The following is a 102963-nucleotide window of genomic DNA, read 5'->3' as shown; positions in this document are numbered from 1 at the left end:
CTCCTGTGGTAGAAACCCACCATATTCATATATGTTAATGTTGGAATGTTGTTGAAGATGATGAATATGAAGTTGAACAATGGTGAAGTTTCCCTTTAAAGAAGCAGATTGTCGTTGTTACTCTAAAAGTTACATTTGTTTCCATACAACTTTCTTCCTGAAGGCGTCATACTAGGTTCAGTTTTCCTCCTAGCTTAACTCGGCTAGGTGAATTAAATGTCTTTGCCTCGCATGCTCCATTAAAAGACCTTCACTTGAAAAACTAGGGGGGGAAACGGGGTTGGTCGAGCCAATGGCTAGCTGAATGTGCAAAGTTGACGAGAGGGAAGATTAATTACTTCCCGGTGTCTTGATGCCTGCCATTTGGTGCGACGCAGACTAGGTGGAGATTGTGATGAAACAGAGAAGACACTGTCTGTCCTGCTGAGTTTTCATGCAATCTTTACCCAACAAAGTCAAGTTAGGATCTGTCAGTTATCCCGTGAGAGCTATTGTCCAGAACCCATTATGCTGTTTTAGGTGCTAAGCTTATGGTCATGTTGCAGCAGTGTGTAGGAGGGCACATTCCTGGATGTGAGAAGTGTCAAGGAGGGCATGAGCAAAAAGGAATGTGTAGTATCTGTGGGAAAGGTTGTGTGTGTTAACTGTACGGGGGAACTATGGTGTTGGAGAGCAGACGTGTCCTTTGAGAGAAAGGCAGGTCGAGGTTTCCAGGATCAGAGTTGTCTTATGCTGAGGCAGTGAAGAGAGTAGTAGAGGAAGATGGGTCCAAGGCAAGGGATCTTAAGAGGTTACTTATCAGTAGACCGAGGCCAATAGAGTGATAGGAATAACATGTGCTTTGGTAAGGTTGGCTTCTTAGTTTTCATCTCCATGGTTATTAACTGTAACGCAGAAATGAAACATACATCTCAGAAAATAGATGTGGTGGCAGCTGCAGAGTAGTATTTTAGTGTATGAGATTTTACTGCAGAGGAGTTACAAGATGTGTTGAACGATAGAGTCCCGTCCTCCCAGGCTGCCGGTCTGGTGTAAGATCAGGGCCATGTAGTGGAATACTGGTGAGGTTTTAATGGGTGTAGGGTTAGTTGGTAGGGCAAATGTTCTTCCCTTTTCCCCTCCCTTTTTTGTGTCTCAAAGTGTAATGAATTCACACTTCAGAACAGTTGGTGGAACACAGGGCTAGATAAGATTTATAGATGAATAACGAGCCTCACTTTCCAGTACATTAGGTGGCGATGTGTGCACTTTTCAGTTGGTTACGATCCGTCATGTAAAGAATAACAAGACCAATGGGAACACATGAGTCATAGTGGGCAGTACCAGCAAGAAGGTGGGCAGGGCCAAGCATGAGCTAGCGAGATCCCTTTGGCACGTTCTAGCATACATCTGCATATTTCTGTTAGAGAACGCCTCCTCTTTAAAATGCATGTGTGCAATAACTAATTTTGCCTTGACATTCCTTTTAAAAAAATTGAATTTTTGCAAAGGGTAATGTTTTCAAAACTTAGTCCACTCTGTTCATAACAGATTATTGTTTTGGAACAAAAAACGATTGAGAAAATGTGCAGAATGTCGGCCAAAATGCACCTTGTTCCATCTTCTCCCACTGCAAGCCAGTGGGCTTCCTTCTCTCTACCATATTTGGTAGTGAGTGGAAACGCTAAGAGGATGCTTCACATTTATACATCCGGTGAAATATCTGTCTCATTGTTCTATCTATGACTAATCCATTGTTAGTTAGCTCAATGTTCTTGTTCTATCTGTGACCACAAGCTACTGAGCTCAGTGCAACAAACACTCAATCGAAGAATCCCAACTGTTGACCAATCACCAACGAAGGGGTGTAGACTTCAGCTACCGAACTTCGGCTTGCCTCAGGAAAAAATGTGTGCGTGAACATCCGAATAAATCGTATTATTTTTTAAATAAAATATACAGAAATACCAGTATACATACAAGAAGAATGCAAACAGACAATGATAACATATGCTAGGAGGTACAACAAACTACAGATTATACAAAGACATTAAAAGATACACACATATTGATTGTTTTAACAGCTTTCTTAATAGAAGAATGTAGAATGGTCTTAATGTACTGTTCAAATTCCTTATAGAAAACACGGAAGTGTTCATTCATGACTTTACATTTATGAATATTACATTTTGCCATTAGCACAATTAGATTGATGAGGTAAAATTGTTTTTCTTTATCCTTATTATAGTTAAGGAAACTGAGCAGCACATTCTCCCATAAAAAACAAAAGGCATCAAGAGTATTAGCAATTATAAAACTATGAATATCTTTCCGTCATTTCTTTACATGTAGACAATGACAAAAATGAATGCAAAACTGTTTCTGGATGCTCAAACCAAAAAGTACAGTTAATGTTAATGTCTTTTTTGAGTTTCTTCAGGTAATGATTTGCAGGGTAATGCTTATGGATCACTCTGAAAGAGACATCTTTGACCTTGTTAACGAGCAGGTATTTGTGTTGTAATAACCAGACATTTTTTCCAGCAGATATTATTGACAAATGTATTCCAGTAAGTTGTGACATAAGGAATGGATACAATATTCATTTGAAATAAAGCATGTATAGATCTGTTGTTCTGAGGGAGCACATCCAAAGAAACCTTTGCCGAAGACCAAAACGAGCAACAACGTCACAAAATGTCGTCATAATACACTAATGTTCAAAAGTTTTAGAACACCTACTCATTAAAGGGGTTCTCTTTGCTTATTTGAGCTGTTTTGGGTCATTGTCCGTGTTTCTTGGCCCAAGCAAGTCTCTTCTTATTGGTGTCCTTTAGTAGTGGTTTCTTTGCAGCAATTCAAGCATGAAGGCCTGATTCACACAGTCTCCTCTGAACAGTTGATGTTGAGATGTGTCTGTTACTTGAACTCTGTGAAGAATTTATCTGGGCTGCAATCTAAGGCTGGAAACTCTAATGAACTTATCCTCTGCAGCAGATGTAACTCTGGGTCTTCCATTCCAGTGCCGGTCCTCATGAGAGCCAGTTTCATCGTAGCGCTTGATGGTTTTTGCGACTGCACTTGAAGCAACTTTCAAAGTTCTTGAAATGGTCCATATTGACTGACCTTAAAGTAATGATGGACTGTTGTTTCTCTTTGCTTATTTGAGCTGTTCCTGCCATAATATGGACTTGGTCTTTTGCCAAATAGGGCTTCTGACTACCTGGCATGATGACTCTTTGCTGTCCCCAGTCCACATGGCCGTGCTGCTGCTCCAGTTTCAACTGTTCTGCCTGCGGCTATGGAATGTTACCCTGTTCACCGGACGCGCTACCTGTCCCAGACCTGCTGTTTTCAACTCTCTAGAGACAGCAGGAGTGGTAGAGATACTCTTAATAATCGGCTATGAAAAGCCAACTGACATTTACTCCTGAGGTGCTGACTTGCTGCACCCTCGACAACTACTTATTATTATTTGACCATGCTGGTCATTTATGAACATTTGAACATCTTGGCCATGTTCTGTTATAATCTCCACCCGCTTCCTCTCTAGGTTTCTTCCTAGGTTTTGGCCTTTCTAGGGAGTTTTTCCTAGCCACCGTGCTTCTACACCTGCATTGCTTGCTGTTTGGGGTTTTAGGCTGGGTTTCTGTACAGCACTTTGAGATTTCAGCTGATATACGAAGGGCTATATAAATTAATGTGATTTGATTTGATTTAAAAGGAATGAAATTCCACAAATTAACTTTTAAGAAGGCACAACTGTTAATTGAAATGCATTCCAGGTGACTACCTCATGAAGCTGGGTGAAAGAATGCCAAGAGTGTGCAATGCTATCATCAAGGCAAAGGGTGGCTACTTTAAAGAATCTCAAATATATTTTGATTTGTTTAACACTTTTTTGGTTACTACATGATTCCATATGTGTTATCTCATAGTTTTGATGCCTTCACTATTATTCTGCAATGTAGAAAATAGTATATGCAATAATTTTTTCAGGTGGGAAGCAAAAGGACACCTTTATATGAATCAAATCAATCAAGGACATCAGCAGTCCACTTGTTTTCTGCCAACAGCAGGTGTCCCCATCACTCTACAATGCAAAGGGATTATGCTGTCAAATAGTACTAAATATATCCAGCAGGAGGCAGACGGGGTCTGTAATGTAATATTGTGGCTCAAACAGTTGCAAAATAGGAATATGTGAAATGTGGAAATGCGTATGGAGTTGTGAAATGTGGAGTAGGTACAAACACCAAATGACACAAACAGTTGTGTGATGATTTCTTGGAATGACTTGTGTTCAAATGTGACAGGATATTTTAGTCAGAGAATGACCCATTTATTTTAACGGCTTGTAGTTTCCCAATATCAAGATGTATCTGGGTGAGTATGTAGTATTGTGCAATATATTGATATCATGCTACAGCTAATTGAACTGAACATTGTATTGACAGGCATATTTATTGACCGTTGTATTACCATGTATATGTTGGGACATGCCTCACAAGATAAGGGGCAACACTTTAACTTCTGTAGACATTTGAACGTAAATGCAAAAATATGCACAAATACATGGCACACCTGCACTGTCTACTTTAAAAAAAACATTGTTTGTTCAGAGTGGTGACATGATCAGCCAGGTTAGACATGCATCCATGTTTGAGGATGTTGGGCGATGACGTGGAAAATGGGCACTAGGGGCAACAGAGAGAGCTGTTACATTCTAGTATGTTTTGGTTTTGCTCGGGCATTGTGGATAGGGAAGGCAGATTGGCGTAAGCACCTGCCCCTGATTCGCGGGAGCCAGACTTGTAACAGAAATTCTGGTGACCTTATTTGACCTTTTATACTGCTTTTGAGACACAGTTGGATCCCATCTTGGGGCGCTACCTTTTGAGTAATTAAAACACTAAACTATCACAATACAGTAACTATTGGTCACTAGTATTTTTCCTTGTCAGCCACCATTTCTCCTAACCATGACCTCTCCACCAACTGAGTAAGCACAACTGCATACGTCTGTTGTGGGAAATGGATAACACAATCTGTAGGCCTAAATATCTCCAAACCTAAAATAAATAAGTAATTACAATGTGTTTACGTGTGTGTGTGTCATTTTTTGTTGTTAGCCAACCATATGTGGTTTTCTGCTTCATAAAAAGCTGAGGTCTGGAACTCCCTCCAGATCATCTCTTTCACCATTCCTTGGCCTTGGTTGCCTGATATCTCATCCTGAATTTTACATACATTCATTGTGGAGAACAAAAGTCAGTTTAGCCTGAGCGATTTGGGTGGGTAGCCAGGGAATGGCCTTGGTATATATACTTATTTTGCAAAACAAACATACTTGCCTGCCACTCATGGGAACCCTATACATATGTGAGGGCTGTTGGGTCCATGTCAGCTCCAGATGACAAAACCTGCACACACTCCCAGAGGGTTGGTTGCAGGTCTGCCAACTTCCTTTTGGTCATTTATTTATTTTAATCAGAGAAATATCCAATAAACCAAACTGTTGCTTTAACTGTGAATGTACTTTATTGCACACAATCCTCAAATAAAATAGAGCATACATAAAATAAACAATGTATTTACATTGGGTGTGTGTGAGTGAGAGAGAGAGGGAGGCATGTTTTTCAACTCAGAAAAAAAGCACACAGAATTTCCTCAAACTACAAATTAAGCAATACTCTTACAATATTATCAATCACACTTTGATTGGATAGAGTAATTATGTAGCTATTGATAATGGATATGTAGACGGAAGATATCTCCAATCCTAAAATAAAATAATTACAATTTATTTACATTGGGGATAATGTGTGTGTAACAGAGAGAGTGTGTGCATGTTGTATTTTATTTTTCCTTGTCAGCCACCCATCTCTGCTTTGTGATAGGCCCGGTGCATGCACTTCTGGGTGAGGCTGTCTGGTGTAGTGGTGGAGTGCATGGCAGATCTGAAAGAGAGATGCACAACGTGACAGTAAGTATACAGTTCAACAACATGTTTGTGTGCACATCTGTTGGTGTGAGTGAGTGTATGTGTATGTAATATCATTCTAAATGACCTGTATCCATCTGGGAATTCTCAAAAGATTCTCCTTCACGGCCAATGTAGTAGGAACCGGTGTTGCCGGTAAATTAAATACCACAGCAGAGGACTGCTGGACTGCTGGGGGTGGCAGATCGAAAAGAGGCATTTTCTTAACTGACAAAAATCATACAACTAAACAGAGTGAATGAGTGTAAGGCCTAGATTCAATCAGATTAAGCGTTAACCGGCGATAGCAGACACACGCATAGCTGATGTTTTGGCCGTGTCTGAGGTGTAACTGAGTAGGATTTGTCAAATCAGGAAGACGCTGCTGTTGATCACTGGCACGAAACTACACCCGTCCTACTCGCGTTACAAGTTCAGAATGAGAAAGTGCAGGTTATAGAGAAATAATGATGCTCAAATTCTAAATCATTCAACTAAATAATGAGGATTTCTATCAGCCTAAATGAGGTGGAGATTACATCTCAAATTCCAGTGTTCTAACTTGTAAACAGGGCTGCATGAGATTTATGTTAATACGACTCTGTGCAGCCAACGGCAGTGTCCGCTTTAGGTATAATGCCAGGAGCCGCTGGTGAATTTGACAGCTCTAACACAGTTTCATCTCAGACACCGCCAAAACAACTGCTATGTGGATGTTGGCTAAAGTGGATGTGATTGAATAGAGCCCAAAGTGAGGAAGAGTATGCGTGTGTGTATACAAGCATGTGATAATTACCTGAATCACCTGTCGTGGCCAGTGTAGCAGGTGCAGGAGCAGACGATTGCAGCTGTGAGAACTGTGGTTGAGCTAGTAGGGGTGTCAGATCTAAAAGAGAGGAACAATTTTCACAAGTGAAAATAATTATACACCAAAACAGAGTGAGTGTGTATACGTGTGTGTGATACTTACCTACCTCACACTGCTTCAGGTCTACAAGCCTCTGGAAGTTCCAGCGTGCCACTCCAGGTCTGGAACATCTTTGTGGAAACACGGTTACCTGTCACCCACCGAGCCTGGTTGACAGATCTGAAAGATAGATACTATATTATTTTAACAATAAAGCCTAGACTACACACTAACCTAAATTAAGTGTGCTTGTATGTGGTGCAACCATGCAGCAGACTTCAATTTCCCAACTGATCATTGTACTTGCCCTCGCAATCTGTGGTGTGTGTGATCTGTGTTATTGTGGCTCGTAAGTGTGTCAACCTGACCACATCCTTGTAGTAGGACATTCAGTGATTAGCTTAGGAGAAAAAAAACAGTGTACAGTAAAAAGGATATCAAATATTCAGATCTGGATTGACAAGTACGCTAAATCCTGTGACGTTACAAAACCTCTAGGGCTTAGCCTACAACAATTAAATAAAGGCTGCAGGACCTGAGGCAGAACGATCTTGAAGAACGATCTGGCCTAAAACGCTGTACTGTTTTATAACCTCCACTAGCACAGCCAGAAGAGAACCCGGTTCCTCTCTAGGTTTCTTCCTAGGTTCCTGCCTTTCTAGGGAGTTTTTCCTAGCCACTGTGCTTATACATCTGCATTGCTTGCTCTTTGGGGTTTTAGGCTGGGTTTCTGTATAAGGACTTGGTGACAACTGCTGATGTAAGAAGGGGCTTTATAAAATACATTTGATAGATTGCTTGTATATGCTTCTGTTCATGTCAGTAACTCTAAATCTATATATGACATGGAGTTAGTTATCTTACATTTCCTCATATATTATTATTTAAGTTTTTCTTGGTATTTCCTGCTGGGGACAGGGGGCTTCAGGTTTGGGAATGGGGGCCTAGAGGATTGGAATATTAACAATAATTCGTGTCCACATTTAGGAATTCAATTAAATGTGGGTTAGCTGTGTATCTTATCTGGTTGAAAATTGCTGATGATATACTGTATATGTCTATTTTCTTTTGAAAATCTGCCACCGAACCACACAATTATATCTAGTGAGAGTGGACACAAGCTTATTTTACCAGGTCAAAAAAAAAACATTTTGTCAAGGGAGACCTGGCAAAGACACAGAGCTCTCAAGTAAAAGGCATATCCGTAGCTGCAGCTATGGTATGGATAAAGACAATGTGACACCACCCCAGCTGCAGGAATGTGTGATATTTCTATAATATTATCTAATTTAACCATTTCCTGACCCAACGAATAACAGAACAGTAGGAAGGCTATTGTTGCTGTATTGTAGCCTACTTTACCCCACCCCATCAACTAGCTAGTGACAAGGCACGTTGTTATCATTTAGTACTGTTGTACTATAGCCTACTGCACCCCATATCAACCAACTTGCCAACTACAAGGCTATATTGTTGTCATTCAGTAACACTGTAAAGGTACTGTTGCCTACACCACATTAACCACCTAGCTAGCTCGTGATAGCTTAGTAAGCTAGCTCCAAATAAACAACCAATGACATCAACAGGCTTTTTAACAAAATATAGCTAGCTATCTAGCTAGCGTGATTTCATGTAAAACAACTTTACAGATGATTACAAAGTTCGAAAGCAAAGTTGACTAACCGGTCTGCTGCTCTAGGGAACTAGATGGAGGCATCCACAGGGGACTAGCCCACATGTTAGCTATCAAAGTATCTATCCAGCAAGAATGTCGAGGTCAAAAACGAAAAAACTATGTTGAGCCATGTTGATTTGAGTAGGATAAATCCAAACGGACTGAAATAATTAACAGACTGAACGTACATTTCTGTGGCTCACTAGCTAACTTTAGCTTGCCAGCTCAGTGACCGTGCTGGGTGAAGAAATATGCACCTCTTTCTCTTTACAGTGTTCCCTATTGGAAATCAGACGAGCGTCACAAAGCCAACCAGTGGCAAGAAATATATTACATCCGGTTTGGATTCTGAAGTGAGACTGATGCCTGAAGGAATGATTTAATAGATCAATAAATCATCTGTTATCTGAACAAATGGCATTGTTCTCCCGAGTGGCGAAGCGGTCTAAAGCACTCCATCTCAGTGTTAGAGGCGTCACTACAGACACGGTGGTTTGAATCCAGGCAGTATCACAACCGTCCGTGATTGGAAGTCCCTTAGGGTGGCGCACAATTGGCCCAGCATCGTCCGGGTTTGGCCGATGTAGACCGTCATTGTAAATAAGAATTTGTTCTTAATAACGGACTTACCTAGTTATATAAAGGTTAAAAAATAATAATATCACTCTTCCTGATAGTGGTGATGAAATATTTTCAATACCACAATAAAGCATTGGACTACAATAAATATATATCTTTTTCTACATATACATTTGATCTGTACTGATGTTGTTTTCTTATCTCCCTTCATGTCTTCCTGGCAGGACTGGTTTCTTTGGCCTTTTCTTGTTTGTTGTAAGACATCCACTGCTTAAACCAGGAAGTGAAAGTTGGAGTTAATATGATACAGTTGTCAGAGAAACTGAGAGAGGAAGTGAAGGCAAGGCGTTGAGGGGTTGTGGTAGGGACAGTGAAGGTTAGATAGTGTGAGCATGGGGTACTTCATACACAGATACAAACACAGTCACGCAGACATGCTCGTATGAAAACACACATGCTATCACGTTTCAGGAGAAGTCCCAGATGCAGACTGTGTCGAAGTAACACAAGTTTATTACTAGAACAGGGGGCAGGCAAAACGACAGGTCAAGGGCAGGTAGAGGTCAGTTATCCAGATCAGAGTCCGTAAGGTACAGAATGGCAGGCAGTCTCGGGGTCAGGGCATGCAGAGGTCAATAATCCAGGGTGGTGGGACAAGGTACAGAACGGCAGGCAGGCTCAGGGCAGGTAGAATGGTCAAAACCGGGAAAGCTAGAAAACAGGAACCAGAAAAAGACAGGCGCAAGGGTAAACCCGCTGGTAGGTTTGACAAACAAAACAAACTTTCAACAGACAAACAGAGAGCACAGGTATAAATACATTGGGGATAATGGGGTAAATGGGCGACACTTGGAGGGGGGTGGAGACAAGCGCAAAGACAGTTGAAACAGACCAGGGTGTGACACACGCATGCTCGCCCACACGTAGGTACGCACGCACGCAGGCAGGCAGGTACGCACGCACGCAGGCACGCACGCGAGCATGCACACCACACCATGCTGTGTCTTCACCAGAAGAAAGAATCTGTAGATACAGACAGTAACAATGTGTGTGAGTGAGAGAGAGAGAGAGTGCGAGAAAGAGAGAGAGAGAGAGAGACAGACAGAGAGAGAGAGAGAGAGAGAAAGCAAGAAAGCAATGGGAGCAGTAATCACAAGACCACCACAGCCACAGGTCTGAACAGAGTGAGTCACTCCTCTCTTCTCGACTCTGCTGTGTTATCCTCTTCCTCTTGTTTCCTGTCTGTCTGCTGGCTCGCTGGAACACACCAGGAACAATCAAACAGCCCAGGACATGACTACTCAGATAACTCTCTCTTTCTTCTACCCGTCTTTCTATATTTTCCTTTTCTTTATTTCCCTCCCCCTCTCTCTGATGGTGTCTCTGACTCTATTCTCCATCTTTCTCTCTTTTCATTTTTTTCTCTCTCTTTCTCTCCCTGAAATGTAATATCCTCTGATGCTGGGTCAAACATCTTTCTCTCATGTATTCCATTATCTGTCTACTCATATCCGATGAAATCATGGACACTCTTACTGACAGTTATGGTTGCTTTGCGTGATGTATTGTTGTCGCTACCTTCTTGCCCTGTGCTGTTGTCTGTGCCCAATAATGTTTGTAACATGTCTTGTGCTGCTACGATGTTCTGCTGCTGCCATGTTGTTTTGCTACCATGCAGTGTTTTTATGTGTTGCAGCCATGCTATAATGTTGTCTAAGGTCTCTCTTTATGTAGTGTTGTGGTGTCTCTCTTGTCGTGATGTGTTTGTCCTATATACAGTTGAAGTCGGAAATTTACATACACCTTAGCCAAATACATTTATACTCAGTTTTTCACAATTGACATTTAATCCTAGTAAAAAGTCACTGTCTTAGGTCAGTTAGGATCACCACTTTATTTTAACAATGTGAAATGTCAGAATAATAGTAGAGATAATTATTTATATCCGCTTTTATTTCTTTCATCACATTCCCAGTGGGTCAGAAGTTTACATACACTCAATTCGTTTTTGGTAGCATTGCCTTTAAATTGTTTAACTTGGGTCAAACATTTCAGGTAGCCTTCCACAAGCTTCCAACAATAAATTGGGTGAATTTTGGCCCATTCCTCCTGACAGAGCTGGTGTAACCTAGTCAGGTTTGTAGGCCTCCTTGCTCGCACATGCTTTTTCAGTTCTGCCCACAATTTTTCTATAGGATTGAGGTCAGGGCTTTGTGATGGCGGCTCCAATACCTTGACTTTGTTGTCCTTTAGCCATTTTGCCACAACTTTGGCAACATTGCCCATTTGGAACACCCCTTTACGACCAAGCTTTAACTGATGTCTTGAGATGTTTCTTCAATATAGCCACATAATTTTCCCACTTCATGATGCCATCTATTTTGTGAAGTGCACGAGTCCCTCCTGCAGCAAAGCACCCCCACAACATGATGCTGCCACCCCTGTGCTTCACGGTTGGGATGGTGTTCTTCGGCTTGCAAGCCTCCCCCTTTTTTCCTCCAAACATAATGATGGTCATTATGGCCAAACTATTCTATTTTTGTTTCATCAGACCAGAGGACATTTCTCCCAAAAATACAATCTTGTCCCCATGTGCATTTGCAAACCGTAGTCTGGCTTTTTTTATGGCGGTTTTAGAGCAGTGGCTTCTTGCTTGCTGAACGGCCTTTCAGATTATGTCGATATAGGACTCGTTTTTCTGTGGATATAGATACTTTTGTACCTGTTTCCTCCAGCATCTTCACAAGGTCATTTGCTGTTGTTCTGGGATTGATGTGCACTTTTCTCACCAAAGTACGTTCATCTCTAGGAGACAGAACACGTCCCCTTCCTGAGCGGCATGACGGCTGTGTGGTCCCATGGTGTTTATACTTGCGTACTATTGTTTGTACAGATGAACGTGGTACCTTCAGGCGTTTTGAAATTGCTCCAAGGATGAACCAGACTTGTGGAGGTCTACAATATTTTTCTGAGGTCTTGGCTGATTTCTTTTGATTTTCCCATGATGTCAAGCAAAGAGGCACTGAGTTTGAAGGTAGGCCTTGAAATACATCCACAGGTACACCTCCTGACTCAAATGATGTCAATTAGCCTATTAGAAGCTTCTAAAGCCATTACATAATTTTCCAATCTGTTTAAAGGCACAGTCAACTTAGTGTATGTAAACGTCTGACCCACTGGAATTGTGATACAGTGAATTATAAGTGAAATAATCTGTCTGTGAACAATTGTTGGAAAAATGACTTGTGTCATGGACAAAGTAGATGTCCTAACTGACTTGCCAAAACTATAGTTGATAACAAGAAATTTGTGGAGTGGTTGAAAAACAAGTTTTAATGACTCCAACCTAAGTATATGTAAATTTACGACTTCAACTGTATATATATAAAATAAAATGAATCCCAGCCCCCGTCCCCGCAGAAGGCCTTTGACCTTCTGGTAGGCCTTTGACCTTCTGGTAGGCCGTCATTGTAAATAGGAATTTTTTGTTATGCACTTGAGTGAAGACCCAAAAGCGGTTTAACAGAAACAGAGTTCTTTTAATGAGAAAACAGGAATGGCATAGATCCTCTTCCGACGTTGTCAATGGCACAATTTACCCGCAAGAGGGCGACAAATGAAACATAAAGTCCCTCTGATGAATAGCTGGGTAGCGGCGACAGGCTGCAGGTCGCTACAGTGAATTCACAAAGGAACGGTGGTAATCACATCGTGCATCAGATGAACTGGACACAGTGCAAACGAAAGACAGTTAGAAGTGTACAGGATGCACCTGCCAGGCAGACTCCAGGATAGGACTTGGAGGAAGCAACTATAGTTGCTTCTGGCATAAAACACAAAAATCTGACACCGAAAGTAGCAGGAACAGAGAAAAATAAGACCTAATCAGAGGGAAAAACCTACAGGTGGGGAAAGGGTGAACGAGCTAGTTAGGGGAGATGAGGAACAGCTGGAGAAGGAGAGAAAGAGAAGGTAACCTAATAAGACCAGCAGAGAGAGACAGAGTGAAGAGAAAGGACAGGAACAGACATAATAAGACATGACATTTTTGTTGTTAACTGACTTGCCTAGCGAAATATATTTTTTTACAAAAATGGTGTCTGTTCTTTACTTGACTTGGGTTATTACTTTTGCTTGCAGACTGACAGACAGAGACTTCTCTGATTGACTGTGTACTGTACAGTACTGGAGGAATGGTAGGCCGCTGTAGTGTATTGTGTGTACTGACATCTTCACAAGGTTTGCTGCTCTATGATTGGTTGGCCCTGCCAGTGGCCTGCCTGTAGCATCTGGACCCTGCTGTCTGTATCTACTGTAAACAGTATCATACTGTTGATAAATACAGTAAGTTACTGATAAATTTACAAAAATGGCTAACAGTGTAATTAACATGGCTATCTGTTAATAGTAGTTATCACAACAAAAGATGTGGTCAAACACAACAAAACATTTAAAATATGTCTTACAACACAGCGCACCTGACAGAAAACAGAAAACCAGAATACAATTTGACAAAACATAACAGAAAATAGCTGCACATTTTACTGGGTGTAAATGACATTACTCAGTGGGATTTTTTTGTCATTGTGTGTCTCATTGACAATTACTCTCACAAACCAATAATGACATCACCATAGTGTTCGTTGCCACTCACAACCTCAGGCGTTGTGTAATTTGCAGGAAACTACACTTAAATACCTACACCACCCACCTCTCTTACTTACACACACGTAGCTGAGCTGCTAAGGTGTGGGAAAGGAAGCTGTTCTCTGACCTGTAGTGGGCCATGACGCAGACAAGAGGTTCACTTAAGCACTGACTGGAGATACTGTGGGTGTGCCATTTAAAGACATATTGTCCAGTCGGGCAGAGTAGAGAACCACAATATGACTCACTCACAGAGCAGATAGTCCCTCTCTCCACCATGCGGTTACTGTATTCAGTACAGCAATGGAGAGCTCACTCTACTCACTCTACTTTGCCTCCACTCATCCACTCACTCACAAACATGAAACAGTTCATTATTCTCTGAACACATTGTACCAAATCTATACACAGCATCTATAGCTATGCAAAACTCTATAAACATTTTGAATTACCCTTTAGCTAAATTGTCCAGAACAGTAGCCCATAACACCACATCGTAACACAATTACTGTAGAGACATGCCTTCTTCATTCCTCAGAAAGGCTCAGGGCCTGTGTTCTGACCTGTACTATTGTGGCTCAGGTTAAATTCATGAGTATCACACCCACTTAACCTGGGAACGTCAGCAGTATCTCTATACCATTTACTGTCTGTGGTGTTATACTGTAGATGCAGCAACAACATAACCCAGCTGCATTAAACACTGTGCTTCAGTACTGCTGTCCAGCCCACAGTCTTAATCCAGATTATTCCAGATTACGCACACAAAACTGGAGAAAGACAGCTCCCCCAACCCCTCCAGTTCTGTCTGTGTTATTTATATAAAGGCACAGATAGTCATTCAGTTGGCTGCTGCAATAAAGAGTAGTGCATGTGTAACATCACTGATTCAAACAAAACATTTGAGGATTTTGAGGCCTGTCCTATCCTTATTTTGAGCCCTGTCCTATCCTTATTTTGAGCCCTGTCCTATCCTTTATTTTGAGCCCTGTCCTATCCTTATTTTGAGCCCTGTCCTATCCTTTATTTTGAGCCCTGTCCTATCCTTATTTTGAGCCCTGTCCTATCCTTATTTTGAGCCCTGTCCTATCCTTCTTTTGAGCCCTGTCCTATCCTTCTTTTGAGCCCTGTCCTATCCTTCTTCCTATCCTTTATTTTGAGCCCTGTCCTATCCTTATTTTGAGCCCTGTCCTATCCTTATTTTGAGCCCTGTCCTATCCTTATTTTGAGCCCTGTCCTATCCTTATTTTGAGCCCTGTCCTATCCTTATTTTGAGCCCTGTCCTATCCTTCTTTTGAGCCCTGTCCTATCCTTCTTTTGAGCCCTGTCCTATCCTTCTTTCGAGCCCTGTCCTATACTTCTTTTGAGCCCTGTCCTATCCTTCTTTTGAGCCATGTCCTATACTTCTTTTGAGCCCTGTCCTATCCTTCTTTTGAGCCATGTCCTATCCTTATTTTGAGCCCTGTCCTATCCTTATTTTGAGCACTGTCCTATCCTTATTTTGAGCCCTGTCCTATCCTTATTTTGAGCACTGTCCTATCCTTATTTTGAGCCCTGTCCTATCCTTATTTTGAGCACTGTCCTATACTTCTTTTGAGCCCTGTCCTATCCTTCTTTTGAGCCATGTCCTATCCTTCTTTTGAGCCCTATCCTATCCTTATTTTGAGCCCTGTCCTATCCTTCTTTTGAGCCCTGTCCTATCCTTCTTTTGAGCCATGTCCTATCCTTCTTTTGAGCCATGTCCTATCCTTCTTTTGAGCCCTATCCTATCCTTATTTTGAGCCCTGTCCTATCCTTCTTTTGAGCCCTGTCCTATCCTTCTTTTGAGCCATGTCCTATCCTTCTTTTGAGCCATGTCCTATCCTTATTTTGAGCCCTGTCCTATTCATCTTTTTAGCAGTGGAAACACATTCTCTGGAGTGATCAATCACACTTCACCATCTGGCAGTCTGATGGACTAATCTGGGTTTGGCGGATTCCAGGAGAACACTACCTGCCTGCATGCATCACACCAACAATAACATTTGGTGGAGGAGGAATAATGGTCTGGGGATGTTTTTCATGGTTCAGTGCCTGACATCACTAATGCTCTTTTGGCTGAATGGAAGCAAGTTACCGCAGCAATGTTCCAACATCTAGTGGAAAGCCTTCCCAGAAGAGTAGAGGCTGTTATTACAGCAAAGGGGGACCAACTCCATATTAATGCCCATACTTTTGGTCATGTAGTGTATGTAGTACATTTTCACAACTCTTAGTGCAAAACTCTAAACCGGTCACACTTGTAACGGAACCAATCTTTCAGTCAAATCCCATCATTGTTCTTTCATTTGTACTGTAAACATCTCTCACCACACAACCATTGATTCAACATATAAGTTTATTGTGAAATATAATGAAAACATTGGTTTAATCACCAAAACACAACATAACGATATCTTTTCAATTGATTTGTTTTCATTACCAGTTAATCTAATAGTAAAAAAGTGCAATATGTGTTTCAAATCGCCCCTAGAAGTGCTGAAAGTAATATGCTACAGTACTGTAAATTACAGTAGATTACACAGTTTTCACATTAGGCAATAGACTTACATAACCCAACAAAATGTACAGAAAATTCATTTCCATAATATCTATCCAATGTGTAATTAAAGGTGGGATCAATGAAGACATCCTCTACAATCATTCATGCAACAAAACATATTATTCATATATATAATTGCGACATTGTTGTACTGTCTGTAATCAAATGTAATAAATTAAACAAATTAAATTAATGAAAATAAAACACCCCAATTTGCATGCATTAATGCATCAAGCCTGTCTTGAGGATTTAGCCAAAAATGGTCATCTACATCACAGTGAATGTCCTCATTGTTCATGCGAAAAACCTTTTGGCATTGCGAATCCAAGCTTGACATGGGTCTGCAATAATGTCGTCACATGCCTCATCCATGGCCAGAAGGGGGGTGACAGAATGGCAATCGTACACCTTCCACCTCTAAACTGAAAAACAAATCCTCAAATACTGTTGAAAAAAGGAGAGTATAGGGTCACGAAACGAGGATGGGCCCGAAACCATGCCGGAACCACCTCTACATGGTGGAACCTAACTTAGTACCACACAATGACATAGGTGACCTTTTCACCTTGACACCTTGCTCAATTTAATTTAGAAACACAATGAGGTGTGCAACATTGTAGGATCCAAGTAATTGCCTATGTTCTACCACACCATCTTCAGAGATAGCTGCTCACATGGAGATGTTTTCCTAAGTTGTCAAGGCACTTGGACGGTCACCCATTGGCCGATAAGGTTCCACCCACGGTGCCGAGTTTTTGCCAGGTTGAATACCGCTTCTTCAACAAAGATATACTTGTGATGGTTCACAGCAGCATCAAACACCAGCACCCTCTAAAAATATATTTTGGTTAGTTAGTTTTTTACAGTATCCTCAATGACGTGCTTTATTTCGGACAGCCGCATGTCATTCCTGGCCCTCACCATTTCCACTCCTGCTGGTCGGTCAGCACACGGTCATGGCCACCACCAAGGGGTCTTCTGTCAATTCTAAGGGTAGAACTGAGTATACTGTCAATAGATAATACTGTAAGAATACTGTAACATGTTTTGTGAATTTACATGCATTACATGCACAACATGTAATTTACTGTCAATATAATGGTAAAGCATAATGCAGACTTACCGGTTTTCTTGCCGAAATGTTCTCATGATGGAATTGACAGTTGATCTTTTCAGATTGGGGTGAACTAATCTGGCAGCCTCTGCAATGGTAAGGCCTCTGTTTTCCACATGGTCAATGACGATGGCCCGGACTTCATTAGACACAACAGTTCAATGCCATCTGCCTCCCTCTCTCTGTTGTCCACCTCTTTAAACACACATCCATCAAAGCCATAAGCATTGGGTAAGTGGCAGTCAAGAGCAGCTACGCTGATTGGGGCTTTAATGAGAAAGTTGTGATTAGTTCAAATGCATGGTGTGTGTTGGTACCAAGCAGAGTCTAGTTATGGTACAGTTCTACACCCTAAGACAAAGAGTTCCAAAAGGGTTCTTTATGGAGTGATAAGGTTCTATCAATAACTGTTTTTATCCGATTCTTTTTTGGGGGGGAGATGAGGGTTCTTTGTAAGGCAAAGGGTTCTACCTAGAACCTTTTTCATCCTTTTTTTCAAAGAAAGGGTTATTTAACAGGGTTTCTTTTATCGCTTTGGTACTATTTTCACAAGTATTTGGTAAAATTTCACAACTCTTGGTACAAAACTCAAAAAAGAATCAAAAAGGCTGTTTTTTCACAACATTAATTACTTTTTCAATTGACTTAGTACAACACACCTAATCACAAAGGAACTTTTCACCAAACCTATAAAGTAATTGCCTTTCACAATGCAATGCTCACAAAACTTTTCTTATGATTCTCTTCTCATTTGTTTAAATATATTTGACCATCACTTAATCCAACTGTGCTTAATGGTTAATCACTTAACCGTTTGGTAAACCTATAGATCTTAAACTGGTTTGTCTACTAGATATACTATATCTCTCAGCACATATCAGAGCTGCAGGCTAAGGTTAAATCTAGACTTGGTTTCCTCTATTGTAATCGCTCCACATTCACCCCAGCTGCCAAACTAACACTGATTCAGATGACCATCCTACCCATATGATGTGATTTATAGATTGGCAGGTAAGGGTGCTCTCGAGCGGCTGGATGTTCTTTACCATTCGGCCAACAGATTTTCCACCAATGCTCCTTATAGAACACGTCACTGCATTCGATACTCCTCTGTAAACTGGTCATCTCTGTATACCATGTTGTGTAAGGACCGACACTGGGAGATGAGAAGCAAGTACAGGGAGTGAACATTTAATGGATAATAGACAAGAAACAAACAAGGACAGTGTCTGAACAGGGGAAAAATAAATGACATTAATGCTGACATGGGGAACAAACTGAAGGGGCAGACCGGTATAGAGGGGCAATCAACAAAGTAAAGGAGTCTAGGTAAGTCCATTGAGCGCTGATGCATGTAATGATGGTGACAGGTGTGTGTAATGAAGGGCAGAGAGGGGAAGCGGGAGCAGGTGTGACAGTACCCCCCCCCCCCCCTAGGGGCACCACCCTGCATCCCACCTGGGCGAGCCTGACGGGTCGGCTGAGGCATGGTGTTGTACTAGCCGGCTGAGGCGTAGAAGCCCGACGAGCCGGCTGAGGCGTGGGAGCCCGACGAGCCGGCTGAGGCGTGGGAGCCCGACGAGCCGGCTGAGGCATGACGTGGGATGGGAGCCTGCCGAGCCAAACTGAGGCAAGGAAACCTCTCGAGCCAGCTACGGCATGGAAGTCCGACGAGCCAGCTGAGACACCGCCGGTTCCATCGGCGGTGGCACCAGGACCTGACGTCACCAACAAAAACAAAAAACAAGAGCTCCCCGATGCTTCAAATAGTGGTGTCAGCATTCTGTAAGGACTGACACCGGGAGATGAGAAGCAAGTACAGGGAGTGAACATTTAATGGATAATAGACAAGAAACAAATAAGGACAGCGTCTGGACAGGGCAAAACGTAACGACGTCAATGTTGACACAGGGAACAAACTGAGGAGCAGACAGATATAAATGGGCAATCAACAAAGTTAAGGAGTCCAGGTGAGTCCAATGATCGCTGATGCGTGTAATGATGGTGACAGGTGTGTGTCATGAAGGGCAGTCTGGCATCCTCAATTCCCAGAGAGGGGAAGCGGGAGCAGGCGTGACGTTGTGCTGCTGCCATGTTTTGTTGCTACCATGTTGTTGTCATGTGGTGTTGCTACCATGCCTTGTTGTCATGTGTTGCTGCCATGCTATGTTGTTGTCTTAGTTCTCTCTTTGTGAAGTGTTGTGGTGTCTCTCTTGTCGTGGAGGTGTTTGGTAGGCCTTCATTATCAATAAGAATTTGTTCTTAACTGAGTTGCCTAGTTAAATAAAGGTACAAAAAAATACAGAAATTAAATGTGTTTGTAAAGTGTAAGCATCTAAACTACATGTATGATACATGATTGCTAATTGATTCCTCATAGCGGTAACCACAATTGGTCACCATATGAAAGGGTGTGTGTGTGAACACTTTCTTTCAAAAGGCACCAGGTAAATGTGAACACTTTCCTTCGGGAAGTAGGAAGAAATCAAAGAGCTTGTGAACAAAGGGCCCGTCAGAGAGTTGGGCATGGGCCCTGTTAAGGGTTCAAAGTGAATACAGTACATGTATTTGCTTTTTATAGTGAATTGTGTGAATGTTAGATTGTGTATGTGTGTATGAGAAAGATAAAGAATGAAAATATTGTAATATAAAGTGTGATGGTGTGTTTTCAGTGGATGTATTGTGTTATACTGTAGGTGTTATAAAGTTATTTTTGGGCTACCTCAGTTCTCTAAAGGAGACACTTTGTTCCGTACCAGTAGAACAGAGATCATTGTGTACCTATCTAAATGAGATACTGTGTTCCTTACCAGTAGAACAGAGCTCATCGTGTACATCCCTATCAGATCAACCTTTGACCCTTCACTCTGAGTGCTGCAGAACAGGGAAAACTGCAGTCAGCGCTTATGTCTGACCTTCAGTCTTATGCCAGCATCAACCACAGCGACTGCCAGAAGGGTCAAGTGCATTCATTCATTCTCTCTCTCTCTCTCTCTCTCTCTCTCTCTCTCTCTCTCTCTCTCTCTCTCTCTCTCTCTCTCTCTCTCTCATATTTCACTATAAATCCTTTGTTCATATGAACAAACAAATAAACAAGTAACTTGTTTATCTGCAATCTGAAGAAATAAATTGGGTGATCACATATTTTCACAACCGCCACAGGTTACCTCGTTCAGGTGAAATATTACTTTAGCATTGTCCTTGATAAGTAATTCATTATCAAAACACAATGACAAATGCATCAATATACTCAAAATAAAATATAAATTCAGCCCTGATCTCTGGTATTGTCTATCAATAATTGGAGGGTCATCTTACTAACCTTCACACTACACTGTTTTAAAATCAATCAGCGGTATATTTGGTTGTTATATGTATCATGGTGGGGTTTTCTGGTCAGGTGTATGTGATGAGGCAAAGTCATAAGACAAAAGTGCCCTAATATTGAAGTGGACCAGGGGCAATAGGGGCAGAGGACAGTGTTTACAGCTCAAGAACAGGTGTTCTTGAGCTGTAAAGAACACCCCCATTCACGCATACTAACCTTCACACTACACTGTTTTAAAATCAATCAGCGGTATATTTGGTTGTTATATGTATCATGGTGGGGTTTTCTGGTCAGGTGTATGTGATGAGGCAAAGTCATAAGACAAAAGTGCCCTAATATTGAAGTGGACCAGGGGCAATAGGGGCAGAGGACAGTGTTTACAGCTCAAGAACAGGTGTTCTTGAGCTGTAAAGAACACCCCCATTCACGCAGTGATTATAGCCGGACAGATCTCAGCTGATATCCAGGGTCCATTGGACCCATTCTAAGGTAATATAAGCACCTGTTCAGATACAGCACAGTGCTCCTGTCTTACAATTTCCAACACAACACCTTTGGTTGTCTCTCAGCTATAGGTACCTCCATGGTTTGCACTGATGACCTCAACAATCCTGATGCAGGCAGACCTGCACAGTACGTGGTGCTTTCTTTGTGATGTGCTATTTCACGTGTGCATGGCCTTTGTACTCTGTGTGTCACGTCTTGCGAGCTGTGTGTCACGTCTTGCCAGTGCTTAAAGGTCACTTTGCTGTTTCTACAGCTCGTTCAAAAGCGCATTCATCATTTACGACGAGCACAGCACACCCACTGGGCACAGACCTCAATTCAATGTCTATTCCATATTGGTTCAAAGTATTTTTGTAATAGTAATGTTTTTTTGTGAGCTTTTGCTGTGATTGAGTGGACCTGGCAGGCCTGGCTGCCCAGTGGGTGGCAGGGCCTGGTTCCCCTGACTAGAACACAATCACACAAACAAAACACAATGCTGATGGTACAAGTCTGAATGGTAATGATGATAGACGATAAAAGGCGGCCTGTGGTGAATGGACATCAGCCCAGACAAGAATCTACAGGACCTTCGATCCTGTTACCTACAATATACCCAATTCTCTGGCACTCAACACACATACAGACAGTCCATGTCCCATTGTGTATTTCATTAGCCTCTTACAAATCAATACAATCAAGGTTAGTTGTGGTTGATCATTTAAAGCAAACAGCAGGAGGTTAAACCATGTACCACGTTAAATAATGATACTGTACATCGCTTACACCAACAGCTTTAGCCAAAATACACATGGAATAAACAAAACATGCAGTCAATAATACAGTAGGAAAAAATGAGGTAAGATAAGGGAGTTAAGGCAATAAATAGGCCATGGTGGCGAAGTAATTACAATATAGCAATTCAACACTGGAAGGGTAGATGTGCAGAAGATGAATGTGTAAGTAGAGATACTGGAGTGCAAAGGAGCAAGATAAATAAATAAATACAATATGGGGATGAGGTAGTCGGATGGGTTGTTTACAGATTGGCTATGTACAGGTGCAATGATCTGTGAGCTGCTCTGACAGCTGGTGCTTAAAGCTAGTGAGGGAGATATGAGTCTCCAACTTCAGTGATTTTTGCAGTTCGTTCCAGTCATTGGCAACAGAGAACTGAAAGGAAAGGTGGAAAAATTATGAATTGGCTTTGGGGGTGACCAGTGAGATATACCTGCTGGAGCTGGAGCACCAGGTTGGTCAGTTTTATGTGGGTATGTTTGGCAGCATGAGTGAAGGATGCTTTGTTGCGAAATAGGAAGATGATTTTAGATTTAATTTTGGTTTGGAGATGTTTAATGTGAGTTTGGAAGGAGAGTTTACAGTCTAACCAGACACCTAGGTATTTGTAGTTATCCACATATTCTAAGTCAGACGGCGGGCAGGTGCGGGCAGTGATCGGTTGAAGAGCATGCATTTAGTTTTACTTGCATTTAATAACAGTTGGATGCCACGGAAGGAGTGTTGTATGGCATTGAAGCTCGCCTAGAGGTTAGTTAACACAGTGTCCAACGAAGGGCCAGAAGTATACAGAATGGTGTCGTCTGCATAGAGGTGGATCAGAGAATCACCAGCAGCAAGAGCGACATCATTGATGTATACAGAGAAGAGAGTCGGCCCGAGAATTGAACCCTGTGGCACCCCCATAGAGACTACCAGAGGTCCGGACAACAGGCCTTCCGATTTGACACACTGAACTCTGTCAGAGAAGTAGTTGGTAAACCAGGCGAGGCAATCATTTGAGAAACCAAGGCTGTTGAGTCTGCCGATAAGAATGTGGTGATTGACAGAGTCGAAAGCCTTGGCCAGGTCGATGAATACGGTTGCACAGTAATGTCTCTTATCGATGGCGGTTATGATATCATTTAGGACCTTGAGCGAGGCTGAGGTGCACCCGTGACCAGCTCTGAAACCAGATTGCATAGCGGAGAAGATATGGTGGGATTCGAAAGGGTCGGAAATCTGTTTGTTAACTTGGCTTTCGAAGACCGTAGACAGACAGGGTAGGATAGATATAGGTCTGTAGCAGTTTGGGTCTAGAGAGTCTCCCCCTTTGAAGAGGGGGATGATCGCGGCAGCTTTCCAATCTTTGGGAATCTCAGACGATACGAAAGAGAGGTTGAACAGGCTAGTGATAGGGGTTGCAACAATTTCGGCAGATAATCTTAGAAAGAGAGGGTCCAGATTGTCTAGCCCGACTGATTTGTAGGGGTCCAGATTTTGCAGCTCTTTCAGAACATCAGCTATCTGGATTTTGGTGAAGGAGAAATCAGGGAGGCTTGAGTGAGTTGCTGTGGGGAGTGCAGGGCAGTTGACCGAGGTAGGGGTAGCCAGGTGGAAAGCATGGCCAGCCGTAGAAAAATGCTTATTGAACTTCTCAATTATAGTGGTGACTGTGGTGACAGTGTTTCCTAGCCTCAGTGCAGTGGGCAGCTGGGAGGAGGTGCTCTTATTCTCCATGGACTTTACAGTGTTCCAGAACTTTGGCGCCAGTAGGTCGTAGCAGACAGCATTATTAATCTTATCAGTAGCCTACATTATGAATGGCCTAATACAATGACTATCCTCATTGGAGCCTGATAAAGCTCTTAAAACCTAATGAACTGCAGGTGAGATTGTGACAAGTCAAAGTTTCTGGCCAATCGGGACAGTATAATATAGTAGTTAGACAGTTTATCAAGAGGCAGTTTATCAAGGTCAGCCCAACTGTGAGGCAAAGTGTTACTGTTGTAGTACGATCAAGGCAAGAGCAAGACCATCATCTGTATAGAAAAGCTTTGAGAAAATAATACCCACGGGAAGGGTGGCATGAGATTTGAACAGATTTGTGTGTAAGTTCTGCTGCAACTGAAGTGAAATCTCAGCTCTTTTCTGTTCTGTCCTTTTTCGAGGTCTTTCCTAAAAATGCTAAACTGTTTGGTTAACTGGAACACGCCAACCCCTCCATGCCTACTGGTGCTGTTGCCATGGAGACTTGTCTCTGTTACAGAACTGATTCAGTTACTATGGCAACCTGAAAATCCCCCAAAATGTGGAAAGTGGAGCACGTAACACACACACACACACAATGCTCTAATCCACATCTTGTCAGTGTTCATTTTGGCACTTTAAACAAAATTGAGTCAAGTCTTAGTCATTTTGACTAAAATATCGTTAAGTCTTAGTCACATTTTTGTCATTTGAATAATGATTTAATCTAGTCATTGTCAAAATGACGAAAACATTATTAACATTAACATTATTTCAGCTTTGATTTCTTTCATCACATTCCTAGTGGGTCAGAAGGTTACATACACTTAATTAGTATTTTGTAGCGTTGCCTTTAAATTGTTTAACTTGAGTCAAATGTTTTGGGGAGCCTTCCACAAGCTTCCCACAATAAGTTGGGTGAATTTTGGCCTATTCCTCCTGACAGAGCTGGTGTAACTGAGTCAGGTTTGTAGGCCTCCTTGCTCGCACACGCTTTTTCAGTTCTGCCCACAAATTGTCTATATGATTGAGGTCAGGGCTTTGTGATGGCTACTCCAATACCTTGACTTTGTTGTCCTTAAGTCATTTTGCCACAACTTTGGAAGTATGCTTGGGGTCATTGTCCATTTGGAAGAGCCATTTGCGACCAAGCTTTAGGGAGACTTGGCTACGTTGGCTACAGAACATGTATATGAAATGCAGTGGGAAAAGCGTGAGGGTTGTATGAGATTACATATTCAAAGACAGCCTACTTTTCTATAGCCTACTCAAGGGAGAGATAAACATAGCTAGACTGTTGTTTTATTATTAAACTCAGTACTGCTATTGTTTCTAATTTTGTAAAGCAGCATGTGTTTTTTAACCAGGCTAATGGTAGCTAACTAGAAAGCTGGTGGTGAGATAGTTAGGTGAAGCAAGAGTCACATGCACAGGCTCAGCCTGTCTGCTGCTCTGCCCACACTGATCGATTGCTCAACCGCAGCTTACCAGCTGATGTAGGCTGTGTTTGCCTGGTGTGACCCGTCCTTCCCACTGCTGAACACATTTTTTCTCTTCTTATTTTAGTCAACTGAAATAAATAATAATGTTTCTTTAGTTCTAGTTTTTTTCTGGGTCTATTTTGATGTTTGATTAAAAAAAAAAATGTTAACAAAATTAACCCTCCATCACATCAGTCATTCATCAAAGCCAGAGCTCATGTGACGAATAGGGATTGCAGATTTATTGACCATGTTTAGATTTGTGCAAAACAGATTATCATTCCTCATGCTTTTGTATATGAATATTTATCATACCATTTAATCCTTCCCTGTCCATCTCTATTTCCTCCCTCTCCATATGTTCCCTTGATGAAACACAGTGTCCTCAGATCACAGGTGCAGAGCTTTGGATAAAAGCGCCTGCTAAATAGCATATATTATTATTATTATTATATTATATTATCAAATGCACCCACCCACACAGTCATCCACACTTATACACACATACCCCTCCACCCCCAAACATAGTAGAAAAGTACACACCAAATCCCAGTCAGTAAGAGAAAGAAAGCCACAGAGAGTTTCTGAAGAAGCTTATGAAAGGGCCTATAAACACAGAGCACCAGAACGAGTAGCTTGGAACAAGGATTTACAAAAGGACTGCATGGGGAACAGAGGCAGAGCAGTGAAGGGCTTCAAACTGCAAGCCTGGGCGACTGATAAGAGATTAACTATGGTCAAGTTCAGTTTTAGTATCGACCTTGATAACGATAACAGGGTATATGCACAAGAGTGTGAAATTGACCACAGATGAAATAGCTGATCCCTGCCTTTCTTATGATGATAAATCAGTTCATAACTGATGTTGGTGTTGGTCCAATATCTGGTAGGGGGGTGAATTGTCAGTTTTCTGCTTGGTAATGAATATGAATTAATGACATTTCCAGTAATTAGAGGATTTCCTCGTTGAAGCATTGACTCGGCAGTTCTAGCTGACGTCAGTTATTGGGCCTACAGCAAGATGGATTGTTATTGAAACTGTCCTTGAACGCAATGCGACTTTACTACTCTAAGTTGTGACGTAAGAGGCGGGGCTAACAATTTGGAAATCTGCTGTACAATTATGGATGTGTTTATGATTCATTTTGTAGCTTCCCCCTTACGATCCTTCAAAGCAGGGACCGAGAGACTGAAAAACAGATTCTATCTCAAGGCCATCAGTCTGTTAAACAGTCACCACTAACATTGAGTGGCTGCTGCCAACACACTGACTCAACTCCAGCCACTTTAATAATGGGAATTGATGGAAATTGATGTAAAATATATCACTAGCCACTTAATATAATGTTTACATACCCTACATTCTTCATCTCACATGTATATGTATATACTGTACCCTATATCACCTACTGCATCTTTATGTAATACATGTATCACCAGCCACTTTAAACTATGCCACTTTGTTTACATGCCCTACATTACTCATCTCATATGTATATACTGTACTCAATACCATCTACTGCATCTTGCCTATGTCGTTCTGTACCATCATTCATTCATGTACATATTCTTTATCCCTTTACATTCTGTGTTGTCTGTTCACACTGCTATTTTATTTTACCTTTATTTAACCAGGCAAGTCAGTTACGAACAAGTTCTTATTTTCAATGGCGGCCTGGGAACAGTGGGTGAACTGCCTGTTCAGGGGCAGAACAAGCTTGTCAGCTCGGGGGTTTGAACTCTCAACCTTCCGGTTACTAGTCCAACGCTCTAACCACTAGGCTACACTGCCTCTTTATCTTGGCCAGGTCGCAGTTGTAAAGGAGAACTTGTTCTCAACTAGCATACCTGCTTAAATAAAGGTGAAATAAAATAAAAATAAAATAAAAGTGTATAAGGTAGTAGTTTTGGAATTGTTAGGTTAGATTACTCGTTGGTTATTACTGCATTGTCGGAACTAGAAGCACAAGCATTTTGCTACACTCGCATTAACATCTGCTAACCATATGTATGTGACAAATAAATTTGATTTGATTTGACTTTGAGTCTTACTGTAAGCAGGTATGTGTCCAAGGCTTGGTACAGTACACAGCAGAGGCCTTAGTATCAGTGTATCATGGGTGAATGAATGGATGGCACACACATCGTGTCTGTGTATGTGGGTCGTCTGACTGCAGGCCCTGATTGAGTGAGCCACTCAGCTCATACCGGTTGGGATCGGATCATGGTGGACATAGGGGTGGGCAGGAGTCTGCGTGACTTTCCCTCAGGCGCCGTGTGCCCTTCATGGTGCATAATCAAGCTGCCCTCCACAGCCTAGGCCTCCATCAGCCCAGTAAACATCAAGCCCACACGTCAGACTCCACAGACGTCATCGGCCCATCTAGACCTCAGCATTCTCTCTCTCAACCTCCATGTGTCACATTAATTACATCCTCAACATGGACCTCCTTGATGATGGATCAAATATACTGTCTCTCTCAGCCGCCATCATTCAACTTCACTACATCCACAATCTCTCCCTCTAAAGACATCTGCTGAATAACAAAAATGTCATGGAAAATGAGCCCATCAGTCTATAATGATCCAAGTACAACTCATATCCGGTGTCTCTAAACCGACACTCCACTTTAACAACCCATCACTGCTCAGTTTACAGCTCCACTACTGATAAAGGCCTGTAAGCCTCTTTATGTATCCTGTCACTTCGCCCCTTCAACTATCTCACACATGCATCAGGTGAGCCATGCCTGTAGTGTAAAGCAGCATTCCTCACATACTTTTCACGTTGTCAAGCTGTGGTATTACCCTACCCAGTTCAGCATTTTCCAATCCTGGTAAGCCGATTTGGATGTGGAACAAAAGCTCTGCTGCCACTCGGAAACAACGGCTTCCAATACGAGGGTCAGAGGGTACATGTAAACCCAAAATGTTACTTAGGGAGATTGCCACTCCCTGGTGTGTTGTTATGTGTTAATAACAATTAGACTACGTTACCCAGTAGGCTATGCGGGGGGTTGAAGAATGCTTTGCATGGCTAAACATGGAGTTTTCTAGCTGAAGTATATGTTATTTAAAAGGAGTTAAACCTACGCCCCAGTTTGTCATTATATAAGGAACAATCATAACATGGTGTCAGATTGGTAGTCGCTATGACGAGACAGAGAAAAGAAAGGAGTAACTCTGCATATTTCCGCATCAAAAAATGGAACATTCTACCACAAGTCAAGTGACGTGAGTAGTCGAAGATGCTAGCTTGCAAGAGCGAGGACAACGGGCCGCAGCAGCGAGAGTGACAGCAGCGAGAGTGACAGCAGCGAGAGTGACAGCAGCGAGAGTGAGGCTGCATTGGAATCTGTTGACGAACAAGTTGATGAACAACATACGTAAGAGAAATTGACACTGTTCCTGTTCTCCGTCATGGATAGTCCTCCTACTCACTCCTATGCAGTTAATAGGCAATTTAGCTGACAATTGGAAACGTTTCAAGCAGAGATTCAATATCTACCAAGCAGCCAGTGGTGCAGGGGGAGATGATGACAAATTGAAAGCTTCCTTAACATTGACTGTGCTAATGGCTAAATTTGAGGAGTACTTTGTACCAAGCCAGAATGTCACGTTTGAGAGATAAAAGTTTTTCTCTCATGATCAGAAACAGGGACTCAGTTTGGACCCGTATTTGGCTGAGCTGAACACACTGAGAAAAACTTGTGAATTTGAAAATCTGAAAGACTCACGAGTGAAAGACAGGATAGTCTGTGGCATACATGATAATGGACTTAAGGAGAGATTGCTGCGTGAGCTAGATTTAACTGTGGATAAAGCAGTGAATATATGTCGAGCAGCTAAAAGGACCAGAGCACAAGCTAAAGAGCTGCTCATGGATGAGACGTCTGTACATGCAATAAAAAGAGAGGAGCACCACACACAACGCCTTACAAAACAAAAACAAGCAAAAGAGAGAAATCAAAACACTTCATGTGGAAAATGTGGATTTATCCACAAGCCCAAAAAATGCCCTGCACATGGCAAATCATGTAACAACTGTAACGACGCATGGAAAAGATGGACGTCATTACAATAATGGATGAACATACAGACTGGGTTAAGCTCACTGGTTATTGTGGGGGAAAAGAACAGCGATCTCAGGATATGTCTAGACCCGAGAGATCTCAACAAAGCAATCAAGGGAGAGCATTTCAAGTTGCCAACCAGAGAAGAGATAATGTCAGTAAGCTTGATGCCTCATCAGGATTCTGGCAAATGAAGCTAGATGATGCAAGCTCAAGGCTATGCACATTCAACACACCTGAAGGCAGGTACAGATTTCTTTACCATATGGGAATCTCTCAGCACTAGCACTCAGCACTAATGTGAAAAGACAATCCATATGATCTTCGAGCACATTCCAGGACTGGAGAATATGATGGATGACATCATCGTCTGGGGGTCCACAAAAGAAGAACACGATGCGAGAGTGAGACAAGTGCTGGACCTGACACGGAACGTCAACCTAAAACTAAACAAGGACAAATGCGAGTTGTCATTCCCATGACACTACGCAAAGAAATGCTCCAGAAAATACACGAGGGCAACTTGGGTGAGGAAAAATGCAAACGACGAGCACGAGAAGTAGTGTACTTGCCAAGAATGAACCAGGAAATCAGCCAGACCACTGATTAGTGTGAACTGTTTTTGACCTGCAGGCCAAAGCAGCAAGCAGAGCCGCTAATGCCTCATCCAGTACCCAACACACCCTACTACAAAGTTGGAGTTGACCTTTTTGACTGCAATGGCAAAAATCACGTTGTTGTTACCGACTACTACTCAAACTACCCTGAAGTAGCAACATTGCCAACTACCTCCAGCAAAGCTGTAATCACCTACCTGAAATTAGTCTTTGCAAGACATGGGGATGCGTCTGAACTGTACTCAGTCAATGGCCCGTAGTTCTCAAGTTCCGAATTTCGATCGTTCACTAACGACTGGGGATTCCAACACAACACCTCCACCCCCAACTACCCAAGGTCCAATGGCTTAGCAGAGAGTTCAGTCAAAATTGTCAAAGGTCTGATGAAAAAGGCACACGATGGAAATGAGGATTTCCTAAAAATCTGAACTACCGCAGCGCACCGCTGCAGAACGGACTTTCACCTGCACAAATATTGAAGGGATGTCGCATCAGAACCAACCTACCCATCCATGAGGACTTGCAGAGGTGCTCACAAAGTCAAACTCGCAAAGGAAAATCAGAAAGACAAACAAAAACAGCGACACGACAAAAGTGCAAGACACTTACCTGAACTGAAACCTGGAGATCATGTACGACTCTGAGACATCACTACAGGAATCTGGATGCAGCAAGGGTGTGTGCAGAGAGAAGTTGCACCGCGATCCTATGAGATCCAAACGGAGCATGGATCACAACTGAGATGAAACAGAGTGGATCTAAGGCTGCAGCCATTCACTCAAAGGACTGAGGATCATCAGGAGGATACTGCTGGAGCGTCAAATGCCTTTAGAAATGTGTAATTCTGTCAGAACACCCTGACTGACAATGAACGCTGTCCAACTGTTTCAGGAAGCACTTCAGCAGAACAACCAAAAAGGACTGTCAGAGCCCCTGAAAGGCTTATGGAGAATTGCTGAAAAAAAGGGGCACCTGGACTGAGTGTTTTGTTAATGTGAAAAGAAAAGGAAAGAGCCACAATAGAGTATTGTTGGACAGACTATATTTAGTTGAAAAAAATAAAAATTGGGGGGAACGAAATGTGTGTTATTGAAAATTGCATGTTATGCAGGTTGAGTAAACAAATGTGATGTGACGTGTAGTTGCATTAAAAAGTAGTTTTCTTTTAATTAAAGGAAAGAAGATGTGTTGGTATGTGTTAATAACATTTAGACTACGCTACCTAGCAGGCTATGCGGGGGGTTGAAGAATGTCTTGCATGGCTAAACATGGAGTTTTCTAGCTGAAGTATATGTTCATTAAAAGTAGTAAACCTACACCCCATTTTGTCATTATATAAGGAACAAACATAACACCTGGTTCTACCAGCCTAGTACTTTACACAATACCAAATGTTTTCCGCTCTTGTAGTTTTTCTGGATTGCAGAGAATAATCTGAGCCCTAACACGAGGGTCATAAACGTGCTACAACAGGTGTGGCAGTCACAGACGTCTCAGCCGGACTGAAAACAAAGAAAAACACCTCAACTGCATAACAGGATAAACTTTCAAATAGTGTGACGCATGTAATGAAAAGTGTCCTTAATTTTTCCATTGTGCACTCATAGACCCCAAGACCAGTCCATCGACAGGCAAAGGGACATTCTCCAAATCATATAAACTCCATTTAGTTACAGTGCCTTGCGAAAGTATTCGGCCCCCTTGAACTTTGCGACCTTTTGCCACATTTCAGGCTTCAAACATAAAGATATAAAACTGTATTTTTTTGTGAAGAATCAACAAAAAGTGGGACACAATCATGAAGTGGAACGACATTTATTGGATATTTCAAACTTTTTTAACAAATCAAAAACTGAAAAAAATGGGCGTGCAAAATTATTCAGCCCCTTTACTTTCAGTGCAGCAAACTCTCTCCAGAAGTTCAGTGAGGATCTCTGAATGATCCAATGTTGACCTAAATGACTAATGATGATAAATAAAATCCACCTGTGTGTAATCAAGTCTCCGTATAAATGCACCTGCACTGTGATAGTCTCAGAGGTCCGTTAAAAGCGCAGAGAGCATCATGAAGAACAAGGAACACACCAGGCAGGTCCGAGATACTGTTGTGAAGAAGTTTAAAGCCGGATTTGGATACAAAAAGATTTCCCAAGCTTTAAACATCCCAAGGAGCACTGTGCAAGCAATAATATTGAAATGGAAAGAGTATCAGACCACTGCAAATCTACCAAGACCTGGCCATCCCTTTAAACTTTCAGCTCATACAAGGAGAAGACTGATCAGAGATGCAGCCAAGAGGCCCATGATCACTCTGGATGAACTGCAGAGATCTACAGCTGAGGTGGAAGACTCTGTCCATAGGACAACAATCAGTCGTATATTGCACAAATCTGGCCTTTATGGAAAAGTGGCAAGAAGAAAGCCATTTCTTAAAGATATCCATAAAAAGTGTTGTTTAAAGTTTGCCACAAGCCACCTGGGAGACACACCAAACATGTGGAAGAAGGTGCTCTGGTCAGATGAAACCAAAATTCAACTTTTTGGCAACAATGCAAAATGTTATGTTTGGCGTAAAAGCAACACATGCCATCACCCTGAACACATCATCCCCACTGTCAAACATGGTGGTGGCAGCATCATGGTTTGGGCCTGCTTTTCTTCAGCAGGGACAGAGAAGATGGTTAAAATTGATGGGAAGATGGATGGAGCCAAACATAGGACCATTCTGGAAGAAAACCTGATGGAGTCTGCAAAAGACCTGAGACTGGGACAGAGATTTGTCTTCCAACAAGACAATGATCCAAAACATAAAGCAAAATCTACAATGGAATGGTTCAAAAATAAACATATCCAGGTGTTAGAATGGCCAAGTCAAAGTCCAGACCTGAATCCAATTGAGAATCTGTGGAAAGAACTGAAAACTGCTGTTCACAAATGCTCTCCATCCAACCTCACTGAGCTTGAGCTGTTTTGCAAGGAGGAATTGGGAAAAAATGTCAGTCTCTCGATGTGCAAAACTGATAGAGACATACCCCAAGCGACTTACAGCTGTAATCGCAGCAAAAGGTGGCGCTACAAAGTATTAACTTAAGGGGGCTGAATAATTTTGCACGCCCAATTTTTCAGTTTTTGATTTGTTAAAAAAGTTTGAAATATCCAATAAATGTTGTTCCACTTCATGATTGTGTCCCACTTGTTGTTGATTCTTCACAAAAAAATACAGTTTTATATATTTATGTTTGAAGCCTGAAATGTGGCAAAAGGTCGCAAAGTTCAAGGGGGCCGAATACTTTCGCAAGGCACTGTAATTGTTTTAATTGAGTTGTGAACTGCCATTGCCCTTGGCTGTGAAAGAGGTGTAACTGGGTGGACAGGGTGAAGGAGTGACATCAGATTCAGTCCTCTTTATTCTCTCCATGAACCACACCTGTGTAGAAGAAGTGACTCATTTTCCCACAGGATGGCTTATTTAAACATACTTCCTCCCTGCAAGTGTGGTGTGCCATGGTGACACAAGAGTATTTCAGTGGTCAATTTAACAGCCCTGTCATTTCTATTTACTGTCTTTCCTCTCACAACCGCCCCCCCCCCACACCTTATTTTACAACACCCCGTGCCCCCCCCCACCTTATTTTACAACACCCTGTGCCCCCCCCCACCTTATTTTACAACACCCCGTGCCCCCCCCACCTTATTTTACAACACCCCGTGCCCCCCCACCTTATTTTACAACACCCTGTGCCCCCCCACCTTATTTTACAACACCCCGTGCCCCCCCTTATTTTACCACCCCGTTCCCCCCATTTTACAACACCCCGTGCCCCCCCACCTCATTTTACAACACCCCCCCCCCACCTTATTTTACAACACCCCGTGCCCCCCCACCTTATTTTACAACACCCCGTGCCCACCCCCACCTTATTTTACAACACCCCGTGCCCCCCCCACCTTATTTTACAACACCCCGTGCTTCCCCCCACCTTATTTTACAACACCCCGTGCTTCCCCCACCTTATTTTACAATACCCCGTGCCCCTCCCACTCCTTTCCTAGAACTATTATTCGCTCAATGACAGGAAAGTGCTTTTCCACAAAGAAATGTCTTTATTTTACTTCCAACATACAACATACTGTTGACACACAGGTATACAAGAGAGGTATCTTGCAAAAAAACTAGATTCACCAATGTCATCAGAACAGAACATTTAGAACAGTAATATGGAATGTAGTAATTATTTTCTCCATTTTGTTTCTAATTTTTTTTGTTTCGTTTATTTTTAAGAAATATTTCAAATAAATAAAGATTCTATATACACATTCTCTATATAGTATGTATTGTCCTAATCAATATATTCTCTTCTTCAGTCACCATTTCAGGAATGACAAACAAAGAAAGTTACAAAGTAATGATGTTATCCCCTTATTACCCCCTACTTTAAATGTCAATGATTTAGGGACAAAACAGTATGGGGGGGGGGGAAATACGAAATGTCAGCCATAGGAGAGCGAGGAGATCACTTGTTACAAAGCTGCCAGCCCCGTTCAGTCTGTACAGAAGCAACCCCCACTCGTGTGTGCTGTGCTGTTGGGGGAACATCAGTCCCAACTCCATCCACAAACACCTCATGTCACCTTACAGTTTAATAAGCACCAAGTCTGACTCCCAGAACTACACTTAAGCTTTGCGTCTCTCTCTCAGAGAGACCATACAGTAAAGAAAACAGTCTGTAACAGAGGAGCAGAGAGGTGGAAACGAGAGGAAAGGAGGACAGAATGATACAGGAGTCCTTGAGCCTGTTAATAGACCAGAGTCTCAGTCACAATCTCTCCCACCACATAGAAAAGAAAGAAAGGAACAAAGAGAGAGAACAGTCACAGAGACAAGATGCAAACGAGTGCACAAGTGGTCCTGTCCCGTGTTGGTTCAGTGGGAGGGTGGGGAGTGCAGAACCGACTCCAGCGTGGCCTCTACCCCGGGCCAGAAACTCCCTGGTTGTCCCCTACAGTAGGTGGGGGGTCAGACCCCCAGCCGTGTGGTGGCCATTAGGACCAGGCCATTGTCGGAGGAGGGTAAAGCAGGGCTACAGCTACAGCTCAGTGCTGTTATTCCCAGGTTAGGTTTGAGTTTCAAAGAGTGGAGGCTCAGTCTTTAGTCGGCGCTGTGCTCCTCCAGCTGGGAGATGATGGTGATGAGGTTTTGCAGGCCAAAGATGTAGCCGCTGTCCTGACCCTCATGCACAACACTGTCCTCCCCGTAATGGCGACATGTTGTATGAGCAAAGTCTATCATCCTCACATCCACTGCCGGGCTGCTGGCCTCCCCTGCTGCACCACGGGACGAGCGACCGACGCTACTGCTACTGCTACCGTTACTGCTACTGCTACCGTTACTGCTACTGCTACCGTTACTGCTCCCTCCAGCACTGCTGCCAGCTGCCGAGCCACGGGTGAACCCAAACGCCCCCTCTTCCTCTTCCTCATCTGAGAGCTCGTCCTCATCACCCTCCTCTCCTCCGCGGTGGCGTCGAGTGGGGGCGCGAGGGCGGGGGGGCTCCCCATCATAGATGATGAGTAGGGAGGAGGAGTAGAAGCGGTAAGACTCGCAAGACTCCAGGGTTTCCTGCATCTCCCGGAGCTTCCGCAGCACCGGGGAGAGCAGCTCGCGCCGCAGACGCTGCCCATCGTGGAAGAACTGGAAAAGGGCCTCTTTGAAGCCCGGCAGGCTCAGCTTCCTCCCGTGGTACTTGTTCATGAACATCAGCTGGCCTGAGTCTGACTGGTACACCTGCATGCCACAAAGCCGGACACCGATTGAGGCGGAAGTGCTCTGTTGACATTTGCGGATCTGGTTGGCCTTCTTCTCCTCTGACGCATCGTCACCATGCTGCCGCGTGCCCATCTTCAGGTCCAGGACGCACGGCACCGCGTGACGCCACGTCAGGTTCTCCAACAGGATGAATTTGTATTGGTTGCGATGTTTGGAGTTCTCCTTCATCCTCTGGAGGTGCTGCTGGTGGCATTTCAGACTCCAGGGGTTGTGTTTGATCTGCTTCCGATCTAGGCTGTAGCGGAGAACCTCTGCCTGCTGCTGCACCTCCGCACCGTTATAACTACACACAGAGAGGAAAGAGAGGTTAGATATCTGCCAATCACCATACAGTACATATTTGCTGTATAGAATCTATGAATCTATGTTGGTGTTTGGATATATTTGTATATACAGTATGTGTACCGATGTAACACTGTATGTGCTCACCTTTTGCTCTTGTTCTCTTTAGTGCTCTGTCTGACCCGGTCTTTGCTGTAGTTGTCATTATCTAGCAATAGGGACGATGATTTCTTGTTGCCCCACTTGATCATCTTACTCTTAGGCTCGCATTCAGCTGAGGGGTCCTTGTTTTCCATGTTCTCTGGTTCATTGTGGAGGGGGTAAGCGATGAGACACAGGTTGCCCTCTTCATCTTCCTCAAAGCTGACTGACACCACACCTGAGAGAGGGAGAGATGGAGGGAAGCGGGAAAGAGAACGATAGGAAGGCGGTTAGTACCCGGCATTGGATTTTTTATTTTATAATGCTATGATGAAGCCAAAACCTCCCAGTAACTGGTTAGTCATAGGCAGTTCTTACCAACTGGGTCCTGCTTCCAGCCAAATACACTCTGTAAAGAGAAAGACAAACACAAACAAACACAGGCTTTCCTATTGAGGGAGCAGAGAGAGAGAGCGGGTAGGGGGGCAAGGAGGCAGCAGAGAGAGAGAGCGGGTAGGGGGGCAAGGAGGCAGCAGAGAGAGAGAGCGGGTAGGGGGCAAGGAGGCAGCAGAGAGAGAAAGCGGGTAGGGGGCAAGGAGGCAGCAGAGAGAGAGAGCGGGTAGGGGGCAAGGAGGCAGCAGAGAGAGAAAGCGGGTAGGGGGGCAAGAAGATAGCAGAGAGAGAGAGCGGGTAGGGGGGGCAAGGAGGCAGCAGAGAGAGAGAGCGGGTAGGGGGGCAAGGAGGCAGCAGAGAGAGAGAAGGTAGGGGGGCAAGGAGGCAGCAGAGAGAGAGAGAAGGTAGGGGGGCAAGTAGGCAGCAGAGAGAGAGCGGGTAGGGGGGCAAGGAGGCAGCAGAGAGAGAGAGCGGGTAGGGGGCAAGGAGGCAGCAGAGAGAGAGAGCGGGTAGGGGGGGCAAGGAGGCAGCAGAGAGAGAGAGCGGGTAGGGGGCAAGCAGGCAGCAGAGAGAGAGAGCGGGTAGGGGGGCAAGTAGGCATCAGAGAGAGAGAGCGGGTAGGGGGCAAGTAGGCAGCAGAGAGAGAGAGCGGGTAGGGGGCAAGGAGGCAGCAGAGAGAGAGAGCGGGTGGGGGGCAAGTAGGCAGCAGAGAGAGAGAGCGGGTAGGGGGGCAAGTAGGCAGCAGAGAGAGAGAGCGGGTAGGGGGGCAAGGAGGCATCAGAGAGAGAGAGCGGGTAGGGGGGCAAGTAGGCAGCAGAGAGAGAGAGCGGGTAGGGGGCAAGGAGGCATCAGAGAGAGAGAGAGCGGGTAGGGGGGCAAGTAGGCAGCAGAGAGAGAGAGCGGGTAGGGGGGCAAGGAGGCATCAGAGAGAGAGAGCGGGTAGGGGGCAAGTAGGCAGCAGAGAGAGAGAGCGGGTAGGGGGGCAAGGAGGCAGCAGAGAGAGAGAGCGGGTAGGGGGCAAGGAGGCAGCAGCAACAACAATGTATGTGTTCCCAAGTACTTCAAATGTGTGCGTGAGAATGAACCCAAGAAGCAAAGAGATACACAAACACCACAGGAGGCTCGAATGTATGACACTCAGTCCAACCTTTATTGAGAAACTACCAAACCCACCCAAAACCACACATTAACTGATACACATAGTGTTACAATGTTTCAACGCAACCCAAAGGAAACGACAGCAAAGATACACTGTATAAACTCAAAAACAACCACGACAACAACACACCTGAATTATATTTCATAAAGATACAACAGTTCCATCAAGTTGGGCATTTTGTGAGCACCGTCTCTCTATTTTAAGAGTCCATTCAGGTTTGACTTGCCTTTTTATACAGCATTTCAAGGCAATAATCCAAACACACTAACAAATTAAAAAGGGAAGGGATGGATGGAGTGGTGGGAAGGACAGGGTGGTGGGAAGGACAGGGTGGTGGGGAGGACTGGGTGGTGGGAAGGAGGGTGGTGGGGAGGAGGGTGGTGGGAAGGACAGGGTGGTGGGAAAGACAGGGTGGTGGGGAGGAGGGTGGTGGGGAGGAGGGGGGTGGGTCTCCAGAACACTTTCATAGAAAACTGTACACACTTACTTATTCCTGGGATCATTTATGATGCGTTCCCCAAACATGCACACACCCCTACCCCACTCTACCTAATAAACCCCTGTAGAAGGGCCTGTGTATTGCAACCCTCTCTGCAGGCTGGGGGAAGGGGGCAGTGGGTGTCAAGACAGGAAGAGCAAACATCACAGCTGCAGGGGCTGACAGATAAATTAGAGAGAGAGAGGGAGGGATTGGGAGATGGAGAGAGATAGGGAGGAGGATGGATATTCAGCATCCCATTGAATATAAACATGATAATAAGACTGACAATAAAAGCAAATCCCAGCCTTTCTGAAATACAAACAAAAACATCCCTGGTTTACAATGGAGGGAAGGTTCTCTGCAGCATCAAGACAGACCCTTCATTAAGGCCTATGTGTATGAAGTGATAACGGGTGTGTTGGCCAGTGACATGGAGGACAATGGGACCCAGTGCTTATCTCTCCTCTGCAGCTCCCGCCTTTAGTGATGTCATGCACAGTGATGTCACTACCCTGCAGCAGTTAACCCTCTGCTGGCCAGGCCTGTTTCAACTGTCAGAGCTGCACTGTCAGCGGGGCATGTGAGGATGAGTGTTTAAGTGCCTGCGACTCATGTGTTTGTGAGTACGTGAGTGTGTGAACGTGACTGTATATGGACCAACATACGTTTGTAAGAGTGTGAGAGTGTGTGTAAAAGTGTTTTGAGCAGAAGTGAATGTGTTTGTTATGTAATATTCTCAGTGTCACCAGACATCTGTGCTCTTCTTTCTATAGCTTCATCTCCCATCCAAATCACACTGGGTTTTTTTATAGTTCCACGACGCATTGCTGCGGAGTCAGATACCACGCTAGTGCCTCAACTCTGTCACATGGCCAGGGTAGGAGTGACTTGATAGAAAGTGTGTGTGAGATGTGCGTGTGTAGGCCGATCTGTGAGCGCAAGTGCCAGGAGACACCGTATGTAGCATCACGGTCAATGAAAAACAACACAGAGTGAGATTTTCCACCCAAGGTGTGTGAGAGTGTTTGTGTGTGTATTCGTTAACCACACATTTTTTTTATTGAACCTTTATTTAACTATCCATGACAGGCTGATGTCCAGTCAGACACCGCTATCTCTCCCATTCAGCATTCCGTCTCTGATGATCAGCCCCATTATTATTGAGTATGCTGGAAACTGGATCCTTCCTCCAGGAACTTTAGCCCTCTTCGGAGATGCAGGCAGGTGCAGGGCTACTGGGCTTTTATCCCTACTGTCAGGAGAAGGCCTGGGGCCGACTATGGTCTGAGCAGACAAGATACTGTTGGTCCTCTGTGATATTTAAAAGGTGATCGAATCCAATGGAACAAAATATAATATAAAACACATTAAATCTTGTTTGTGTGACTGACACCCAACCAAGGACACCTTTGTGTGGGAGGGTTGTATCTGTCTAATGCAGAATGCCTGGCTCACACCTATCCATCAGGGGATAAAGATCCTGTCATACACAACCCCACCACCATTACATAACCTGACACTGCAGAGCCCTGATGTATCATGCAGTCACATACTGTCTGTCCCCAACCCCCCACTTAAGCACCACCATGAAACGAATCCCTTTGTGCTGCTGTGGTACTGCAATCTCCAGTGACCTTCTGTAATCCTAAATGCAGCTAATGTTACAAAACACTGCAGCTGACCATATCAGTGGAGAAACCAGGGAGAGATTAAGAGGTGGATGTAGAAAGATAGAGAGAGAAGATGGGTGATGGGGAGAGAAATGTGGGGCAGTAGCAGTGGCGCACACAGCATAATGGATGTTATTCAGATGATGGTAGCGTTATATTGTAGGTTTAGGTTGGATCAGGGAATAAGCTTACCTCTGTACTGGGGGGTGAACTTCCTCATTTCGGGGGGCAGGCTCTTGTAGAACTGGTGTTCTCGGGGGATGAGGGGCTTGCAGATGGTCTGGTCGCCGAAACGCAGTACGCAAGAGTGGCCCCCCACCTGGTGCACAAAGGGCTCAAGCATCACCCCTTTCCCGGGATAGGGGAGCGTCCCGTCTGCCTGCATAAGGGCTTCTAGAGCAGGACTCATCCTCACTCCGCATCGGACAGCTAAACTGGAGGGGCCCACGATGAGGCTGCTCGGGCTGCCTATCTTCTGGCTGTACCGCTCTTTTTCGCTGGGGGGCGTTAGAGGACACCTGCTCGGACAGCAGAGACCACAGCAGGAAAAAGAAAGGGTGCAGCAGGAAGGAGAAGAGAAAAAACGTTTAGTTCCCCGTGCTATCCTGGTCCGAAAGCAGAGTAGTATAGTCCAGGTTTGGGTTAAGGTAATCTCCCTGTGTACGTAGTGCTAGTAAATCATTATTTTCGACAGGTCTGGGGCTGTAGGTTGTGTGTGAGAGCGAGTGTAGATTGTTCCTGACTCTGTCTGTCGCCGATACTGAACTGGGATCTGTACTGAGCTCAGATCAAGAAAAATATAAAAACAGGTCGGCCCCGCCTCATACCCGTTTCAGCCTATCAGAGCTCAGCAGCTGTTGTTGGGTGGGAACTAAGCACTGAGATCAGGAACAAGCAAACAAAGGAAGGAGAGCACTGCAGAGAGAGAGAGAGAGAGAGAGAGAGAGAGAGAGAGAGAGAGAGAGAGAGAGAGAGACACAGACAGACAGACAGACAGACAGACAGACAGACAGACAGACAGACAGACAGACAGACAATACATAGGCCAGTACGTTAATATCTGTTGAATTGGTTGCTGCTTATGAAACATTTTACTTAGCATTCCGATGCCACTGCAGAAGAGAATTTGAATCTGGGAGAGAGAGACCCATGTGAAAAACATACTGTAGTATTTACTGTGGTGTTTTTGTTGACTGTAGTATTTACTGAAGGGGGAGTTTCTCCTTGAGGAAACCCTACTGCAGAAATACCAACAGATTTTCTGTAGATAGCAAGGACTTGGTTCTGAATGGTGGTGTAAAGTACTTAAGTAAAAATACTTTGAAGTGCTACTTAAGTAGTTTTTGGGGGTATCTGTACTTTACTAATGATATATTTTACAACTTTTACTTGACTACATTCCTCAAGAAAATAATGTACTTTTTACTCCAATTATTTTCCCCGACACCCAAAAATTCTAGTTACATTTTCAATGCTTAGCAGGACAGGAAGATGGTCCAATTCACACACTCACCAAGAGAACATCTCTGGCATCTCTACTGATTCTGATTTGATGGACTCACTAAACACAAATCAAATCCAATTTTATTAGTCACATGTGCCCAATACAACAGGTGTTGACCTTACAATGATATGCTTACTTACGAGCCCCTAACCAACAGTGCAGTTTCAAAAAATACAGATAAGAATAAGAGATAAAAGTAACAAGTAATTAAAGAGCAGCAGTAAAAAAATATATATATGTATTTTATATATATATATATATATATATATATATATATATATATATACAAGGGGGTGCAAAGTCAATGTGTGTGTGTATGTGTGGGGGGGGGGGACACCAGTTAGTTAAGGTAGTATGTACATGTAGGTAGACTTAATTAAGTGGTGTGGGGCAATGCAAATACTCTCGGTAGCCATTTGACTAGATGTTCAGCAGTCTTATGTCATGGGGGTAGAAGCTGTTAAGAAGCCTCTTGGACCAAGACTTGGCACCCCGGTACCGCTTGCCATGTGGTAGCAGAGAGAAGAGTCTATGACTAGGGAGGCTGGAGTCTTTGACAATTTTTAGGGCCTTCCTCTAACACCACCTGGTGTAGAGGTCCTGGATGGCAGGAAGCTTATGTACTGGGCCATTCGCACTAAACCTTTATTTAACTAGGCAAGCCAGTTAAGAATAAATATCTTATTTACAATGACGGCTTAGGAACAGTGGGTTAACTGCCTTGCTCAGAAAGACAGATTTTTTTTTACCTTGTCAGCTCAGGGATTCAATCTAGCAACCTTTCGGTTACTGGCCCAATGCTCTAACCACTAGGCTACCTGTCGCCACTAGGCTACCTGCCGCAGTGCCTTGCGGTCAGAGGCCGAGCAGTTGCCATAACAGGCAGTGATGCAACCAGTCAGGATGCTCTCGATGGTGCAGCTGAAAAACCTTTTGAGGATCTGAGGACCCATGCCAAATCTCTCTTGGGGGGAATATGTTTTGTTGTGTCCGTTTCATGAATGTCATGGTGTGCATGGACCATGTTAGTTTGTTGGTGATGTGGACACCAAGGAACTTGAAGCTCTCAACCTGCTCCACTGCAGCCCCATCAATGAGAATGGGGTTGTGCTCGGTCCTTTTTTTCCTGTACTCTACAATCCTCTCCTTTGTCTTGATCACATTGAGGGAGAGGTTGTTGTCCTGGCACCACATGGCCAGATCTCTGACCTCCTCCCTATAAGCTGTCTCGTTGTTGTTGGTGATCAGGCCTACCACTGTTGTGTCATCGGCAAATTTAATGATAGTATTGGACTCGTGCCTGGCCATGCAGTCATGAGTGAACAGGGAGTACAGGAGGGGGCTGAGCATGCATCCCTGAGGGGCCACCGTGTTGAGGATCAGCGTGGCGGATTTGTTGTTACCTACCCTTACCACCTGGGGACGGCCTGTCAGGAAGTCCAGGATCCAGTTGCAGAGGGAGGTGTTATGTCCCAGGGTCCTTAGCTTATTGATGAGCTTTGAGGGCACTATGGTGTTGAACGCTGAGCTGTAGTCAATGAACAGCATTCTCACATAGGTTTTAATTTGTCCAGGTGGGAAAGGGCAGTGTGGAGTGCAATAGAGACTGCATCATCTGTGGATCTGTTGGGGCGGTATGCAAATTGGAGTGGGTCTAGGGTTTCTGGGATGATGGTGTTGATGTGAGCTATGACCAGCCTTTCAATGCACTTCATGGCTACAGACGTGAGTGCTACGGGTCGGTAGTCATTTAGGCAGGTTACCTTGTTCTTGGGCACAGACACTATGGTGGTCTGCTTAAAACATGTTGATATTACAGACTCGGACAGGGAGAGGTTAAAAATGTCAGTGAAGACACTTGCTAGTTGGTCAGCGCATGCTTGCAGTACATGTCCTGGTAATCCGTCTGGCCCTGCGGCCTGGTGAATGTTGACCTGTCTAAAGGTCTTACTCACATTGGCTGCGGAGAGCGTGATCACACAGTCTTCCGGTACAGCTGATGCTCTCATGCATGTTTCAGTGTTATTTGCCTCAAAGCGAGCATAGAAGTAGTTTAGCTCGTCCAGTAGGCTCGTGTCACTGGACAGCTCTCGGCTGTGCTTCCCTTTGGAGTCTGTAATGGTTTGCAGGCCCTGCCACAGCCGATGAGCGTCAGAGTGTTGTACCACTCGATCTTAGTCCTGTGCTGACGCTTTGCCTGTTTGATGGTTCGTCAGAGGGCATAGTAGGATTTCTTATAAGCTTCCCCTACTTGAAAGTGGCAGCTCTACCCTTTAGCTCAGTGCGGATGCTGCCTGTAATCCATGGCTTCTGGTTGGGGGTATGTACGTGCAGTCACTGTGGGGACGACGCCATTAATGCACTTATTGATGAAGCCAATAACAGATGTGGTGTACTTCTCAATGCCATTGGAGGAATCCCGGAACATTCTAGTCTGTTCTAGCAAAACAGTCCTGTAGCTTAGCATCTGCTTCATCTGACCACTTTTTATTGATCTAGTCACTGGTGCTTCCTGCTTTCATTTTTGCTTGTAAGCAGGATTATGGTCAGATTTGCCAAATGGAGGAAAGAGAGAGCTTTATATGCATCTCTGTGTGTGGAGTAAAGGTGGTCCAGAGTTATTTTCCATCTGGTTGCACATTTAGCATGCTGATAGAAATTAGGTAAAACTGATTTAAGTTTCCCTGCATTAAAGTTCCCGGTTACTAGGAGCGCCTCCTCTGGGTGAGCGTTTTCTTGTTCGCTTATGGCAGAATACAGCTCATTCAATGCTACCTTAGTGCCAGCGTCTGGCTGTGGTGCGATGTAAACAGCTACAAAGAATACAGATGAAAATTCTCTCGGTAGGTAGTGTGGTCTACAGCTTATCATGAGAAACTCTACCTCAGGCGAGTAATAGCTTGAGACTTCCTTAAATATTGTGCACCAGCTGTTGTGCACGATAAAAATACATAGACCGCCACCCCTCATCGTATAACCAGCCAACTCTATGTTGATCAAATCAAATCAAATTTATTTATATAGCCCTTCGTACATCAGCTGATATCTCAAAGTGCTGTACAGAAACCCAGCCTAAAACCCCAAACAGCAAGCAATGCAGGTGTAGAAGCACGGTGGCTAGGAAAAACTCCCTAGAAAGGCCAAAACCTAGGAAGAAAACTAGAGAGGAACCAGGCTATGAGGGGTGGCCAGTCCTCTTCTGGCTGTGCCGCGTGGAGATTATAACAGATCATGGCCAAGATGTTCAAATGTTCATAAATGACCAGCATGGTCAAATAATAATAATCACAGGCAGAACAGTCGAAACTGGAGCAGCAGCACGGCCAGATGGACTGGGGACAGCAAGGAGTCATCATGCCAGGTAGTCCTGAGGCATGGTCCTAGGGCTCAGGTTCTCCGAGAGAGAGAAGGAAAGAGAGAAAGAGAGAATTAGAGAGAGCATACTTAAATTCACACAGGACACCAGATAAGACAGGAGAAGTACTCCAGATATAAAAAACTGACTCTAGCCCCCCCGACACATAAACTACTGCAGCATAAATACTGGAGGCTGAGACAGGAGGGGTCAGGAGACACTGTGGCCCCATCCAATGATACCCCTGGACAGGGCGAAACAAGAAGGATATAACCCCACCCACTTTGCCAAAGCACAGCCCCCACACCACTAGAGGGATATCTTCAACCACCAACTTACCATCCTGAGACAAGGCCGAGTAGAGCCCACAAAGATCTCCACCACGGCACAACCCAAGGGGGGGCACCAAGCCAGACAGGAAGATCACATCAGTGACTCAACCCACTCAAGTGACGCACCCCTCCTAGGTACGGCATGAAAGAGCACCATATGTTGATATTGTCGTCATTCAGCCACGACTCCGTGAAGCATATGATGTTACAGTTTATAAAGTCCCGTTGGTAGTTTAATCTTCCCAGTAACTCGTTCATTTGATTGTCCAAAGATTGCATGTTTGTTAGCAGAATTGAGGGAAGCGGGGGTTTATTCGATCGCCTCTGACTTCTCAGAAGGCAGCCCTCTCTCTGGCCTCTCTTTCTCCGCCTCCTCTTCACGTAGATCACTGGGGTCGGGCCTGTTCTCGAGGGAGCTCTATATTCTCCGCCTCGGGCTCGTCAGAGTCGTGAACGAAGAAAAAGGATTCTGCTAGTCCGTGGTGAGTAATCGCTGTCCTGATGTCTAGAAGTTATTTTCGGTCATAAGAGACGGTAGCGGTAACATTATGTACAAAAGAGTAAAAAAATAAGTTACAAACAACGCAGATAAACAAACAAAAAAAAACACAATCGGTTGGTTGGGGGCACGTAAAATATCTGCCTTTTGCTCTGGCACCATCAAAATGCTTTGTTTGTAAATTATGTCTGAGTGTTGGAATATGCCCATGGCAATCCACAAATATAATAGCAATTACATTTATTTTTGTTACTTAAGTATATCTAAAATCAAATACTTTAAAACTTCTACTCAAGAATAATTATACTGGATGACTTTTTCTTGGGTCATTTTCTGTTAAGATATCATTACTTTACTCAAGTATGACAGTTGGGTACTTTTCCACCACTGGTAATGAACAGCATTCAGTATTTCTGCTCCTTTTTATAACCTGTAGAGAACACAATATATTGTCTATACTTGGCATGTAGGTTGCTCACTTGTGGTGGTTCAAATTGGGACATGGGGAGGGGAATGGGCAGGGTATATGCAAATTAAATACTGTAGTATTTATTCTAGTTTAAAAATTGTATTGTTTTCGCAGACTGCAGTGTTTTTGCTGACATTTATGTAGTATTTACTATAGTATTATACAGTATACAAAACAATCTATACTAAGTACTACACATGATCGAGGGATAGTACAGTGTGTGGTATAGTAATGCACAGTATACTACAGTTTACCACATACTTCTATAGTAAGTTGTAGTATTCTATAGTAAACTGTAGTTTTTTTTATGTGGGGAAGAACACAGAGAGAGAAATTGAAATAGATTTTCTAAGCAGTTTGCCATCCATTTAACCTGTTTGCCTTGTTATTCTTATCAGCTGATAAAGAGCAGAAAGCGATAGTTGTAGAGGGAAAGAGAAACTGGCAGAAGGAAGGAGACAGAAACTGATAGTGAAGAGAAGGGCTCTGCATGGTTGTCTTTCCTCAAATTGGGCTTGAAGAGCGCTAGTCTGAATATAAAACAACGAAAATGGTTCCCCCTCTCACCAAAAATCATAGCAGACAGTAGACAGAGCAAAACCCCCAAACAAACACACTGACAAACAAATGGTGCCATAGCCACAAATAGCAGGTGTTATGACAGTTGCCCTGTTGGGTAAGGTTTATGACCCCCCCCCCCCCATAAATACCCTTCCACCTTTCCTCCTTTTCTCTCCACTCTACAGAATGGACTCTTGGAAAGCCCTATGTTACCACAGAGAAAGTATGGTAACATCAAAAGGTTTGGGAATGGAACAATATTGCCCTTTCTCAACCAGTTGAAAGTATCCATTTGTACTTAAAGATTATGATGTCAGATCAGTTGTTGTCTGGGACATTATATCTGATCATAGGACGACATACATTGTATCTTGGAAAATCTACACATTCTAGTTATCAGATTCACATGGAATTGTTGTGCAATTTAAATGTTTAAATATGAAACTATATGTGAGAAGATGAAATGTGATTTTAGCTTCTAAATGAGAGAATTATTTTCATAAGTAAACTTACACTCATTCAGTGGCCAAGCCCAAGTGAACAGGGATGAAACACGGCCTTCCCTTCCCCAGTACAAAAGCCCTAGTGACCCAATTCACAGTGGACTAAACAAACCCCGGTGTGAGCTGTGGTTGTGAATGGTTGAACGACTACTCTATCTAACAGAATTTACATGAGACCACATCATATGGAGGTGACGATCACCATGCTAGAATGGTGAATTTCGACAAGACCAGCCAGAATACAGCACGAGCTGATTATGGCAACTTGGTATGAACTTTGAACTATTATTCACTAAAGTAGAAGTGATCCATCCTAAACGTCACGTTATCAGCTGCAATTGTAAACATATGTGGCCTAGGAAAGGACAGACAATCTCCTAAGAACGACAGGGTACATTAACGTATCCGCTCTACAACACTATGACCAAAATGATTCTTCAAAGGACAATGGCGATCTCTGCAGTCTTCCATCTTTGACCCATCTATCGAAGCGTAGCTCAGAGTAAATATATATCTTGCATTTTCCTTTTCCAAATGGGCTGTTATTAGAATGCATAAGATTCTGTATTTATGGTAGCATAGCTTCTCAAGGTCCGATAGAGACCCAATCCCTTTGTCCCTCAGTCTTCCCGCTCTTTCATTCAAACCCAACCCCCTTCCTTTGTGTAACTAGCCGTCATATCAGGTTAGCCCACTAGGGGCTTTTCATTACATGATTAGTAATCAATGATCTATGTATGATCTATCATACACAAACACATAATTGAATCATAGTCAGAGACGACACAGGCATTACCACAGTATTTAAACTATGTGCCCTTCCTGTCAGCATTGTCACCTGCGTGTGTGTGTGTGTGTGTGTGTGTGTGTGTGTGTGTGTGTGTGTGTGTGTGTGTGTGTGTGTGTGTGTGTGTGTGTGTGTGTGTGTGTGTGTGTGTGAGAGAGAGAGAGAGAGAGAGAGAGAGAGAGAGAGAGAGAGAGAGAGAGCGAGCAAGCAAGCGAACAGCTGATCTGCAACAACAATCACATTAGGCAACTTCACATATCCTTCTAATAAGAACAACAACATTTTCCAGGTAAACAATCACGTCAAAAGCAGCTTTATAGACCTCCATAAATACACACACACACACACACACACACACACACACACACACACACACACACACACACACACACACACACACACACACACACACACACACACACACACACACACACACACACACACACACACACACACACACACACACACACACACACACACACACACACACACACACACACACACACACACACCTGTGTAATGTACGGATGTAATTAGGGCAATATTCTGGGAAGAGAAAAGGAGAGGGTTACGTAAATGAACATTTATAGTCTAAATGGGTTACGGATTTTATTGTTGGCCCAATCAGCTCTGAGGCTAGCTGGGATGAGGCAGTCCAGTACAGGGCAGGGCGGGATGGGAGGTCAAGGTTAGCATGGAGGAGCAGGCAGTGACTAATCACACAAACGCTAAGTCCTGATGTTCTACTTCTCAGCAACAAATAATAATAATAATAATAATGGATCTGGCCAGGCTACATTGCAGGCAGGGCCTTGAGCCCATTTACAAAACACATTACTGGGCCAGGCAGGTTCTAACTTCCTCCTCCATCTGGTGGGCACAGAATAATGATCTAACAGGGTCTAACAGACTCTAACATCCCGTAGGCCCGGAGGGGTGGCCATTCAGAAACAAACCACCCAGTCAGCAAAATTAGGTTGAAAAGAATTGTTTTGAAGTATTTCCAGACGTTGACATCGCGTGCATTTTCCGAATTTCAAAAATACGTATTTTCCGGGTGTGTAAAATACTTTCCAGACATTGAAAATATGTATTTTCTGGACGTTGAAATTAGGTGAATGAATGCTGAATGTTAAGTATTTTCCATATGTCAGTGCTTGTTTTCTCACATAAACTGACATTGAGCGAACAATGTTGAATTTTAGCAGCCAGGAAATGACAAAGCGATTTCCACTAGATAACACAGCCACAAAGTCAGAAAACTGGTGCCGCTCCAGCGGGAGAAATCGATAAGCGAATATCACAGCCAATCACAACACTGGTGGGTAAATAATATTGTGAAGCCTACACCCAAACTGGCTGTGCGCGTGTGCCATCGTGCATAGATGTATTTTGTCCCCCCACACCAAACGTGATCACGACACGCAGGTTAAAATATAAAAACAAAACTGAACCAATAATATTAATTTGGGGACAGATTGAAAAGCATTAAACATTTTATGTCAATTTAGCTAGTTAGCTTGCACTTGCAATTGCTAGCTAATTTGTCCTATTTAGCTAGCTGCTGTTGCTAGCTAATTTGACCTGGGATATAAACATTGAGTTGTTATTTTACCTGAAATGCACAAGGTCCTCTACTCTGCCAATTAATCCACACATAAAACGGTCCACCTAGTCGTTTCTAGTCATCTCTCTTCCTTCCAGGCTTTTACTTCTCTTGACTTTATAATAAGATTTCATAAATTCCTATGTGGACATCTTATTTTCTCTATATGAGAATCTATCTAGGCTTGATATGGGGTAAAAGCTTACTGGTAGACTAGCTAGCTAACAAATAACGAAATGGCCTTCCCTTCAGATAAAAACATTTTTACTTTTTAAGGTGACAGCTAATGTTTTAAAAAATGTGTGTGTATTTTGTATTACTGGTCAATATAGGCTAGGTAGGTAACTAACTTAGCTAGCTAACTAGCAAATTGGCTAGCTAACTTTATCAAGGTTTTCTAACCTGGGCTCCTGGAAAAAACTAAAGAGTTCAGGGCAGACTGGGATCTCCAACCACATGCTAGACCACTGATTGGCTGACCAGGTCAGCTGACTCTGTTCCCTGGCAACCTGGTACATAATACATAGGTGTGAAGTGACCTTCTGCAGCAGAACTCAGGCTGAGGTTGGGGGTTGGTAGCCTTCCTCAGCTGTAAGAAGTCACAAAGTTTATCTCTAAGTTCCAGGGCCAGAGAGAAGGTTTGAGAGAGGGTTCTGAGAAGTACTTAAGTGCAACTCTACAGCTGCCCCAAAATGTATGTTGTACCTCAGTGAAACATTCTTGTGAAGGACAGTGAAGGTTAAGGTGCTCACAGTGTCCATGAGGCTGGGCTGTCAAGCAACAGTCGGTATCCAGGCTTGTGGAGGCCATTCCAACAAGTCAGGCCAGGCATCCTCGGGCCGTAACAGGGCGAGAGTACTGGTTAGGTGGAGGCTCTCCCACGGGTGGCTGGATGTTTTTCAAATCAAATCAAATTTTATTTGTCACATACACATGGTTAGCAGATGTTAATAATGCAAGTGTAGTGAAATGCTTGTGCTTCCAGTTCCGACAATGCAGTAATAACCAACAAGTAATCTAACTAACAATTCCAAAACTAATTTCTTATACACAGTGTAAGGGGATAAAGAATATGTACATACAGATATGAATGAGTGATGGTGCAGAGCAGCATAGGCAAGATACAGTAGATGGTATCGAGTACAGTATATACATATGAGATGAGTATGTAAACAAAGTGGCAAAGTTAAAGTGGCTAGTGATACATGTATTACATAAGGATGCAGTAGATGATAGAGTACAGTATATACGTATACATATGAGATGAATAATGTAGGGTATGTAAACATTATATTAGGTAGCATTGTTTAAAGTGGCTAGTGATATATTTTACATCCTTTCCCATCAATTCCCATTATTGAAGTGGCTGGAGCTGGGTCAGTGTGTTGGCAGCAGCCACTCAATGTTAGTGGTTGCTGTTTAACAGTCTGATGGCCTTGAGATAGAAGCTGTTTTTCAGTCTCTCGGTCCCAGCTTTGATGCACCTGTACTGACCTCACCTTCTGGATGATAGCGGGGTGAACAGGCAGTGGCTTGGGTGGGTGTTGTCCTTGATGATCTTTGTGGCCTTCCTGTAACATCGGGTGGTGTAGGTGTCCTGGAGGGCAGGTAGTTTGCCCCCGGTGATACGTTGTGCAGACCTCACTACCCTCTGGAGAGCCTTACGGTTGTGGGCGGAGCAGTTGCCGTACCAGGCGGTGATACAGCCCGCCAGGATGCTCTCGATTGTGCATCTGTAGAAGTTTGTGAGTGTTTTTGGTGACAAGCCGAATTTCTTCACCCTCCTGAGGTTGAAGAGGCGCTGCTGCGCCTTCTTCACGATGCTGTCTGTGTGAGTGGACCAATTCAGTTTGTCTGTGATGTGTATGCCGAGGAACTTAAAACTTACTAACCTCTCCACTACTGTTCCATCGATGTGGATAGGGGGGTGTTCCCTCTGCTGTTTCCTGAAGTCCACAATCATCTCCTTAGTTTTGTTGACGTTGAGTGTGAGGTTATTGTCCTGACACCACACTCCGAGGGCGCTCACCTCCTCCCTGTAGGCCGTCTCGTCGTTGTTGGTAATCAAGCCTACCACTGTTGTGTCGTCCGCAAACTTGATGGTTGAGTTGGAGGCGTGCGTTGCCGCGCAGTCGTGGGTGAACAGGGAGTACAGGAGAGGGCTCAGAACGCACCCTTGTGGGGCCCCAGTGTTGAGGATCAGCGGGGTGGAGAGGTTGATGCCTACCCTCACCACCTGGGGGCGGCCCGTCAGGAAGTCCAGTACCCAGTTGCACAGGGAGGGGTCGAGGCCCAGGGTCTCGAGCTTGATGACGAGCTTGGAGGGTACTATGGTGTTAAATGCCGAGCTGTAGTCGATGAACAGCATTCTCACATAGGTATTCCTCTTGTCCAGATGGGTTAGGGCAGTGTGCAGTGTGGTTGCGATTGCGTCGTCTGTGGACCTATTGGGGCGGTAAGCAAATTGGAGTGGGTCTAGGGCAGGGGTGTCAAAGTCAAATGGACGGAGGGCCAAATAAAAAATTTAGCTACAAGCCGAGGGCCGGACTGTTCGAATGTTCATTGAAAAATTTTTAAATGACGCATATAGTCTAGTGAACCTAATTGAACCTACTGAAAACCTAACAAATATATTCCAATATGATCAGATAAATAAAGCAATATTTTCTTATGGCTCTGTCAGTAATCTTTAATTTTCAACAGACACAAAAGACAAATTTCCTTTATATAAAAATCCCCATAACATGAACATTAAATGAAAGAAACCGGTATTCAAGGCACCATCAGTAGCCTATATTTTCTATTTTAGCAAAAGTGGGCTAAATTTACTTCAAAGAAAAAAACAATAATAGCAATTTTCTATCATCCACTCAACTGAAATATTTTTAAAATATCATTGGATTGAAATACAATAAAATAAAGTGCAAAAATCTATTAATCAAAAACAACACTTTGTTTAAGGAGAAGTAACATGCAGTGAAAACAAATATTAAACTTTAACTTTTAAACTTGAACTGAGTAAAAACTCTAAATATGTGATTGCACAGTAATGTTCACTTGTTTGAGGTTGAGGGTGATACTTGGTGGTGTCCCATCTTTTCCACAAGTTCATCAATGTTCGGGGTAAGGCTCTGAGCTGAGGAAATCCTCAGAATTGAGTGGAGGTGTTCAGCAGTAAGTCGACTTCTGTGTGATGTTTTGTTCAGGTTCATCAAAGAAAAAGTTGTTCACACAGGTATGTGCTGCCAAACATAGACAACGTTTGAGCAGCCTGGATGCGCAGCTGGGGCATTGTGTCGGGAGGAAACGGGCGAACTCCGCAGCACCCACTGCCGCATATTTTGCCCTCAGTGCATCATTGCATTGGAGGTCAATCAACTCCATTTGGAGGTTTGGTGGTGAGCTTTCCACGTCAACAGCAAATGGGTTACCGAGCAGTTCCAACCTGCTTTTTTGTGCTTCAAAGTCAGCAAATCGGCGTCGAAAGTCAGCGGCAAGCATACCTATTTTATCAGCCAACTGTGCGCTCGGGAACGCACTGGTAGAGAGCTTCTCTTTCATGGTCTGGCAGCTGGGAAAGTGGCTCAAATTTTCTTTCCGCATCTGCGTCTCCCACAGAGTCAGTTTGGTTTTAAATGCCTTCACTGTACTGTACATATCAGAGATGACATGATCCCGACCCTGCAGCTGCAAGTTCATTGCATTCAGATGACTCGTAATGTCACACAGAAAAGCCATTTCACACAGAAACATTTCGTCTCGGAGTTGTGTTGTGTCTTTCCCTTTGCTGTCCAAGAACAGACAAATCTCCTCACGAAGCTCGAAACATCTTTGAAGCACCTTTCCCTGGCTTAGCCATCGCACCTCTGTGTGATAAGGCAAATCACCATGCTCCGTTTCTAACTCCGTCAGAAATGCCTTGAACTGGCGGTGATTCAAACCTTTGGCTCTGATAAAGTTAACTGTGCGCGTGATGATGCTCATTACATGCTCCATTTTCAAGGCTTTACCGCACAACGCTTCCTGGTGTATGATACAATGATAAGCTGTCAGCTCACCTGTCGCGTTTTCCTCTTGCATCTTTTCCCGTATCTTCGCCACCAGTCCGCTCCTGTGTCCACACATCGCAGGTGCTCCGTCGGTTGTCAAACCCACGAGTTTTTCCCAAGGCAGCTCCATCTCATTTACACATCTTGACACCTCTTCATACAAATCATGCCCCGTAGTTGTGCCATGCATAGGACGTAAAGCCAAAAACTCCTCTGTCACGCTTAGGCTGGAGTCCACTCCGCGGATGAAAATTGACAACTGGGCAATGTCAGAAATGTCGGTGCTCTCATCCACAGCCAAGGAATATGCAATGAAATCTTTTCCCTTTTTCACAAGCTGCTCTTTTAGATTGATGGACAACTGGTCTACTCTCTCGGCAATGGTGTTTCTGCTCAGACTCACATTTAAAAAGAGTTGCCTTTTTTCTGGGCAAACTTCGTCACAAACTTTAATCATGCAGTTTTTGATGAAATCCCCCTCCGTAAATGGCCGGGCTGATTTAGCGATCTCTTCTGCCAAAATAAAACTGGCCTTGACAGCAGCCTGGCCTTGTGATTTGGCTTTTTTGAACAGAGCCTGTCGAGATTTGAGGCCTCGTTTTAATTCCTCTGCCTTTTGTAGCCTTTGTTCCATGTCCATATTCTTGTTTTTGTCCGCGTGTTTCGTTTCATAATGTCGTCTCAGATTATACTCTTTCAGTACCGCCACACTTTCTCCACACAGAAGACACACAGGTTTTCCAGCTACCTCCGTGAACATATACTCCGACTCCCACCTTGTTTGAAACCCCCGGTTCTCAGTGTCCACCTTCCGTTTTGCCATTTTTGATGGGTATCTGAAAGTTAATTTTACTGTGATGCTGACGACTGCTGTGCCAATAAATATTGAAATGAAGCAGCCTACTGCTCGGTGCGTCACCGTTGCATTGTGGGAAATGTAGTATTGGTGCGTGTAAAAGATCTGCGGGCTGCCGGCTTGCTGCGGTCTGCGGGCCGGTTCTAATAATAAATCAAGATCATCCCAGGGGCCGTAAAAAACCTTCTCGCGGGCCGGATGTGGCCCGCGGGCCTTGACTCTGACATATGTGGTCTAGGGTGTCAGGTAGGGTGGAGGTGATATGGTCCTTGACTAGTCTCTCAAAGCACTTCATGATGACGGAAGTGAGTGCTACGGGGCGGTAGTCGTTTAGCTCAGTTACCTTAGCTTTCTTGGGAACAGGAACAATGGTGGCCCTCTTGAAGCATGTGGGAACAGCAGAGTGGTATAGGGATTGATTGAATATGTCCGTAAACACACCAGCCAGCTGGTCTGCGCATGCTCTGAGGGCGCGGCTGGGGATGCCGTCTGGGCCTGCAGCCTTGCGAGGGTCAACACGTTTAAATGTTTTACTCACCTCGGTTGCAGTGAAGGAGAGACCGCATGTTTCCATTGCAGGCCGTGTCAGTGGCACTGTATTGTCCTCAAAGCGGGCATAAAAGTTATTTAGTCTGCCTGGGAGCAAGACATCCTGGTCCGTGACTGAGCTGGATTTATTCTTATAGTCCGTGATTGACTGTAGACCCTGCCACATACCTCTTGTGTCTGAGCCGTTGAATTGAGATTCTACTTTGTCTCTATACTGACTCTTAGCTTGTTTGATAGCCTTACGGAGGGAATAGGTGCACTGTTTGTATTCAGTCATATTACCAGTCACCTTGCCCTGATTAAAAGCAGTGGTTCGCGCTTTCAGTTTCACGCGAATGCTGCCATCAATCCACGGTTTCTGGTTAGGGAATGTTTTAATTGTTGCTATGGGAACGACATCTTCAACGCACGTTCTAATGAACTCGCACACCGAATCAGCGTATTTGTCAATGTTGTTGCCTGACGCAATACGAAACATGTCCCAGTCCACGTGATGGAAGCAGTCTTGGAGTGTGGAATCAGCTTGGTCGGACCAGCGTTGGACAGACCTCAGCGTGGGAGCTTCTTGTTTCAGTTTCTGTCTATAGGCAGGGATCAGCAAAATGGAGTCGTGGTCAGCTTTTCCGAAAGGGGGGCGGGGCAGGGCCTTATATGCGTTGCGGAAGTTAGAATAACAGTGATCCAAGGTTTTGCCAGCCCTGGTGGCGCAATCGATATGCTGATACATTTTAGGGAGTCTTGTTTTCAGATTAGCCTTGTTAACATCCCCAGCTACAATGAATGCAGCCTCAGGATGTGTGGATTCCAGTTTGCAAAGAGTCAAATAAAGTTCGTTCAGAGCCATCGATGTGTCTGCTTGGGGGGGAAAATATACAGCTGTGATTATAATCGAAGAGAATTCTCTTGGTAGATAATGCGGTCTGCATTTGATTGTGAGAAATTCTAAATCAGGTGAACAGAAGGATTTGAGATCCTGTATGTTTCTGTGATCACACCACGTCTCGTTAGCCATAAGGCATACGCCCCCGCCCCTCTTCTTACCAGAAAGGTGTTTGTTTCTGTCGGCGTGATGCGTGGAGAAACCCGCTGGCTGCACCGCCACCGAGAGCGTCTCTCCAGTGAGCCATGTTTCCATGAAGCAAAGAACGTTACAGTCTCTGATGTCCCTCTGGAATGCTACCCTTGCTCGGATTTCATCAACCTTGTTGTCAAGAGACTGGACATTGGCGAGAAGAATGCTAGGAAGTGGGGCACGATGTGCCCGTCTACGTAGTCTGACCAGAAGACCGCCTCGTTTCCCTCTTTTACGAAGTCGTTTTTTTGGGTCGCCGGCTGGGATCCATTCAACTGTCCTGGTTGAAAGGCAGAACACAGGATCCGCTTCGCGAAAGTCATATTCTTGGTCGTACTGATGGTGAGTTGACGCTGATCTTATATTCAGTAGTTCTTCTCGACTGTATGTAATGAAACCTAAGATGACCTGGGGTACTAATGTAAGAAATAACATGTAAAAAAAAAAAAACTGCATAGTTTCCTAGGAACGCGAAGCGAGGCGGCCATCTCTGTCGGCGCCGGATGTTCACCCAGGTCCAGAGCCTGAGGCAGGCTCAGATCTGGTTCTGGCGGTGGACCAAGGACTGGAACTGGATCAGGTGGTGTCGCAGGGGCAAAACTGGTCAGTGATGGTTGTGGGTCTAGCAGGAATGTGTCTTAAGGGGCCAGTGAAGGCGATGGACCAAGGACTGACGCTGGGTCAGCTGATAAGACATTGACCTCATGTTTTCCTGGTAGGCTCTCCTCTTGCAGGTTTGTGACCAAACAAAGCCATGGGCCTGAAAGCCAACTACTCTTATGTGCAGCGTGACCTAAAACTACTCTTTTGTGGTTGTTCTCTCCCCAGGGTTTACTAAGGTACCATTATTATGATGGCTGATAAAGACTTAGAGGGTTGAGTTTAAAAATAAACATATTTGTGTCCTGAGAGACTGAGGACGATAATGTAGATAACCACACACACACACGCGCACACACACACACACACACACACACACACACACACACACACACACACACACACACACACACACACACACACACACACACACACACACACACACACACACACACACACACACACACACACACACACACATCTAATAGTCAGAGGAGGAGGTCCTGGCTTCCCCAGTGATTTTACTCATGCACCTCTACTGGTTGCATTCGATGCAACAACAGCCCACGTGGTGGAAAAAAGGTGTTCGCGAGGAATGTCCAGGATATTTTGGTATCTCATTTGTTACGCTGATGAAGATAGTTGTGTCTGGATCCACGTTCAATATAATATCCCTAGCAAATTGATGGTTATTATATGTTGTTTTTGATTTACAGCAGGGTCTCGTTAGATTTAACAGAGAAAGCATCGAGGTAATGAGTTCATGTTTCATTATGCTTTTGTAGAATAAAAAATATGAGCTGGCGCACACCCAGAAAAATTATTTTGTGTGGAGGTGCTGACTAATGGCGAATAAACTATAAACTATAAAAATAAAGAGTCGCACACTCCATATGTAAACTCCCAGTAATTTATTGGGTCTTTACGTTTCGGCATCACTGTGCTTTCTTCACTGACCCTGAAGAAGGCACAGTTTATATGTTTTTGTGCATCGGATTCTCCTGTGTGCACTTGTGTAGGGTTGCGCAACACCTGAATTATTCTGCATATATTGACAACAAATTATATAGCCTAGTGGGTTCATTCACTATATGATCTGGTAATGAAATAACATGACAAATTCATTTTGTTTTCCATGTTTCACAGGCAATTTTAAACAACACAAGGGGCCTGAAGAAGCCTACTTGAACTTGAATTTGGAACTCTGGAATAGGCCTACCTATTTGGTGCTTGGAAACTTATTGTACTTGTTATAATTAAGTTCTCCTGTTCCTTTCTAATTTACCTGTGATTTCTTTTCCAATCCGTTTTTGTGAGAGATGTGGCCAATGTGGCCACTTTCGTTTGTTTCCTACAGCTTCAGTTGAAGGGTGTTGCAATTCTGTTGCTGTAAAACCAAGTGTGGTTATTATGAGGTCGTGCAGTTAATCTAATGTTGGCTTCAACTTGACATTCCATACGAATCCTTCCATTAGAAAAGGAACCTGATTTTTGGTCACTTTCTCATTAAAACAGCGATGGTGAGATTCAAATGGTGATATTAATGCTACCACTATTCATGGAACTATTCATGTCCCTGTGTCGGCCACATAGGCTACAGAAATATTGCCGTGCATGCATCGAATTTATTTAGTCAGGCAAGTCCACATTATTCTCACACATTTTAGAATGTAATAATAATTATATAAATTACTCAATTGTATAACATTGAGGTCCTTGAAAATGACAATTAGGTACTTGAAAAAGTCCCTGAAAGTCCTTGAATTAGACTTGCCAATGTCTGTATGAACTCTGCTTAATGATGTATAGTCCTAGACCTATGTTGTTGTATAGCTGGAGTTATGGGCCAATTTACATATATTCACTTTTATCCCTCTAAGTACACGTGGAACTGCATGAAAATACTTTTTATTTTTGTTTCAAACCATTTAAAAATATGTATCCCAATGTCACACATTGGCCCCATTATTTATAGACCCATATACAGTATACTGTCCACAGCAGCACGTGTATGGGAGTGAAAGGTGAGAGCAGACATAACCCATGCCTTATTAATCCTAGCGCTCCTACACACACGAACACGTCACTGCACAGCTATTTCCAGGTCTCTTCAGAGATGTTCGATCGGGTTCAAGTCCGGCCTGTAGCTGGGCCACTCAAGGACATTCAGAAACTTGTCCCGAAGCCATTCCTGCTTTGTCTTGGCTGTGTGCTTAGGAATGTTGTTCTGTTGGAAGGTGAACCTTCACCCCAGTCTGAGGTCCTGAGCACTCTGGAGCAGGTTTTCATCAAGGAACTCTCTGTACTTTGCTCTGTTCATCTTTCCCTCGGTCCTGGCTAGTCTCCCAGTACCTGCCTCCTTAAAACATCCCCACAGCATGATGCTGCCACCACTATGCTTCACCGTAGGGATGGTGCCAGGTTTCCTCCAGATGTGACACTTAGTATTCAGGCTAAAGAGTTGGTTTCATCAGGACAGAGAATCTTGTTTCTCATGGTCTGAGAGTCTTTAGGTGCCTTTCGGCAAACTCCAAGCGGGCTGTCATGTGCCATTCACTGAGGAGTGGGTTCAGTCTGGCCACTCTTCCATAAAGGTCTGATTGGTGGAGTGCTGCAGAGATAGTTGTCCTTTTGGAATGTTCTCCCATCTCCAGAAACTCCATCGGGTTCTTGGTCACCTCCCTCACCAAAGCCTTTCTCCCCCGATTGCTCAGTTTGGCCGGGCGGCCAGTTCTAGGAAGAGTCTTGGTGGCTCCAAACTACTTACATTTAAGAATGATTGAGGCCACTGTGTTCTAGGGGACCTTCAATACAGAAGTTTTTTGGTAACCCTCCCCATTTCTTTGCCTCGACACAATCCTATGTCGGAGCTCTACGGACAATTCCTGGTTTCTGCTCTGACATGCATTGTTAACTGTGGGACCTTACATAGAAAGGTATGTGCCTTTCCAAATCATGTCCAATCAATTGAATTTACTCCAAGACTACAATCAAGTTGTAGAAACATCTCAAGGATTATCAATGGAAATAGGATGCACCTGAGCTCAATTTTGAGTCTCATAGCAAAGGGTCTGAATACTTATGTAAATAAGGTATTTCAATTTTAAATGTAATACTGTCACGTTCTGACCTTTATTTCCTTTGTTTTGTCATTATTTAGTATGGTCAGGGCGTGAGTTGGGGTGGGCAGTCTATGTTTGTTTTTCTATGATTTGGGTATTTCTATGTTTCGGGCCTAGTATGGTTCTCAATCAGAGGCAGGTGTCATTAGTTGTCTCTGATTGAGAATCATACTTAGGTAGCCTGGGTTTCACTGTGTTTGTGGGTGATTGTTCCTGTCTCTGTGTTTGCACCAGATAGTGCGGTTTTGGTTTTTTCACATTTCTTGTTTTGTTAGTTTATTCATGTATAGTGTCTATATTAAAGAACCATGAATAACCACCACGCTGCGTTTTGGTCCGCCTCTCCTTCAAGTAAAGAAAACCGTTACAAATACATTTCCAAAAATATCTTAAAACCTGTTTTCGCTTTGTCATTATGCTGTATTGTGTGTAGATTGATGATACTTTTAAAAATGTATTTCATCGATTTCAGAATAAGGTAGTAACGTAACAAAATGTGGAATATGTGAAGGGGTCTGAATACTTTCCGAAGGCACTGTAAGTAAAACAAAACAATACAATGCACTACAAAAGTGGTTGCTTTTGAAAGTGTGTTTTATGTGTGATGCACAAATGCTCCGGTGTTTATATTTTAGTAGTGGTTTTTGAACGAATTGCAAAAATCACTGAATTTGGTCCCAATAGTTTATATATAACCCCCCAGGGCCCCCTGTCCACTTGACACAATTTCACACACCTACGCACTGCCAAGCCCCTGTCAACCACACACATCATGATTATGCAATACAACCTGCATCCTTATTGACGGACCCCCGAGCTGGGATGTCGGGCAGGGGGGCTCAGTGTGTTTGTTTACACAAGGTCATACAATCAGGACCCCAGCTCTTGGGCGAGTGGAGGGGTTTGGACTCTGAGTTGGACCCCTTCCATACAGTACTATGCATACACACACCTCCCCCCACACACATAAACATACACACCCCTCCCCGTAAACATAGTTACACAAACACACACAACGAGCTCTGTGCCCCACCTGCCTGCTCCACATAGCAGCTGGCCAGGTTCTCTAGCCACATCCTACTGGGATCAAAAGTAATGAGGTATTCACATGCCTCTCGGTAACGGGAGTCAGAGAGAGAAAAGGGGGGGGGGGGTGTCTGTCTGTCTGGGAGGGGCCCTAATTCATCACTGCCTTTAATATCATCGCCTCTCCATATCACTGTATCGAGTATATCTGCCTGGATTTCTATCCTTCTTGCATCTTCACCTGTTGCATCTCATCCACTGGTGCCTCCTTCTCATCTTCTTATATCCTCCAAATCAGCTGTGTCCAATCTTAGTATTTTCTCCTGTAGAGCCCAGAACAATGAAGAGGCTGTGTGTGGAGAGCGCTCACAGCCTACACACAGTTCAACCAGCTCCCAACTCCTCCACTACTTAGCCCTCTCACAGAGATACAGATGGAGACACAGATGCACAGGAACTCACATGCTGCCCACACTTGTCACAAACAATGATAAACAGACGCACACATTCTCTACACAAACAGCTAAAACAGATGGAACTATAATAAGGTACCAGACTCAGAGTCCACATTCACACACTTTCACATGTGGAATTGCATTTCCACATGTGAAAAACATGTATATGTCAAAATCACATTTGCCATTTCACATGTAAAAAAAACTTCATGTGAAAATCTGAATTTCACATGGGAAAACTGAAATCTGTTTTACTTCATTTTTACCAGCATTTCACTTGTGCGTCTAAAGGCGACAAAACTGTACTTCACACACACAAATTCATGCAAGGCTCTCCCTCGCCTTCCCTTTGGCAAATCTGACCATAAGTATATCCTACTGATTCCTGCTTGTAAGCAAATGCTCAAACAGGAATTACCAGTGACGTGCACAATAGGGAAGTGGTCCGATGCTAAGCTACAGGATTGTTTCGCTAGCACAGACTGGAATATGTTCCAGGATTCATTAATAAGTGCATCGACGACGCCATCCCCACAGTGCCTGTATGCACATATCCCAACCAGAAGCCATGAATTACAGGCAACATCTGCAGCTAAAGGCTAGAGCTTCTGCTTTCAAGGAGCTGAACACTAATCCGTACATTTATAAGAATCCTGCTATGACCTCAGATGAACCATCAAACAGGCAAAGCGTCAATACAGGACTAAGACCGAATCCTACTACGCCGGCTCTGACCCGCATCGGATTTGTCAGGGGTTGCAAACTATCATGGATTACAAAGGGAAACCCAGCCGCAAGCTGCCCAGTGACATAATCCTACCAGACAAGCTAAATGAGAGCACCAGCTCTTCTGGATGACTGTGTGATCTTGCTCTCAGTAGCCAATGTGAGTAAGACCTTAAAACAGGTTAACATTCACAAGGCTGCAGGGCTGGACACAATACCTATAATGCGTACTCAGAGCATGTGCTGACCAGCTGGCAAGTGTCTTCACTGACATTTTCAACCTCTCTCTGAACCTGTCTGTAATACCTACAGCTGAAGTCAGATGTTTTCATACACTTAGGCTGGAGTCATTAAAACTCGTTTTTCAACCACTCCACAAATTTCTTGTAAACAAACTATAGTTTTGGCAAGTCGTTAATTAAGGACATCTACTTTGTGCATGACACAAGTCATTTTTCCAACAATTGTTTATAGACAGATTATTTCACTTATAATTCATTGTATCACAATTCCAATGGGTCAGAAGTTAACATACACTAAGTTGACTGTGCCTTTAAACAGCTTGGAAAATTCCCAAATTATATGTCATGGCTTTAGAAGCTTTAAATAGGCTAATTGACATAATATGAGTCAATTGGAGGTTTACCTGTGAATGTATTTCAAGGCCGACCTTCAAACTCAGTGCCTCTTTGCTTGACATCATGGGAAAATCAAAAGAAATCAGCCAAGACCTCAGAAAAATTATTGTAGACCTCCACAAGTCTGGTTCATCCTTGGGAGCAATTTCCAAACACCTGAAAGTACGATGTTCATCCGTTCAAACAATAGTACGCAAGTATAAGCACCATGATACCACACAGCCGCCATACCGCTCAGGAAGGAGATGCGTTCTGTCTCCTAGAGATGAATGTACTTTGGTGCGAAAAGTGCAAATCAATCCCAGAACAACAGCAAAGGACCTTATGAAGATGCTGGAAGAATCAGGTACAAAAGTATCTATATCCACTTGTAAACGAGTCCTATATCGACATAACCTGAAAGGCCGCTCAGCACGGAAGAAGCCACTGCTCCAAAACCGCCATAAAAAAGCCAGACGACGGTTTGCAACTGCACATGGGGACAAAGATCATACTTTTTTGGAGAAATGTTCTCTGGTCTGATTAAACAAAAACGGAACTGTTTGGCCATAATGACCATCTTTATGTTTGGAGGAAAAAGGGAGACGCTTGCAAGCCGAAGAGCACCATGCCAACCGTGAAGTACGTGGGTGGCAGGGTGGAGGGACTGGTGCACGTCACAAATAGATGGCATCATGAGGTAGGAAAATTAGGTGGAAATATTGAAGCAACATCTCAAGACATCAGTCAGGAAGTTAAAGCTTGGTCGCAAATGGGTCTTCCAAATGGACAATGACCCCAAGCATACTTCCAAAGTTGTGGCAAATAGCTTAAGGACAACAAAGTCAAGGTATTGGAATGCTCCTCACAAAGCCCTGGTGTTTTGTCCTATAGAAAATGTGTGGGCACAACTAAAAAAGTGTGTGCGTTCAAGGAGGCCTACAAACCTGATTCAGTTACATGTTCGCTTGTTTCATCAAGGGAACATATGGAGAGGGAGGAAATAGAGATGGACAGGGAGGGATTAAATAGTATGATAAATATTCATATACAACAGCATGAGGAATGATAATCTGTTTTGCACAAATCTAAACATGGTCAATAAATCTGTAATCCTTGTTCGTCACATGAGCTCTGGCTTTGATAAATGACTGATGTGATGGAGGGTTAATTTTGTTAACAAAAAAAATATTAATCAAACATCTATTTTTAAGGCAAAATGGACCCAGAAAAAAACTAGAACTAAAGAAACATTATTATTTATTTCAGTTGACTAAAATAAGAAGAGAAAAAATGTGTTCAGCAGTGGGAAGGACGGGTCACACCAGGCAAACACAGCCTACATCAGCTGGTAAGCTGCGGTTGAGCAATCGATCAGTGTGGGCAGAGCAGCAGACAGGCTGAGCCTGTGCATGTGACTCTTGCTTCACCTAACTATCTCACCACCAGCTTTCTAGTTAGCTACCATTTGCCTGGTTAAAAAACACATGCTGCTTTACAAAATTAGAAACAATAGCAGTACTGAGTTTAATAATAAAACAACAGTCTAGCTATGATTATCTCTCCCTTGAGTAGGCTATAGAAAAGTAGGCTGTCTTTGAATATGTAATCTCATACAACCCTCACGCTTTTCCCACTGCATTTCATATACATGTGCTGTAGCCAACGTAGCCAAGTCTCCCCAAAGCTTGGTCGCAAATGGCTCTTCCAAGTGGACAATGACCCCAAGCATACTTCCAAAGTTGTGGCAAAATGGCTTAAGGACAACAAAGTCAAGGTATTGGAGTAGTCATCACAAAGCCCTGACCTCAATCCTATAGAAAATTTGTGGGCAGAACTGAAAAAGGGTGTGCGAGCAAGGAGGCCTACAAACCTGACTCAGTTACACCAGCTCTGTCAGGAGGAATTGGCCAAAATTCACCCAACTTATTGTGGGAAGATTGTGGAAGGCTCCCCAAAACGTTTGACCCAAGTTAAACAATTTAAAGGCAACGCTACCAAATACTAATTAAGTGTATGTAAACTTCTGACCCACTGGGAATGTGTTGAAAGAAATAAAATCTGAAATAAATCATTCTCTCTACTATTATTCTGACGTTTCACATTGTTAAAATAAAGTGGTGATCCTAACTGACCTAAGACATGGAATATTTACTAGGATTAAATGTCAGGAATTGTGAAAAACTGAGTTTAAATGTATTTGGCAAAGGTGTATGTAAACTTCCGACTTCAACTGTACATGTTTCAAGCAGACCATCATAGTTCCTGTGCCCAAGAACGCCAAGGTAACCTGTCTAAATGAATATTGCCCTGTAGCACTCACATCTGTATCCATGACATTCGTTGAAAGGCTGGTCATGGCTCATATCAACACCATCATCCCAGACACCCTGGACTCAGTCCAGTTCGCTTACCGCCCCAACAGATCCACAGAGGACATATTATCTGTTGCATTCCACATTGCCCTCTCCCACCTGGACAAGAGGAACCCTGTTCACTGACTACAGCTCAGCGTTCACACCATCATTATGTTTGCTGATGACACAATGGTGGTAGGCCTGATCACCGACAACGACGAGACAGCGTATAGGGAGAAGGTCAGTGACCTGATAGTGTGGTGCCAGGACAACAACCTCTCTCTCAACATCATCAAGACAAAAGAGCTGATCGTGGACTACAGGAATCAAAGAGAAAAGCACGTCCCCTTCGAACGGGCCATAGTGGTGCAGCTCAAGAGCTTCAAGTTCCTCGGTGTCCACATCATTAAGGAATTAACATGGTCCGCTCACACCAACACAGTTGTGAAGAAAGCACAACAATGCATCTTCCCCCTCTGGAGGCTGAAAAGATTTGTCATGGTAGTTCAGATCCTCAAAAAGTTATACCATTGACAGCATCTTGACTGGCTGCATCACCATGTGGTATGGCATCTGCTTGGCATCTGACAGCAAGCGTTACAGAGGGTAGTGCATAAGGCCCAGTTCATCACTGAGGCTGAGCTCCTTGCTATCCAAGACTTCTATACCAGACGGTGTCAGAGGAAGGCCCTAACAATTGCAAAATACTCCAACCACCCAAGTCATAGACTGTTCTCTCTGTTACCATATGGCAAGTGGTCCCGAAGTCTGGAACCATCAGGAAACTAAACAGCTTGTGACCCCCAAGCCATAAGACTGCTAAATAGTTTACCAAATAGCTACCCGGACTATCTACATTGACCCTTTTTGCGCTAACTATTTTGACTCATCACATTCGCTGATGCTACTGTTTATTATCTATCCAATTATCTAGTCACTTTACCCCTACCTACAGTATATGTACATATCTACCTCAATTACCTCGTAACCCTGAAAATCATCTCGGTACTGGTACCCCGTGTTTAGCCAAGTTATTGTTACTCATTGTGTATTTATTCCTCGTGTTATTTTTTTTTTAATTATTTTTTTCTCTCTGCATTGTTTGGAAGGACCCTTAAGTTAGCATTTTACTGTTAGTCTACACCTGTTGTTTACGAAGCATGTAACTGATTCAAATCATAATAAAATTGTATCTATCACATTTGAAAAAATCTAATTTGCAGGTTCATATGTAAGAAAACTCCATATGTAATTATCTAATTAGCAGTTTCATATGTGCAAAACTTTCACGTGATTGTTTTTCACATGTGAACTTACAATACCACATGGAAAATCAAATGTTCAGTTTCACATGTAAGAAAACTTCCCCATATACCCCAATGTTTGTGAACAAAGTACATCTAAACACTGTATAGCCTAAAAACATGGTTAGAAATATAATATAATTATATAAAAATCATAAATGGTCAGTCCTTGAATCCATAGCGCACTTTATAGATTTGAGAGTGGTTTCATTTCTCCAGCCCCATCTCTTAGATTTTTACTGAAACTGTGGCGGAGAAGACACTTTGTTAATGTTTCAATTAAGGATAGCTGCTTTTAACATGTTTAGTAATAGTGTTATTGTATGGTGCAATCCTCTAGTGAGTGAGTTACTTTTGTGCCATTAATATTAAGCAAAACGTCTGAAGTCGAGAACAAAATTCTTAGTACTACAAACAAGAATGATATTGAAATTTAAACATGAACCCAAAAGTATTGATAGCAAAACAAAATATTGCAAGAAAATAATTGTTCAATGCGAGAACAAATTAATTGTAGATGGATGCAAAAATGGTTCTTTCAGTGATTTTTTTATTTTTCTGATAATGCAATTAAATAAAATGCCTCCCTCTTTCTTGCAATTTTCCTATCTTTGGTTGTTACCCTGGCCTTTGCGTTCGCTGCCTTTTTTCCAGTTACAAGTTTCAACATATTCATTCCAGCAACATAACACAGAGGCATCCCACTGCAGATTTGCCTTTGAAGCTAAGAAGGGGTGGTCCTGGTCAGCCCTGGATGGGAAACCAGACGTAGCTGGAAGTAATGCAAAATAAGTGTGAGGTAAAAATAAGTCACGTGGGGGGCAAAACATTTACGAGGGAAAAACCCGTGTGAAAAATGTACATATGAAACATCACACGTGTCTGAAAACCACATGTGAAAAAATAGAATATTTCAAACAGGGATGATTCCAAAGTGTCTCTCCTCGCTCATTGCTATGCAAATCCACTGGTGGACTACATACCTTGTGGTAAATGAACTGGACCTTCTGTTCCTTCTTTCACTCTGGGCCCAGTCGGAACCACTCTGTGTCTCTTTTACCTCCTCTTTAACTCTGCGTGTGGTCTGCAAGAAAGGACAGAACACTCAACACATTAGCTCTGTGGTTAATGTGGTGTGACATGAATTTTTGTACCCTGTCAAACAAATGTTTCACCTACTAAATTACATTATTTACAATGTGATTGTTTTTGTGGTTTTAATAAACAGCATTGAAAAGAATGCAACACTTTTTTTCTTAATTTGAACAGACTCCAATATTGACACAATATACTGTACTGCATGCTTTAGAAGCTGGATGGGTGTAGGGGAGAGGAGGGGGAGAGCCTTGGAGAGAGAAGGAAAGAGAAAAACAACATTTCTTCTAACCCGAAAGCTTCTTCTCTGTCTTGCCTCTCTAAGAAACTTGAGCTCTCTCTGGTATTTTTCCCAAGGGGTTGTCTCCAGACGTGCGGCTCGACGACTGAGCTTGTGTGAGACAGCACAGGCTCTGATCTATAAAGATAGCCTACACAGATTAGATTTATACAGAGGAGAGACATAAAGCAAACACTTGCTGGCAGTTTATAAAGGTAAAACCTCGTTATCAAGCTTTGAAATTGAACATTGCATATGTGACTATTGATGTGTTCTGTGTATTACCTATATGCATTCCATACGCATAGGCCAACATATGGTAGAAAGTCCTAGCAGGTCTAGCCACAATATTTCTATGCACTATAGCTCTCTCAAGCAGCCCTCCGGACATTAATGAGCTCCATATGACCCAGAGTGCCAGAGTGAGAGAGTTATGAAAACAGTAAAACTCCTACAAGGCACGTGTATTACAGGATGTCACATGGAGCTCAAACGCAGGGCTACTGCTGACAAAAACCAAAGACCTTACAGTATTGCAAAACTTTCAAAGTTGAAAAGCACTACCAGGTATGCCCACGTACATACACGCGCGCGCACACACACACACACACACACACACACACACACACACACACACACACACACACACACACACACACACACACACACACACACACACACACACACACACACACACACACACACACACACACACACACACACAGAAACACACAGAAACACACACACACACACACAGAAACACACACACACACACACCACAGAACCGGTCCAAAGAAAACAAGGGAGAGAAAGACAAACACTAGACGGAGAGACATTAGGGAGTTCTATCAGCTCACATGGAAATACTCAACTGCAGTACTTGAAGGCTGAGGCTGCATTAACACACTGTAAACACAGCCAGGGCCAGGAAATACAGTGCCTTCAGAAAGTATTCACACATTCCACATTTTATTGTGTTTCAGCCTGAATTTAAAATGGAGTAAATAGAGATTTTGTGTCACTGACCTACACAGAATACCAGGAGTAAAAATGTGCTTAACATTTTTTCAGTGTGCAATAATAGTGTTTAACATGATTTTTAAATGACTTGCCCTCTCTGTACCCCACACACACACTTATATGTAAGGTCCTTCAGTTGAGCAGTGAATTTCAAGCACAGATTCAACCACAAAGACCAGAGAGGTTTTCCAATGGTTCGCAAAGAAGGGCACCTATTGGTAGAATGTTTTAAACAAACAGACATTGAATATCCCTTTGAGCATTGCGCAGTATTAATTACACTTTGGATGGTGTATCAATACACCAAGTCACTAAAAAGATACAGGCGTCCTTCCAAAGTCAGTTGTCAAAGAGGAAGGAAACCGCTCAGGGATTTCACAATGAGGCCAATGGTGATTTTTAAAAAGCTACAGAGTTTATAAGCATTAAACTTTCAAATAGCTCTTTGTTGACTGTTGCTGGGTGCTATTGTCCTCTATTAGCTCAGGACTGTACCCTACCTGCCCTAAGCTCTCTCCTGGCCCCTTACACTAAGTCTGAATTTGTCCTGCTAGGTGACCTAAACTGGGACATGCTTAAACCACCTGACCATGTCCTAAAGCAATGGGACTCCCTAAATCTTTCTCAGATTATTACCAATCCCACAAGCAATGACTCCAAATACCCAGAAAAGGCTACTCTCCTCGATGTTATCCTCACAAATAATTCTGATAGGTATCAGTCTGGTGTTTTCTGTAATGATCTTAGTGATCACTGTTTTACAGGCTGTGATTGTAATGGCTGCTCAGTGAAACGACCTGTCCTGATTTGTCATAGACAGTTGCTAAAAAACTTTAATGAGCATGCTTTCCTTCATGAACTGGCCTCTGTAAAATGGTATAGAATCAGCTTGATCCCCTTTGTCGAAGACGCTTAGACCTTCGTTTTTTGATATTTTTCAGTGGTTTTGTTAACAAACACGTCCCCATAAAGAAAATTAGATTTAAAAACAGGTTCAGCCCCTGGTTTGACCGTGATCTTGCAGAGTTACTCCACCTCAAGTATTGCATTTGGCAAAAGGCTCGGCACACACATACTCAGAATGACTACCTCTCATTCAGGCAAATGAGAAATAAGTGCACTCAGGCTATGTGGAAGGCCAAAGTTAGTTACTTTAAGGAGCAGTTCCCTCCCTGTGGGTCTAACCCCAAGAAGTTCTGGGAAACGGTTAAAGACCTGGAGAATAAACCCTCCTCCTCACAGCTGCTCATGTCCCTTCATTTTGATGATGTGGTTGTTACTGACAAGAAGCATATGGCTGAGCTCTTTAACCACCACTTCATTGAGTCAGGATTCCTGTTTAACTCAGTCATGCCTACTTGTCCATCCAACATGTCCTCATCTCCCACCCCTTCTAATGCGACTATCTCCGATGCTTCTCCCTCTGTTTCCCCTGCCCCACTACAAAGTTTCTCCCTGCAGGCAGTCACTGAGTCCGGGGTGCTAAAGGAGCACCTTAAACAGATGTTTTAGACCCTTTCTTCTTTAAGGTTGCTGCTCTTTGAAGAAATTAACATTTTGTCCTGAATACAAAGCATTATAAATGACTTAAATGTAAATCTAAATGTATTTGGGGCAAATCCAACAACACATCACTGAGTACCACTTTTTATATTTCAAAGCATGGTGGTGGCTGCATCATGTGATGGGTATGCTTGTCATTGGCAAAGAATAGGGAGTTTTTTGGGATAGACCTCAGCACAGGCAAAATCCTATAGGAAAACTTGGTTCAGTCTGCTTTCCAACAGACAGTGGGAGACAAATTCACCTTTCAGCAGGACAATAATCTATAACACAAGGCCAAATATACACCAGAGTTGCTTACCATGTTGATTGTGAGTTACAGTTTTGACTTGAATCGTCTATGGCAAGACTTAAAAATGGCTGTCTAGCAATGATCAAAAACTAACTTGACAGAGAATAATGGGCAAATATTGTAGAATGCAGGTGTGCACGCTCTTAAACAATTTTCTCTATTTTACTAGACAAGTCAGTAAAGAACAAATTCTTATTTACAATGACAGCCTAAAACGGCCAAACCCGGACGATGCTGGGCCAATTGTGTGCCTCCCAATCAGTTGTGATTACAGCCTGGATTTGAACCAGGGTGTCTGTAATGACTCCTCTAGCATTGCAATGCAGTGCCTTAGACCACTGTGCCAGTCAGGAGCACCAGAAAGACTCACAGCTACAATTGCTGCCAAATGTGATTCTAATATGCATTGACCCAGTGAGTTGAATACTTATCTAACCAAGATATATTAGCTTTTTATCCCTCCCCCACACAATTATTTCTTCTTCCACTTTGACAGCATTTTATATAGATAGTTGGCAAAAAAAACTACCATACACTGTTTTGATGTGTTAAGTCATTGGACTGGATTCACTTCTGAAAAGTGCAAGCTGTCCTGTTTGGTTGCAAAGGTCATGAGCACAGTGTGTTCTGATTCTGTCCTGTGGCCTCCACACTCATTCTGAATGACTATTCCACGTTCCCTCTGAGGCACACACACTCCTCTGTTCTGCCTCCAGGAAAATGGGGTAAACATAATCTGTTAGTCACAGTCAATAGCAGAAATCCTTCCTGTGGTTGGCTGGAGAGAAGCATACGAAGCATGTTGTTGTGTTATCTGTTATTCCAGTTCCCTTGCATCTCTCTCTCTCTGTGTGTGTGTGTGTGTATTCTCCTGAAATTTGCAATGCTCCAATAAAGCCAATCATCCAATAAACCCCATGACGTTGAGTGAGTTAGTCCGTTCACATAGAGTACACTTAATCAGGGATTGCATGTAGCTACACAAACACACACAAACACATACAAACACACACCTACATAGTCTACAGCTGCTCGCATTGCCACCAAAACACGCTACACCATTTCCACAAAAATATACTCCCTCACACATTCAATTCGTCAATGGTACTGGCTAGAGTTGAAAATGAAGCAAAGCAGTGTGGGAGGGTATTACCTTTGAGTAGCCTAGTAGATTGATTTATTAAGCCATTTAGTAGGACAAATGGGACATTCTGAAGTAACAGAGTAGGAGTCTGAAGCAAACCTGTTAGGTGACTGAAGGGAATTCTTTAGAAGTGTGTGGGGGTATAAGAGCAGTAGATTGACTAATTGAGTCAATAATTTGACAATTGTGAAGCAACAGAGTAGGACAGAGGGAAGTATGAATGGGAGTATGTATGTTAACAGTTGGACTGTTATTAACAAACCGGTGCAGTGTGTCGTGACGTGACTATCATTAATGTGATGACGGTTATTTTATCAAATCAGTTAACTATGTTTAATTATTACGTGATTATATTAATCATGTAACAATTAACTCATTAGCAATCTTGGGGCACCATGGAAAAAGGTTGTTTTATGAGTTACCATTTCCCAAATTAACTCAAGAATATATCAGAATATATCGTTATCATACCAGTCATTCATTAATCATTTTTATCTCATTTCAGTCTTATTCTGAATGTTGTTGACTTCAAATAACCACGAATGCTAATCTAAATGATGATTTAGCGATACAAAAATTGGCTTCATTATTTATTTACTAACTAAATACTCACACAGAAATACATAAACACACACACACACACAGACTTTTTCTACTATATTATTGACTGTATGTTTGTTTATTCCATGTGTAACTCTGTGTTGTTGTATGTGTCGAACTGCTTTGCTTTATCTTGGCCAGGTCGCAGTTGCAAATGAGAACTTGTTCTCAACTAGCCTACCTGGTTAAATAATGGTGAAAAAAATAAAATAAATAAACACACAATATACGTTGAATTGATTACTAACATAATGCAATGAAAAGTCCATAGTGGACTAACCTGATATGATGCCTTCTTTCACAATGAAAGGGAGAGGCAAGATCAAGAGAGCAGGAAAGACAAAGAGGGAACTCATTGTACATACAAGTGGAAAATACGCTTATCGTAAAGATGGATATTTAGCATCCTAACAATCGCTCATTCGGATTTAGAAATGAAACACATATTTATGCTTGTCTGTCTTTGTCGTCTCTCTGCAGAAATCACCTGGTCCGTCTATGGGGAGTCAGTTCGATAGAAGTCTCTGGTTAGGTAAGTCTCTGGCTGTCCACTAGAGGTCACAATATCCTCAGTTGTAGCAGGCTTCTTTGTCTATGAGTGTTCGTTAGACTAGATACATCAGAAATGTACCAATGGTCGTTTGCTGAGATCTTCCTGGTGTCTTTGGTCAAAGTTCTAGACTACTTTACATTACCCAGCTGTAGACTGAGAATGTTTGGTATAGTCTTCACCTTCACTTGTTGAGAGTTTGAGGGCCTTGCCATTTGTAATGTATTTAGCTTGCGCTGCACATATTCTGTTCTGGTAGAGTCTAACCATTCGTCTTGGAGGGCAGTTCCATTACATTGCCACAATGTCTGTGCTCACATGGGCGTGGTTACTGACTTGGCAAAACGTTTCTATGAAAAGCAAAACGTTTCTATGAGTCGCTGGAACCTGCAAAATTTGGAAGGCAAAAATCACACTTCATCTTCTCACAAATAGTTTCATATTTAATCATGTAAGTTTTACAACATTTATATGTAAATCTGATAACTGGGACTTATACATTTGTAGAGTTACAGCTATTTAGTTATACTGTCCATAATGATATCACAAAACAATAAACTTTTGACAGGACTTATTGTTTGGATCCCCACCAACCATTTCCCACATTCTTTATGTTGGAAATATTGTTTCATTATCCACTTTTGGATGTAGGCGTTTTGGCAGCAGATTCTCTCTCTACACACAAGGGATTTTTGTCTTCTCCATACTGCAGGTCCAGAGAGAGAAAGTTTACGACCGGTTGTTAAAGTCATAAAACCGGCCCACTCCCCCCGGACTACATCATATATAGTTTTGGCTAAATCGAGTTGGTCCTGTAGAAAACTATTTTGTTGAAGAGTTTGTGCTAGTTCATCGTCATAGGGTTTTGCAATTACTTTTAATTGTTCCGTTTTCAAACGCAGTTCCTCGGCTAGCAGAATGTTTTCATTTTCTGCTTTTGTCATTAGTTGCTTGGTTCTCTCCACCTATCCATTGATAATCAGCCATTCCTTGCACATGCTTCTGCTGAGCACTACGGTACTTGATAGATGCCAACCTCTGATGGCGATACATCAGTGCTAACCTGGAGAGCGCCTGCGCCCGATGGTTGATTTTGGAGAGCATTTGTATCGCTGTTGAGGTCAGTGATCAATCCTTTTATGGGTGAGGGTTCACTAACTAACGGGGGACTTGGAACCACCCCCTCTGATATATTTTTTTCAAAGTTTCGAGTTTGAGTCGCTGGAACCTGCAAAAACGATTTAAATATATTTAAAGACGTTAATGAACCATCAATACTGGATCAATGATGTGGGAGTTGAATGTGAATGAATTTGCAAAATCAAATTTAAATGATTAATCAATGTTAATGATCAATCCTACCTGTATAGGCTATCTAGGAAATACACTTGAATTAACCTAAAAGCATTGCTGCATCTAGGTTAATGTGAAAAAGTTTAAAATGTCTCATAAATTAAATGTGACACCGATATCCAATCAGTTAAGATTGTTTGGATATCCTAAATGTAACCGTTGTTTACAAATGTGAGAGTATGGTTGCTGTCACATGAAATAAATACTGGTGATTCTTTACCACCAGGGGTCACTTATTCCTGAGGGCTGAAACCACATGGGATTCTCGCGAAGGTGGGGCTTCTGTCAATACCGGATTAGTACTTTGGGAGATGGCCTCATGAGCTTGCAAATTTAATTGATTAATCAATTGTAAATGATAAATTAAACCTGTATAGGCTATTTGGGAATTCAACTTTAATTAACCTGAAAGCGTAGTATCTAGGTTAATGTGAAAAAGTTAAAATTGCCTCATTGGTTGGACAAATAAATGTGGATATTATTCAAAAGATCCACCTGAAAGTATTTGTGGGGCTATTTAACTTCCTTCTTAAATTGAATGAGCCACCGATATCTAATCAGTTGAAATTTTTTGGATATTGTACCCGTAACCCCTTGTTAAAAACGTGAGCATATGGTTGCTGTAACATGAAATTAATTATTTTTAAAAACAATCTGCAAATTCTTCACTCCCACTGGTAGCTGGCTGGCTATCTTTGATTCTCACCCAGGAGCGAGAGTCATGACAAGTGTGTACAAGATAGTGTTATGGCCCTATAAAATCTGCTTTGCGGAGAACACAGACGGAATCCAAAAATCTAGACATTAAAATGGAATTCAACAATATTCAAAAATTTATGGAACTTCTTTGGAAATCAACTAAATGTATTGAACTAATAATTTGCCTAAGTTAATCATAAGACATGAACAAAATGCATCAGTGATTTCACAGGGAGGACGGCTCATAATAATATAGGCTGGAATGGAGTGAATAGAATGGTATAGAATGTGTTTGATGAGTTCAGTACCATTCCATTAATTCCGTTCTAGTCATTATTATGAGCCCGTCCTCCCCAATTAAGGTGCCACCAACCTCCTGTGAGTGATTCATATTTTCTTGAAACTTTCTGAAACGGCACAGGAATGCCCCTGCTGTATGTGTGTGAGTGTGCGTGTGTGTGTGTGTGTGTGTTGAGCGTGTATGTCTACACTTTGGGTAGCCGTAATGATAACCATCTTCTGGTAGAAAAAGGAAAGGCTTTCCCAAAAACCTTCTCAAGGAAATGTTAACTACAAAGTAGCCTATGCCTAACTAGCAGAATGATATCATGATTATTTGCACCAATCCAGTGGCCATTTGTTTTTGCAAACTCTGCAATCCCACGAGGGTTACAGAAACATTGTTAAGCTAACCAAACGACATCAGGCTGGTGCGCACTTAAATTAAAGGGTAACTACACCCCAAAATAAATGATGCGGTTGAGGCATTGTTGTGTACTTCGAACATCCAATTTAGTTTTTTTATTATATACAAAAAAAGTGTGATTTTGAGAGTAAAAACCTGAAAACAAATGGGAAAAACAGAATATTGGAAAAACAAAACTGAGCAAAACTTAATTTGGGAAAAACAAACAAATCAAACAAAAAATGTGATTTAATAGGGCCCTATAGTGTGAATGAGTAAGCGAATTTGTGCATGCATGCAAGAGTAAGTCAGTGAGTGTGTGCTTGTGAGTCTGTGTTTGGGTTGACCCCTGGGCAATGGCCTTTCAGGCTGCATACTCTACATTCCTGGTAGGCTCATCCTGAGGAGCGGACACGTGGGCTGCTGTGTGTTCCCAGACCTGGTGGTGACAGGAGGGCTCTGGAGCCCCCTCACTGGAGCACGCCTCACACACACTGACACGGCCTGAACCACTACTGACATTCAATCATGAACACCCCATACTACACAAATACACCTCTCACTAAGTATGCTTCTCGCCTAGCTAATTCTTTAACATGTCATCCCTTTGGGATCCTTGTTACATGGCTTGTTCCACTAATTCATTATCTCCCTCTGAACTCAGTCACACACACCACTCTGGTTTCTCACAGGAGGCCTTGGGTCCATCTTCAATGTTCTAGGCACGTAACAGTAGTTATTGTGATCTGGCTAGAAGGTAAGAGAGAGAGGAGGGAAAATCTCGGCTGTGGTCAATATGTACTGTTACATCCACCTCTAGTCCTTTTCTGGTCTGCCCTATGGTGTTGGGTCTATCTTTGGAAACCCAAGTGGGCCTGGCCCATGTATAGCTTTGCCCCAGCCTGAGCACCCTCTGATTCCACTATGGGTCAACCAGAGTGCATCTGCTTTCACTAACGTTTCAGACTCACTTCAACATGCATGGAGTTCTTCGTGACAACAGTCACGTGTGAAAGACACGAAATAGGTCACCATCGAGTCGTGTCATACTGTTTCAATGTCTAGCCAAAATGGATACCAAAGTGAACACTGGATCCTCACTGAGCTCCAATGTCACACTGCTGTCACCCTGAGTAATGGCCCCATGGCTCCATGCAACAGCCCATGCCACTAATGTTCCAGGGCCAGATCAGTCAACTACCACCCGCACTCACTGTATGACAAAGGCTGTGTGAGGATGTATCCTTGAGAATCAGTGTGTGTGTGTTTGTGTGTGTGTGTGTGTGTGTGTGTGTGTGTGTGTGTGTGTGTGTGTGTGTGTGTGTGTGTGTGTGTGTGTGTGTCCATGAGTGTGTGTGAAATGCAGAGATGTCATATGCAGGGAAGCAAGTAGAGGAAATTAATATTTCCTTTCAGGGTTTGGCAAAAAAAGTGAGTGAATTATCACGTGAATCAATGACTTCAGTTGACTGATAAAGTGAGCATTTGTAGTGGAACTTTATAACAGCAGACAGACACTGCAGTCAAAGTTAATACAGTGTAACTCCATCTCAACTTCCTTCTAATAATGGCAGGCAGTGCACAGCAATTCTGCATGGGAATCAAGCAAGTTCAGACCTGCAGGTTGCAGAGAGCGAGTGGCTTGCTTCCCAGGGTATGGAAGGAGAGGGGGAGGGGGAAGACAAGGGATTAACAAGTTAGTGAGTCTCCTAAAATAGTTTTTGTCAGCTTTTCTCAGACCTTGCAACACGTTCCTCAGACCAAGGTCACAATCCTGACATTTCACTGCTAGGAAAAACGGCATCACCAAGGCAACACGTGGGCGGACCGGAAAACCGACCTACTGACTTGGCAGACCCTTCATGGAAGGTATGGGACTATATGAGCAAATAGGAGGGTAAAAATATCTGAACAACTAAATATAGCCACCCTTTTAAGTAGCACTTGAAATACAGAACCAGTCAAAAGTTTGGACACACCTACTCATTCAGGGTTTTTTATTTTTACTATTTTCTACATTGTAGAATAATAGTGAAGACATCAAATCTATGAAATAACACATATGGAATCATGTAGTAACCAAAAAAGTGTTAAACAAATCAAAAACTATTTAATATTTGAGATTCTTCAAAGTAGCCACCATTTGCCTTGATTGCAGCTTTGCACACTCTTGGCATTATCTCAACCAGCTTCATGAGGAATGTTTTTCCAACAGTCTTGAAGGAGTTCCCACATATGCTGAACACTTGCTAGCTGATTTTTCCTTCACTCTCATCCCAAACCATCTCAATTGGGTTGAGGTCAAGTGATTGTGGAGGCCAGGTCATCTGATGCAGCACTCCATCACTCTCCTTATTGGTAAAATGGTCCTTACACAGCCTGGAGGTGTGTTTTGGGTCATTGTTCTGTTGAAAAACAAATGATAGTCCCACTAAGTGCAAACCATATGGGATGGCATATCGCCAATGAATGCTGTTGTAGCCATGATGGTTAAGTGTGCCTTGAATTCAAAATAAATCACTGACAGTGTCACCTGCAAAGCACCATCACACCTCCTTCTACATGCTTCATGGTGGGAACCACACATCCGTTCACCCATTCTGCGTCTCAAAGACACAGCGGTTGGAACCAAAAATCTCAAATTTGGTCTCAAGGACAGATTTCCACCAGTCTAATGTCCATTGCTTGTGTTTCTTGGCCCAAGCAAGTCTCTTCTTATTATTGGTGTCCTTTAGTGTGGTTTCTTTTCAGCAATTTGAACACGAAGGCCTGATTCATGCAGTCTCCTCTGAACAGTTGATGTTAAGATGTGTATGTTACTTGAACTCTGAAACATTTATTTGGGCTGCAATCTGAGGTGTAGTTAACTCCAATGAACTGATCCTCTGCAGCAGAGGTAACTCTGGGTCGTCCTTTCCTCATGAGAGCCAGTTTCATCATAGCGCTTGATGCTTTTTGCGACTGCACTTGAAGAAACTTTAAAAGTTCTTAATTTTCCGCATTAACTGACCTTCATGTCTTAAAATAATGATGGACTCTAATTTCTCTTTGCTTTTTGAGCTGTTCTTGCCATAACATGGACTTGGTCTTTTACCAAATAGGGCTATCTTCTGTATACCACCCCTACCTTGTCACAACACAACTGATGTCTTTACTACTATTCTACAATATAAAAAATAGTAAAAATAAAAACCCTGGAATGAGTAGGTGTGTCCAATCTTTTGACTGGTACTGTAAATCTGACAGTCTACGGAAGAGTGCTGGTGTGTGTGTGGCAATGTGTGCTACAGGCCAGGGCTTCTTCAATAAAACAACATTCTGCAACTTTTGCCCCTAGAACTTGAGCAAGACGAGTAAACATCACTCAAACAACTTCAGTTTTACATGGAAACTGAACAGTGAATTATTCACAGAGGCCAGGGTTCTGACAGCCTGAGCCTGAGACTCAGCGTCTTAGCCTCAGCTATGTGGATATAACATACAGGAAGTAATAAAGGAACCAAGTATGAATAGTCATTGATTCGATTGGTATATCATATATCGGTAATTGCTTTGGTACAATAGTGTGGTATTGTATTGGTATTATTGTCTAATGTCACTGACACTAAGTTAGCTGCTGAGTGTAGTGTATATGTACTGTACACAATGGCCTTATGCATGTGGGTGGTAGTTTAGCATACTTTCTGTAGCGAGTATGTCAGTATGTTCTGCCTATAGGTGAGTAAGCATTCACCTGAGCAGGTGAGTATCAGATATGAGATTTTCAACCACATCACACAAAGGGTCTGTATGTGTTTATGGGTGTTTGAGAAATATGTATGTGTGCATAAGTGTGTGTGTGTGTGTGTTAGGTGAACCACTTTGTAAATATGCATGATTGTAAGTGGGCACAAAGATGAGCTATAGTCCAGTTTGTGTGAGTGTATATGTACTTTATTAACGTTAATAAGTGTAAATATGTATGTGTGTGAGTGGGTTGCAGTGGGAGGCTGTGTGTGTGTGTGTGTGTGTGTGTGTGTGTGTGTGTGTGTGTGTGTGTGTGTGTGTGTGTGTGTGTGTGTGTGTGTGTGTGTGTGTGTGTGTGTGTGTGTGTGTGTGTGATATAGAGAGAGGGGGCCATTGGGATTTCCCTGTAGACTACTCATACATCTCCCTGTGGGGAACACTACTGACACCTGTGTGTGTTAGTCCCATGCAATGTACTGCAGTGCTTCACTGGTCCTGCACATAAAGAGGGGTGCATGTGTTTTTGCAGAGCTCAATGAGAGATTAAAGCACCCTGCACTCTTAGAAAAAGGCTTCCAAAAGGGTTCTTTGGTTGTCCCCATAGGAGATCCCTTTGTGGTTCCAGGTACTGTAGAAACCTTTTTGGTTCCAGATATAACTATTTTGGGTTCCATGTAGAACCCTCTGTGGAAAGTGTATTAGTTTCTTTTCAGTTTCTCTTAACACTCATGAAAAAGAGGAAGATGACATTGGCGTTTCTGAGTCAACATGTTTTTTTCTACTTGCACAAACACACACACACACACACACACACACACACACACACACACACACACACACACACACACACACACACACACACACACACACACACACACACACACACACACACACACACACACACACACACACACACACACACACACACTGCCCTGTGTCAATAAGGGTCAATATGTACCTCTCAATGTGGTGATAAAGTCAAGCCTCATCACTTACCTCTTCACACATACAATCTCTCATCCCCTCCCTCCCCTGCTCTCCTCCTTCTCTCCCATACTCTCTCTATCATCACAGACACCCTCCTACTCCTCTCTGAGTCTCTCTGCTGCAGTCTGGAAATTTCCAAGTAGAGTGCTGCAGTGTCTAGGCAGGGAACGAGGGAAGGAGAGGGAAAGAGCGAGAGAGAGATAAAGTGGGTGAAGGATAAAACTGCTACCTGACATAGAGCATGGCTAACCTGAGCTGCTTTTGTGAAGGACGCAGTCACGAAGCTTGTGTCTCATCAGTTTCCCCAGCACACAGTGGAAAACTACCCACACAGAGAGAAAGAGAGAGAAATAGAAAAGGGTAGAGAGTCACCGTGTACTACACACAAACACACTCACAATGTCAGACATGCCCACAGAACTCGATATCCACCATTTCTAAAAACTGACCCAAACTTATACAGCATGTGTACACAGTGAAATTACACAATCTGAACTGAGAACCAGAACTGAAATGGTAGCCTGAACTGAGCCACTAGAATAGGGAGTTCTCCTCCATGTTAAAAATAAGGTCATGTATTCTAGGCCATCGTTCCCATTCATGTCCCTTACATTCTCTGATCCCACATGAAAATGTTTTGATAATCCTGTATAATAAGAGCCTTTCGACATCGACACACATGAGGAGCTCATCTCTAGAAATGCCTGGGAGCCAGAATAGAATGGAGAAGGATTTCTGCCCACATAACAGGGCTCTCTTCCCAACCTCAACCCACAGTCCCAGCCTCAGCCCTAGTCTCAGCCCACAGCCTCAGCCTTAGCCCACCACCCCAACCCCAGGTTCAGCTACATGCTCAGCCTCAGCCCTAGTCTCAGCCTACAGCCCCCACCTCTGCCTTAGCCCATAGCCCCAACCCAGGTTCAGCTCCATGCTCAGCCTCAGCACATTCTCAGCCCTAGCCTCAGTCTCTAGCCAGGGAAACTGAACTGCAGTAAAACCATAGACAGTCTCACATTTCAGAGCAATAACAATACAACATACTGGCATAAAACAGCTAATGATGGCTACAGAGCCATGCTGTCCAGCACTAAATCTAACTCTCTCTCTGTGTGTGTGTGTGTGTGTGTCAGCCTTATCGGGTTCAAGTCCGGGCTCTGGCTGGGCCACTCAAGGACATTCAGAGACTTGTCCTGAAGCCACTCCTGAGTTGTCTTGATTGTGTGCTTAGGGTCGGTGTCCTGTTGGAATGTGAACCTTAGCCCCAGTCTGAGGTCCTGAGTGCTCTGGAGCAGGTTTTCATCAAGGATCTCTCAGTACTTTGCTCCGGTCATCTTTGCCTCGATCCTGACTATTCTCCCAGTCCCTGCCACTGAAAAACATTCCCACAGCATGATGCTGCCACTACCTTGCTTCACCTTACAGATGGTGCCAGGGCTCTTCCAGACGTGATGCTTTTCATTCAGGCCAAAGAGTTCAATATTGGTTTCATCAGACCAGAAAATCTTGTTTCTCACGGTCTGAGAGTTTTATGGTGCCGTTTGGCAAACTCCAAGAGGACTGTCATGTGTTTTTTTTACTGAGGAGTGGTTTCCGTCGGGTAACTCTACCATAAAGGCCTGATTTGTGGAGTCTGAGACTGTTGTACTTCTGGAAGGTTGTCCCATCTCCACAGAGAAACTCTAGAGCTCTGTCAGAGTGACTATCAGGTTCTTTGTCACCTACCTGACTAAGACCCTTCTACACTGATTGCTCAGTTTTGCTGGGCAGCCAGCTCTAGGAAGAGTCTTGGTGGTTCTAATATTCTTCCATTTAAGAATGATGGGGGCCACTGTGTTATTGGGGACCTTCAATGCTGCAGAAATGTTTCGGTACCCTTCCCCATATCTGTGCCTTGACACAATTCTATCTTGTAGCTCTATGGACAATTCCTTCCACCTCATGAAAAGCATACACCTTATGTAGAAATGTGTGTGCCTTTCCAAATTATGTCCAATCAATTGAATTTACCACAGGTGGACTCCAATCAAGTTGTAGAAACATCTCAAGGATGATCAGTGGATCAGTGGCTCTCCAATCAGGAATTTTAAATTTAAATAATAATTGTGTCCTTCGTGTCCTTTCGTCAAAGAATCCTCCATTTGCAGCAATTACAGCCTTGCAGACCTTTTGCATTCCAGTTGTCAATTTGTTGAGTTAATCTGAAGAGATTTCACCCCATGCTTCCTGAAGCACATACCACAAGTTGGATTGGCTTGATGGGCACTTCTTACGTACCATACGGTCAAGCTGCTCCCACAACAGCTCAATAGGGTTGAGATCAGGTGACTGTGCTGGCCACTCCATTATAGACAGAATACTAGCTGACTGCTTCTTCCCTAAATAATTATTGCATAGTTTGGAGCTGTGCTTTGGGTCATTGTCCTGGTGTAGGAGGAAATTGGTTCCAATTAAGTGCGGTCCACAGGGTATGGCATGGCGTTGCAAAATGGAGTGATAGCCTTCCTTCTTCCCCCAAAGCACCCTCAGACCATCACATTGCCTCCACCACTCTTGACAGATGGCGTCAAGCACTCCTCCAGCATCTTTTCATTTTTTTTGCGTCTCACGAATGTTCTTCTTTGTGATCCGAACACCTCAAACTTCATCTGTCCATAACACTTTTTTCCAATCTTCCTCTGTCCAGTGTCTGTGTTCTTTTGCCCATCTCAATCTTTTCTTTTTATTGGCCAGTCTGAGATATGTCTTTTTCTTTGCAACTCTGCCTAGAAGGCCAGCATCCCGGAGTCGCCTCTTCACTGTTGTCATTGAGTGAGTTGACGACTTGCTTCTCAAACTAGACACTCTAATGTACTTGTCCTCTTGCTCAATTGTGCACCGGGGCCTCCCACTCTTTCTATTCTGGTTAGAGGCAGTTTGCGCTGTTCTGTGAAGGGAGTAGTACACAGCGTTGTATGAGATCGTCAGTTTCTTGGCAATTTCTCGCATGGAATAGCCTTCATTTCTCAGAACAAGAATAGACTGACGAGTTTCAGAATATTTTATTTTCTTTCTAGCCATTCTGAGCCTGTAATCAAACCCACAAATGCTGATGCTGCAGATACTCAACTAGTCTAAAGGTCAGTTTTATTGCTTCTTTAATCAGAACAACCGTTTTCAGCTGTGCTAACATAATTGCAAAAGGTTTTCTAATGAACCTTTTAAAATTATAAACTTGGATTAGCTAACACAACGTGCCATTGGAGCACAGGAGTGATGTTTGCTGATAATGGGCCTCTGTACACCTATGTAGATATTCCATAAAAGGTCTGCCATTTCAAGCGACAGTAGTCATTTACAACATGAACAATATCTACACTGTATTTCTGATCAATTTGATGTTATTTTAACTGGACAAAAATGTGCTTGTCTTTCAAAAACAAGGACATTTCTAAGTGACCCCAAACTTTTTAACAGTAGTTTATATTTGTAAAAAAATTATAAAAAAAACAGTTTTTATTGTGTGTCAATTGCTGAGGCTTTTACGTAACAAAATGTGGAAAAAGTCAAGGGGTCTGAATACTTTCGGAAGGCACAGTATGTACACTCCAGAGGGACATACAGATGGAGTAGAAAATCACAAGAACTGGAACAGCCATCTCCAGACATGGGGGGGAAAGGAACAGATGAACTATTAATGAGAAGAGAAACATTTAAAGATTCTGAAAGCGGGAGGGAGGGTGGACTAGAACCTTCAGTTGGAGTGCTAAAAACAGTTGGAGAGTTTAATAGGAGAAAAAGAGAAGCAGAGGTAGTGCCAGAGAATGAGAGTATGCTGACTGGGAGAGGACAGCTTAAATATAGCCATGCCACTACCTCCACAGAGAGAGGGGGAGGGAGCGGGAAAGGGAGCGAGCGAAGTAGAATAAGCCACAGCCTTACCGCTGAAAGAGTAGAAATAGTTTCTGTATGTCATCGCCTGATCATGATCAGTGACAACATCCCCTTCTTTCCAGTTACCACGATCCAACAACGACAACAGTTGCCTCCATCTCTCCCTGTATAAAAGCCCCCCACCCTTCTTCTCTGTACTAATAATAGTCTAGACAGCCTCAGTGAGTCATGGTAGTGAGATGTATCTAATCCTCTCTTCTTTTCCCTTTGCTTCTCATCCAGTTCCTGCTCAGTTCCCGCTCCCTCTATCGCCTTACAGCCAGTGCCCAGCAGTGGTGGCGCCACTAGGAATGTGTCATGAGTGTATATGTCTCTGTGTGTATGGTTAGAGCTGTAATGAGTATTGTAATCAGAATGTGAAATTAACATTGGCTGGTGGATGTCCAAATTTGTCCAGCCAATCAAATTTTTTACAAGCCACATTTCTTTCAGAAAAAAATCATAATGAAAATGTATCACACACACACATATTTTTTTCAGAGTGTATCACACACACACACACACGCACGCACGCACACACACACATTAGTTTTTCTTGGGCCTTTGTTCTCTGGACTAAAGATCCCGAAGTTTCTGCACATGTGCAGATCACGTTCTGTGCATGTGTTTATGCTCTACATGACGCACAATCTCTGGTTCGCCTTGTAGAGGTAAGGCTACTCGTTGTAACGAGGAGACCAAGGCGCAGCGTGATACAAATACATTCCTCTTTATTAAAGGAAGAACACTTAACAAACTAACTGTCACGCCCTGGTCGAAATATATTATGTTTATTCTTCATTTATTCGGTCAGGCCAGGGTGTGACATGGGTTATTGTGGTGTGTTTTTGTCTTGGGGTTTTGTGGGATGTCTAGTGTTAGTCTATGGCTGCCTGAGAGTCAGGTGATTCAGAGTCAGGTGATTCTCGTTGTCTCTGATTGGGAACCATATTTAGGCAGCCATATTCTTTGTGTGTTTCGTGGGTGATTGTCCTTAGTGTCCTTGTTCCTGTCTCTATGTTACTTTACACTAGTATAGGCTGTTTCGGTTTTCGTTACGTTCATTTTGTTTTGTAGTATTTGTATTGATTCGTGTTTTACGTTTTTTTCATTAACCTGTTGATTTTTTTCATTTTTGGAAACATGGATATTTTGTCACAAAAAGATGCTCGACTATGCATATAATTGCTGCATTTTGCCCAGAACTACCAAGATATTTTCTGTGCTGCCTTTTCAGGCAAAACCAAGATGAGACGGCATCCAGAAATGAGCCTCTGTTTTCCATTGTCTCCTTATATGGCTAACAAAACAAAGCATTGTGAATTTGCAGATCATTGGAAATTGACACTTTACCAGTGTCCGCCCGGTGTCCTGCGCCGACACAGCTGCCAGTATTTTTCCATGGGATACAGAGAGGAAAGCAAGCTTCCACGAACCATATCAATGAAGATATATGTGAAAAAACACCTTGAGGATTGATTCCAAACAACGTTTGCATGTTTCGGAATATTATGGTTACCGTTGTAACTGAATATGGTCCCCAATGTAGAAAACAACGATTTCTCCTACACACAGACGCTTTCAGGAAAAACTGCGCATTTGGTATGTAACTGAGAGTCTCCTCAAAAACATCAGAGGCTCTTCAAAGGTAAATGATTTTATTTATTTGGTTATCTGGTTTTTGCTGCTCTAAAATGCTATGCTAGCTTTGCATACTCTTACACAAATTAGTCAATTTCTATGGTTCAAAAGCAATTTTGAAAATCTGAGATGACAGTGTTGTTAAAAAAGGCACAGAGCAGCTAATTTTAATTTTCAGAAATCAACGTTGCCCTGAGGCTTTAACGATCATCCGGGATGGGGAGTTCAAAAAACATGTATCCTACACGATTTTGGTCAGGTGAAGCTATAAACACTAGTCAAACTAAATAACACTACCTAAATATGGTCCCCAATCAGAGACAACGATAAACAGCTGCTTGCTTCTAAATGAGAACCAATCTAGGCAACAATAGACATAAAAACACAGAGGCTAAAAACAACCCCATAAACATACAAAAACCCTAGACAGGTCAAAAACACAGATATCACCCTCGTCACACCCTGACCTAACTAAAATAATAAAGAAAACAAAGAATACTAAGGTCAGGGCGTGACAGCTACTCTGGCTATTGGTGCTTAATTAATAACATTAGATCAAAGTCTGCATGATCACATAATAATAATATTCTACATAACATAACTGAATGTAAAAACATAGTATTGCATTACTGTAAAACACAAACACCACCGCATTTTTCTCATGTGGCCAAAACTCAATGGCGCACAACACTCGGCAAAATACACAGGTAGGCTATGCTACAGTTATTTTACACCATCTGCTCTAAGATTTGCACACTGTACATTATTCAGAACACTGTAGGCTATTTCAAACAACACTGTATAAAGATCTAAATGCATATATCCCCATGAAACTGATTAAAATCACATTATTGGTATGCAGATGCTCCATGGCCATTTCACCAGTAAAACCTATTATCATTATCATTCACGGTTGACAGTGAGAAATGTGAAAGGAAGGAGACCACAACAATGTGTGAAAAGTAGAGGTAAAGAAAACACGTGCAGAATGTGATCTTCACATGCACAGAGGCTTCGGGATATTTAGCCTTGAGAAAAAATTATCTGTAAAATGGGATAAAAAACAACAACTATGTGACCACCTGCCAACATGGCTGGTAAGAATAGACAGTCTACCAGCCAATGGCAAAATCTAACCTCATTTGGTTGGTGGCTGGTGTTGATTTCCCACCCTGCCTGTAATTACATAAGGGTCACAGATTAATAATAGCTGCCTTATATATAGGCCAGGTTGCGGCTGGGTTTCCCTTTGTAATCCATAATGGTTTGCAAGCCCTGCCACACCCGACATCAGAGCAGGTGTAGTCGGATTTGATCTTGGTACTGACGCTTTGACTGTTTGATCATCAAATCAAATGTATTTATAAAGCCCTTTTATATCAGCAGATGTCAGAAAGTGCTTATACAGAAATCCAGCCTAAAACCCCAAACAACAAGCAATGCAGATATGGAAGCACGGTGGCTAGGAAAAACTCCCTAGAAAGCCAAGAACCTAGGAAGAAACCTAGAGAGGAACCAGGCTCTGAGGGGTGGCCAGTCCTCTTCTGGCTGTGCCAGGTGGAGACTATAAGAGTACATGGCCATCAAGGCCAGATTGTTATTCAAGATGTTCAAACGTTCATAGATGACCAGCAGGGTCAAATAATAATCTCATTGGTTGTAGAGGCGGCAACAGGTCAGTACCTCAGGAGTAAATGTCATTTGGCTTTTCATAGCCGAGCATTCAGAGGTTGAGACAGCAGGTGAGAGAGAGAGAGAGAGAGAGAGAGAGAGAGAGAGAGAGAGAGAGAGAGAGAGAGAGAGAGAGAGAGAGAGAGAGAGAGAGTCGAAAACAGCGGTTCCGGAACAAGGTAGCGAGTTCGGTGAACAGGTCTGGATTCCATAGCCGCAGGCAGAACAGTTGAAACTGGAGCAGCAGCACGACCAGGAACAGGACTGGGGACAGCCAGGAGTCATCAGTCATCAGGGGTCGAGGGACAAGGTGGCTCTGTCCGACTATACCCCACCCACTTTTCTCAAAAACAGCCCCCACAACACTAAAGGGATATCAACAGACCACCAACGTACTACCCTGAAACAAGGCTGAGTATAGCCCACGAAGATCTCCTCCAGGCTGCACAAAATTGTTCGGCGGAGGGTGTAGTGGGATTTCTTATAAGTGTCCATCCAGTCTGTGCTAGCGAAAAAGTCCTGTAGCTCAGCATCCGCTTCATCGGACCAGTTCCGTATTGAGCTTTTTCAAATGTTCATAAATGACCAGCATGGTCAAATAATAATAATCACAGTAGTTGTCGAGGGTGCAACAGATCAGAGCCTCGGGAGTAAATGTCAGTTGGCTTTTCATAGCCGATCATTGAGAGTACCCTGCTGTCTCTAGTGAGTTAAAAACAGCAGGTCTGGGACAGGTAGCACGTCCGGTGAACAGGTCAGGGTTCCATAGCCGCAGCCAGAACAGTTGAAACTGGAGCAGCAGCACGGCCAGGTGGACTGGGGACAGCAAGGAGTCATCATGCCAGGTAGTCCTGAGGCATGGTCCTAGTGCTCAGGTCCTCTGAGAGAGAGAAAGAAAGAAAGACAGAAAAAGAGAGAATTAGAGAGAGCATACTTAAATTCACACAGGACACCGGATAAGACAGGAGAAATACTCCAGATATAACAGACTGACCCTGACCCCCGACACATAAACTACTGCAGCATAAATACTGGCGGCTGAGATAGGAGGCCCCATCCGATGATACCCCCAGACAGGGCCAAACAGGCAGGATATAACCCCACCCACTTTGCCAAAGCACAGCCCCCCCACCACTAGAGGGATATCTTCAACCACCAACCCACCATCCTGAGACAAGGCTGAGTATTGCCCACAAAGATCTCCACCACGGCACAACCCAAGGGGGTGCGCCAACACAGACAGGAAGACCACGTCAGTGACTCAACCCACTCAAGTGACTCAACCCACTCAAGTGACGCACCCCTCCTAGTTGTTCCAGTGTCTTTCCGTTCACCTTCACACATTGGGCCAGACTACATTCAATCAATGGACCTTCTGAAGAGATGAATCTTCAATCAAGGCTTAAAGGTTGAGGCCGAGTCTGTGTCTCTCACATGGGTAGGCAGACCATTCCATAAAAATGGAGCTCTATAGGAGAAAGCCCTGCCTACAGTTGTTTGCTTAGAAATTCTAGGGACAATTAGCACAATTAGCCTGCATCTTGTGACCGTAGCGTACGTGTAGGTATGTACGGCAGGACCAAATCGGAAAGATAGGTAGGAGCAAGCTCATGTAATGCTTTGTAGGTTAGCAGTAAAACCTTGAAATCAGCCCTTGCCTTAACAGGAAGCCAGTGTAGGGAGGCTAGCACTGGAATAATATGATCACATTTTTTGGTTCTAGTCAGGATTATAGCAGCCGTATTTAGCACTAACTGAAGTTTATTTAGTGCTTTATCCCGGTAGCTGGAAAGTAGAGCATTGCAGTAGTCTAACCTAGAAGTGACAGAAGCATGGATTAATTTTTCTGCATCATTTTTGGATGGAACATTTCTGATTTTTGAAACGTTACGTAGATGGAAAAAAGCTGTCCTTGAAACAGTCTTGATATGTTAGTCAAAAGAGAGATCAGGGTCCAGAGTAATGCCGAGGTCCTTCACAGTTTTATTTGAGACGACTGTACAACCATCAAGATTAATTGTCAGATTCAACAGAAGATGTCTTTGTTTCTTGGGACCTAGAACAAGCATTTCTGTTTTGCCCGAGTTGAAAAGCAGAAAGTTTGCAGCCATCCACTTCCTTATATCTGAAACACAGGCTTCCAGCGAGGGCAATTTTGGGGCTTCACCATGTTTCATTGAAATGTACAGCTGTGTGTCATTCGTATAGCAGTGAAAGTTAACATTACATTTTCGAATGCCACCACCAAGAGGTAAAATATATAGTGAAAACAATAGTGGTCCGAAAACATCCTGTACCTGTTCCGCAGGTGTGATGTTCGGATGTACCGATCCTGTGCAGGTGTTATTACACGTGGTCGGCCAATGCGAGAACGATCAGCTGTCCCTCCTGTCTCCCTGTAGCGCTCTCCTTGATGAACACCGAAATTTACAGTTGATTTGTCAGAGGACAAACCATCCACAGAGACAAAATGATATCTTTCCAACAGATAAGATCTAAACCAGGCCAGAACTTGTCTGCGTAGATCAATTTGGGTTTCCAATCTCTCCAAAATAATGTGGTGATCGATGGTATCAAAAGCAGCACTAAGTGCTAGGAGCACGAGGACAGATGCAGAGCCTCGGTCTGACGTCTTTAAAAGGTCATATACCACCTTCACAAGTGCAGTCACAGTGCTATGATGAGGTCTAAAACCAGACTGAAGCATTTCGTATACATTGTTTGCCTTCAGGAAGGCAGTGAGTTGCTGTGCAACATCTTTTTCTAAAAATGTTGAGAGGAATGGGAGATTCGATATAGGCTGATAGTTTTTTATATTTTCTGGGTCAAGGTTTGGCTTTTTCAAGAGAGGCTTTATTGCTGCCACTTTTAGTGAGTTTGGTACACATCCGATGGATAGAGAGACGTTTATTATGTTCAACATAGGAGGCCAAACACAGGAAGCAGCTCTTTCAGTACGTTTGTTGGAATAGGGTCCAGTATGCAGCTTGAAGGTTTAGAGGCCATGATTATTTTCATAATTTTGTCAAGAGATATAGTACTGAAACACTTGAGTGTCTACCTTGATCGTAGGTCCTGGCAGAGTTGTGCAGACTCAGGACAACTGAGCTTTGGAGGAATACACAGATTTAAAGAGGAGTCCGTATCTTTTCCTCAAAGAAGTTCATGAATTTATTACTGCTGAAGTGAAAGCCATCCTCTCTTGGGGAATAGAGCTTTTCAGTTAGTTTTGCGACAGTATCAAAAAGAAATGCTGGATTGTTCTTATTTTCCTCAAATTAATTGGAAAAATAGGATGATCGAGCAGCAGTGAGGGCTCTTCAATACTGCACGGTATTGTCTTTCCAAGATAGTCGGAAGACTCCAGTTTGTTGTAGCGCCATTTCCGTTCCAATTTTCTGGAAGCTTGCTTCCGAGCTCGGGTATTTTCTGTATACCAGGGAGCTAGTTTCTTATGACAAATGTTTTTAGTTTTTAGGGGTGCGACTGCATCTAGGGTATTGCGCAAGGTTAAATTGAGTTCCTCAGTTAGGTGGTTAACTGATTTTGTCCTCTGACGTCATTGGGTAGGCAGAGGGAGTCTGGAAGGGCATCAAGGAATCTGTGGGTTGTCTGAGAATTTAAAACACAACTTTTGATGCTCCTTGGTTGAAGTCTGAGCAGATTATTTGTTGCGATTGCAAATGTAGAAAATGGTGGTCCGGTAGTCCAGGATTATTAGGAAAAACATTAAGATTCACAACATTTATTCCATGGGACAAAACTAGGTCCAGAGTATGACTGTAGCAGTGAGTAGGTCTGGAGTAGGTCCAGAGACACTGAGTCGATGATGGCTCAGAAAGCCTTTTGGAGTGGGTCTGTGGACTTTTCCACGTGAATATTAAAGTCACCAAAACTTAGAATATTATCTGCTATGACTACAAGGTCCGATAGGAATTCAGGGAACTCAGTGAGGAACACTGTATTCGAAAACATAATGTTAACTTTCACTGCTATGCGGATGATACACAGCTGTACATTTCAATGAAACATGGTGAAGCCCCAAAATTGCCCTCGCTAGAAGCATGTGTTTCAGACATAAGGAAGTGGATGGCAGCAAACTTTCTACTTTTAAACTCGGATAAAACAGAGATGCTTGTTCTAGGTCCCAAGAAACAAAGAGATCTTCTGTTGAATCTGACAATTAATCTCAATGGTTGTACAGTCATCTCAAATAAAACTGTGAAGGACCTCGGCGTTACTCTGGACCCTGATCTCTCTTTTGAAGAACATATCAAGACCATTTCAAGGACAGCTTTTTTCCATCTACGTAACATTGCAAAAATCAGAAACTTTCTGTCCAAAAATGATGCAGAAAAATTAATCCATGCTTTTGTCACTTCTAGGTTAGACTACTGCAATGCTCTACTTTCCGGCTACCCGGATAAAGCACTAAATAAACTTCAGTTAGTGCTAAATACGGCTGCTAGAATCCTGACTAGAACCAAAAAATTTGATCATATTACTCCAGTGCTAGCCTCCCTACACTGGCTTCCTGTCAAAGCAAGGGCTGATTTCAAGGTTTTACTGCTAACCTACAAAGCATTGCATGGGCTTGCTCCTACCTATCTCTCTGATTTGGTCCTGCCGTACATACCTACACGTACGCTACGGTCACAAGACGCAGGCCTCCTAATTGTCCCTAGAATTTCTAAGCAAACAGCTGGAGGCAGGGCTTTCTCCTATAGAGCTCCATTTTTATGGAACGGTCTGCCTACCCATGTCAGAGACGCAAACTCGGTCTCAACCTTTAAGTCTTTACTGAAGACTCATCTCTTCAGTGGGTCATATGATTGAGTGTAGTCTGGCCCAGGAGTGGGAAGGTGAACGGAAAGGCTCTGGAGCAACGAACCACCCTTGCTGTCTCTGCCTGGCCGGTTCCCCTCTTTCCACTGGGATTCTCTGCCTCTAACCCTATTACAGGGGCTGAGTCACTGGCTTGCTGGGGCTCTCTCATGCCGTCCCTGGAGGGGGTGCGTCACCTGAGTGGGTTGATTCACTGATGTGGTCATCCTGTCTGGGTTGGCGCCCCCCTTGGGTTGTGCCGTGGCGGAGATCTTTGCGGGCTATACTCAGCTTTGTCTCAGGATGGTAAGTTGGTGGTTGAAGATATCCCTCCAGTGGTGTGGGGGCTGTGCTTTGGCAAAGTGGGTGGGGTTATATCCTTCCTGTTTGGCCCTGTCCGGGGTGTCCTCGGGTGGGGCCACAGTGTCTCCTGACCCCTCCTGTCTCAGCCTCCAGTATTTATGCTGCAGTAGTTTATGTGTCGGGGGCTGGGGTCAGTTTGTTATATCTGGAGTACTTCTCCTGTCCAATTCGGTGTCCTGTGTGAATCTAAGTGTGCGTTCTCTAATTCTCTCCTTCTCTCTCTCGGAGGACCTGAGCCCTAGGACCATGCCCCAGGACTACCTGACATGATGACTCCTTGCTGTCCCCAGTCCACCTGGCCGTGCTGCTGCTCCAGTTTCAACTGACCTGAGCCCTAGGACCATGCCCCAGGACTACTTGACATGATGACTCCTTGCTGTCCCCAGTCCACCTGGCCGTGCTGCTGCTCCAGTTTCAACTGTTCTGCCTTATTATTATTCGACCATGCTGGTCATTTATGAACATTTGAACATCTTGGCCATGTTCTGTTATAATCTCTACCCGGCACAGCCAGAAGAGGACTGGCCACCCCACATAGCCTGGTTCCTCTCTAGGTTTCTTCCTAGGTTTTGGCTTTTCTAGGGAGTTTTTCCTAGCCACCGTGCTTCTACACCTGCATTGCTTGCTGTTTGGGGTTTTAGGCTGGGTTTCTGTACAGCACTTTGAGATATCAGCTGATGTACGAAGGGCTATATAAATAAATTTGATTTGATTTGATTTGTATATGGCCTAGGTGGCCTGTAAACAGTAGCTATAAAAAATGATTGAGTAGGCTGCATAGGTTTCATGACTAGAAGCTTAAAAGACGAAAAAGTCTTTGTTTTTTTGTAAATTGAAATCTGCTATCATAAATGTTAGCAATACCTCCGCCTTTGCGGGATGCGCGGGGGATATGGTCACTAGTGTAACCAGGAGGTGAGGCCTCATTTAACACAGTAAATTTATCAGGCTTAAGCCATGTTTCAGTCAGGCCAATCACATCAAGATTATGATCAGTGATGAGTTCATTGACTAAAACTGCCTTGGAAGTGAGGGATCTAACATTAAGTAGCCCTATTTTTAGATGGGAGGTATCACAATCTCTTTCAATAATGGCAGGAATGGAGGAGGTCTTTATTCCAGTGAGATTGCTAAGGCGAACACCTCCATGTTAAGTTTTGCCCAACCTAGGTTGAGGCACAGACACAGTCTCAATGGGGATAGCTGAGCTGACTACACTGGCTATGCTAGTGGCAGACTCCACTAAGCTGGCTGGCTGGCTAACAGCTTGCTTCCTGGCCTGCACCCTATTTCATTGTGGAGCTAGGGGAGTTAGAGCCCTGTCTATGTTCGTAGATAAGATGAGAGCACCCCTCCAGCTAGGATGTCCGTCACTCCTCAACAGGCCAGGCTTGGTCCTGTTTGTGGGTGAGTCCCAAAAAGAGGGCCAATTATCTACAAATTCTATCTTTTGGGAGGGGCAGAAAACAGTGTTCAACCAGCGATTGAGTTGTGAGACTCTGCTGTAGAGCTCATCACTCCTCCTAACTGGGTGGGGGCCAGAGACAATTACTCGATGCCACCACATCTTTCTAGCTGGTTTACAAGCTGAAGCTATGTTGCGCTTGGTGACCTCTGATTGTTTCATCCTAACATCATTGGTGCCGACGTAGATATCAATATCCCTATACTCTCTACACTTGCCAGTTTTAGCTTTAGCCAGCACCATCTTCAGATTAGCCTTAACGTCGGTAGCCCTGCCCCCTGGTAAACAGTGTACGATCGCTGGATGATTTGTCTAATGCTGTGGGCAATGGAGTCTCCAATGACTAGGGTTTTCAATTTGTCAGAGCTAATGGTGGGAGGCTTCGGCGTCTCAGACCCCGTAACGGGAGGAGTAGAGACCAGAGAAGACTCGGCCTCTGACTCCGACTCGCTGCTTAATGGGGAGAACCAGTTGAAAGTTTCTGTCGGCTGAATGAGCGACACCGGTTTAGCATTCTGACAGCATTTTCCTCCAGAAGCCATGAGAAAGTTGTCCGGCTGTGGGGACCGTGCGAGGGGATTTATACTACTATCTGTACTTACTGGTGGCACAGACGTTTCATCCTTTCCTACACTGAAATTACCCTTGCCTAACGATTGTGTCTGAAGCTGGGCTTGCAGCACAGCTATCCTCGCCGTAAGGCGATCGTTCTCCTGTATATTATGAGTACATTGACTGAAATTAGAAGGCATCATGTTAATGTTACTAATTAGCTTCTGCTGGTGGAGGTCCTGATGAACCACGTCCAGATAAAGCGTCCGGAGTGAAAAAGTTAAATGAAAAAAAAAGTTGAGGAAGGGAAAAACTAAAAATATAAACAATAATTAAAAAGTAAAAATTGTAAAGTTGTCAGGTAGCAAAGTAAGGTTAGCAACAAAACGCACAGCAGCACATAAACTAGTCTGTTGGTTATTGAATCAGCTGTGCTAAGGCAAAAATCAAAACGTGCACACTTCACTCTGCTCTACTCCATTACCAGTGACCACTCATAAGCTGAATCAGTTTCGTCAAAACTGAGGTTGAAATGAAAACCTACAGGAGGGTAGCTCTCCAGGAACAGGGTTGGAGAGCCCTGGTCTACAGCTTATTATGAGGGATTCTAACTTCTTTAATATTACCGATCGCACAAAAAAAAGAAAGAGACGCACACCACCTCCCCCTGAGCTACCCAGACGCCATCGTTCTGCCTTGCCGATGTATCGAAAAAACAGCTATATTTATATTTACCATATCCTTGTTCAGCGACTCGGAGAAACAAATATCAGTTATTCAGATCACGTTGATAGGATAGTCTCGAATGGAGCTCATCCAGTTTATTCTCCAGTGATTGCACATTTGCCAATAGAACGGAAGGTAGAGGCGATTTATCCACTCTCTGACGTAGCCTTGTCAGGTATCCCGCACGCCGGACTCCACAAGAGCACCTCCTCCCAGCTGCCCACTGCACTGAGGCTTGGGAACACGGTCACCACCGACAAATCCATGATTATCGAAAACTTCAACAAGCATTTCTCAACGGCTGGCAATGCCTTCCGCCTGGCTACTCCTACCTCGGCCAAATGCTCCGGCCCCCCCGCAGCTCCTCGCCCAAGCCTCTCCAGGTTCTCCTTCACCCAAATCCAGATAGCAGATGTTCTGAAAGAGCTGCAAAACCTGGACCCGTATAAATCAGCTGGGCTTGACAATCTGGACCCTCTATTTCTGAAACTATCCGCTGCCATTGTCGCAACCCCTATTACCAGCCTGTTCAACCTCTCTTTCATATCGTCTGAGATCCCCAAGGATTGGAAAGCTGCCGCTGTCATCCCCCTCTTCAAAGGGGGAGACACCCTGGACCCAAACTGTTACAGACCTATATCCATTCTGCCCTGCCTATCTAAGGTCTTCGAAAGCCAAGTCAACAAACAGGTCACTGACCATCTCGAATCCCACCGTACCTTCTCCGCTATGCAATCTGGTTTCTGAGCCGGTCACGGGTGCACCTCAGCCACACTCAAGGTACTAAACGACATCATAACCGCCATCGATAAAAGACAGTACTGTGCAGCCGTTTTCATCGACCTTGCCAAGGCTTTCGACTCTGTCAATCACCATATTCTTATCGGCAGACTCAGTAGCCTCGGTTTTTCGGATGACTGCCTTGCCTGGTTCACCAATTACTTTGCAGACAGAGTTCAGTGTGTCAAATCGGAGGGCATGCTGTCCGGTCCTCTGGCAGTCTCTATGGGGGTGCCACAGGGTTCAATTCTCGGGCCGACTCTTTTCTCTGTATATATCAATGATGTTGCTCTTGCTGCGGGCGATTCCCTGATCCACCTCTACGCAGACGACACCATTCTATATACTTTCGGCCCGTCATTGGACACTGTGCTATCTAACCTCCAAACAAGCTTCAATGCCATACAACACTCCTTCCGTGGCCTCCAACTGCTCTTAAACGCTAGTAAAACCAAATGCATGCTTTTCAACCGATCGCTGCCTGCACCCGCATGCCCGACTAGCATCACCACACTGGATGGTTCCGACCTTGAATATGTGGACACCTATAAGTACCTAGGTGTCTGGCTAGACTGCAAACTCTCCTTCCAGACCCATATCAAACATCTCCAATCGAAAATCAAATCAAGAGTCGGCTTTCTATTCTGTAACAAAGCCTCCTTCACTCACGCTGCCAAGCTTATCCTAGTAAAACTGACTATCCTACCGATCCTCGACTTCGGCGATGTCATCTACAAAATTGCATCCAACACTCTTCTCAGCAAACTGGATACAGTTTATCACAGTGCCATCCGTTTTGTCACTAAAGCACCTTATACTACCCACCACTGTGACTTGTATGCTCTAGTCGGCTGGCCCTCGCTACATATACGTCGCAAGACCCACTGGCTCCAGGTCATCTACAAGGCCATGCTAGGTAAAGCTCCGCCTTATCTCAGTTCACTGGTCACGATGGCAACACCCATCCATAGCACGCGCTCCAGCAGGTGTATCTCACTGATCATTCCTAAAGCCAACACCTCATTCGGCCGCCTTTCGTTCCAGTACTCTGCTGCCTGTGACTGGAACGAGTTGCAAAAATCGCTGAAGTTGGAGACTTTTATCTCCCTCACCAACTTCAAACATCAGCTATCTGAGCAGCTAACCGATCGCTGCAGCTGTACATAATCTATTGGTAAACAGCCCACCCATTTTCACCTACCTCATCCCCACAGTTTTTATTTATTTACTTTTCTGCTCTTTTGCACACCAATATCTCTACCTGTACCTGATCATTTATCACTCCAGTGTTAATCTGCAATATTGTAATTATTCGCCTACCTTCTCATGCCTTTTGCACACATTGTATATAGACCCTTTTTTTTCTACTGTGTTATTGACTTGTTAATTGTTTACTCCATGTGTAACTCTGTGTTGTCTGGTCACACTGCTATGCTTTATCTTGGCCAGGTCGCAGTTGCAAATGAGAACTTGTTCTCAACTAGCCTACCTGGTTAAATGAAGGTGAAATAAAAATAAAATAAATAAAAAATATTGCGGTCTCCTCCTTCTTCGATTGTCGGGGATTTGGACCTGGTCCGGGATAATCAGTAAACTCAGCAACACCAAAAAGTCAATTTTTCAGGACCCTGTCTTTCAAAGACAATTTGTAAAAATCCAAATAACTTCACAGATCTTCATGGTAAAGGGTTTAAACATTGTTTCCCCATGCTTGTTCAATGCAGCATAAACAATTAATGAACATGCACCTGTGGAACGGTCGTTAAGACACTAACAGCTTACAGACGGTAGGAAATTAAGGTCACAGTTATGAAAACCTAGGACAATAAAGAGGCCTTTCTACTGACTCTGAAAAACACCAAAAGAAAGATCGGGTCCCTGCTCATCTGCGTGAACGTGCCTTAGGCATGCTGCAAGGAGGCACGAGGACTTCAGATGTGGCCAGGGCAATAAATTGTAATGTCCATACTGTGATACACCTAAGAGAGCGCTACAGGGAGACAGGACGGACAGCTGATTGTCCTCGCAGTGGTAAACCACGTGTTACAACACATGCACAGGATCGTTACATCCGAACATCACACCTGCGGAACAGGTACAGGTGTTAGTGTAATTTTATTATGCCAATGTGCTTTCATTAATTGAAAACCTTTAATCTATTTTATGAGAATTTGTAAGACTCTTGTTTGCATAAAATAGATGGAGACCAGTCTTTCAATAATAGGTAACAGAATTTATTCTCGGAGCGCGCTGCCACTTAACCACGAGCAACAGTTTATATACAGATCATGACGTCATTTCATTGCTTTAACAGAATCCCCTCCTCTCGACCGGGACAAAGTGAGGTGAAAAGTTCATTCTAACTTACTAACACACTCCCAGGTAACTTTTGACCCCTCAACATTATCGATCACCATTGAGCTGACAGTTCTAATTAACAGAAAACCTAGGAATGCACTCACTGTCTTATCTAAAAAAAACCCAGAGCTAAGTTTCTGTAGGTTCAACCATAGGTTAACGACATTGGTTGAACCTACAACCCATTTGTTTCTTCCTAGTTGCAATGGTGTTCATTAACTTTAATTACTCCTTGTCCGTGTCACACAATCCCATCGTATGAACTCATATTGTTAATCAGATGTAATAAAACAGAATATAAGTTTACTTAGTTACAGTTCCGTTTAGCATGATTTGTTCAGTCATTTAATCATAATTTTACCAACAACAGGATGGCAACAACAACTGCCCGAGTTACACCAGGAACGCACAATCCCTCCATCAGTACTCAGACTGTCCGCAATAGGCTGAGAGAGGCTGGACTGAGGGCTTGTAAGCCTGTTGTAAGGCAGGTCCTCACCAGACATCACAGGCAACAACATCGCCTATGGGCATAAACCCACCGTCGCTGGACCAGACACGAAAAAAAGTGCTCTTCACTGATGAGTCACGGTTTTGTCTCACCAGGGGAGATGGTCGGATTGGCGTTTATCGTCGAAGGAATGAGTGTTACTGTCACGCCTTGGTCTTAGTATTTTGTGTTTTAGTTATTAGTTGGTCAGGCCAGGGTGTGACATGGGTTTGTTTGTTATATTTCTTAGTGGGTTTTTTTAGTTATTGGGATTGTGGCTGATTAGGGGTGTGTGTTGCATAGGTTTGGCTGCCTGAGGCGGTTCTCAATCAGAGTCAGGTGATTCTCGTTGTCTCTGATTGGGAACCGTATTTAGGTAGCCTGGGTTTCACTTTGTATTTCGTGGGTGATTGTTCCTGTCTCTGTGTTAGTGTTCACCAGACAGGCTGTATAGGTTTTTCACGTTCCGTTTGTTGTTTTTTGTATTTATAAGTTATTTCGTGTATCGTCATTTGTTCCATTAAAGAACATGAGTAACCAACACGCTGCATTTCGGTCTGACTCTCTTTCGACAAACGAAGAACGCCGTTACAGTTACACCGAGGCCTGTACTCTGGAGCAGGATCGAGGTCGAGGGTCCGTCATGGACTGGGGCGGTGTGTCACAGCACCATCGGACTGAGCTTGTTGTCACTGCAGGCAATCTCAATGCTGTGCGTTACAGGGAAGACATCCTCCTCCCTTCCTGCAGGCTCATCCTGACATGACCCTCCAGCATGATAATGCCACCAGCCATACTGCTCGTTCTGTGTGTGATTTCCTGCAAGACAGGAATGCCAGTGTTCTGCCATGGCCAGTGAAGAGCCCGGATCTCATTGAGCACGTCTGGGACCTGTTGGATCGGAGGGTGAGGGCTTGGGCCATTCCTCACAGAAATGTCCGGGAACTTGCAGGTGCCTTGGTGGAAGAGTGGGGTAACTGGCAAATATGTGAGGAGGAGATGCACTGCAGTACTTAATGCAGCTGGTGGCCACACCAGATACTGACTGTTACTTTGATTTTGACCCCCCCCCTTTGTTCAGGGACACAATATTCAATTTCTGTTAGTCACATGTCTGTGGAACTTGTTCAGTTTATGTCTCAGTTGTTGATTCTTGTTATGTTCATACAAATATTTACAAATGTTAAGTTTGCTGAAAATAAACGCAGTTGACAGTGAGAGGACGTTTCTTTTTTTGATGAGTTTATCTGTCGCCTCGGACTCATTGAAGTTAAAGTTTTAGTCCAAATTGAGGATAGTGATAGCTGTTCCTATGTCCAGAAGCTCTTTTTGGTCATAGGAAATAATGGAAGAAACATCATGTACAAAAAAAATGGCACAATTGGTCAGGAGCCTGTAAAACGGCTGCTATTCCCTGTAGGCCATCATACGTTTTACTATGGTTATATAAGACAGAAGGGTACTTAAGGCAAAAATGAAGTAGGGTGGTTGGTCAGGTTGGATGGGTAGGCGTATAACACAAATGTCTAGCATGTGTGTTTGAATCTCATTACAGACAATTTAGCATTTTAGCTAATTAGCAACTTAACATTTCAGCTAACATTACTTTTTAGCTACTTTGCAACGACTTAGCATGCTAGCTAACCCTAACTCTAACCTTAACCATTTAAGCTAACCTTAACCCTAACCTCTAATACTAACCCCTAGCCTAGCTAATGTTAGCAACCTAGCTAACGGTACCATTAACCACCTGTCCACCACAAATTGGAATTCGTAACATGTCATACATTTAGCAATTCATAACATATTGTAGAAATTGCAATTCGTAACATATCATACGAATTGTAATTCGTAACATATCATATGAAATGGATGATGGACATCCACAAATAAATACATATCATACGAAACGTAACATATCCTTCTAATTGGAGCGTCCCGGATTTACATTTACATCTACACCTGAGTCCAGGTTGCAGCATTAGGTCTGAAGACAGCCTGCTCAAATGTATTTTCCCACTGCAGTAGCTAGGTAACAGTGAAACTATCACAACCAAGTATCATTTCAACAGCACCAGTCCACAGGAGGTCTTGTAAAATAATGGTCAAATGTGATGCCACTAGCCTTCAGTGGGCAAGAGTATGATGTGTATTTTGGGGTATTATTAGTTACAGTTGAACTTCAAATATGAAATTTAGTGAGAAAAGCAAGAAAAGTAAAGATTCAAATCCAAAACTATCTAGCGAGTTGAGTTGGCTAACTAGAACAAGACTACAGCATGAGCTTTGGCCTTTGTATGGGAAATGCGGTGGATAAATTGTAACAATAATTGGTTTACAAATTATACACCTAAGACAGCTTGATACAGTTGTTACAGATACTGTTCAGGCTCACATACCGTTGATGAATGCCAAACTTTTTCATGCCGTCTCCCACGAGTGTCATCACTTGTGGAGAAACGAGACGTTGGCGGATAAAGATTCTGACTATTTCTTTGGTCAACATTACGTGAGATTCACCCTCCAATTGGACAAAGTGGAGTGGTCTTTGTTGATAGCAGTCTGCTCAGCCACACCAAGAGAAGACAAGAATATGAACATAATTTGCACATATTATGCAAATATCAGTTCATGCATAACTGAGTTCTCACAAACTATCAATACGTTAAAGTAAAACTTGCAGCAGCAAATATACTTCTAACATGCTCACTAACATGATACAACATTGTAGTTTATAAACTGTAGGCTACCTTAACCTTTTCCACATTTTATTTGCAAGAGATTTTTTAAAAGTGTGTTCTTGTAAAAAACAATAAACACTGAGTGTATAACACATTAGGAACACCTGCTCTATCCATGACATAAAATGATCAGGTGAATCTAGGATCCCTTATTGATGTGACCTGTTAAATCGACTTCATTCAGTGTAAATGAAGGGGAGGAGATTTTTATTAAGCTTTGAGACAATTGAGACATGGATTGTGTGTGTGTGCCATTAAAAGGGTGAATGGGCAAGACAAAGCTTAAAGTGCCTTTGAATGTGGTATGGTAGTAGGTGCCAAAGTTGCTGGGTTTTTCATGTTCAGCAGTTTCCCGTGTGTATCAAGAATGGTCCACCACCCAAAGGACATCCAGCCAACTTGACACAACCTGATTCTGAGAGCCATATCAGATCACATTTGGAAAATATGGAGCCAAACACGTGAGCAAGCTTAGGACTGGGAAATTCCTCTAGATCAAATGAGGAGAGAATCATAAAACTACAGTGATTATGCACATAGATCTGTATCACTCCCTCTCCACCCATCTGTTTTGCAAAGGTCTGAGTTATGTCTGGACAGTCAGGCAGGCAGACTGCACACTGACTAAACTCAGCGAGAGGCACACTAGACCATTAAGACAAGATACAGAAATTATATAGCCTACAGTATGTGTGTTATATGTGGGTTGTTTTGCAGATTGCAGTGTATATAGTCCCTGTAAAAGTATTCATACTGTCGTGACTTGACTTTATCATGAATCAGAAGACTGTTATTTATCTAATTAACTATGTTTAATGGTTACCCAATTAAATTAATAATGTAACAATTAACTCATTAGGATCTGGGGCACCACGAGAGCAGTTCTTTAAAACTTGTTGAGGATAGGGGGCAGTATTTTCACTTTGGATGAATTGCGTGCCCATAGTGAACTGCATCCTACTCTGTCCTAGATTGCTAATATATACAGTGCCTTGCGAAAGTATTCGGCCCCCTTGAACTTTGCGACCTTTTGCCACATTTCAGGCTTCAAACATAAATATATAAAACAGTATTTTTTTGTGAAGAATCAACAACAAGTGGGACACAATCATGAAGTGGAACGACATTTATTGGATATTTCAAAAAAATTTAACAAATCAAAAACTGAAAA

The 102963-nt window shown here is 43.3% G+C and overlaps 1 protein-coding gene, 2 long non-coding RNA genes and 1 pseudogene across 9 annotated transcripts; all 4 read right to left on the bottom strand.

Moving 5' to 3' along the window:
* Window positions 1-5501: 5501 nt before the first annotated feature.
* Window positions 5502-9406, bottom strand: LOC135539951 (uncharacterized). Of its 7 annotated transcripts, none has more exons than XR_010455690.1 (4): window positions 9295-9406; window positions 7177-7269; window positions 6933-7049; window positions 5502-6848 (listed from the first exon to the last, which is right to left on the bottom strand). It is a non-coding gene; the product is annotated as an uncharacterized LOC135539951 (long non-coding RNA). The 7 variants fall into 7 exon arrangements; XR_010455686.1 differs by lacking the exon at window positions 9295-9406 and having other exon boundaries at window positions 5502-5939; window positions 6051-6848; window positions 7177-9288; XR_010455688.1 differs by lacking the exon at window positions 9295-9406 and having other exon boundaries at window positions 5502-6154; window positions 6759-6848; window positions 7177-9288.
* A 24654-nt stretch (window positions 9407-34060) lies between these two features.
* Window positions 34061-40722, bottom strand: LOC135539949 (inositol hexakisphosphate kinase 2-like). The gene is made up of 3 exons (XM_064966222.1): window positions 40122-40722; window positions 36233-36464; window positions 34061-36086 (listed from the first exon to the last, which is right to left on the bottom strand). The coding sequence occupies exons 1-3, from the start codon at window positions 40336-40338 to the stop codon at window positions 35126-35128; spliced, it is 1410 nt and encodes a 469-aa protein (XP_064822294.1). The 5' UTR covers window positions 40339-40722; the 3' UTR covers window positions 34061-35125.
* Window positions 40723-57143: 16421 nt separating this feature from the next.
* On the bottom strand, window positions 57144-84678 carry LOC135539950 (uncharacterized). The gene is made up of 4 exons (XR_010455683.1): window positions 84191-84678; window positions 67666-67791; window positions 67262-67362; window positions 57144-67050 (listed from the first exon to the last, which is right to left on the bottom strand). It is a non-coding gene; the product is annotated as an uncharacterized LOC135539950 (long non-coding RNA).
* A 6363-nt stretch (window positions 84679-91041) lies between these two features.
* Window positions 91042-95689, bottom strand: LOC135525520 (uncharacterized; annotated as a pseudogene).
* Between the last annotated feature and the right edge of the window lie 7274 nt (window positions 95690-102963).

This window comes from Oncorhynchus masou, chromosome 5 (genome assembly GCF_036934945.1).
Source record: "Oncorhynchus masou masou isolate Uvic2021 chromosome 5, UVic_Omas_1.1, whole genome shotgun sequence".
In the NCBI taxonomy this organism is placed as follows: domain Eukaryota; kingdom Metazoa; phylum Chordata; class Actinopteri; order Salmoniformes; family Salmonidae; genus Oncorhynchus; species Oncorhynchus masou.
Note: the sequence above shows the minus strand (reverse complement) of the source record. Positions and strands in the feature narration are given on the sequence as shown.

Excerpts from the sequence above, each read along its gene's own strand:
- LOC135539949 (XM_064966222.1), bottom strand. The coding sequence starts at position 40,338 with ATGAGTCCTGCTCTAGAAGCCCTTATGCAGGCAGACGGGACGCTCCCC. Across the intron at positions 36,465-40,121 it reads GTTCACCCCCCAGTACAGAG|GTGTGGTGTCAGTCAGCTTT; the intron begins GTAAGCTTATTC and ends TCCCTCTCTCAG. Across the intron at positions 36,087-36,232 it reads AAAGAGAACAAGAGCAAAAG|TTATAACGGTGCGGAGGTGC; the intron begins GTGAGCACATAC and ends CTCTGTGTGTAG.